Source organism: Saccostrea echinata, unplaced genomic scaffold, assembly GCF_033153115.1.
Source record: "Saccostrea echinata isolate AGI-Se365-2 ecotype Australia unplaced genomic scaffold, CSIRO_AGI_Sech_v1 ptg000051l, whole genome shotgun sequence".
Classification (NCBI taxonomy): Eukaryota; Metazoa; Mollusca; class Bivalvia; order Ostreida; family Ostreidae; genus Saccostrea; species Saccostrea echinata.
In genome coordinates, this window is record NW_026889800.1 from 10066883 (window position 1) to 10190101 (window position 123219).

At 34.4% G+C, this 123219-nt stretch overlaps 4 protein-coding genes across 6 annotated transcripts; 3 read left to right on the plus strand and 1 right to left on the minus strand.

Annotated features, from left to right (window-relative positions):
• The first annotated feature begins 23322 nt into the window (after window positions 1-23322).
• Window positions 23323-28676, plus strand: LOC133203693 (uncharacterized). The gene is made up of 5 exons (XM_061339464.1): window positions 23323-23346; window positions 24475-24626; window positions 27097-27230; window positions 27676-27873; window positions 27937-28676. The coding sequence occupies exons 1-5, from the start codon at window positions 23323-23325 to the stop codon at window positions 28674-28676; spliced, it is 1248 nt and encodes a 415-aa protein (XP_061195448.1).
• Window positions 28677-30079: 1403 nt separating this feature from the next.
• LOC133203694 (uncharacterized) lies at window positions 30080-30472 on the plus strand. Its single transcript, XM_061339465.1, has one exon. The coding sequence runs from the start codon at window positions 30080-30082 to the stop codon at window positions 30470-30472; it is 393 nt and encodes a 130-aa protein (XP_061195449.1).
• A 6038-nt stretch (window positions 30473-36510) lies between these two features.
• On the plus strand, window positions 36511-37869 carry LOC133203695 (uncharacterized). The gene has a single exon (XM_061339466.1). It carries the CDS (start codon window positions 36511-36513, stop codon window positions 37867-37869), a length of 1359 nt encoding a protein of 452 aa, XP_061195450.1.
• A 25819-nt stretch (window positions 37870-63688) lies between these two features.
• Window positions 63689-120140, minus strand: LOC133203768 (plexin-A4-like). Of its 3 annotated transcripts, none has more exons than XM_061339557.1 (31): window positions 120079-120140; window positions 112351-112497; window positions 110979-111044; window positions 108778-109853; window positions 102579-102758; window positions 101609-101731; window positions 101008-101108; window positions 100324-100471; window positions 98942-99104; window positions 94824-94914; window positions 94331-94427; window positions 81938-82063; window positions 80889-80993; window positions 80383-80479; window positions 79914-80086; window positions 78681-78832; window positions 78265-78370; window positions 77938-78074; window positions 76715-76882; window positions 74490-74580; window positions 73960-74214; window positions 73415-73567; window positions 73260-73308; window positions 72273-72518; window positions 71755-71874; window positions 71446-71541; window positions 70733-70917; window positions 70445-70554; window positions 67453-67621; window positions 66964-67100; window positions 63689-66143 (listed from the first exon to the last, which is right to left on the minus strand). In XM_061339557.1, the coding sequence occupies exons 4-31, from the start codon at window positions 109816-109818 to the stop codon at window positions 65966-65968; spliced, it is 4797 nt and encodes a 1598-aa protein (XP_061195541.1). In that variant the 5' UTR covers window positions 109819-109853; window positions 110979-111044; window positions 112351-112497; window positions 120079-120140; the 3' UTR covers window positions 63689-65965. The 3 variants fall into 3 exon arrangements, with proteins under 3 accessions (XP_061195541.1, XP_061195540.1, XP_061195539.1); XM_061339556.1 differs by having other exon boundaries at window positions 81938-82060; window positions 98936-99104; XM_061339555.1 differs by having other exon boundaries at window positions 98936-99104.
• Window positions 120141-123219: the final 3079 nt, after the last annotated feature.

The following is a 123219-nucleotide window of genomic DNA, read 5'->3' on the forward strand; positions in this document are numbered from 1 at the left end:
CTCACAATGTATTTTATATTAGTAATATTTACATACAACATGTATTTTCCTTATAAAGTATAAGGAAAGCTACGGCATTCAAAACACCATAACACGGACAGGGGGTCAAAAGGTTAAAGTATGCGTTTTATTTTGACGTCACAAACGTTTAACGCCGTGGATGTGCAACGTCATAAGCGAAAATCAAATTTCACGCTCACATTGAATAGAAGCTGTTGCAATGGCTCTTCCATTAAATGTAACTTACCCGAAGGATAATACAAGGATTTTGAAATTAAAAAAAACACCTTTGTAGTCAAGGCAAGGAGTTAAAAAATGTAAATATTAGCATTGAATCATTATTTTTTGAAAGATATAGTCTCATAACTGCAACGGTGTGTGCAAACAAATTGAGTAACGCGCGTTAGCGCGTTATGAAAATTTGTTTGCACACACCGTTGCAGTTATGAGACTATATCTTTCAAAAAATAATGATTCAATGGTTAAATAACCATAATTTACAAAGATGATTGTGTTCACAGAGATAATGTTAGGGCGAAGATAACAACTGTAATCAATCATAAATCAAAAAATACTTATCGTAAACAAGATAAATCACGGACCTTTGAAAATGCCAGAGATGGGATAAGGTGCCTAGGGGGTGTACGCATTCCCTTTAGACGTCACACCTGTTCGTTATCTTCACCTTTTTCATAGTAAGCCATGTCGAAAAAGTGAAAAATTGTTCGCAACATTTAAGTATGACAGGGCTTTAATTGACAGAAACGGAATGCTATAAAGTACAAGATGTTAAATCAAAAATTGTTCGAAATAACCATGTTATAACTCAATATCAATTTAAATATTTGATTTTATCTGATCTGAAGAAAAAAAAACAAAGGTAAATTTATGGTGACTCAGAGGAAATTCGAACTAAAATTTAATTTTTCATTTTTTTTTCACAATTTTCTTTTTCTTTTCTTTCTTTTTTCTTTCTTTTTTTTTTTTGGCAATATCGTTCATAAAGTTATGATTTTATGTGATTTTAATAGCGATTCTCTATAACCACTTAAACTAATTTGCCACGCATGGTCACTGACTTTGATGAAACTTTGCCCATTGTTACAACATGACACCAGAAACATATATCAAATAAAATTTCGTAGATATGCGTCTTGGTTGCCATGGTAACAGCCAGAAAAGTTAGAAAAATGGAGATTTTCGGTATTTTGAATCTTTATCAAGCCTTAATAAAAACTAAGAAAAACAAACAAACCATTCTCACAAAAACAAGAAACCTTGTTCCCACTTATGCTATAAAGAAACTATTTAGAATTTATCTCTAAGTAAGTGGTAACCATGGGTACATTTGAAATACATCTTAGATGCTGAAAAATGCTGAAAAACTAATGATAGGTGTTACACTAATGATAGGTGTTACATGAATCAACAACCTACGAAAAACAAAATATTTGACCTTAAGTAATTAGGTATTGACAATATTATTCTAAAAATTACTTTCATGGCTGCCATGGTAACACAGTGTAACCATGCAAAATCTATTGCTAAGATTGGGTTAATGCTACTATCTTGAGGAAAAACAAAAAAATTCATGACTGGCACATATACATCCGTAGGACCTTGCAACACCGACAACATAAAAAATATTGGGATTAATTGGTACTTTGCAGTGTAACCATGGAAACAACGTACCAGCTGTTAAAGGTGATTTTTTTGTTGCCTTAAGAATTTCCTTACCTTTTAATCAAGAAACATATTATTTGACTCACCTTTGAACGGTACTTATCTGGTAGAATTAAAGTTGAATATCGTATATTGATAAAGTTTGTTGAAAAATACAACACTGTTGCTATGGTTACCAAGAAGGCAAAATGTTCGATTTTGTTAATTTTATATCAATATTAAACCCTATGTGCCAGCTTTTTGCATCCAGTTAGGGTTGTAGTCAAAATTAAATTCAGGTTAGTTGTTCATAAATATCAATCTATGGTAACCATGACACGTAGCAACCAATTTTTGCCTGGTTTGAGTTTAGGGTATCAAAGACTTTTATCTTAAAGATTTGGAGAAATTCTTAGACTATGCGTGCCACAGCTCCTATATAAAAGTTCAAGTCATTACAGAGAATGGCTCTTAACACCATGTTGCAAATATTGTGTGTGTTTAAGCTTATGTATCATTTCGAATAATTGAATGGCATGCAATAAGAATATCAAAAATATGATCAAAAATCATTCCAGACAACGTATCTCAAGAATTTGATCATTGACCTCATGTAATTTTAATACCAACGGAATAAGGATAACAAAAATAAACTGAAGCTATAAAAAAGTTTAGAGTTCTTATCATTCAGAAAATTGTAATATGAGATAAAAATGGGTAAAAATTAGAAAATTGACAGAGGAAATTCGGACTTGAATAATTCATTTGTTTATGGTTCAAACTCTAATTGTTTATTAAAATCTAACAAAACTACTCACTGTATTCCATTTTTATTATATACCCAACTGTTTGTCACTCAGTTTTACTGTTAAATTTATGCAATCACGTGACGGTGTGATCCGATGTTCTGAATCACCACACTGGGATTTTCTGAATCCATTTCACCCCTCTCTGAAAGTGATGACGTAGTACACAGATAAATGACGTTTTTATTCTCGCGTATCAAAAAGTTCCTTGACGAAATGGTTTGTTAAGGAAGCTCTAAACACTGCACACTAAAGAGTTCTATTTGTAGGGTAGTTTTATTGAGTTAGAGTGATCTGCCCTTAGAAGGAAAATAGAATAAATGGGAATCTACAGTTAATGACACTTTTTCGGATGAATTAAAGTATTCTTTAATGTTGCGTTAGACCAAGATTAAGTAATTGAATACATAATTTCCAATTTTTCCGTTGCAAGTAAACAACAATGATTTCTGTTCACAAATAGTTCATTGTCTTTGAACATTTTTTCTGCAGAAATAAGGCAGGTACCCTATGTTGAAAATGAACTAGATACACTGAATATGTTGCTCCTTTATATGATATATTTTTCTCGCAGTCCAAAAAGCATTTTTCATTAGTGTTTAGAGCTTCCTTAACTTGATAAAAGTTGTGCAGTTGATCCCAAAAGTTTTCTTTTATTATAGTTTGCTAACTTCAGAGGAGTATAAAATAAATTTATCATTGTAACAGTAACTTGATCCGAAGAGCCGTATCACGTCGAGTTGACAGGCGCGGATCATCAGATGATCCGCGCCTGTCAACTCGACGTGATACGGCTCTTCGGATCAAGTTACTGTTATAATATTATAATAATAATATGTATATATAATATTTCATTATCCCCAGAGTTTTATTACTTGTTATACATTGTTAATAAATAATAGTGTAGGTTATAATAACACTACAATCATATGTCTACAATGTACAATAGCTGGTTTTTCATTCTGATCAGTGGAAATTTTTTGTCATCTGAGTAAACGTCATCCTTAAACAATAAGTCAGAAACAAAATACTAGATGTTGGATTGGGTGTCTGAAAGGAGTAAGCATTTCCTTTCGACCGGTCACATCTGCCATGAGTCCTCTGTATTGTTCTGGTAAACGTAGTAATCCAAATAATCAAATGGTATTAAAAAAAACCCATTGGTTTAACAATTGGTTAAAAACCTGACCCAATGATAATTGCCAACAAGGTCATAATAAAGATCATTGCATATGCAAAATGCTGGCTGAAACACGATAGTTAAAAGCCCTGTTACATCAACTTATTTGACAGTAGCCTGGCTCGCTTTGAAAATTCACCGTACTCAAAACATGCTCTAGCATAACGAATCAACTGGTGGTAGAAGAAATATATATTGTTATAACAGTAACTTGATCAGAAGAGTCGTATCACGTGGAGTTGACAGGCGCGGATCATCAGATTAATTGAGACGCTTAGTTACTGTTATTATGATAATTTATTATATACTCCTTTAAAATTCGCAAAATATAATAAAAGAAAACTTTTGAGATCAATTATGCAACTTTTATACATTAAACAAAACATTTTTCAAGAAGCTTTTCGATATGTAACCAAAAAAAGTCATACATACTGTGTACTACGTCATCTGTTTCCGAGAGGGGTGATATGGATTCAGATAACCACAGTGTGTTGATCCGGAAAGTCGGGTCACACCGTCATGTGATTGCGTGAAATCAACAATAAAATTGATGATGCACAGTTGGGTATATAATAATATTACATAAATAGGAGAAGTTGAATTCTTCTACATTTGTCAAATAATTTAGTCATTAGTTGATCATTAACGTCCACGCGGTCAGTAAAACATCCAAGTATGAAACATGTCGTAGACTCTATAGTGTTTTTTATTTCGCGTTAACTGGTAAATATATCGAGTCAAAATATGAATAAAAATTAACTATATCTCCATCACTAGAATACAAAAACAGATCGGTTCACTACGGAGCAAAATAATGAGCTAGGTTCTGTCCCATTTCATATATCAAAATAAATTAAAGACCTAGCGCTCTCATTTCCTGTAACAAAATTTCTTTTTGAGAATTCAGGTATTGGAAAACAGGCTTTGTGAAAATGCAATGTTCTTGAATTTTGCAGAAAACAGGCATATTTGACTACATTCAGCAAAGAATTAAAATAAGAGCACAGCCCTCGATACAAAATTTAAAACATGTCTTATGATCTTAAGAAACAGACCTTTCATTATGTAATTGCATATTTTGGATCAGAGGTTGTGCTCTATATGAAATATTGAAAAAATACTCGATTTTAAAGGAATTTACAGGATATGGTAAAAATGACGCATTTCATGACGTCATAATGCGTTAACTATGAAAAAATTACGTCATGTTTCATAGATACACGGTCACGAAGGGTCCAAGTGATAAATACTGTATTGTCAACCAAAACTGAGCAGTTTCGATTTTAAGACGAATTTTATAATTTAAAAAAAAAAAATTGAATTTTTAAAATAAAATAAACTATTTTTGACTTCTGTGGCCCTACCCTTGCACCAAGATGTCAATACATGACCAAACGCGAATCCACACATGGAGATGATTCAAAACAAAATTGGCTAACATGTCAATAGTGATCTTGATTGATTTTTAAAAGATTCTTTCATTTTGTATGCATGTAAAACATAATCCCTGATTAAGCTCCAATCTAACTCCAAAGTTCATATTTTGAAGACAAAAATAAATGCAGTTTGTGAAGCTTGCAAAAGATGATTTGATTACTGCTTGAAATTTAAGAGGAGTTTTGGTGTCCAGGTTTTTGTACAATAAAAAACGTCGCTCTCGACCCACATTTGACCCTCGTGGTGAAAGTAAAAATTCCGAAATCGAAACCTTGTTGCACATGTACAGGACACACACAATCATCTTGCAAAAGATGATTTGACTACTGCGTAAAATGTAAGAGGAGCTTCGGGAACCAGGTTTTTGAAGAAAAAAAAGGTTGTTTCTCTAGTCCCACCCTAGGATGAAAACAAGAGGCCAATGAGCCACATCGCTTACCTGAGCACAATGGCTAGGAAAAAGCAGAAATCAGTTCAGTATTGGAAAGTTTACACTACCTCAGGATGTTTCCATATCAATATTATTAATCATGGCTTGCTGTTCTTGAGCAGAAGAATTTTAAATAATTTTTCCTACGTATTCCTATGTACAACTCTCATCACTAATCGTGACCCCATCCTATCCCCCTTAATTTGAACAAAATTGAATCTACATTACCTGAGGATGCTTCTATGATAGAATGACTAAAAATGGCTTTGTTTTTGAGTAGAAGAGTTTTTCAAGATGATTCCTATATATACTTATGTAAAACTTTTACCCTCTGTTGTGCCCCCCAACCCCTGGGAGTCATAATTTGAACAAACGTGATTCTACAATACTTGCTTCTATATAAATATGACTAATAATGGCACCTGATCCCACCTCTGATGATTTAGAGGTTCGTATTTGCTCTGCTCCAAATTTGCACTGTATTGTTTAATGGGCTTTGAGCTTGAATACTGTTCGTAATTACCATATATTTCATTAATAAGGGATATATAGGTTTTCCTATTAGTCTGTCTGAGTTAATGATTGGAATGATTATAAAGACCGCTCTGTCTGAGGGTAAATCACACCGTACTTAAATTTTTCTCTTATCAAGAGACGGGGACTGGGTAAGGTGCTACTTACATCGTGTTTCTCCCCTAGGTTCCTACTGATAGATAAGAATTAACCGGTGTCTCAATCTTCTTTAGGTTTACTACACAAAGAACTTAACATTATTTCCCTTGGATACTTGCCACTGGTGCTTATAACTTTTATACTTTTATTATGATCTTATTTATTGCTCATTCAACAGCCAACTTATTCAGTTAGCTTTCGAATGCTTTACTTTCCCTTAGCTTTGCCTTATATATACCCTTTGGCTAGTACATTCCAAGGGTTGTCGGGTCATTCCACTATATTTGAAGTCTTCAATGGGTTTTACGCAAACGCCCCTTGACCATTACACCTACCGGCGGCCGGGGTCATGATTTGAATTAACTAGAATCTACACTACCTGAGGTAACTTCTATATTTATATGACTAATAATAGCTTAGCTTTTCTTGAGAAGATTCTTAAAGATATTTCCTATATATTCCTATGGTAAACTTTGACCACTGTTGTGGCCCTGTCCTACCTCCAGGGGTCGTGATTTGAAAAAAAATGAATCTACACTATTTGAGGATATTTCTGTTATAATATGACTAATAATGGCTTTGCAGTTCTCGAGAAGAAGATTTTTAAAGACATATCTATGCATTTCTATGTAAAACTTCGACCCCATCTTGTGACCCTGCCCTACACTGGGGGTTATGATATGAACAAATTTGAATTCAGATTAATGAAGCATTCACATGTTTCATCTTTTCTTACCCAGTGGTTCTTGAGAAGAAGATTTTTAAAAGATGGCTCTAATTTTTCACAAATTCTTAATTATCTCAATTTTGAAACAGGGCGAGGGTTTTCCTGTGAATAAACTTGAATCCCCTCCACTCAAGGATGCTTTATGGCAAGTCTGGTTAAAATTGGCCCAGTGGTTCTTGAGAAGAAGTCGCAAATGTGAAAAGCTTTCAGATGCCGGACGACAGACGGACGCCGGACACTCTTTGATCAGAAAAGCTCACTTAAGCCTTCGGCTCAAGTGAGCTTAAAAAGCTTTGAAACCTTTGCACATCTACAGGATACCACCTATCAAATTCCAAAAGATGATCTGGTTACTGATTAAATTGTAAGAGTAATTACAGGGTGAAGAAATTGTGACTACGGACCAGGATACCAACAAATTACCAGAGCTTCTCGGCTATAGAAAGTGCGGGCATAATGTTGTTGCATGTTACATTGAAAACTGCCACTGATGTCTATACGTTTTAAAATTGTCCGCCTTAGGAATAAATATTTAAACTTTCATTACAATAAAATGTATGGTTCTGTTCTTTAAATTGTTATAAAATTTCCTTTTACAAATACTTCACTTTTTTCGGAAACTGCAAAGTTAAGATAATTATGTTTACTGAAATACCCTGTATTTCCATAACATTTCTATATTAAACATTAGCCCCATTCTGGCTCCAGGGTAATGAATTGATCAAAAGTGCATCTATGTTAAAATTGACCAAGTTGTTCTTGAGAAGAATTATAATATGTTTAAAGTTTAAGACAAAACACTTTTCCAGGACGAAATAATGGATACCGGACTCTTTTTGATGAAAAAAAAACTTACTTCAGCCTTTGGCTCAGGAGAGCTAGAAGTTGTGTCCAATTTAAGTAAAATCGTTTTGACAGGAGAGGTCAATTCATTAGTGATTAAATGAGACATAAATCTTTCTTAATATTGTTGACTCATGGTATATTCAAATTCATTATATATTCATTCTATAATAAAGAAGTTTTGCCTCTCTCATGTGGAAACAGACCCGTACCCTTTATCACATCTCCTGTATAATTACCCTTTATTTCACTATATTACACCTTTCGGAAATAACCTTATACTTTTAATCAGAGTATACGTACCTCGGATGCTTTCATTGAATTAAATGTCATATAATTGAAAAAATACTTTTATTTCAGGTTTGATCGCTCAGCTTGTTTTACCTTAGGTTAAATTGATTCATATGAGTAACAGGATTTCAACAACAACAACCACCAACAAAACAAATCTAAAGGTACTGTGAACACCGAGCTCACACAATGATACTCCCCAGCTTACATATGAGTATAATGGCATAATCCATATTTTGCCACAGGAAGCCCCAAATATCTGTCCGATCTGTTTTGGCCTAACTTTTCTTTAAGACGATGGATGAACAATGCGTGCGGAATGCCTGTATCTTCCTCCGCTGATGCGTCGGTTGACAACGGTCTTCTTTGGGGTGTCAATTTCAACTGTTACCCTCCAAAACAGGCACCATTTATATAATAGCCACATTCATGGTCAGGATCCATATTTTAAAATCATGTGCAGATTCTATTCTTAAGTACATAAAAATAATTTTAAATTATTCTCAAGTTATTCTGGGGCTTTAAATATCTTTAGAATAAAAAAAATTCCAAATTCTCCAAAATGTCCGTAAGCTAGAATAAGTCAAAATATGTAATACTTCTATTATATAAAAATATATTGTGAATTAACCCCCCCCCCCCCCAATTTTTGTCCTCTTAAAAACGGAAACTACAGAGTTCGTAAGATTTTAGTGAACAAATGTACTGGTTTAGAGGTATAATATGTGACCAAAAGGGAATACGTGTTTACATAGGTCATTCATTATTTACACGTATTATTTACCATGTAACATCTCTACTTAAAGAGGCTTGCACGCTCATTTATTCTGCTGTAAGATTTTACTCAAGAATGCTTTGTTTAAATTTTGGTTGAAATTGTTTCACGGGCTCCGTGAAGAATGTATTAATTTCAACCATGAGTCTCAATAAGCTACACGAACATGGACTTTGTATGATAGATTTGCCTGCATATGTATAAACTGATTTTTAAGGTCTTGCTTTTATTTATCCTATTTTTTTTAAACAACGACTGACATAAATCTAAAACATAAATCACATGTTTAATGAAGCAATGGTTTATATACAGATACTCGATATCTTTTTATTAGATTTGCATTAAAACTGCCTTTTAAATCTATTAATAGGCTGAATGAATTGCAATGGATCGTTGATTAGGATGAGAGTCAGTCTGGTAAATATGGGAGTGGGAGATGGAATGCTTTTCTGAACGTTAGCATAAAAAGGTAAATCATTCAGTTAAAACAGATTTACTGAGTACATTTATTATAAATTAATCACTGACTTTATCAATTAAAAAGAGCCACCTGTGAATTTCTGAATTATTACAGCATATTCACAAAAATGTAGTTTTCAAAAAAATTTTAGTTTTCTATCCAATTTCTTTCTAATTTCTATCTAATTACATGTAGTTAATAGTTGAAAGATTCCACATCCTCTATCATACACATACGAATTGTCACCGCAGGTCCGTAGAAAGTATTTTAACTTTTGGGAGGGACTACCTAACAGAAATTTTTGTTAAACAAAGGTAACCTTTTTTTAGGGGATACAGCTATAAAGGAACATTTCGTTATTAATAGACCGACATTTCCTACGTTTTATAGGCGTTTTTCACGATTTTGATATTTTACGTGCAAAATAACGTCAAAACCGGCGCCATTAAGGACAGTGGAAATTCGCCGCCTCCAACCAGAGGCAGCATTTTGGGGTCAATTTTCGACATATGCGAACGGAATCAAATGTCTAACTCACATCTTATCAACAGTACAATGCTTTACCAATATTGCTTTTATTGTTTCTTTGTAATATAAAATGTGTGGTGAAGGCCTTTTATCAAATTGTCGAGGTTTGTTTTGATTTCGTGCATTTTGAAATCTCGTGAGCCCTGTATCGAAATGTGGAGTGATTCTTCCTTCAAATGATATTGATGAGAACTAGAAACATTGTGCTATTGATAAGTTGGGGGTCTGACTTTAAATTCGATTTGCAAATATCGAAAAACGAGTTCAGTTGGGGGCGGCGAAATTTCCACTTTTCATAATGGCGACGGTTTTGACGTTTTCCTGGCACGTAAAATATCAAAATCGTGAAAAACGCCTGGAAAAAGTCAATAGTCTAAATTCTTTTCTTGATGTGTGTTTATCTTACAACACATTTCGGTAGATATAATAACAAGAGGCCAATGGGCCACAACGCTCATCCGAGTAACTATTACCCTTCTGTTCTTCATCAGCAAATTCTCTTTCCTACATTTTCTTATGTAAAAATTTGATCACTCTTTATGGCCCCTCCCTACCACAGGGGGTCATGATTTGAACAAACTTCACTATACACTACCTAAGGATGCTTCCATTTAATTATGACTATACATGAACTTGCTGTTGTTGAGAAGAAGACTATTCCCTTGTTAAACTTTGATTGCCTATTTTGGCCCAACCCTACTCCCAGGGGTCATGGTTTGAACAAATTTGAATCCACACTACATGCAGATGCTTCCTTCTAAATATGACTAATCATGGCTTTGTCGTTCCTTGGAAAAGATTTTTAAACACTTCTCCAATATATTCCTATAATTAAATTTATTTGATCGCCAATTGCAGCCCCACAATACACCCAGGGGTGATGACTTGAACAAATTTCAATCTTTACTACCTTATAGCCATATAAATATGGCTGATTATGGCTTTGCTGTTCTTGACAAGAAGATTTTTTTTTTTTAGATATTTCCGATATATTCCAACGTAAAACTTTGACCCCCTGTTGTGGCCCTGCCCTACCTCCGGGGATCATATGATATGATTAAATTTGCATCTACAGTATGTAACGAAGCTATCATCTTTACTGGCTCAAGGTTCTTGAGAAGATTTTTAAATGATGCCACCAAATTTTCAATAGATCATCTCACCCTGAAAGGGGACATGGTACTTCCTGTGAACAAAATTGAATTCCCTTTACCCAAGGATGCTGTGTGGCAAGTTTGGATGAAATTGACTCAGTCGTTTTGGAGAGGAAGTGAGAGGGAGAAGAAAATGTGAAAAGTTTACAGAAAACACGGCAGACGACAGACAGACGGACGCCAGACACTTTTTGATCAGGAAAGCTCACTTGAGCTCAGGTGAGCTGAGCGAAAACGTTGCCATTAATGTATACAAATTATATAAATGAAATCCAAGGGAGTGCACTTACAGATACGTAGCCCTACGGTTTTAAAACTTGAGAAATGAATTTAGAACATTTAGAACATTGACTACAAAAGTACATGGTCGCCCACGTGGCCCAGTGGTTAGAGCGTTTGCTCTAGAGTCGGGGAGTAAGGAGTTGATCCTTACGTCCAGGGTTCGAATCCCTCTGCGGGACGTGGAGACCGGTCCTTCGGATAAAGCCGCATAAATCGAGGTCCCGTGTCGCAGTAGGTGCTTTCACGAAAAAGATCCCTCACTGCTCAAAGGCCGTAAGTGCCAAGGTCAAAATTTGCAGTCTTCCATCGGCAAGTAGTGGCGTCTCAATATGAGTGAAAAATTCTCGAAAGAGAATGTTATTGTATGTATGTTATTGCAATTAATATTAAGCTTAAATAATACAAGCAATACGTATACTTTCCAGTACAATAACCCAAACGAGTACAAGTACAGACGGAATAAAAGCCATGAAAAACAGTAAAACAGCAAAGTGCCAGGGATAAACAATTTTGATTCGATATAAATGTAATTCGTTATATCCGTTTACTTTTCAACAAGTTTCAAAAACACGATGAATGGAAATCATTTCACTATAAGCATGAATTCATTATAAATGTGTTCGCTATATCCGTGTTTTACTGTACACTGAATGGATTAAATTCTAAGGAATTTATATATAATAATCAATCACAACTCATAACAGACGAGAATACCTGTATCGAGCACCACAGAGTGAATAATTCTTGTCCTTGAAGAAAGTGTGCGACACTGAGGTATAGTTCCGCTTGACTGTATTTTAGTAGCATGGAATTTACGATTTGCTTTCTCTTTCGTGTTTTTTATATCAAGAATGAACATGCATAAATGATAGATAATTGAAGGAAAATACACAAGCCCCAATAAAAAATTAAAATAGTCTTTGAAAAGGCGAGAATTTAAAACTATATAAGTATGGCACCATGCAGGTGGATTGGAACCATGACTCTAAAAAAGTACCCGCTGTGTTTATACATGTAGTCAACTGTTATACCAATCGAGCTATTCTGGTTATGAAAATAGATGGAATAAATATTAACCAGGTTGTCAAAAACAGTTTTCCTTATTTTTTGCAGGTTTTTTTTTTTTTGAATTTCGACCCTAGGGCAGGGGTGCCCCTGAAAAAATCTTATCTTAAATTATTCCTTTGATCACAACCTATCAAAATATCATAATTTTATTTAGAGGCAGACCTGCTCTGAAGTACTCCTCGGCCAAAATTTATGGAAAAATCGGTGCTTTCACGAAGAAAATGCTGTTTTAGCCAACATTGGAGGTCAATTTTAAAGTTGCAAATAATAAATTTTAGGTTCAAAATGCAAATTCGAAAAATTAAGACTAATATACGGTAGAAAATAACTAATAAACATTGTAATTCAAAAGTGACTTTTTCCGGGAAATTGTTCACTTCCATAGGCCAATTCTTTTGAAATTCTGAATATCTTTAGCTTTATTTTCTAATGCATAATATTATTTTGAAAATTATCGAGGAAGACAAAATTGTAAATAGCTTTGCTAATTTAGTAATGTACGAGTATATACTGGCAAACGTATTGAAGTGATGAGATGGGTGGGAAGGCCAACTCGGATATCTTAGTGCAAAAATTCACCTCCAGTTACGTCCATTCCATTCGGATCCGACTTAATTTTTTTCTTTTCATCCAAGATTAAATTGCTTTGTTGTATCATTTTTTTATGTTTCCTTTATTCATTCGTCTATTTTTTTTAATTTCTTTATTTTGTTTGATTTTTTTAATCATCAATTTTCTTTTGTTTTGTTATTAAAATTTCCTTAAATATTTATTTTTTTTTGTTTTCTTTGGTTGATGTAAGTTCAAAGGGTGTTTAACACACATCCCCCGGTTCCTACGGACCAATATAATTTGAAATACAGTTCACCGCTTTAGGGTGTCATATTTTCAAAAAAAAAAAAATAATGACTAAAAAAAAAAATATTTCAGTTCCACTTGCTAGGACAGACAATGGCCGATCCTATTTCTCTTGCACATAAGCTCATCACCTATGACCTTTGTTCTAAGCCTACTCAACAATTCTGTAATAACTGTCAAGTGAGTTTATTAGTGGACTGTGTCAGTAAGCATGTAGACGAGTTCAAATCCCACATTGTTCATTTCACCAACAGGAAGATACAACTGTTATTTCCTGAGTGTACAATTCACTCCAACCAGAGATGTGAGGTCCACTGCAGACTATGTTTTGTTCATGTCTGTCTGAAATGCATTTTCGGTTCCCATAATGGTCACAATATAATGGATATGCAGGAGATTTTCAATGAAAGGAAAAATGAGATTGAAAAAGAAAGCCAAGAAATTGATACCGCCATTATACCCAAGTGCAAGAAGAAAACAAAAGACACAGGAAGTGAAATATCCAAATTAACAGCCAAATTTGATGAACTGTAAAAAGAAACGGAAAAACACAGAAATCTATGGCATCACGAAGTAGATAACACTTTCAACATACTGGGTTCCTTAATCAAGTCCATGAGAGAAAAGAATCTCACTCTTCTAAAATCACACCAGTCCAAGTAAAAAAAATCTTATTTCAGACATGATCCAAAAAATGGAACAAAACAAGGAAATCCTAAAGACTAACAAAGTTTCTGAAGTCTCAAACTACAAATAAAAACTGAAAGAAAACAGAGAGTTCCATGCTGATATGGATGTGAAAATCCCTTCATTGAATACAGAAAAAGTCGAAGGAAGAGAACTCAGCATAGAATTTGGAGAATACAAAGCTACATTAGCACAGACAACGTTGTTTATTCCGACAGATATATCTATAAGAAAGTTATTAGATAAAGCAAGAGTAATTGCCACCATTTCCACTGGAGTCCTACCTCTCTGGAGAGTGGCCTGTGTAGGAACAGATGAAGTCTGGGTTAATGGTGATGATGAAGTCATAAGACGTTTTGATATACGCGGGTCTCTACAAGAATTGTCACCACCGCATGTCAAAACTCTCCTACTGACATCTGTGTGACTAGGCAAGGAGAACTGATATACAGTGATTCTACAACTGAAAACGTGCATATTGTCAGGCACGGGAAACCAAAGGTAATGATCACCACACCACGGGGATGGAGACCATACAGACTCTGCTGTACCAGTTCAGGGTATATACTGGTCAATGTGTCTAAAAGAGAAGAAAACAAAATAATTCGTTATCAGGGAAATGGATAAAGATGAACATGGAAATCCAATCTTTAAAGAAGGATATTACATACTAGCTGTGGCAGAGAACAGCAATGGAGACATATGTTTTTGTGATGGTAATGCAGACAGGGAGAGTCCGATTTCGATATGATGGTTCAGCAGCCATGAGAGAAATGTAGTTCAGGCCTAGATGTATACTGACAGATGCTGTAGGTCATATCATTGACAGATATCAACAATGCTTGCTTACACATCCTAGATAAGGATGGACATTTCTTGATATGTGTAGACAATTGTTGATTGGATAAACCTAACGGATTGAGTTTGAGCAGTGGTGGAACGTTGTGGATAGGATTACCTGATACCGGAGAAGAGAAAGTTATCTAGTTCATGAAATAAATATTGATTATGTTATTGTAAATATCAATGACAGAATGAAGTGTAAAGATAACGGACAGTGATCATGCTCAAAAGTCAATTATAACAATACAAATTTTGAGCAGAACCAACACGGACCTCTGCAAACAGAAGTGGGATGCGATGCCATGACTGAATCAACCAGCCATTTGTCCCTTGTAATGACCGAGTTAACAATAATGGTGTAACATTTCATTCATTTATTCATTAACTCCATATTTACGTACCTGTACTTACAACTATATATTCTATATGATACTCAGCTCTCCGATTGCTTCAAAATTGATCAAATGATCTATTACATAACACCATATCGATTTAAGGTCAAGATCTAGGGAATGAAAGGTGCCCATAGATTTCTCAAATTTGAGATACACATTCTTTTAATGATCCCTTACGAATATAACTTGGTAAAATAAGGTGTATCCGGACATAATTTTGGGGTAAACTCATCCGAAAAACATGTTAAAAACTGTCCATTTTCAATGAGAAATGAAGATAGTCTGGTATGAATATGGGAGTTTTTTCCATCTCAGACAAAGGAAATGTATCAGTATTGCCTACATTCTCTCATAAAACGGTTTTTCATATCTTCTTGGTCTCTACTTTAAAATGATATTAAACGGAATAAGGGTATCGGGGTTACACTTGACATAATTTCAAATTGAATTCCATGAAAGTGCTTTATTTTCTACATAATTCTATTGAAGCCGTAAAGTACGGGAAAAATTAAGTTTAAATCAATTAAATAATGGTGCTATTATCTAGCACCAAGAAGAAAGTCTAAACTCATTTACTAGATCTTGGCCTTAATGACTCTGAAAAGCATTCTGAATTGATGTTTCTGAAAATGGGAACACTCTTCCGTAAAACAGTAAGAGTGATTACATCACAATAGTTAATATGACTTGATGTATCTAAAAACAAATACTTTATCTCCTATTTGTAATTGTGATGTAATACTGAGTATGACGTATAATATTCGTTGAATATGTACTTATTTTATGTTGCTTATATGTAAACACTATATTTTATATATTTTTTTATAAATTGATACAAAAAAAACGGATATAGCCTTTTGGTTTGGTACATTTTTCAAATTACATGTACTTTATCAGTATAAAGGAACATGAAGACATTAAACAGCTGATTTCTTTTGATTTGACCGTTCACGGTAGCTCAGTCAGTAGAGCGCTCGCTCCGTGATCGGGAGGTCGTGAGTTCGAATCTCGGCCGCGACTGACCTAAGTCGGTAAAAATGGGTAGCAACTGTTCCTTCGCCATGCGCTCGGCACTTTGAAGTGAAAGTTGCGGGTCCTTCGGATGAGACCTTAAAAACCGAGGCCCCGTGTCACGGCAGGCGTTGGCACGATAAAGATCCCTCACTGCTCAATGGCCCTAAGTGCCGAGTAAAGGTAAAAATTTGAAGCCCTTCACCGATATACGTCTCTATATGAGTGAAAAATTCTCGAATGGGACGTAAAACAACATACAATCAATCAATCAATCAATTTTTTGATTTGATGTATGAATCGGATGTCAACTTCTTGTTTATCCGATCGTCTGTCCGTACCAAATTTTCGTTACAGTTTTCTCGGCAACCACTCATCGCAGATGCTTGAAATTTTAACACACTCTACGTTGAGGCATGCCATATGATAGGATTCATTTTATACAAATCCGATGTCAACATCCTGTTTTTTTCGTCCGTCTGTCCCTACCAAATTTCCATCGCAGTTTTCTCAGCAGCTACTCATGGCAGTTCATCTGAGATCATATATTCACATCGGAGCGGGGGTATTACTAGTGAGCATTGGCTCACAGACTTCTTGTGTCTACTTTTTAAAAAATACTATTAGGTGATTCTACAGTTGAGTCGCACATAGCTACTTGAAAGCATTCAAAATATAGATATCTAACTGCAAAGGGAACTTCTGGTCAAGCTGGATATTATAATAAGCCTATTCATTAAAACGAGATTACAAAATACTTTAAAATCTTTTAATATATCCCAAAATGAAGATATTAAAGATATAAACATATTTACTCACTTTTCAAAGATTTTATCACCTAACAATAGGATTCTTAGTCAAATTTACTTACTTTGTCATTGGTCATTTGCAAAATTAGTTTGTTAAAATACATTCTCAGTGTATACATAAGTACTCTGACGAACATGTATAAATTAAAAAGACGCTTCGAGTTTCTGATTGAGAATATCTATGTGGTTTTTGGAGATCAGGTCTTCCAACAATCTTTCGGAATCCCCATGAGTACAATTGCGCCCCTTATTAGCAGATCTAGTTTTGTATTCAAATGAAACAAAATTTATTCAGAAACTTATACAAGAGAAGACACTTGCTGTGGCCTTCAACTCGACAACGTATTATCAATTAACAATAGTGGCAATCCAACTAAAACCCAAAGTTCCCTTTCTAAGGAGGGATTCTTCAAAATCATACATCAGTTTTGAATATTTTTAATATTCCCAACAACCAAAATGAATATGAAATACCATATTTATAATCATATGTCAGTTTTGAATATTTTTAATATTCCCAACAACCAAAATGAATTTGAATTAACATATTTATATTATATTCCGAAACTTCATAAAAATCCTTACAAACAAAGATACAAAGCGGGTTCCAGTTAATGTTCTACCAAGCCTCTTTCTTTACTCATCACAAAAATATTAACAGCAGTTAAGGAGAAACTTCAGGAGTACTTTGCAACAATATATTCGAGAAGTGTAGTAAATCATATGTGGATACTTAAAAATTCCAAGAAACATTTAAAAAATTTGAAATCAAAATTTTACCAAAATCAGTAACATAAAAACTTTTCAACGCTGTACAACCATTCCCCACGATAAATTAAAGTACAGGCTTTTTGACATCATTGACAGGTGCTCTTTCAATAAAAATGGAACTCGTAAATTTACTTACCTTGTCATTGGTCATTTGCAAAATTATTTTGTTAAAAAACATTCTGATTGTACATACAAGTACTTTGAAGTTGATATAAAAAAGATGCTTGAGTTTCTGTTTGACTATATATCTATGTGGTTTTTGGAGACCAGGTCTTCCAACAATCTGAATACCCATGGGTACCAATTGCATCCCGTTGTTGGCAGACATATTTTTATATTCATATGAAGCAGAATTTATTCAAAATCTTATACATGAGAAAAAGAAATCTCTTGTAGTGGCCTTTAACTCGACATTTAGATATTTTGACGACGTATTATCAATTAACAATAGTTATTTCCATTATATGTCGACACGATATATTCCAGTGGGCTTGAAATAAAAAAATACCTCAGAGTCTGATATATCTGTTTCATATTTGGATATTTTACTCGAAAAAGACGTTAATGGTAATCTAACAACAAAACTTTATGATAAACATGATGACTTTAACTTTTCAATCGTCAGCTTCCCTTATGCAGCAATATACCCTTATCACCTGCATATGGGGTGTATATCTCTCAGTTGATTCGATACGCAAGAGTTTGTTCTACGTATGAACAATTTTTAAAACGAGGGAAGTTACGGACAAACAAGTTGATGAAACATGAATTTCAACAGTCTCGTTTAAAGTCATCATTTCGTAAGTTCTACGGTCGATACAATGACTTTTCAGCAAATACATTCTATCATTAAGTGATATGCTGACTGATGTTTTTCATACTGTTAGGCCATTATTTACACACTGAATTGTCGACGAATTTTTCAGTTATTCCCCGATGCTGAGAAGGAACACTAGGTGGTAGTGACAGGTCGGCAGTGGATGGTCACTCCTCCATGGCACCTGATCCCACCTATGATGTTTTTGGATGCCCGATTTGTATTGTTTTAATGGGCTTTGAGCTTAAATACTGTTTGTCATCTTCATATTTTATTGTTTAAAATGGCCACTGATATTGATATTAGAAAGTCTTTATAAAAGAGCAGAATGTAGTACGGTATCAAAGGCTTTTGAGAAGTCAATTAAGCAAGCATATAATTTTGATTTTTCAGCTTTATATTTTTTAATCAAAATTCTTTGTACAGACATACGACCAGATGTTCTGCCTTTAGGTTGAAAGCCTATTTGGGTTTTGTTAATCATTTTGTTTTCATGTAAAAAGTCTGGCAGTCTTGTGTTAAGTCTGCTATTGAAAACTTTAGGGAGACATGACATAATTGCTATTCCTATGTAGTTTGATAATCACTAGGATTATCTCATTTATATACTGGTTTTAAAATCCAGTTTTCCATTCTGTAGGATAGTTACCTGTTAATAATATCAAATTAAGTAATTTAAATAACCATGGTAATATTTGAGTTAATCCAGCCTTTAACATTTCATTTTTTATTCCATCAAGACCTGCCGATTTGTTATTATATAATCATGATCACATGATGCACGTGCTTACAGACTTGGTTGATAGGTGACCAGGAAGAATAACATAAACCAAAAGAAATTATGTCAGTGAATGCGGGTGTGGGAAATGAGATAGGTTATTTCTTTCCTAACAGTTAGCCTCCAAAAGTAGGAACTAAAGGTAAATCATTGGCATTTATTGTACATTATTCACTAACTTAATCAATTATAGACCAGTCAGTAGTCACCTTCTAGAAAATAACATGCATATTCACAAAAAATGTAGCTATAAAAAGGTTATGTACAAATTCGTTTAACTCAGATGAACATAATTTATTAACAATGATAACAAATGAGAACAAATAAAATGAATTAAATACGTGTTTGCGATCATTTTTGTTGACATTACCACTTATACGAGCCTGGTCTCGGATAAGTGAGTTTATTTCAGTAACCCTAGTAATATTTTTCTATTCCGGATAAGTTACGTACATTTGGATAAATATAAATTTCCACCCTTAGTCACAAGCTATCATTCCGGATAATTGAGGTTCATTCGTATATAGTCTAATAATAAGTTCTCTTCTACCTCCTTTCTCAAAGAATCGATTAAACGGTAAGGTCATGGAAAATTTTTGGGAGTTAAATTGTGGCAATGTTTTAAATTTTTCAAATCAAATAAGTTTGATTTTTAGTATAACTATTGAGGTTTGTAGTTTCAAAGCAAATTAGACGTATCGATGGCGAAGTTTGACTTTGGATTTGGCCTGATTAGACTTTTTCGTAAACTGAATTGATTTTTTCTCTATATTGTAATGTGTGAATTACAGATAAAAGGAATAAATTATGATCAGTTTGGGGGTCAAAGGATTGTTTATCTTGAGTTATTATTTTTAGGAGCGAAATGTTAAACTTCGAGTCCATCATAGCTATAACGGGGGGGGGGGGGGATTTCATAAAACACGGAATATTCTAAGAAGCCGGGCTTATTAGACGGATTTTAGTTTGTTTTCTACATAGATTTATCGTGCTCGAAGGAAGTTTATTGATTCGCATTTTACAAAATGTAATCGTCGTTAAGAGAATTTGTGCACTTTCACTTTTTGAAGTAATCAAAGTACTGTATGTACTGAGAGGAGATTTATTAAGTTGTAGTAGTTATGCTCTATTTGCAGACTTGTAACGTTTCATTTGTTTATTGGTCTTTTGAAAAAGCTTGGAACAGTACTGTTTGTTATCTTTTCCAATTTTTTAATATTTTTTTTTCATGTTATCCTGGCATTTACATAGAACATGTTACCAAGAAAACAAAAAGGTCTAAGGTTTTATAGGTGATATTGTATGAACTGATTTTCCTATTACATAATGGGAGGGGAGTTAATTGGTATATTATGTTACACAACATATGGGAACTCATGTGGTCCACATGGTCAATTTCTGCATAAAAATCCAACTAATGAAAGCATAATCACAGTTTATTGAAATAGGATGAAAACATTTCTTATTAATTTTGCAAGCATTTGTCTCACAGTGAGCAGTCAAACCGTAGCAAAGCTGTGGAAATGTATTCTTCATATGCTTTAAAATAGGTATGCAAATTTGCAGGGTTCAGGCACAAGCAAGGAGCAAATGATATTGGTACAAAAGGCAGTAAGTACAATAAAAAACTTTTAGTAAGTGATAGTGATTGCGGATATATGTTACCATGATTAATTATTTTCAGCTACATTACCAAAAACAGGTCAACATTTTTAATTTTATTTTTTAAGACAGCTTTATCAGTGAGTCAACAGCTTCAGTGGGAACAAGATTCCTTTCTAACAAAGCATGACCTTATCACTTACCCAATAATTCATTAGAACAGTAATTAAAGATTTGCAAAAAAGAAATAAGTAGGAAATGTTGCAGTTGTGCTAAAACTAGATATAAAAGTGGAATTGGCAAATGATATATATCCTAATCCAGCTACAATTAATTGCAACTATTAGATTACATTATGAGGGAAAGTATAATTTGGTTAAGCGGTCTGTGTGTGTGTGTGGGGGGGGGGGGGGCATATTTCAAGTAAACTGGTAATTTTTTAAGTAGATGGTCAAAATCAAATTGGTTCCTCATCTCCTTCGGATCGATTGAGTTCTGATATTTAGTTAAGCTATTAGAGCACTGTGATAGGCAGTTTAACAAAGTGATTGGTCAGGAGTCTCACTCGGATAAGCAGCACCCACCACTTTCTCCGTATGTTGCTTATCAGGCTTTATTTGAATGGATAGTCTGCTAACGCGTGCGACGAGACGGGGAAACAAAGCTTGTCGAATAATCATTTAGATATAAATTACCGTATATATGAATCAACAATTATCTAAAGATTTAAAATAGGTTGATATGAAATTGTAATATTGAATATCAACTAGTATATTGAATTTTCTAGTATATAAGAAAAGTCAAAACCAAGGAGTTAATAATGTGTTGTGAAAACAATTTTGATCCATTTATTTAAGGTACACTACGATATTCAATTTTAAGCTAATCTGGTAAGGGATATCCAAGATATGTCCAGAAGTATGCCTTATCAAGTAAACCAGTTTTGTCCAGCGCACATACCCGTGGACAAAGAGTTGCAACATACTCAAGATTTTGTTTTCTCGGATATTTTATGGTGCTTGTTTATTTTATTACGCACCTATGTCAGTGTCTAATGGGGATTTAAGCCTTGAGACTAATTTTATCATTCTGTTTAATTATTACCAAATACATGTATAATTTTGTGTAATACACAATGGTCCACGCTTATACCTAAATTTCCCAGAGATAAAACTACTCCCTTGTAGACTTTTTTTTGGAATACTCAGAACATTTAGTATCGCAATTACCTCGAATTATATAACTTAATGCCTCTGTTTTGCGATAAAGTCAAGAAAGTTATAAATCTCCCTTCATTTTTGGGGCATAACATATTGTTTACATATATTGTTTACGCTAGCGACAATGGAATGATACGAACAATAAGTATGCCGAATGTACAATGTAATGCCGATGGTTGCACATCAGAAAGCAAGTCAAAGTATTCGGAGTTTTTAGATTTCCAAAATAACGTTTATCAGAAAGAAATGATTAAACTTATTATTAGAATAGTCTACTTAGAGGGAAATATCCACAAAAATTTTACACAAGAGAGCTAGCATTTTAATTTCAGCAGCGTGGTGCACCGAACATTTAGCAAGGTATTTCATCAGGGCTTCTTTCTTATATGTCCCTTAAAAATCTGCAGTGATCAATCTCATAGTGTAGTCAATAGCTATAGCACATTGTCCTCAGCTATTAATCAACGTATACTACCTTCAACGCAAAAGAGTTTCATTACGTTAAGTAATAGCGATATAAAGTATTCTTTCTTTTGTTTAAAATAGGTTAAAGTGCCCTCATGACATGAGGTTATATAAAGCTAAAATTAGTCGTACTTTAAAACACTTAATAGGTGATGATTAAATTAATAAGCCTTGGTAGTTATTGGTAATTAAAAAAAAGAAGTAACGGTTCGAATGTATAAGGCGTTTATCATTTTTCAGGGAAACTGAGAGCAGGTTGAGTCAGTATTGGATACTGTATATCATGCCGATATGTTTTATTATTTGTAGAATACAAAATTTAAATCTCATTCACTACAATGAGGGAGCAACCGCTAAAGCACATTTGCCATCAAGATGCAACAGGGGAGGTTATTTTAGCTTTAAAACGTTGGCTATAAAATGCACATGTTTATGCATCCATTAAGTAGTTGTTACAAGGCTCACATATTTTTACTTTCTTTCATTCCAATGATTTATTTTTTTGAAATTTGCTATGGATTATAGTTGTTTGATAAATTGCGAAGAGGGAATTCGATTTATGCAGCTGGGAAAATGAGAAAGGGGGGGGGGGTAAGGACACCCATATAGTTTTAAAAGTATTCTAAAAGTTGAGAGGTGACGTAAATATCTCGATTTTGTTCAATATGGGTCTGATACACTCCAAACTTTTTAGTACAACTATAACCAATACTTGCAAGGATAGTTTTAATTTTTTATAAAAGCCATAAAAATGTGTAACAGGAGTAACAGCCTGGTAGGTAAGTAAGACGATTAAAGAAACCAACGGGACGGGAAATACAGTGCAGGTAAGGATACACAATTTTAGATTAAACGGGGAGTTGTTTTATACTCGCAAGTCCATAATTGCATTTCAACACATTTGTTAAAATAATTATAACGGAATAGGTGAATGACCGTTGGCGATTTAAATTCATATTTTGTTTTAATGCATTGAATAGTAAATTGACTAATAAGTCACTTGTTTTATAACTTGTATTGGTAAATGAGCAGGCCCTGGTCGACGGTGACCATTTGCGTTGAGGTACTGCCGCCGACACCATGGTTCTTGGCACCCCCATTGGTGGCGGTTGCAGTTCCATGTTTAATCGTGCTAGACACGAGTATTCATGGCCCTTGCAAGTGGCGTATTCCGTCGCACCTCAACGCAACTGGAGGAGTGCAACACATATTCTTACGCTCATTCCATTGTTTATCCTATTGCACATGTAAATTGAAATTCAGGATTTGAATTTGTGCATTGGCTTGTGATTGACAAGCAGTTGACTTGATTGATATTGAATTGATTGATTGATTGAATTTGATTGATTGATTGATTGATTGAACTTGATTGATAATTGAATTGGTGACGTTCATGCACTTGTGACCTACCCAGTGCATGATCCGCCCGATTTGGGTCGTCACATTTGTTGTATTGATTGTTGATTGTGGGGCAGCCCTGTGGTAGCCCCAGCAAATTGATCACCGCGGCCAGAAGCGCCAAATTAAACAAGCAAAATAATATTTGTTGTTTGTTTGTTAGTAGGGAATCTGCAATAATACCACTTATACGAGCCTGGTCTCGGATAAGTGAGTTTATTTCAGTAACCCTAGTAATATTTTTCTATTCCGGATAAGTTACGTACATTTGGATAAATATAAATTTCCACCCTAAGTCACAAGCTATCATTCCGGATAATTGAAGTTCATTCGTATATAGTCTAATAATAAGTTCTCTTCTACCTCCTTTCTCAAAGCATCGATTAAACGGTAAGGTCATGGAAAATTTTTGGGAGTTAAATTGTGGCAATGTTTTAAATTTTACCCACCCACCCTCCTCTTGTTTTTAGAACAAATACTGCTGCTTCTTGTTGTGTCATTGTAGCTGAAGACTGCCTGCTTCGTCCAGCTTCCACAACAGCCTATGTCGCGGTGGTGGATTATGTGTGTTCGCATATTCCGTAAGGACAGCTTGCTTGGTCCAGCACCTACATCAGCCTACGTGGCGATGGTGAATTTTGTGAGTTTGCGTATTCCGTAAATACAGCCTGATTGATCCAGCGTCCACATCAGCCTATGTGAAGGTGGTGAATTCTGTGTGTTTGCGTATTCCGTGATGACTGCCTGCTGGGTACAGCGTCCACTTCAACCGATGTCGCGGTGGTAACTCTGTGTGTTTGCGTATTCCGTCGCACCTCAACGCAACTGGAGGAGTGCAACACATATTCTTACGCTCATTCCATTGTTTATCCTATTGCACATGTAAATTGAAATTCAGGATTTGAATTTGTGCATTGGCTTGTGATTGACAAGCAGTTGACTTGATTGATATTGAATTTGATTGATTGATTGATTGAACTTGATTGATAATTGAATTGGTGACGTTCATGCACTTGTGACCTACCCAGTGCATGATCCGCCCGATTTGGGTCGTCACATTTGTTGTATTGATTGTTGATTGTGGGGCAGCCCTGTGGTAGCCCCAGCAAATTGATCACCGCGGCCAGAAGCGCCAAATTAAACAAGCAAAATAATATTTGTTGTTTGTTTGATTAGTAGGGAATCTGCAATAAATAAATGATATAAAAGTGTATATAAATGATAGTAAACATGTATATTTAAAACAAAAGTGCAATAAATATGATTCTCACCCTTTTACACTAAATGTTTAAAGAAATATGAAGATAACGAATAGTATTCAATCTCGATAGTCCAACGAAACAATACAAATTTGGGGCAGAGCAGACACGGGGCTCAAAATTTAGAGGTGGGATCAGGTGCCATGGAGGAGTGAGCATCACCTGCTGACTGGTCACACCCGCCGTGTGCTTCTCATCATGATAAAAAAAACCCGGAAAATTCCGTAGACAGTTCAGTGTATAAGTAATGGCTAACAATTAGTATGAAAAACATCAGTCAGCATTTGACTTCATGATAGGTTGTATGTGCTGACAAGGACATTGTATCGACCGTAAAACTTGCGAAATGATGACTTCAAACGAGAGTGTTGGTATCCTTGTTTCATCAACTTGTTTGTCAATGGTTTGCCTCGTTTCAGAAATTGTTCATACGTAGAGTATGCTCTTGCGTATCGAATCAACTGAGAGACATAAACACCATATGCAGGTGATAAGGGTATATTGCTACATAAGTAAGGGAAGTTGACGATTGAAAAGTTGAAGTCATCACGTTTATCATAAAGCTTTTTTGCCAGGTTATCATTAACGTCCTTTTCTAGTAAAATATCTAAATATGAAACAGATGTGTCAGAATTTGTGGTATCTTTTATTTCAAGCTCACTGGGACACATCGAGTCGACATAAGTGATTAAATATATTATATCGGTGCATGAAAACATATTTTATCCACCTTAATCACGTGCAGTCACTGCTTAAAAAACCAAAGTTTTCCATTCTAAAGACAATATATCACTTATTTTCATTTATTTTAGACGGAAAACAAAATATAAATGGAAGAGTGGATGTAAAAAAGAAAATCCTTCTAGTGAATCAAAACGCGCTGGAATTTAATATCATTTCTACAGGTATTAGATCTTTCAACATTGTCCAATAGCTACACTTTCGATTATTATAAACAATGTTACTACACACATGTATGATCCTAGTCCATAAAATAACTAAAGAGGGAATTACATTTCCGAAATTTTGAAAATGTCCATCATACGTTTCTGCAGAAAGTTTTTGCAAATCAATATTATAGGGTTATTGAACTTACATTGGTGAATATTGGAACGAGTTGGATGTAAAATTGCAGGAGTGCATTTTTACTGCAAACGAGTGCCAATATTCAGAATATAAATTATATATCTCCTCCATAATAAAGCTGAATCATATTTCCATTGAATTATATGAATTATTAAAACAAAATAATTCAGAATTTATGAGAACTAGACTACGGAATCTATTTGATATAGGTATCTACATTAAAAGTGTGAAAAAACAACGTCTGTCCTGGTTCATTATCCAATATTACATAATTTTAATGACCATACAAAGCGTTATGATTTGCTTAATGAGACTTTTATTGAGATTTATAGACACTACTTTATTAACAGTCACATCTTACCTAACTGCCACTACTCATCATAAATCTTGCCGTTGAGCGATTGACTACACGACATTTTTTTTTACAAAGGTGCGTTTCTTAATATTGGACTCCCGCTTTCGGAATGTTTCGGGCATACTCGTAATGCAAACTCGTCGTTCAATAACACATCAAGATATTGTACGTTAAACTTCTGTAGACCTTTGGTAATAATTATATAATAAATAGATTTTATTGTTGGAAGGTATAATGTTCCCGCATTTTTTTGTAACGATGTTTTCAAATCCGGGCAAATTTGGTGCCCTAACAGTTAGTAAGTGTTCTGGCACCAAACTTACCCGACCGCGACTGTGATAGCAACTTTCATTATCTAGGGTATCATTTTGTATCTGTCAACAAGTAAGAAATATTATTTAATGCATTATCATTCTTTATAATTTAGATTCCACTCCCTAAAGGAGAAAATGGCCACTCCTACTTCCTGGGCACAGGAGGTCATCACCTGTGACCTTTGTCCTAAGCCTACTCAGCAGTTCTGTAATAACTGTCAAGTGCGTTTATGTGTGGACTGTGTCAGTAAACATGTAGACGAGTTTAAATCTCTAACACATGACATTGTTCCTTTCACTAATAGAAAAATACAGCTAGTATTTCCCGAGTGTATAGTTCACTCCAAGCAAAGATGTGAGGCCCATTGCCAACAATGTGATGTCCATGTGTGTCTGAAATGGATATTTAGTTCACACAGTGGTCATAATATAATCGATATTCATGAAATTTTCAATGAAAAGAAAAATGAAATTGAAAAAGAAATCGAAAAAATTGAATCCATCATTATTCCCATGTACAGGAAGAAAACAAATGATACAGAAAGAAAAATAACCAAAACTAGCGGCAAATTTGGAGAACTGAAAAATGAAACAGAAAAACACAGAAAACTGGCACCAAGAAGTAGATTATATTTTTAACAAACGTGGTTCCCTGATAACATCTCTGAGAGAAAATTATGTCACTCCTTTAGAATCTCTCCAATCTGAATTTAAAAACCTTATTTCCGATATGATCCAAACTGTTGAACAAAACAAAGAAATCCTGAAGAATACCAAAGTGACCGAAGTCAACAACTACAAGTCTAAACTGAGTGAATACAAAGACATACCTGCTGATATTGATGTCAACATTCCGTCACTGAACACAAACACAGTCCCAGGGATAGAACGTAGTATACAATAAGGAGTATACAAGGCTACACTGACACAGGCAACATTATCCAATCTGACAGATGAACTCTCCCTTTTATCTACAAGAGAGTTATTGGATATTGCCAGAGTGATTGCCACCATTCTTACGAAATGCAACAAAATTTTGAGTGTAGCCTGTGTAGATGCCAATGTAAATTGGGTAAGTGGGGATGGGAAAGCAATACGTATTGACATACGCGGGATATTACGTGACACTTTAGGAGGTTCTTGTCTTCTCGGTGATATAGCAGTGAATAGTGAAGGGGACTTGATATACAGTCATTGCGATAGCAGAAGTATAAACATAGTTAAACAGAGGAAAAAGAAGAAAACAACAATCACGCCAAAGGGATGGCATCCAGTGGGGATTTCTTGTACCAAATCAGGACAGATTCTCGTTAGTATGGTTTCCACAGATCGTCTACAGTACAAAATCTTACGTTACCGGGGGAAGAAGATGATGCAAGAAATATACAAAGATGAAGATGGAAACCCAATCTATAAAGGAGGAAAAAGTTCACTTTTTCTTGCAGAGAACAATAATGAAGATATTTGTGCCTCTGACGTTAATGCTCAGTCAGTGGTCGTGGTGGACAAGACGGGAAGAGTTCGATTCCGATACAATGGCAAAGAAGATCAACATGCAAGATTATTTTATCCTATACAAAAAGTGACGGACTCTGATTGTCGAATAATTGTGTCTGATATTAATAATGCCTGTCTTCATATCCTTGATAAGAATGAACAGTTTTTGATGATTGTGGACAACTGTGGACTATAAAATCCTCGGGGACTCAGTAAGGATAGTGAGGGGAGGTTGTGGGTAGGATTAATGTCAGGCGAAGTGAAAGTGATCCAGTACACGAAATAAAGAAAGAAAAGAGCCAAGAAAGAAAAAATGAAACGTCAATTTTTAAAGTATTAACTTCATGCCAAACTAACTACATGTAGATTTACCATAATATAAAACTTGCTCGAAACTTGAGTGTCAATTACTACTTATTTTAAATTAAGTTTCCAAGTGAATATTTCTAGTTCAATGTACATGCTATTAAAAGCAGGACTTGCCGGACCTTTGGACATCGAAGAATCAAGGGTATAAAAGCTTATATGTGAATTGTGTCAGTAAAAATGTAGAGAACTTCAAGTCCAAAGCACATGACATAGTCTGTTTTAAGAACAAAAAGATAAATTTGGTGTTATTTTTATCCTAACCAAAGATGTGCGGCCCACTGCCTACAGTGTAATGTTCCAGTCTGTATTAAGTGTATTCTTGGTCATTACAAGGACCATGATGCTGTAGAATTATCTGATATAGTTAATCAAGAAATTTGAAAGGAATTAGTAAAAATTGAAATTGTGATTACTGAGTATTCCAAAGTATACAAGAACTATGCACAGCAAATGAGAGTAAAGATTTGAAAACTAGCACAAGTTACATAGATTTAGAGAAAAAAATGGACGCGAACATATCAAGTTGACGATATTTTCAACAGAGTTCTATAATCAAATCCATGAAAGAGAACCAACTGGGTTTTTTTTTTCAGATCAAAACTCAAAAAAGAAAGTTCAAGATACGAACAAAATTGTTCAGCAAATCAAAGAAAATCAATGAGAGCAATGGACGTGAACAACTACAAATCCAAGCTGAAAGAATACAGAAACATATCTACAAACGTAAATGTCTAAATTCCAACATTAAGAGCTAACACAGACCAAGGGAGAGAACTCAATCAGGATAATACAAAACAGCACTGACACAGACTGCACTATCCAGTCCGACAGTTGAAACATCCAATTTATCTATAAAAAGAGTTATTAGTAAGAGCCATACTGATTGCCAAAATTCCTGCCAGTTTAAGAGACATATCAGTATTGCCTGAGTGGACGAAAAAGAAAGCTTGGGTTAGTGGTGATGAGACGGTACCAAAGGACTATTCCTGACGCTTTTCAAAGTTCCTGTCCTCCTGGTGATGTAGCAGTGAATCGTGAAGGATAGCTGATATGCAGTGATTACGAGAGTAGAAGTATAAACATAGTTCATAACAGGAAAGGAAAGAAAACTATAATCACACCAAAGAGATGGCATTCAGTGGGGGATTGCAGTACTAAATCAACACCGCCCACTTGTCCTCGCCCACAAATCGTCTTTAAAAATCGTACATTATCAGAGAATCCATAAAGATGAAAATGGAGACCCAATCTTTGCAGGAGGGAAAAGTTCACTTTTTTCTTGCAGAGAATACTAATGGAGATATTTGTTACTCCGATGTTAATGCTCCGCCAGTGGTTGTGATGGACAAAAGAGGAAGAGTTCGATTCCCAGATGATGGAAAGAATGACCAAATTGCAAATTCTTTTTGTCCTTTACAGATTGTTACAGATCCCAGTGGTCGCATCATTGTGACTGATGTTGATGATGCATGTCTTCACATTTTTGTTATGGATGGTCAGTTTCTGCTGCTTTTGGTCAACTGCGGACTAGATAAACCTCGAGGACTAAGTGTCAACAGCGAGGAAAGGTTATGGGTAGGATTTCTGTCAAGCGACCTGAGAATGATTCAGTACACGATGTAAAGGGGAAAAAAAGACAACCCCATTATTGAAAGTAGTTACTTCATATCGAACTAAATACATGTAAATTTATCAAAATAAGGAATCGTGATTGATACCTTGATTGTTTACTATTACTTATTTTAAATTACTTTTCTAAGAGTTCAATGAGTCGTCTAACCTTAATATAGCTTGTAGAATCAAGGATGCAATAAATATTAAAATGATACCCTCCTTTTATACCAACAAGTGTTACAAACCAGGATTGCGCATGACATTGTAGAAAGTGCTGTGTGTACATGTTAAAATAATGTCAACTCCCACTATTTCTACAATTTTACGAATTAAGTAAGAAAATTCTGATTCATATTAATAAATTTTTATGTCTACACAGGCTATAAAAAGCACTGCCATTTTAGGGTGAGTGGTATCACTAAACAAAATTCTTGACAAGCAAAAAAGAAGGTAATCAGGTTTTACTTTGGGGAGGACAAAATTATAAATTGCTTTGTTTTCTATTGAATTGTAAATGTCTTTATTGACATAATTATTGAGGGGGTTAAGACCTTTAATTGCTTTGTTTTCAGTATTGCATTGGTTTTATTATAAAGCATTTACTTGCAAAATTATTGAGGGCCGCCCGGCCACAGCCGTACATTGCTTTGTTTTCAATTGTAGTAAATGTTTATGCTGGCAAAATTATTTGGTGGCAGACCCGCATTGCCCCTTCGGTGTCTACTTGCCTGCTGGAAATGTGTATGAGAATACATTAGGTACTTCTTCACAATCAACGGGAAAATAAGCTACTGGCTTAAAACTTAATAATGATAATAAATGTTGAGGTCAACATCGAAAGTAAACCATTTTTACTGAATTCAAATGAAGATAAAATGTTATCATGAGAGTGTTTTTGTAAAGGAAAATAAATGGAGATGTTCCAAACTACCTGCGCTTAAATTAACATTGCATTTGACGTAGTATCTTAACAGGGACAGCTGTGCTGACAAGCTGAGTAAGGTGCGTTAGTACGATATGAAAATTTGTCTGCACAGCCTCCGTCAAAAATCTATAATTCAGCATTCATATCTGAATCTATCGATTTCACTGAAGATTCTTCTTTGAATAAATTATACCTGTTTTAATAAATAATACTCTACTTGTTTAGCCAAATTGATTGCCATTATATATTTTTTTTTAAAATCTAAAGACACTATTTCCATCAGTTGAAAACGAGTTATACAATACATGTAATTGGCAAAATGAGTTCAAGGTCATAGGAAGGCCAAGGTTGAAAACTGTTGATATAAATAAACTTCTCGTTCTAGTAAGTATCTATAATTGAAACATCATGAAAGTTCTTTTAAATTATAAAAGAAGAACGTACACACTGGACATTTAAAAGTTCTGATTTTTTGGCATTGTAATTTTCCCTTCGATCTTACGTGAAATTAATTGACTTCAATTGAGTAATACCTTTTTTCAATCAATTTAAGCATTGATTTCTTAACTTTTCAATTGGCCAAGATAAATTATGTGTAATTGCATACTTCATTTGCAAGTAATTTCCCCTCTTACTTAAAAAAAAAAAAACAAACCAGATATTGCTATTAAGCAATATTTCATTATCTACATGTATGAACATTTTTCCTGAAGGTAAATGCCACGTGCCCTATGTTGAAAATGTACAATTAAACTACATGTAACAACTAAACTGTATGACAAACGAGAAGACTTCAGCTTTGCCATCGTCAACTTTCCTTGTTTATGTGGTCATTTTCCGCTTTCACCTGCATATAGGTGTTTATGTCTCCCAACTTATTCGATACTCAAGAATATGCTCTGAGTATGATCCATTTTTAAACCGAGGCAGGCTACCGACGGATAAGTTGATGTTACAGGAATTTCAACAACCTCGTTTGAAATCAGCATTCCTTAAATTCTATTGTCGTTATAATGATCTAGTTACCAAATACAACCTATCACTAGGTCGTGTTTTGACTGTTATACTTCGTACCAATTGTGACCTTTGTGTTAATTAATACTAAATGTGACTACAGAATACGCTGTCTACCTGATCAATACATAGGGTTAACGGCGGGCGAGACAGGGGATGCATCCTCTTCCAAGGCACCCTATCCCACCTCTGGAATTTCCTGGGTGCGTGGTTTATGCCCTGTTCACAGATTTCTATTGTTTGTATGTTTATTTTGAGATCGATCAATGTTTGTTATCGTCACCATAAGCTTAATATTTACAACTCTATAAATAATTTTTTCTCAATGTCAAGCAAAGATTTACTTTAGTATAAAGAGGTGTAGTGCTCACACTCTTTAGTGTAACAACTTTAAATTCAGAATATGATAACGTCGACTACATAGTTTTGACTCAGTAACGTTTTTCTGAATAATTTGTGTTTGTGTGTTTGTTGAAATATTTTGAACTGTTTCTTTGGAATTGATCCTCAAATGGATACATGGATTCACATGAAGAGGAATATAATAGAAGGAAGAAATGATAAACAAATTTACGAATCATACAAAACAGTTATTTGTGTTTGTATAAAATAAATACCTTTAAAGATAATTTCCACTTATTAATGATGAAAACAAAAACTTTGCTTACCTTAAATGTTTCTAGTACAATATAGTGTGTAATGAAAGCTACGAAGAGATACCTGCGGATAGTGCTGTCTGCGAACATAAGGGGATATATCTTGAACACTTGTTTTGTTATTATTCATTTAATATTTATCATGGTCTTCTTTATCAAATTGAGAAAGGAAATAAAGTCTTCAATTAAACTTTTATTCACCTAAGAACCTAAGTTTTTAAGAGCTTATCCAATGCTCATATTCCATGTTAAGCAACTGACTTACATTGAGAAATACATGTAGGAACAACAACCTTTTATAAAGAACCTCCAGTCATTAATAAATAATTGTTGCCTTGCTGTTCTTGAGAAATAAGATTTACCCTTCATATATTTACCTGCAGACCCTGTATTGATGCCCAATCCCAATGTGGTGGTCTCATTCAATGCTAACATATGACTACTTGCAAAGATCTGTATTGATGCCCAATCCCAATGTGGTGGTCTCATTCAATGCTAACATATGACTACCTGCAAAGATCCTGTATTGATGCCCAATCCCAATGTGGTGGTCTCATTCAATGCTAACATATGATTACCTGCAAAGACCCTGTACTGATGCCCAATCCCAATGTGGTGGTCAATGCTAACATATGATGATGATTGTTTGTGGATCTTCTTTTCTTCAGAAGAAGCGTTAAATATATTTTTTTCTTTCCCCTAATAGAGCTTTCACTCCATAACTTCAAGATTTGTGAACTTAAATTTACATCAGCATAATATGAAGTTGCTTGAATATTAATGTAGTAGTTGTGGCCCTGCAATAATATCTTCATTTGGGAGAGGCATACATGACCATTTATATCAACAGATCTCATTCTGTTGTAAAACTTTTACTCAGGACAACTTTGTATAACGTTTGGTAAAAATTGCACTACTGATTCTGAAGAAAAGGACCATGAAGCCTACAGATAAATTATCATTACTTAAATTTGTATATAAGGTCTGTATGGATGTGTATTAGTGGATTTTAAAGTTCTTAGTCTTCAATTATCTCAGTGGTTCATTCTGATTACACATTCTAACATGCAACATGAATATAGAAACAGATGCTAAACAAGACAAGGGTATAAGGTTTATATTAGATATATATAGAAGAATAACTCTCTCTGTGGGCTTGATATTGAAAAAGCCTTTTAAATGTCTTTATGATCTGAATGATATTTAATGGGCCATTGATTACCATTAGAGCAAATAGTCTTTGCACATGCCCACCTGACTGGTACGTAACCAGGAAGCAAGAACATAAATGAACGTTTGCTTCCCAGTCCGATGAATATTGGGGTTGGAAGATGAAATACATGTCTTTTTTAAACACAACTTCATCGGTTGGAACTAAAAGGTAAAACATTCAGCTTAAACATATTAATTGAGCCGTTTTTCACTGAAACAGTAACAAGTCGACTTCTATAGATTTTGACATGCATACTGTGAAATCTATACTTATAAATTAATAAATTTTGCAAATAAACTCCGAAACGGGTGCACCAGAGTTCTTACTTACTCCTCTAACAATACATTAGATATAAGATGATGTCCGTAAACTATATTTAGATTTCACTCACATAGTAAGTATCGTACATTAAATTTAAAGTCTACTTTTATTTTCTATAAACAGCCATGAAATAGCAAAAACGTGAGTACGGTGGCGTTTTCGGTTGGCGGATCTAAGTCACTGGCAATTTTTAATGAAACTGACAACAAGCAATCGTTTATTTATTTCATAAAACGTAATCACTAAATTATTCAATCAAAACTTGATTTAAATGATATCAAAGAAATAAATTGTGATAACCGATTAAAAAGGGATATGTGCAAATTATTTTCGTTATTCACCGATCTTGATATTGACGGAAGCTTCTAGAACATCATATAGCATCGAGCCAGATGTTAAAAAAACGAGGCGCTTATAGCTGCATAACATTAAAAAGAAAAAGCTTTTGTGTGATTGGTCATTGAAATAATGGTAAATCATTGATAACATTATAAGTTGTGAGTATATTTATATATCGAAAGACTATTACATATATATACATGTATGTATAGTAGGTTTTCCTAATAAAATTATCGGTAAAATGTATATATTCCTTACTGAGAGAATCGTGGCAACGAACCCGAAGTACAATTTGTACTTCGTAATAAACTTGCTTACATGAAAAGAGAAAATTAATGACTAAGGTATTGTTAAAAAACAATTAAAGATGTAAAATTTTGTGCTTTAATTAATACATTTCATTTTTTTCTGAAAAAAGTCTTTTGTATCAAATACTCAGCCTATTCATAGGGCGTTAAAAGCTTATTTTACACAGGTACTTGAGTTTTGGTTTATAAATATGTATGTACCTTATTGATATGTAAAAAAGTAAAGTACATTATTTACATATCAGTAAGGTACAAACATATTTATAAACCAAGATCCAAGTACCTGTGCATTTTGACCCTCCCCTCCCCCCCCCCCCCCCAATCAATTTATCAGTAAAATGTGCATATTCACTGCTTTTATCTTTGACGGAAATGAAATAAGAGAATCTGAAGTACAATATCCATAACATAGTATAACAGGTTTCACAATAAACGTCAATTAATGAAATTGTTAATTTTCAAGTTTTTACAAAGGGGGTGGGGGTGGGGAGGAGACGTACATCTACTTCATGCGAAATTTTGAATAAAGTATTCGATCCTGATATAAGCCTGTAAGCTGTCAGTAGAAACTACGAAATATTTTCTGTCGGTAGTAGTATAAATTCAATTCCCCGCGCTTGCGCGGGATTTTATCTAGTCACTTATATTCGTGGGGGTTAATTTTTGTTCATTTCGGGTTGTGAAGAGATCCCCACGAAATATTAAGAAAATTCTATACAACAGTTAAAAGTTAATCCTTTATTCTTAAAATCAAATCCCCTTGAACCAATATTTTTTTTATTTTTTTTTTTTTACAAACTATAAAAATAAGTGATTTACAGTATTCACAGGAAATATTATCACATACAGTAAAAATCAATGGGATATTAATCAAATTTGATATAAAATACTTTTTTGAAGCCAGCACATTAAGGTGTTATATTTCAAAATATAGAATTAAATGATTTTTAAATAAAATCCAGTTCCACTTTCTGAGAGAGGCCATGAACACTCCATCTTCCACGGCACAGGAGGTCATCACCTGTGACCTTTGTCCTAAGCCTACTCAGCAATTCTGTAATAACTGTCAAGTGAGTTTATGTGTGGACTGTGTCCGTAAACATGTAGGCAAGTTCAAGTCTCAAACACATGACATTGTTCATTTCACCAACAGGAAGATACAGCCGGTGTTTCCTGAGTGTACAATTCACTCAAACCAATTTGGAGCCCACTACCAAAAATGTGATATCAATGTGTGCCTGAAATATATCACCAATAATGATCAAAATATAATGGAACAGAATGAAATTCTGAATAAAAAGAAAAATGAAATCGAAAAAGAAAATCTAGAAATTGAATCCATCATTATTCCCAACTACAAGAAGAAAACAAAAGACACAGAGAGGAAAATATCCAAAACAATAGGCACATTTGATGAACTGGTCAAAGAAACAGAAAAACACAGAAAACTGTGGCATCAAGAAGTAGATAAGATCATCAACAAACTCAATTCCTTGATCAAATCCAAGAGAGAAAATTACATCACTCTTCTAGAATCTCACCAGTCAAGATTAAAAAATCTTATTTCAGATATGATCCAAACAATGGAGCGGAACAAAAACATCCTGAATACTAACAGAGTGTCTGAAGTCACAAACTATAAATCCAAACTGAAACAATACAGAAATATACCTGCTGATATTGATGTTAAAGTTCCTTCATTGAATACAAAAATCGTCGAAGGTAGAGAAATCGGCATCGAATTTGGCGAATACAGGGCTACACTTACACAGACAGCGTCATTCACTGCGACAAATAAAGTCTCCTATGAAAATATGAAAGAGTCATTAGACAAAGCAATGGTGATTTCCACCATTTCCACTGGAGTTCTCCCTCTCTGGAGAGTGGCCTGTGTAGGAACAGATGAAGTCTGGGTTAGTGGTGATGACGAAGTCATAAAACGTGTTGACATACACGGGTCTCTACAGGAATCTGTCACCACCGCATGTCGAACCTTTCCTGCTGATATTTGTGTAACTAGGGAGGGAGAACTGATATACAGTGACTCTACAACTGAAAATGTGCATATTTTCAGGCACGGGAAACCAGAGGTAATGATCACCACACCACGGGGATGGAGACCATACAGACTGTACTGTACAAGTTCAGGGGACATATTGGTCAATGTGTCTAATTATACACAAAACAAAATAATACGTTATCAGGGAACTATATTGAAAATGGAAATGGATAAAGATGAACATGGAAATCCAATCTTTAAAGAAGGGTATGATATACTAGCTGTGGCAGAGAACATCAATGGAGACATCAGTGTTTGTGATGGTAATGCAGACATCTTAGTTGTGGTAGACAAGGCAGGGAGAGTCCGATTTCGATATGATGGTTCACAAGCCATGAGAGAAAAGACGTCCGGGCCAAGATATATACTAACAGATACTGCTGGTCAGATCATTATGACAGACATAAACAATGCTTGTATACACATCCTAGACAAGAATGGACAGCTCCTGAAATGTGTAGACAATTGTGGACTAGATAAACCTTATGGATTGAGTTTGAGTAGTGGGGGAACGTTGTGGATAGGATTACCTGATTCAGGAAAAGTGAAAGTTATCGAGTACATGAAATAAATATTGATTGTGCTATTGTAAAGAATGAAGTGTGGAGATAACGAACAGCGGTCATGCTCAGAAGTCAATTTAAATAATACTAATTTTGAGCAGTGCCAACACGGACCTCTGAAAACAGAAATGGGATTAGGTACCATGGAGGAGTCAACCAGCCATGTCTCTATTGTCCTGACTGAGTTAATAATAATGGTCTAACATTTCGTCCATTTATTCATTAGTCCCATATTTACATACATGTAATTACTCTATATATTCTATATGATACCCAGCTCTCGAACTTGATCGCACGATCTAGACAGAACATTGATTTAGTAACTCTGAAAAAGCATTCTTAATTGATATTTCTGAAAATGGAAACCATCTTCTGTAAAACAGCAAGAGTGGTGATAACATCACAATAGTTAATATGAATTGATGTTTCTAAAAACAAATACTTTAACTACTATTTGTAATTGTGATGTAATACTAAGTATGTCGTAACGTTGGTTAAAAATGTTCATATATTGTTCATATTTAAACACTATGTTTTATAATTTTTTTTCAATTGATACAAAAATTAAAAAAAAACATAGCCGTTTGATTTGGTACATTTACTAAATTACTTTATTACGGAACACAGAGATTAAAAAACAGCTGATTTCTTACGATGTCTAGTGTTGAAGTGTTAAGGACACAGAAGTCGGCCGCTGCTGCGGCCGATAACCAAAGAGGACGGACAGACCTACAGAGAAGACTGAGGCATGCGTGGGTATCAGGTACTCGAAAGTATATGCTTTTCAGTGAGCATTGGGATTGAAAGGGATATTTGTAATATGGATGATATAATGATTGGTATGACAGGTTTCATGATGATCAATGGATCCAGAATTTGTACCAACAAGTAAAATCGTCTTCCTCTGTCCGTGCAGCTCGATCCTTCCTTCTGTCATTTCTTGTTTGAATGCTTGTTTAAAGAGTTGTGAATCGTACAAATGTTATCATTTACATTACCTGTTCTTGCACAAAGTCTTACTGAGAATTCAAAATACTCTTTACAGGGTTAGTTTCGCCTCATCTGATTTTCGCCCTTTCACACCTGCAAATACTTTGGCCCCGTTTTGAATTCGCCCAGACACAGTTCTGTTTAAGAAATGAAAGCAAAGTGAGCAAGCTTAAGTTTTATGACATTCTGTGCACTGGTTTAAGAGGAGTTGTGCTTACAAACTATTCATCTAAACAAGCAAATTCAAAATCACGCGGTCAAAAATCATAGTATATATGGAGAGGTCTTGTCATAGGCAATGTACATGCCAAATATGAAAGGCCTATCTCTTGTCAATCAAAAGTTAAAAATAAAGACAAAATTTTTGAAAAGTAGGTCAAACTTCAAGGTCAAGGTCTCGGGGTCATATATAATTACATTTATATATTTGGAAAGGTCTTGTCACAAGTTATGTACATATTTAATATGAAAACCTTATCTTTTCTCATTCAAAAATTATGACAATTTAAAATAAGATAATGTTAAATTTTTTGAAAAGTAGGTTAAACTTCAAGGTCACGGGGTCAAAAATCAAAGTATATTTGGAAAGGCCTTGTCATAGGTAATGAACATGTGATATATGAATGCCTTAATTTTTCTCATTCAAAAGTTATGACCAAGGTTAAAGGTTTTGTGCCAGACAGACTGACAGCTAGACAGACTGACAGACAGACGAATGAGATTTAATGTCCCCATGCTTTTGCATATGGGGATGTGGATACATGTTCATGCTTATTGCCCTCCGCTTTTGCGTAAGTGAGAGGACATTAAATCTCATTCATCTGTCAATCTGTCCGTGTCACAAAAATATTTTTATCTCTAAAGTAATTTTCCTTTTCAATACGAATGCTTAGAAAAACAACAGCAACAACAACAAAGAAATATAAGTGTGAAGTGTCCAAGGGACTTCAAGGCGAAACCCTCACCGAATATAATATATATATATTGGCTAAATATAAATCTTCATATTTTACTCGCGAACATGCAATAAATGTATATTATTATACTTTCATGTTAAATAATAAAAATTGTATTGGTTTAGACGCATTTAACAATCCGTAATGTTACCCTCAGCGTTAGCAACACACTTGACAACGGGTAACATTACGAAAATGTCACATGCGTTCAAATCATGCGCGTACGGTTCACCGTAGAATTCTCAAAACGTCGGTTGTGCGTTTGAAAGAAGCCGAATAAACGACGTCGATAAAAGCTTGCGTCCGATGTAGCTTGCTTGAAAACAACAAACGACAGACGAAGTATCCTTGCGAGTGCACACTTTAGATGATAAAGGACTTTTTAAGTAGCAAACAAACAATAAAGAGGTTGGTAAATCTTTTCCGAAGCTTTCTTATTGAGAAAAATAGAAGTGGGGAGTTTGAAAGCTTTCTAAGCGTGAACTTAACGACGATCTCCGAATTTTTTTATGACATCCGAAATCAATAAGACATTCAGTATAATAAAATAAATAGTGCACGTTTTTGAGGGTAACAGTTGAAATTGACACCCCTCGGAAAACCATTGTCAACCTCCGCTGACGCGTCGGTTGACAATGGTTTTCCTTGGAGTGTCAATTTCAACTGTTACCCTCAAAAACGTGCACTATTTATATAACACATGAGGTATAAATATCGAAGATACTACGAAATTGATATGAATAAAATATTGGCCAATTCGAATCCTAGTATCCTCTAATTTTAATAAGATTAATTTTCCAGTTTTTTCTATGCTTCATATCTAATTTTTTTAATTTTCAATTATGGTGAAGAGGATAGATAAAAAATTAAAAAAAAAATATTGATCGTTTAATAAGAGAGAAAAACAGTAAAAAGGTTTTCACTGATTTTTCAAACAAGTCACAATGTTATCAATAATAGGTTTCAATGTATATAAATTCTTAATATTTTCCTATACGGGGGCCTCATAACGTAGTTTTCCTATTATGAACCCCGATTTTAGAATTTGCAGGCATTGGTCAGTCGTGGAGCATTTAAATCCAAGTAGACGATGTCAATGTTTTTCATGCTTATTTGCCATTTTTGGTGACCAGTCCATGATGTTTATTACATAGTCTATTTTTCCACAAAGGGTAAGTTGAATTTTTCTTACACTTTAGGTATTTGGGCACTACTTTTAGACTTGTTACTTTTTGTAAGGATACAATTTCTTATGTTAATGTTTGCGTATACGGTTCCTGTCGGGTAGGGTTACTCATGCATAAAACATTCTATTTTTGAGCAATATTGAATATACTAGTACTATAAGAGTGCGCACAGTGTATTTAATTTGCTTTACAGGCGACATAGAGTTGTTGGTTTAGTTGTTCAAACCTTTTAAATTGTTCTATTCTTAAAACTACCTAGTACAAATTGAAAGAGATTTGGAAACAAAATTGATTCTTTGTTGACAGCTTAAGCTTGTGTGGACTTTTTAAAGCAAAAGACAAATAATGTTAAAACTCAATATGCATGCCCAGTCTATAATATGGAAAAATCACAATTAATAATTTGTTTTATCAATTATTTGTTAATATTGCATTGATGGAAATTAGGATGAGAAAAAACTTTACATATTCATATGGAAGCATCCTTAAATAATGTAGATTCAAAATTGTTGAATTCGGGGAATCAGGGGGTATAGTATGTGGCACAGTTGGGTATAAAACGTTTTTCATTCGAACTTATTGAAACACTCTTTATTTTTTTTTTTTTTTTTTTTTTTTTTTTTTGTAAATTATGCACTATGGTGTTAAGACGAGGCCTTAAATTGGAGATCAAATTTTACATATTCCCAGTGTTAAGGAAAAAAAAATATCTCCAAAAAGTATTCTTTTACAGAACAACAAGGCCTTGATAGTCATATTGATGTTGAAACATTCCAATATTTTGTAGATTCAAGATCGGTTTAATAATAACCCCTTGAGGTGAGGAAAGGCCATGATATGGGATAATTTTTCATTGGAATAAATTTCTATTAGAACTCTTCCTCTGAAGAAGGCCAGTGTGACCCAGATGAATGTTGTGGCCCATTGGACTCTTGTGTATTAACTGCCTTATCATCGTACGTCTCACGTTGTACAACCCTTCAAATAATGTATTTCAAGAAAACCTCTTTCCCTACATTCACATTGCTGTATGCCAATGAATAAACCAAAAGGCTAATCTGCATGTATTGAAAAATAAACCTGGAATACACAGAAATTTGATATTGAATGTGTCATAACTTATCCTGATTGACAAAATATGGCGGTCATGGAACAAAGCATGATATACCCCTCCCCCCCCCCCTACTCTCTCTCCCTCTCTAGATGGACCAACAAAAAAATCTGAATTTGCGCGTATACTTAATCCGTGATATGTGTTCCCTCATGGAATATTATTGTGAGCGAAATTGAAAAGATTATTTGGAAGATATTTATCTTTATTTTAGGTAGGGCTAAATTGTTTACATCCAATTCCCACTGAAATTTTGCCCACCCATTTTTAAAAGCCCAAAATACGTATTTTACTAGAAATAGACGGGTTTTTTTTTTGGGGGGGGGTGTTTTGTTTGTTGTCCAACGTCCCTTTCGATAATTTTTCACTCATATGGAGACGCCACCACTTGCCGGTGGAGAGCTGCAAATTTTGACCTATACTCGGCACTCAGGGCCATTGAGCAGTGAGGAATCTTTTTCGTGCCAGCACCTACTGCGACACGGGTCCTCGGTTTATACCGGTATCCACGTCCCACAATGGGATTCCAACCCGCGAAGTAAAGATCAACTCCTTACTCCGCGACTCTAGGGCAAACTCTCTAACCACTGCGCCACGCGGGCGACTGAAAAAGACGGTAATGGTAACTTAACAAATCTTTGCGATAAACTTGATGACTTCAACTTTTCTATCGTCAACTTCAACTTCCTTTATTTATGTAGCAATATACCATCATCACCTGCATAATGAGTTTATGTCTCCTAGTCAATTCAAGAGCATGCTCTACATACGAGCAATTTCTAAAACGAGGCGAGCTATCGATGAATAAGTTGATGAAAAAAGAAATATCAACAGTCTCGTTTAAAGTCAAAATTTTGCAAATTCTATGGTCGAGTTAATGGCCGTTTCAGCAAATACAATCTACTCGAATGTTGACTGGCATTTTTCATATGAATTGTTAGGTCATTATTTCACACAGCATTGCATATTTACAGAGAAACGAAGTTCTTAAATATAGTATATATTCTCTCTTGCGGCTTTCCAGATCTTCCTGTATTATAGATACAAGAATTATCACTCTATAACACTGCACATTGTACAATTTTATCTAAATTGAGAATAATGTATAATGAAAGGACAAAACATATATAATACCACATTAAACTAATTGGGTTTGAAATTCCTTTTATTTTTTTGTCAAAATTTTTAAAATAAAAATTCATGCTGTTTTTTTAAATTAATTTCAGTTCCACTTTTTAAAGACGGAGAATGTCCACTCCCTCTTCCTGCGCTCAGGAAGAAGGAGAGACAGTCCAAGGGAGAGAACTCGGCACAGAGTTAGGAGAATACAAAGATACGCTGATACAGACAGCATTATCAAGTATGACAGATGAATTTTCCTATCTGTCTACGAGGGAGTTATTAGACAATGCCAGAGTGATTGCTACAATTTCTACTAGAGTTAAACCTCTTCTCAGAGTGGCCTGTGGAGGAACCAATGAAGCTTGGATTAGTGGAAGAGAAAAAATCATAAGACGTGTTGACCTCAATGGATGTGAACTGGATTCTGTAGCCACAACGTGTACAGACGGTCCATGTTTAGCTTGTCCTGGCAACATCTCTGTGACCAGACAGGGAGAACTGATTTACAGTGATTTTAACAATGAAACTGTGAACATTGTCAGAAATGGAAGGACAGAGGTACTGATCACCACACCACAAGGCTGGAGACCACATGAACTATGCTATACAAGGTCAAGAGACATACTGGTTTGTGTGTGTAGAGAGAAACAAAACAAAATATTACGTTATGAAGGAAATATAATGAAGCAGGAAATAGATAAAGATGACAATGGAATACTAATCTCTAGGGCAGGAAATAGATTAAACTTTGTTTCAGAAAACAACAATGGAGACATCTGTGTCTCTGATTGCAATGTTGACATCTTGATTGTGGTGGACAAGTCAGGGAGAGTCCGATTCCGATACGACGGTACAGCAGCCAGGAGAGAAAAGTCATTTAGTCCAAGATATGTAGTGACAGACTCTTTGAGTCAGATCATTGTGACAGATTATAACAATGGCTGTCTACACATCCTAGATATGGATGGACAGCTCCTGAAATGTGTGGACAATTGTGGACTAGATAGTCCTGGTGGATTAAGTGTGGACAGTGAGGGGAGGTTGTGGGTAGGAGTAGCTACTTCAGGAGATGTGAAAGTGATCCAGTACGTGAAATAAATATTCAATGTTTTTTGTAAATATCAGAATATTTATTACATTTATGTATTTATTACATTTCCAACAGTGAAATTGCTGGTACGGAATTCCAAAGTTTAGCAGATTTATAGCTGAAAACTTCATGTTTTGTTGATTTGGCTTCTTGTAAAACGGTAGTTCTTGTATATCTTTAAGAATATGGTGTTTCTTTCATTTGGATAGAATTGTGAAAGTAAGCATGAGATGGACACTGATTATTATCTTAGAACATTCTATTGTCATTGTTCTGATGCGTCTCAGTTTTAGACAAGGTTGCTGATTTTTGTAAGAGGTAAATAAAAGTTTTTGTAATTTCATAGACGAAAAGTAATATTCTTTCCATTTTTTTGTTTATCAAACACCAGAGAAATGCCATACTAATAGTCAGTAGCTGAAGTTGACATGCTGAATATTTTGTTAGATGGTAAGTTTTCCTAATTTGGTCATGAATACTTGTTATTGTAAGGAAGCATAGTCTTACAGATATTTAAGATATGAGAGTTGAACTGTAGCTCACAATCTATGATAACATACAGTATCTTAACTTCTGAAAATTGTGATCATGGATTTCAACAACAATGTAGAGAAACTTAAGCAATTTTTAGTCTGTGTCAGGATGGTAATACTGTATTGGGGGTATTTTCTTAAACACTCTTCGTGAAGGGAAGGAGGGTTTGCTGCGAATTTATGTCCACTGTGAGAATAACCTTTTTGAAGATCCTGTCCATATTATCTTTTCAGTTGAATGAACAGATTTTGTTCTTATTTTTCAAAAAATTCGATTGGCGATGCTGCAGATGAATCTAATGTAGGAACTAGAAATCATTTATAATTGCGTTATTCTTCATTTAACACAGCAAAGGGAGCAAAATTTAAGACATTATATACTGGAAATCAAACAAAATCCAAATTTCTGTTCAAGCAGAACAGAATCATATCAATTAATTACAATATTTCACAAATCCATTATGAAAGAATACAAAAACATATCCACAGATATAGATGTCGAAATTCCAACATTAAAAGCAAATACAGAATATAGGAGAGAATTTAAATACAGTTCGGAGAATACAATGCAACACTGACAAAGACACCGCTATCCACTCTGACAGATGGAGCATCCTATTTATCTATAAAACAGTTATTAGTAAGAGACATAATGATTGCCAAAATTCCTACGAGTTTCAGAGGACTTTTTGAGTGTAGCCTGTATGGACAAAAAAAAAAAAAATAAAGCTTGATCATGAGTTACTTTAATAAGACTTGTTGACGTATAAACAAAGGGCTATACGTTACACTTTACAAAGTTCCTGTCCTCCTGGTGATGTAGCAGAAAATAGTAACACCACAGGATTAGCTTTAAATGGGGGTTTGCAGTACCAAATCACACCACAGGAATAGCTTTAAGGAGGTTGGATCCTGCCATCAAAAGTAATGAGAATTTTTTATTAAGTATATTTTTAGAATTTATACACATAGCTTTATTAAAAATCAAAACAAAAAATGGAGGTCAATGCGCTTCTGTTGGCGCTACAGAGCATTTAGTTTTAGTTTAGTTTTTCCTCTAATATTTTTGTTCAAATAAATTATTTTATCTTAAAGGTGCTTGGACACAGATTTGAAGTTAATATTTTCTCAAAATTTCTGTAGAATTTCATGACTTATATGTTGCTACAGCATTTCATACTAAAATATAATAAAAATCTTATTTCATCTCGAAGTTATTAAAACTTCGAATTTCTGGACGCGTTGGATTGACACATCCTTGCGCTTTCACATATTTTAATTTTATTCTTAATACTTAAGAAAATGGCAATTTTATTGTGTATTAATGAAAAATATTAAAACTATAACCCAGAAAATTCAGAGTAGAAATGTTCGAAAGCAAAACCCACTCACAGTATTGTAAGTCCTTGCTCAGTGGTGTGCGCAGAGTTTAACAATTGAACACGACCGGTGAATCGTAAACATTAACAATAACAAAGCTCGTGCCCTGTTTACAAAAACAGTTTACGTTTCACGGGTGTGTTCAATTTGTTAAATTCTGTACACATCACAGAGCACGGACTGACAATACTGGTGAGTTGGTTTTGCTTTCGAACATTTCTACTCTGAAATTTTCTGGATTATAGATGTATTATTTTTCATTAATACATAACAAAATCGCTTCTTTTCCTAAATATTAAGTATAAAGTTAAAATTTGTGTAAGTGCAAAGATGTGTTAATCAAACGCGTCCCGGAATTCGTAGTTCCAATAATTTCCAGATAAAATAAGTTTTTAATTATATTTTCGTGTGAAATGCTATTGCGATAAATTTGAAATTTGAGAAAATATTAAGTTCAAATCTGTGTCTAAGCACCTTTCAATAGACACATTAAAATTTGTGACAACGAAGAAATTTTCAAATTACTCCGCATGTTCAATTATTTGACCTTTTTGCACTCAAACATTTTCATTTTTCTGGCATTAAAAATTTAACAAGCAAAAAAAATCATTTGAACGTAATGACATTTTACTAAATTAAAGAAGAATGGTTAAAAGTATCGTATATATTCAGAAAAGAAAATTAAAAGTGGGGGTCTGTGATGTTAATTTTTCGATATTACTAAAATAGTGCTAATTTGAAGCTTAAATAAGGGCTATTTTTTCTTCATTTTCACAATATATTTGCTATATTTTATCAAATATGATGATAGAATCCATGACACTTTATTTAATAGATAATTTAGGACCAGTATAAAACAGTCCACTGCACAAAATAACTAAGTGTGCAGACTGCATATAAAAATAGGAATCCAAACTTAATGATCATTTTCTTCTAAAAAAACCTTCCGCCACAAAATGTAGTTCCTTACTTAATGCTTTTGGTATGGAATTTAATCATGGAGTTTTAACTGAATATAGTTAAATTGGCATTGTAGAATCCAAATTTATTGTAAGGATTAAAACAGTATGGAGAATTTTTGAAATATGGGTTAAGATAAAAATGTGCTCAAAAGCTTAGGAGCGAACCTCGTTAAATGGGGGTTTTCAGTACCAAATTACACCACAGGAATAGCTTTAAATGGGGGTTTGCAGTACCAAATCAGGGCACATCCTCGTCACTATGGTTTCCACAAATAGTCTGCAATACAAAATCAATGGTTATCAGGGACGAAAAATGACACAGAAAATTCCTAAATAAGAAAATGGAGACCGAATATTTGTAGGAGGGAAGTTCACTTTGGTAAAAACGAGCTTCATCTATATAAAAAATAATGGAAAAAGAGGCCAAGGTTATAATTAATGCGAAGGTATAGATTGAAAAATGTAACACATTTGAATTCCTCGTTCGAGAAGTATTAATTTTTGTCTCGGTTCATTTTTTCTCAACAATTAATCTCTGTTCTGGATTTAGGTTGAAAGTCTATAAGGGTTTGGTTAATTATTTTATTTTCATCTAAGAAGTCTGGTATTCTGGTGTTAAGTATGCTATTGAAACCTTTAGAGAGACATGACATAATTGCTATTCCTCTATAGTTTGATTGATTGATTGATTGTATGTTGTTTAACGTCCCACTCGTGAATTTTTCACTCATATAGAGATCACCATATACCGGTTAAGTGCTTCAAATTTAGACACATACTCGGCACTCAGGGCCATTGAGCAGTGAGGGTTCTTTATCGTGCTAACGCCTACCGTGACACGGGACCTCGGTTTTTAAGGTCTCATCCGAAAGACCCGTGACTTTCACTTCTAGTGCCGGGCGCTTGGAACAGTCACTACCTACATTTACGTGTTAGGTTTGACGCGGCGCGGCGAACAAGAATCGAACCAGGGCCTCCCGATCACGAAGCGAGCGCCCTACCACTAGGCCTCTGTAGTTCGATGTATTACTAGATATATCTTATTTATATAGTGGTGTCAAATATCCAATTTTCCATTTGATAAGATAGTTACCTGTTTGTATTATTAAATTAAGTAATTTGAATAAGCTTGGTAATATTTGAGTAAATCCAGCCTTTAACATTTCACTTTTTTATTCCATAAAGACATGTCGATTTGCTATTATATAATCATGATCACATGGCGCACATGATTACAGACTTGGTTGATAGGTAACCGGGAAGAATAAACATAAACCGAAAGAAATTCCATGTCTGTGAATACGTGTGTGGGAAATGAGATGAGTTATATCTTTCTTAACAGTTAGCTTCAAAAGTTGGAACTAAAGGTAAATCATTTACAGATTTATTATACATTAATCACTAGCTAAATCAATTATAGACCAATTAGTAGCCAGCTTCAAAAAATAACATGCATATTCACACAAAAAATAGCTATAAAAATGTTTTGTACAAATTAGTTTAACTCAGATGAACATAATTTATCAACAATAATAGCAGGAATACTTAAGATGGATGTTTGCGATCATTTGTATATGATATATAAATGATAAAAACATGAATATAAATGATAGTAAACATGTATATTTAAAACAAAAGTGCAATAGGTATGATTCTCGCCCTTTAACACTACATTTTTTAAAGATAATTAATTAATTAAATTAATTAAACATTATTCAACCTCGTTAGTCACGTCCAGTCACTACTTAAAAAATCAAATTGTTCCATTCTGAAGATAATATTAAACTTATGTTCATTTATTTTAGACTAAAAACTAATAGAAATGAAAGAGTGGGTGTTATTGTTGCAAAGAAAATCTTTCTAGTGAATAAAAAAGGTGCTGGAATTGAATACCAGTTCTACAGGTATTAGGTCTTTCAATATTCAACATTGTCCAATAGCTTCTATTTTGATAATTATCACGTGAAAAACAATACATGTATGACCCTAGGATAATGCATGACTGTATGATTCTAGTCCATACAATAAATAAATATAAAGGGGACATTTCGTAAAATTTTGAAAATGTCCATCAGTCCTTTTCTGCAGAAAGTTTTTTTAGGTTTTGCAAATTAGTATCATAGAGTATTGAACTTATGTTTGTGAATATTGGCACGAATTGGATTTACAATTGCAGGAGTGCATTTTTTCCTGCCAACGAGTGCCAATATTCAAAATATAAATTATATATCGGTTTCATTTTAAAGCTAAAACATATTCCCATTGAATTATATGAATTGTTTATATGAAATAATTCAGAATTTATGAGAACTAGATTAAGGAATCTATTTGATATAGGTATCTACATTAAAAGTGTGAAAAAAACAACGTCTGTTCTGGTTCAGTATCCAATATAACATAATTTTAATGACATTATTTAGCCTTATGATTTGCTTATTGAGATTTTATTGAGATTTATAGACACTACATTATAAACAGACAAGTCTTACCTAACTGCCACTACCCATCATAAATCTTGCCGTTAAGCGGTTGATCTTTTTGTTTACAACTGCGCGTTTTATTAATATTATGAATGCTTCGGGCATACTCTTAAACTCGTCGTTCAATAAAACATCAAGATATTGAATGTTAAACTTTTCTAGACCTTTGGTGATAATTATATGATAAATAGATTTTATTGAAGGTAAGCATAACTTTCCTGCAATTTTCTTGTAACAATGACTTCAAATACGAGCAAATTTGGTGCCCGAACAATTAATAAGTGTTCTGGCACCAAACTTACCCGATCGTGGCTGTGATAGTAACTTTCATATTAGCGTTTTATGTAATTCTATACTTCGGGTATCATTTTATATCTGTCAAAAAGTAAGAAATGTTATTTTATGCACCATTATTTTTTTTAATGATTTAGGTTCCACTCCCTTAAAGAGAAAATGGCTACTCCTACCTCCTGGGCACAGGAGGTCATCACCTGTGACCTTTGTCCTAAGCCTACTCAGCAATTCTGTAATAACTGTCAAATAAGTTTATGTGTGGACTGTGTCAGTAAACATGTAGACGAGTTTCAATCTCTAGCACATGACATTGTTCCTTTCACTAATAGGAAAATACAGCTGGCTTTTCCCGAGTGTAAATTTCACTCCAAACAAAGATGTGAGGCCCACTGTCAACAATGTGATGTCCATGTGTGTCTGAAATGCATATTTGGTTCCCACAGTGGTCACAATATAATCGATATTCATGAAATTTTCAATGAAAAGAAAAAAGAAATTGAAAAAGAAATCGAAGAATATGAATCCATCATTATTCCCATGTACAAGAAGAAAACAAATGATACAGAAAGAAAAATATCCAATACTACAGGCAAATTTGAAGAACTGGAAAAAGAAACAGAAAGACACAGAAAACTGTGGCACCAAGAAGTAGATTATATTTTTAACAAACTTGGTTCCTTGATAACATCCCTGAGAGAAAATTATGTCAGTCCTTTAGAATCTCTCCAGTCAGAATTAAAAAATCTTATTTTCGATATGATCCAAACTGTTGAACAAAACAAAGAAATCCTGAAGAATACCAAAGTGACCGAAGTCAACAACTACAAGTCTAAACTGAGTGAATACAAAGACATACCTGCTGATATTGATGTCAAAATTCCGTCACTGAACTCAAACACAGTCCCAGGGATGGAACGTAGTATACAATTAGGAGAATACAAGGCTACACTGACACAGGCAACATTATCCAGTCTGACAGATGAATTCTCCCTTTTATCTACGAGAGAGTTATTGGATATTGCTAGAGTGATCACCACCATTCCTACGAAATGCAACAAAATTTTGAGTGTAGCCTGTGTAGATGCCAATGAAACTTGGGTAAGTGGTGATGGGAAAGCAATATGTATTGACATAGACGGGATATTACGTGACACTTTAGGAAGTTCTTGTCCTCTTGGTGATGTAGCAGTGAATAGTGAAGGGGACTTGATATACAGTCATTACGATAGCAGAAGTATAAACATAGTTAAAAAGAGGAAAAAGAAGAAAACTATAATCACACCAAAGGGATGGCATCCTGTGGGGGTTTGTTGTACCAAAATAGGACAGATTCTCGTCAGTTTGGTTTCCACAGATCGTCTACAATACAAAATCTTACGTTACCAAGGGAAGAATACGATACAAGAAATATACAAAGATGAAGATGGAAACCCAATCTATAAAGGAGGGAAAAGTTCACTTTTTCTTGCAGAGAACAATAATGAAGATATTTGTGCCTCTGACGTTAATGCGCAGTCAGTGGTCGTGGTGGACAAGACGGGAAGAGTTCGATTCCGATACAATGGCAAAGAAGATCAACATGCAAGATTATTTTATCCTATACAAATAGTGACGGACTCTGATTGTCGAATAATTGTGTCTGATATTAATAATGCCTCTCTTCATGTCCTTGATAAGAATGGACAGTTTTTGATGATTGTGGACAATTGTGGACTATATAATCCTCGGGGACTCAGTAAGGATAGTGAGGGGAGGTTGTGGGTAGGATTAATGTCAGGCGAAGTGAAAGTGATCCAGTACACGAAATAAAGAAAGAAAAGAGCAAAGACAGAAAAAAAACGTCAATTTTAAAAGTATAAACTTCATGCCAAACTAACTACATGAAGATTTACCAAAATACAAAACTTGCTTGAAACTTGAGTGTTTATTACTACTTATTTTAAATTAATTTTCCAAGTAAATATTGTGACTTCAATATACATGATATAATAGGCAGGACTTGCCGGACATTTGAAACTCGTAGAATCAGGGGTAGAAGAGCTTGTATGTGGATTGTGTCAGTAAAAATGTAGGGAATTTCAAGTCCAAAGCACATGACATAGTCCGTTTTAAAAACAAAAAGGTTACATTTGGTGTTATTTTCATCCAAACCAAAGATGTACAGCCCACTGTCAACAGAGTTATGTTCCAGTCTGAATAAAGTGTAATCATTAAAAAGACCATGATGAATTTATGGAGATAACGAACAGTATTCAAGCTCAAAGTCCATTAAAACAATATAAATCGGGAGCAGAGAAAACACTTACCTCCAAAAACATCAGAGGTGGGATCAGGTGCCATGGAGGAGCTATATACCCCGTCGACCGGCCACACCCGCGGTGTGCCCCCTACCACGATCGGGAAATAACGGAAAAACCTGTCGACAACCCAGTGTGTAAACAACGGCCGAACAATCAGTATGAAAAACGTCAGTCAACATATGACTTAATGATATATTGTATTTGCTGACAAGGCCATTGTATCGACCACAGAACTTACGAAATGAAGACTTTAAACGAGACTATTCTTGTTTCATCAACTTGATTGTCAATAACTTACTTCGTTTTTAAACTACGTTCATACGTAGAGCATGCTCTTGCGTATCGAATCAACTGAGAGATATACACCCCATATGCAAGTGATAAGGGTATATTGCTACATAAGTAAGGGAAGTTGACGATTGAAAAGTTGGTCATCACGTATATCACAAAGCTTTGTTGTTATATTACCATTAACGTCTTTTTCTAGTAAAATATCCGAATATGAAGCAGATGTTCAGACTCTGTGGCATCTTTTATTTCAAGCTCACTGGGATAATGTAGAATTATTTGATATAGTTACAATCAAGAAACAAGAAATTGGAACGAAAAAGTAGAAATTGAAATTCTGGTCATTCCAAAGTATACAAGAAGAATTATGCAGATGAGAGTAAAGATTTGAAAACTATTACAAGTTACATAGATTTAGAAAGAAAAAATGGAAGCCAATATACGAAGTTGTCGATATTGTCGAGTTCTATAATCAAATCCATGAAAGAGAACCATTTTTTTTTTCAAATCAAGCCGTGCAAAACTCAAAAAAAGAAAATTCAAGATATGAACAAAACTTTTCAGCAAATCAAAGAAAATCAATGAGAGCAAGGGACGTGAACAACTACAAATCCAAACTGAAAGAATACAGAAACATATCAACAAACGTAAATGTCTAAATTCCAACATTAAGAGCTAACACAGACCAAGGGAGAGAACTCAATCAGGATAATACAAAACAGCACCGACACAGACTGCACTATCCAGTCCGACAGTTGAAACATCCTATTTATCTATAAAAAGAGTTATTAGTAAGAGCCATACTGATTGCCAAAATTCCTGCCAGTTTAAGAGACATAATTTTGAGTATTGCCTGAGTGGACGAAAAAGGAAGCTTGCGTTAGTGGTGATGAGACGGTGCCAAAGGACTATTCCTGACGCTTTCAAACTTCCTGTCCTCCTGGTGATGTAGCAGTGATTCGTGAAGGATAGCTGATATGCAGTGATTACGATAGGAGAAGTAAAAACATAGTTAATAACAGGAAAGGGAAGAAAACTATAATCACACCTAAGGGATGACATTCAGTGGGGGATTGCAGTACTAAATCAGCACCGTCCACTCGTCCTCGCCCACAAATCGTCTTTAAAAATCGTCCATTATCAGAGAATTCATAAAGATGAAAATGGAGACCCAATCTTTGCAGGAGGGAAAAGTTCACTTTATCTTGCAGAGAAAACTAATGGAGATATTTGTTACTTCGATGTTATTGCTCAGGCAGTGATTGTGATGGACAAAAGAGGAAGAGTTCGATTCACATACGATGGAAAGAATGACCAAATTGCAAATTCTTTTTGTCCTTTACACATTGTGACAGATCCCAGTGGTCGCATCATTGTGATTTATGTTGATAATGCATGTCTTCACATTTTTGTTATGGATGGTCAGTTTCTGCTACTTTTGGTCAACTGCGGACTAGATAAACCTCGAGGACTAAGTGTCAACAGCGAGGAAAGGTTATGGGTAGGATTGCTGTCAAGCGACGTGAGAGTGATTCAGTACACGATGTAAAGGGGAAAAAAGACAACCCCATTATTGAAAGTAGTTACTTCATATCGAACTAAATACATGTAAATTTATCAAAATAAGGAATCGTGATTGATACCTTGATTGTTTACTAATTACTTATTTTAAATTACTTTTCTAAGAGTTCAATGAGTCGTCTAACCTTAATAAAGCTTGTAGAATCAAGGATGCAATAAATATTAATATGATATACCCTTCTTTTATACCCACAAGTGTTACAAACCGGGATTGCGCATGACATTGTAGAAAGTGCTGTCTGTACATGTTAAAATAATGTCAACTCCCACTATTTCTACAATTTTACGAATTAAGTATAATTAATAAATTATTATTAATGTCTTATAAAACTACACAGACTATAAAATGCACTGCCATTTTAGGGTGAGTGGTATTACCTAAACAAAATTCTTGACAAGCAAAAAAGAAGGTAATCAGGTTTTACTTTGGGGAGGACAAAATTGAAAATTGCTTTGTTTTCTATTGAATTGTAAATGTCTTTATTGACACAATTATTGAGGGGGTTAAGACCTTTAATTGCTTTGTGTTCAGTATTGCATTGGTTTTATTATAAAGCTTTTACTTGCAAAATTATTGAGGGCCGCCAGGCCACAGCCGTACATTGCTTTGTTTTCAATTTAGTAAAGTTTATGCTGGCAAAATTATTTGGTGGCAGACCCGCATTGCCCCTTCGGTTTCTACTTGCCTGCTGGAAATGTGTATGAGAATACACTAGGTACTTCTTCACAATCAACGGGAAAATAAGCTACAGGCTTAAAAATTAAAAACAATAATAAATGTTGAGGTCAACATCGAAAGTAAACCATTTTTACTGAATTCAAATGAAGATAAAATGTTATCATGAGAGTGTTTTTGTAAAGGAAGATAAATGGAGATGTTCCCAACTATCTGCGCTTAAATAAACATTGCATTTGACGTAGTATCTTAACAGGGACAGCTGTACTGACAAGCTGAGTAACGTGCGTTAGTACGATATGAAAATTTGTCTGCACAGCCTCCGTCAAAAATCTATAATTCAGCATTCATATCTGAATCTATCGATTTCACTGAAGATTCTTCTTTGAATAAATTATACCTGTTTTAATAAATAATACTCTACTTGTTTAGCCAAATTGATTGCCATTATATATTTTTTAAAGTCTAAAGACACTATTTCCATCAGTTGAAAACGAGTTTTACAATACATTTAATTGGGAAAATGAGTTCAAGGTCATAGGAAGGCCAAGGTTGAAAACTGTTGATATAAATAAACTTCTCGTTCTAGTAAGTATCTGTAATTGAAACATCATGAAAGTCCTTTTTAATTATAAAAGAAGAACGAAGTACACACTGGACATTTAAAAGTTCTGATTTTTTGGCATTGTAATTTTCCCTTCGATCTTACGTGAAATTAATTGACTTCAATTGAGTTAAGCATTGATTTCTTAACTTTTCAATTGGCCAAGATAAATTACGTGTAATTGCATACTTCATTTGCAAGTAACTTCCCCTCTTACGTAACCCCCCCCCCCCCCCCAGAGATTGCTGTTAAGCAATATGTATGAACATTTTTCCTGAAGGTAAATGCCACGTGCCCTATGTTGAAAATATACAATTAAACTACATGTAACAACTAAACTGTATGACAAACGAGAAGACTTCAGCTTTGCCATCGTCAACTTTCCTTGTTTATGTGGTCATTTTCCGCTTTCACCTGCATATGGTGTTTATGTCTCCCAACTTATTCGATACTCAGGAATATGCTCTGAGTATGATCCATTTTTAAACCGAGGCAGGCTACCGACGGATAAGTTGATGTTACAGGGATTTCAACAACCTCGTTTGAAATCAGCATTTCTTAAATTCTATTGTCGTTATAATGATCTTGTTACCAAATACAACCTATCACTAGGTCGTGTTTTGACTGTTATACTTCGTACCAATTGTGGCCTTTGTGTTAATTAATACTAAACTTGACTACAGAATACGCTGTCTACCTGATCAATACATAGGGTTAACGGCGGGCGAGACAGGGGATGTATCCTCTTCCAAGGCACCCTATCCCACCTCTGGAATTTCCGGGGTGCGTGGTTTATGCCCTGTTCATATATTTGTATTGTTTGTAGGTTTATTTTGAGATCGATCAATGTTTGTTATCGTCACCTCTTTTCATAGATAAGCTTAATATTTACAACTCTATACAATAAATTTTTCTCAATGTCCAGCAAAGAATTACTGTAGTATAAAGAGGTGTAGTGCTCACACTCTTTAGTGTAACAACTTTAAAATCAGAATATGATAACGTCGACTACATAGTTTTGACTCAGTAACGTTTTTCTGAATAATTTGTGTTTGTGTGTTTGTTGAAATATTTTGAATTGTTTCTTTGGAATTGATCCTCAAATGGATACATGGATTCACATGAAGAGGAATATAATAGAAGGAAGAAATGATAAACATATTTACGAATCATACAAAACAGTTATTTGTGTTTGTATAAAATAAATACCTTTAAAGATAATTTCCACTTATTAATGATGACAACAAAAACTTTGCTTACCTTAAATGTTTCTAGTACAATATAGTGTGTAATGAAAGCTACGAAGAGATACCTGCGGATAGTGCTGTCTGCGAAAATAAGGGGATATATCTTGAACACTTGTTTTGTTATTATTCATTTAATATTTATCATGGTCTTCTTTATCAAATTGAGAAAGGAAATAAAGTCTTCAATTAAACTTTTATTCACTTAAGAACCTAAGTTTTTAAGAGCTTATCCAATGCTCATATTCCATGTTAAGCAACTGACTTACATTGAGAAATACATGTAGGAACAACACCACCTCCAGTCAATAATGAATAATTGTTGCCTTGATGTTTTTGAGAAATAAGATTTACCCTCAATATGATTACCTGCAAATTTGACCCTCTATTGATATCCAATCCCAATGTGGTGGTCTCATTCAGTGCTAACATATGATGATGATTGTTTGTGGATATTCTTTTCTTCAGAAGAAGCGTTAAATATATTTTTTCTTTCCCCTAATAGAGCTTTCACTCCATAACTTCAAGATTTGTGAATTTAAATTTGCATCCGCATAATATGAAGATGCTTCAATGTTAATGTGCTTATTGTGGTCCTGCAATAATATCTTCATTCGGGAGAGGCATACATGACCATTTATACCAACAGATCTCATTGTGTTGTAAAACTTTTACTCAGGACAACTTTGTATAACGTTTGGTAAAAATTACTCTACTGGTTCTGAAGAGAAGGAATAGATTAAATATCATGAAATCTAGAGAGAAATGATCATTGACTTTGTATATAAGGTCTGTATGGATATGTATCAGTGGATTTTAAAGTTCTTATTCTCCAATTATCTCATTGGTTGATTTTCATTACACATACTAACATGCAACATGAATCTAGAAACGGATGCTAAACAAGACAAGGGTATAAGGTTTATATTAGATATATACAGGAGAATAACTCTCTCTGTGGGCTTGATATTGAAAAAGCCTTTTAAATATCTTTATGATCTGAATGATAATGGACCATTGATTACCATTAGAGCAAACAGTCTTTGCACATGCCCACCTGACTGGTACGTAACCAGGAAGCAAGAACATAAATGGACGTTTGCTTCCCAGTCTGATGAATATTGGGGTTGGAAGAAGAAATACTTGTCCTTTTTAAACACAACTTCACCGGTTGGAACTAAAAGGTAAAATATTCAGTTTAAACAGATTAACTGAGCCATTTTTTCACTGAAATAGTAACAATTCGACTTCTATAGATTATTACATGCATGCTGTGAAATAACTTATTTCCGTGGGTGTAATTTTTGTTGATTTCGTTGTGTGAAGAGATCCCAATGAAATATTAAGAAAATTCTATACAACATTTAAAAGTCAATCCTTTTTTCTTGAACCAATATTTTTTTTACAAACTATAAAAATAAGTGATTTGCAGTATTCACAGGAAATATTATCACATACATTAAAAATCAATGGGATATTAATCAAATTTGATATAAAATACTTTTTGAAGCCATCACATTAAGGTGTCATATTTCAAAATATAGAATTAAATGATTTTTAAATAAATTCCAGTTCCACTTTCTGAGAGAGGTCATGAACACTCCCTCTTCCACGGCACAGGAGGTCATCACCTGTGACCTTTGTCCTAAGCCTACTTAGCAATTCTGCAATAACTGTCAAGTGAGTTTATGTGTGGACTGTGTCCGTAAACATGTAGGCAAATTCAAGTCTCAAACACATGACATTGTTCATTTCACCAATAGGAAGATACAGCCGGTGTTTTCTGAGTGTACAATTCACTCCAACCAATTTGGAGCCCACTACCAAAAATGTGATATCAATGTGTGCCTGAAATGCATCACCAATAATGGTCAAAATATAATTGAACAGAATGAAATTTTCAATAAAAAGAAAAATGAAATCGAAAAAGAAAACCTAGAAATTGAATCCATCATTATTCCCAACTACAAGAAGAAAACAAATGACACAGAGAGGAAAATATCCAAAACAATAGGCACATTTGATGAACTGGTCAAACAAACAGATAAACACAGAAAAGTGTGGCATCAAGAAGTAGATATCATCTTCAATAAACTCAATTCTTTGATCAACTCAAAGAGAGAAAATTACCTCACTCTTCTAGAATCTCACCAGTCAAGATTAAAAAATATTATTTCAGATATGATCCAAACAATGGAGCGGAACAAAAACATCCTGAAAACTAACAGAGTGTCTGAAGTCACAAACTATAAATCCAAACTGAAACAATACAGAAATATACCTGCTGATATTGATGTTAAAGTTCCTTCATTGAATACAAAAATCGTCGAAGGTAGAGAAATCGGCATCGAATTTGGCGAATACAGGGCTACACTTACACAGACAGCGTCATTCACTCCGACAAATAAAGTCTCCTATAAAACTATGAAAGAGTCATTAGACAAAGCAATGGTGATTTCCACCATTTCCACTGGAGTTAAACCTCTCTGGCGAGTGGCATGTGTAGGAACAGATGAAGTCTGGGTTAGTGGTGATGACGAAGTCATAAGACGTGTTGACTTACACGGGTCTCTACAGGAAACAGTCTCCACCGCATGTCAAACCTTTCCTGCTGATATTTGTGTAACTAGGCAGGGAGAACTGATATACAGTGATTCTACAACTGAAAATGTGCATATTGTCAGGCACGGGAAACCAGAGGTAATGATCACCACACCATGGGGCTGGAGACCATACAGACTCTGCTGTACCAGTTCAGGGGATATACTGGTCAATGTGTCTAGTTACACACAAAACAAAATAATACGTTATCAGGGAAATATATTGAAAATGGAAATGGATAAAGATGAACATGGAAATCCAATCTTTAAAGAAGGGTATGATATACTAGCTGTGGCAGAGAACATCAATGGAGACATCTGTGTTTGTGATGGTAATGCAGACATCTTAGTAGTGGTAGACAAGGCAGGGAGAGTCCGATTTCTATATGATGGTTCACCAGCCATGAGAGAAAAGACGTTCAGGCCAAGATATATACTAACAGATACTGCTGGTCAGATCATTATGACAGACATAAACAATGCTTGTCTACACATCCTAGACCAGAATGGACAGCTCCTGAAATGTGTAGATAATTGTGGACTAGTTAAACCTTATGGATTGAGTTTGAGTAGTGGGGGAACGTTGTGGATAGGATTACCTGATTCAGGAAAAGTGAAAGTTATTGAGTACATGAAATAAATATTGATTGTGTTATTGTAAAGAATGAAGTGTGGAGATAACGAACAGCGGTCATGCTCAAAAGTCAATTTAAATAATACTAATTTTGAGCAGTGTCAACACGGACGTCTGAAAACAGAAATGAGATCAGGTACCATGGAGGAGTCAACCAGCCATATCTCCATTGTCCTGACCGAGTTAACAATAATGGTGTAACATTTCATCCATTTATTCATTATTCTCATATCTACATACATGTAATTACACTATATATTCTATACGATACCCAGCTCTCGAACTTGATCGCACGATCTAGACAGAACATTGATTTAATAGCATTCAGAATTGATGTTTATGAAAAAGGAAACAATCTTCTGTAAAACAGCAAGAGTTAATTACATCATAATAGTTAATATGACTTGATGTTTCTAAAAACAAATACTTTATCTCCTCTTTGTAATTGTGATGTAATACTGAGTATGACGTAACTTTGGTTAAAAACGTTCATATTTATATATTGTTCATATGTAATTATGTAAACACTATTTTTTATAATTTTTCTATCAATTGATACATAAATATAATTCTTTGAATGTACCCCATTTTAAATTCGCCTAATTGCAACGAGGGCGAAAATTTCCCTGTATACATTTTTTCAACTATTTGCCCCATTCCATGAAAACATAAATCTATTGTTTACATTTGCAGGATGGAGTCTTAACTTATGCCCGAAGTTTAAGAAAATCCTTCATCATGCATGCTAAAAAGTTTAAGTATTAATAGAAGAGAATGGCTTTAAAACATGCAGTGATCCTCAGGTTACGTAGTGCAGTGCTATAACAGTCATTTAAAATTTTTCATAAAAATATTTTGAAGCATCTCTCTGATGTGTGGATACAAGTTCGCTTAAGTCATAACCCCTTTGGGTAGCGATTAAGCAACAGTAAATGGTCAATCTTTTTCAAAAAAAAAAAAGAAAAAAGGAAGCTATTGAGAAGTCTTCTCTCCATGGGGCTTTAAACAAACTTGATACTGTAAAATGCATATTATAATAAATAATAATATTATTAAATTAATAATAAATACTAATAATGGCCCTTGTGACGGTACATATTGTCGTTTTGTACATATTGTCGTCGGCGACAATATGTACCTACCCTCACTGCACATATTGTCGTCCATCGGTACATATTGTCGCCGGCGACAATATGTACCGAGACGAACCTTATTTTCCTCCTGCATAATGGACGACAAAATGTACAGTCAAGCACCAGCACATATTGTCGTCGGCGACAATATGTACAGTCAAGGTCGGCATATATTGTCGTCGATATATTGTTTTGACGAATATTTACTTGAGAAAAAAAAGAGATTGACAAACACACACGCAGAAAGGGAGACAGACAGCATTACTCGCAATACTATATAGGGAGAAAACATTTTGGTCAGAAAATCGTGTCCAGAATTGATGTACATTACTATGACATATCAAGATACCGTAATTCTTGAGATATCCGATAAATCAGCTATTCTTTTATTCTCGTAATATATACTTGGAGATTGAATACAGGTTTTTTTTTTTTTTTTTTTTTTTTTTTTTTTTTTTTTTGTTCAGTAGTAATGATTATTTGGAAATTATTTTTTGCGTTATTCTTATATACGATCATGTGCCGATATGATATAATAAATATTAATTTATTGTTAATAATAATATAAGAATAACGCACAGAATAACATTTTTAGATCACATGAACTGGAAGTTCAAGTGAGCTTTTCTGATCACATTTTGTCTGACCGTCCGTCTGTCTGTAAACTATTCATAATTTCAGCTTCTTCTCAAGAACTACTGGGTCAATTTCAACCAAACTTGCCACACTTACATCCGTGGATAAAGGGGATTCAAGTTTGTTCAAATGAAGGGACATGCCCTCTTTCAAGGAAAGTAGTTAAGAATAAGTGAAAATTTAGTGACTTCTAAAAATCTCAACAACCACTGTGTCAGAAAAGTTGAAACTTGTGTGAAAGCTTCGTTAAAAAGTGTACTGGTAAATTCAGTTTTCTTCAGATCATGTCCCTCGGGGAATAGGTGTGGCTACAATAAATGATCTAAGCTTTTCATAGAATATTTAGAATAAAAATCTTTAAAAATCTTCTTTTCAAGAACTACTGGGTCAGAAGAGACGATACATATGTGAAAGCTTCATAGGGTACGTTCAATTTTGAGGTGCTGGCACAAAAAAGATCCCTCACTGCTCAATGATCCTGAGTGCCAAGTATAGGTCTAAATTTGCAGCCCCCCACCGGTAAGTAGTGACGTCTCAATATGAATGAAAAATTCTCGAGAGGGACACTTTATTAACAAACAAACAAACAAAATTAATTTTGTACAAGTCATGACCCCTAGGGGTAATGTGGGGTCGCAATAGGTGATCAAAGTTTTACATAGGAATATATATACAGAAAATCTTTGAAAATCTTCTCAAACACCAAAGACAGATGTAGAAACCCCCCCCCCCCTCCCCCCCCGCTTGGTGTTAGATTTTTTTTTCTTTGGTAAATTCCGTTTGTTTAAGTCATATATTTAGTTCACAGGTAAAATTTCATAATTAAATAATTACATGTAACTTAACATATACAATAACACTGATGGACGACAATATGAACAGTGAGGGAAGGTACACAGTGTCGCCGGCGACAATATGAACAGGACGACAAAATGTACCGTCACAATCACGCTGCATGAAATAGGATACGATACACTTCATTGTGATTCTCACACCAATTACATTCACAAAACTACCAATAAACAACAAAAGACATCTTTAAACAACAATATCTGTGGGGCGACAATATGTACAGTGAGGGTGAGGCACATAATGTCGCCAGCGACAATATGTACATATGTAACTTTTCAGTCGGCGACAATATGTACCAATGGACGACAATATGTGCAGTGAGGGTAGGTACATATTGTCGCCGACGACAATATGTACAAAACGACAATATGTCCGTCACAGCCCTGCTTTGTTGAGCGGCAGAGGGGGATTTTACCTATTCATTCGTAAGTAAATCTTTTAATTCTCTACTGTAGTTTGTGGTCCCATTCTATTCATTGGTTTGGTGGGTGGGGGAGATGACTAAATGAAAAAATTTGTATCTGCAACATCATCAGAATGCCTGCATGTTAATATTACTGATCATGGCACTGCTGTTCTTCAGGAGATCCCTCCTAAAACTTTTATTTCAACAACCTTAAATTTACACTTCCTAAGAAAGCCTTAGGTTTCTTCTTATGTCAGTCAGTAATTCTTGAGAGGTAGATTTTTTATAATAACCCATCCTACTTTTATTGTGTTTAATCATCTCTTTGAAAGAGGAAATGGTACCGTATTTGGCTAAACTAGAATCCCCTTTGCCAAACAATGCTTTGTGGCAAGCTTGGTAGAATTTGTTCCACGGGTTAAAGTCAAAATGTAAGAAGATTCTATTAAACTCATACTTGTATGAAAGTAGGGAACTCTCCTTTCACAAAAAAAAAATTCTGAAGAAGTACCTTTGCTAAAACTATCACGTGACCATGCACCAAAATAATCAGATGATATTGCACGTAGTTTTGAAGAGCTCTCAAGGAGCGATGCTGATCTTAAATTGCATATTATTCTAAATGGAACCATAGAATCAACTTATGATACCTCAAGTAGCTCTGGTATTAAGTCCAGTAACCTCTGTGCCACTGAGGGAAAAATCTATAGTTAGAGGTAAGGAATACTTGCATACATTTTTGTTAAAGAGTAGCTTTAAAGTCAGGAGAACATTTTTCATGGACAAAATTTATTTAAGATATGTATACAATATAAGCAACAATACACATGTAAAATGCCTCAATGCTTAAAAACATATTATCAGCAAAATAAAAATGCAAAAGCTAAGCTATTTTCAGTCTATACATCTTTGTATCATATTGGGACTTAAAAACACTGTCACTCTCTTTTTGATATCAAAAAGAAAAACCAATGATTTAATATACAGTATATATATGTATAAAGCTGTGCATCTGAAGCCAGTACAAACTAAAAAAAATAATTGTACAAAATAAGTTTTCTCTCCCAAATATCTTTACATATGTAACAATATACAACCTTCTTGACACTACAATAAGTGTTTAAAATACTTATATTGGCTTTGCATATCATGAAAAATATGAAATACATAACTCTTTCAGTCTTTCTGTGAACCCAAAAAATAATCAATTTCAGTCATATGTGATAATTAAGTTTAGAATGAGGCAAGATATTAGATAAATTTTATGTATCAAATCTGACATAAAAACGGTAAGGAAGTATCAATATGGATTAATATAGACAAATATATTTGATTTTAAAAAAAAAAAAAGAGTACAGTGCCTGATACAAAAATAATTTAAATATGAATGCATTGAATAATGAAATATCATACACAGAAAAACATGTATATAATGTAAACACAGAAAAGTCCATTTCAGCTGAACATCTGTAAGTTGTAAATTGAAAAGAAATGTCATTATCTACAAGTAAGTTAAAAGCCAGAGCCAAGGAAACATTTAGGTACATGCAACAAATTGACAGTCTTTAGCAAGCACTTTGATAACATAGAAAATGTAGGTTTATTTTTGATTTAGAAGTAAAATAGTACAAAAAATGTATTGTCACTTTAAAAAAAATAAAACTTATTTGTAGCACACACAACGTGTTCAGCACGTTTTCAATGACCAAAGGTGTGTTGACATCAGTATCAGGATATGCAGTACTGATGCATGTATTTATTATATACCCAACTGTTTGTCACTCAGTTTTACTGTTGAATTTATGCAATTTATGATGGTGTGATCCGACGTTCCGGATCACCACACTGTGGTTTTCTGAATCCATATCACCCCTTTCTGAAACTGATGACGTAGTACACAGATAAATGACGTTTTTATTCTCGCGCTTCAAAAAGTTCCTTGAAAAAATGGTTTGTTTAATGTATAAAAGTTATGTAATTTATCCAAAAAGTTACCTTTTATTACATTTTGCTAGTTGTAAAGGGGTATATAATAAATTTATCATTATAACAGTAACTTGATCCGAAGAGCCGTATCACGTCTCGTTGACAGGGGCGGATCATCAGATCAAACTCGACGCTTCGCGTCTCGTTTGATCTGATGATCCGCGCCTGTCAACTTGACGTGATACGGCTCTTCCAATCAAGTTACTGTTATAATAATATATATTTCTTGGAGTATAAACACACAAGTTTGACATAAAGATAAAAATATGGCACTATGCAAAAGAGCATGATGTAAAAACACAATAAATAATAATGACTACAAAAAGTTGATATGCACCAAATATCAGATTTTTTGCCATATGTCATGCATGTATTTGTATACTAATGTCATGCATGTATTCATACACTACAAAATTGCACATAAAATGAGTAAAAAATGAAGGTATAATATTCACTTCACCATTGCTTCTCTCAGATATTTGTATATATAGACAATGGTTCTTCAGAATATTTGGCACTCAAAAACTTGACAATCAAATGGAGACATTCTACCAGAATCATTCAAATATCACGTTTTGATGACTAAATGAGTTGTCTTAGATTAATCTTTTCATTAATCCAAATTGATGGTCCCTCATAAAACTGTTACACATTCCACCAACTCAATGTTTTGTAATATATAAAAACAGATAATTAATTAAGTAGGAACACAATGTTGAGATTTGATGTTTTCTGATTGAGGAAAACAAAAGATGAATTCAATGACTAATCTAGATTTTTTAATAATAATTTTATAATGTATAAAAGTATTTTCTAAGGAGAACTAAATCTTTTCAAGGTTTTTTTTGACAAAGCAAGCTAAAAAAATAGCAGATAAGCCTACCACTACACAGTCTTTGTATATAAGGTTCATTTTCCATTCAAATTGATTGTACAATGTCCTAAGCCAATGTACAACTTCTTGTTGATTTGAACATAGTCAACAAAATATCATCTCCACAAAATGAACACTCATATCCCTGCCCTCCAAAAGCCTGACAAAATATCATCTCCATTTCTTCAGCCCATCACCCCCAGGTACTCCTGGGACCCCCCAGGTTCTATTTTGGTCTGTAGAGGCTGTGAGACATCACTAGATTCCTCGGCCGATGTGAAATGTTTGATTTCTCCGCTGATCTCCTGGAATGTGGGACGATCTGAGGGAACGTCCGTCCAGCATTTCAACATCAGCAGATAACTACAATGTTAAAAAATATAAAAGGTCAGAGGGTCAGAGAATGCATTGTAAATTCATACACAATACAAAATATCAAATGCAAGACTGCCTTGTACACACACATACACATTTATTTTTATATAGTTGATTTTGTCAGCATAACCACTACTGTTAAGAGTAAAATTCTGTTAATTTTCTACATAGATATAATTTCCCTTTAATCTTACTAACTCAGCATTTTGAGTTTATCAACCAGATGTGAGTAAATGAATTTGACAGCTCTCCTAACGATTTGATATTTTAATCACTACAACTCTACCAGTTTTAGCGACTCTCATGACTTTTGTTTCAATGTAATTATAAAGCTGGTTATGTTATCTTGATTTATGTATATCTTAGCTTCTTTCAAATCCTGTCCCTGGGAATTTTGTAACTTTCTGTAAATTCCAATTAGTCATTTATAGCTTCTATATAATGCTTGTAAGTGAAATTTTATTCAGTCTTCTGTTAATTCTCATCAATGCAACACTCATGGAATAAATTGTGGAAATCATATGCCAGGGTTCAATTTTTGAGTGTAACAACTACCAAAATATTTAAAAGATCACATCTTCAAAGAAAGTATATTAGATTAGTCTTTTGTTCAAAATACATACAAATTGTGGAAATTAAAATATTAAACTACAGAATTCAACAGCTCATATTTAGGTGTGACATACTAATCTCTTTAACTTCTGAAATACTCAGTTTTGAATTGATAATCTATGTGATTATAGAATTACACAGCCTCTGATATTGCTGGAGTTTTGAATTGATAATCTTTACATGATTGTACACTTACATGGCTTCTGGACACTGCCGTGGTTTCTTTAACCGATGTCCTCCAGTCAAATATGTCTTAAGGTTTTCCGTCTCTACATCAGGATAAGGAGTTACTCCCCTTGTCATCAACTCCCACAGAACAATTCCATAAGACCACTATTACCCAAAAATATATATATTTATGCAAATATACTATGAACAATAATTGATAAATGTTACACCATTTACTTCAATACTATGTAGTTTGCTTGGGAAAAAAATATCTTCAATCATCTGATAAACAATGATTTGTTTCATGCATATTTCAAATGCTTGAATTTGAAATTTGGCAGTTTTTTAAAATGGAATAGTGTTGTCATAAAAGGTGAAGATTAAATGGAATTTTCCCATTTCCAAGGCAAATAAACCAATAAAGTTGGATGTATGATGGCCTTCTTTACTCAAAAATTTTACCAGTGATAATTCGGAAATTCAAAAATATGCACCTTCTGATGTAAATTACACTTACACAATCTGTTTTATGGCTGAATGCTGGAGTGGTTCCCTTCTCCATGTCTAAAATTTCTGGTGCCCACCATTTTGTGATAGAGACATTGTCATTAGAGAGATAGAATTCTCCTGGATACAATGGAGCAATGGAATAGTCAGATAACTTCACTACTTTTTCATCTGTCATCCTGGGATGTAATTCAATTTGTAGATTAATTTATTGTATTAAAACAAGAAGTCTGTGAGCCAGTACTCACTAATTACACCCCCGCTCTGATGTGAATACACAAGTTCAGTTATGGACAGACAGTGATAATCAGGAAATTGAAATCTGATTTGTACAAAAATGAATCCCAACATATAGCATGCCTAAACAAAGAGTGTGTTAAAATTTCAAGCATCTGCGATGAGTAGTTGCTGAGAAAACTGGGGAGGGGGAGGGGGAGGGGGGGGGCTTGAATTTTAAACTACCTGATGATGCTTCCATGTCAATGTAACAAATGGCTTTGTTGTACTTGAGAAGATTTGAAAAAATTTCCCATATATTCCTTTGTAAAAATTTGATCCCCCATTGTGGCTTCTCCCTATCCCAGGAGTCATCATTTGAACAAACTTGAATCTACACTACCTGGGGATGCTTCCATATCAATATGACTAAACATAGCTTTACTGTTCTTGAGAAGAAATATTTCTTCTATATGTTCTTATGTAAAACTTTCCATCCCCCATTGGGCCCCACCCTACCCCTGCGGGTCATCAATTGAACAAAATAGAATCTACACTACCTGAGGATGCTTCCATATAAAAATGACTAATAATGGTTTGCAGTTCTTCAGAAGAAGATATTTTCCTCTATATTTCTATGTAAAACTTTGATCCTCCATTGTGGCCCCGCCCTACCCCCGGGGGTCATGGTTTGAACAAACTTGAATCAACACTACCTGAGGATGCTTCCATATAAATATGACTCATCATGGCTTTGCTGTTCTTGAGAAGAAGATTTTTAAAGATTTTTCCTATATATTTCTATGTAAAACTTTGATCCTCCATTGTGGCCCCGCCCTACCCCCGGGGGTCACGATTTGAACAAACTTGAATCTACACTACCTGAGGATGCTTCCACATGAGTTTCATCTTTTCTGGCCCTATGGTTCTTGAGAAGAAGATTTTTAAATGATTCCATTATTTTTTCAGTAATTCCTAATTATCTCCCCTTGAAAGAGGGCGTGGCCCTTCATTTGAACAAACTTGAATCCCCTTTACCCAAGGATACTTTGTGGCAAGTTTGGTTGAAATTGGCCCAGTGGTTCTTGAGAAGAAGTCCAAAATGTGAAAAGTTTACAGACAGACAGACAGACAGACGGACAGACAGATGGACGCCGGACAAAATGTGATCAGAAAAGCTCACTTGAGCTTTCAGCTCAGGTGAGCTAAAAATGAATCCTACTATATGGCATGCCTAAACAAAGGGTGTGCTAAAATTTCAAGCATCTGCGATGAGTAGTTGCTGAGAAAACTGCGACCAAAATTTGTTACGGACAGACAGACAGCTACACGGACAGACAGACAGACAGACACACAAGGGTAAAATAGTATACCCCTTCTCCTTCAGAGCGGGGGTATAATAATTGCGAAAAAGCATTCAATCTGAAAGTGAAACTTAACAATGGTATTTGTATCCTCACCTCTACTTATCTCTTACTTTCTATGAACTAGAAATATGTCCATAGGACACAAATGCCCCACCCAGGGTTCATTAGTAATGTAACATGAAAACTCTTTGTATTAGTGTATGAAATTTGATGAAAATATATTGAATAGTTTCTTTAAACAATAAATCTAAAATCAAAGGTCATTGGGAAGGTCAAGGTTAAAAAAATGCACATGGTTGATAAATTCTCACCAATTAGCAGTGCTGCCACATAAAACAAGAAATCTGTGAGCCAATGCTCACTAGTAATACCCCTGCTTTCATGTGAATATGCATTCTCATGAATCCCACCATATGGCATGAACAAGCATCTGCCTTGAGTAGTTGCCAAGAAAACTGCGACAGAAATTTGGTACAGACAGATACAATGATTAACAGGAAGTTGACATCCGATTCGTAAAAAAATGAATCCTACCATATGGAATACCTAGACAAAGAGTGTGCTAAAATTTCAAGCATCTGCGATTAGTAATTGATGAGAAAACTGCGACAGAAATTTGGTACAGACAGATGCAAGGATAAAGAGGAAGATGACATCAGATACGTACAAATATGAATCCCACCATATGGCATGCCTAGACAGAGTGTGCTAAAATTTCAAGCATCTGTGTTGAACAGTTGTTTAGAAAACTCCAATGAAAATTTGGTACGACATACAAATGGATAAACAGGAAGTGGACATCGGATTTATACAAAAATAGATCCCATCACATGGCATGCCTAGACAAAGAGTGTGCTAAAATTTCAAGCAGCTGCGATGGTAAGTTGCTGAGAAAACTGCCACAAATATTTGTTACAGACAGACACACAGAGAGACAGATTGACAGACAGACATACAAACAAGGATAAAACAGTATACCCCCCTCTCCTTCGGGGTGGGGGTACAAATATCTTGAATAGTTTCTTTGAAACTGAGCTAAAGGCAAAATTAAAGACAAGTAAGGTCAAGTTCACACAATTGGACACAGTTGAATAGTTCTCATCAATATGTACATGTATCAATATATATGTTTAGATAAAAATTTCTTGAATAAGTTTCTTTGAAACTGAGCTTAATGCAAAGAAATGCGAGGTCATGGTCAAAGGAAAGGTCAAGGTCAAAAATATTGATACAGCTGAATAGCTCTTATGAATATGTATCAGCATACGGTCTTTGAAACCGAGCTAAACACAGTGTGATGGAAGGAAAGAATGATGGACATGACAAACACTATATGCCCCAGCCATATTCATTGTTGAGCATAAAAATTCACTGGTTAACAAACAGTGCATATCTACACTAACAAACAAATTAACTTACAGACAGTTACGGGCTGCGAGATTCCCGTGGATGACGTGAACTTCTTCTAGATAAGACATGGCCTCACACACCTGATGTGCTATCTCTAATAATTCTACTAATGTCAGATTCTGAAACACAAATTATCAGGCATTACAGCGTTATATACACATGAGATACCAATTTTCCATCCAGATGAATAGCATAATCATTTAAAATCAAGAAACTTTGACACATTTTCCCCACATTCCTTCCCAAAAACAAACCTTATGTAATAACTGAGGTTATCCAAACCAACTAAAAACAAACCTTTGATGTGTCTTTTATGAAGTTTTTGAGATCTCCCCTCTGTAGGTAAGGTTGCACTATTAATGGAGGCTCTGAGGCAGATAAACAGACTCCTGACATAGTCAACACATTGGGGTGTTGTAGATCCTTCAACTTAGCACACTGCTTCAAGAAACCATCAATAGTCTCATTATCCGTGGAACAGCCTACAACAGTTATATTACCTTGTTGTTAACTTTTGATTTATAAGGTCACTTTACAAATGATCTCAAGGAAACGTTGCCTACTGAGTTCTAATTCCATGACAGTTTTATACAGTTAAAGTGATCTGACCTTTGTTGTAAAATGGAATAAACAGAAATCTACAGTAAATGACAAAGTTTGAAATAGACTAAAGTGTTCTGAACATTACATTTGACCAAAATAAAGTTTTTTTTTTGGGGGGGGGGGGGGGTTCAATTATTAGTAAAAACAGTGATTTCTGTTATTAATGCTTCTTTATGGCAGGTACCCTTTTTGAAATGAACAAAATAAACTCGATATGTACACCTTTTTAGAATACTACAATTTTCAGTAACTCCAAAAACATTTTTCTTTTCATTAGTATTTAGAGCTTCTGTAAGAGGTATTTGTAATTTACATTTTTCTTAATGCTTAAGAATTCAACCTATCATTAAAGAAATTCAGCTTGACTCAACGACTCAAGACATACAGAAAATTGACTTTCTTATTACCTTGTAAAGACTTGACAGCGACTGTGTTACTCTTTTCCTCTGAGTCGGCTCCTTTACAGTTTTTATATTGTCCCTGAGATGTGTTACCATAGCTCCCTTCAATGACATGACAATGACAAAAAAGTTAAATCAGTACAGAAGTGATTTATAAGCTCTAAGGGACTGTACTTTTTCTACTGGAGTTTCCGAATAAAATTCCAAAATTTTTTGGCAGGAAACTCTCTGCTATGCCTAGTCAAGTATTTTAGGCCACCTTACAAAGTTGATGATTCTATAGTAAATCATACATATATATTCTGTCTATTATACCTTTTCCAATGAGATTCCCTATGCTGAGTTTACTTCTAGGAATGAGGAAATCACTGACATTTTGTCGGATTGCTTCATCTTCAATCCGTCCCAACAGCTCGCTTATGTATGGACCAGAATCTGGAAGTGTGAAAATATGTTGGCAATCAAAGAAAAGAAATTTTTTTTTTTTTGCTGAAAAATTGTTTTTTGGTTTGGCTTTATTTTTTTGGCTATGTGAAATTTAAAATCTTTGACCATTTTTTTTATAGGGTGGATAATTCTGAGGTTCATCACTCTCTGTTCACTCACATAAAATTTTTCCATAAAACTTCAGATTTTCCAAGAGAAGTCTGATTCATGTATGAAATGCAAACAATTTCAGCATACCTTGTGGTGCAAAATTTGACAGGAATTGCCTTTTAACTTGACAATTTTATAAAGGAATAAAAGATATTTATCCCAGCTAGAGTTATCCCTCTTATCAGAGTATCAATGAACCTTAAGTAATATACATGTTTTTATATCAGCTAAATTACCTCCATTGGCTATTTGTCCATTCATGTCAGCTTTAACAGACATGCTATTCATTCCTATCTCCTCTTCTTCATCCTGCTCATGGTCCTTGAGAAGTTCTGGTATAGCGCCATCTGGTGGCTTGTTCTTTCGCTGACGTCGTATAATACAAATTGTCAAAAGAGCAATGATTGCAATCATTGGAATCACCACTCCAAGAATGATCCCCATGGCAATTGGTTTCTCCGACGAATTCGGGTTTTCTGGATCTGTAGATAAGCATTAATTTACTTTATATGAAAATCATGCCTACCAATGCAGTATTTCTGGATTCACATTTTTCAAGAAAATTTGCAAAAGATGCACTCTCTTTCTCTCTCAAAAAACTTAATCCTGTAATAAAACAAAAGGCCAACCGGCCACAAAGCTCACCTGAGTAACTTTGGCCCTGCTGTTCTTCACCAGATTTTCCCCCTATTAATACTTATTGTGGACCACCCTACTCCCTACTTCTGGCCCAGTGGTTTGTGAGAAGATTTTTTAATGACCCAACCCTATTTTTGTCTTTTCTTGATTATCTCCCCTTGAGAAATTTGACCCTTCATTTTAACAATTTGAACTCCCCTTCACCCAAGGATGGTTTGTACCAACTTTGGTCAAAATTGGCCCAGTGGTTCTTAGAGAAGAAGTTGTAAATTTGAAAAGTTTACAGACAGACGGACGACAGACAACAGGTGATCAGATAAGCTTTCAGCTCAGGTGAGCTAAAAAAAGAAATAAAACAAGCAGATCTAACACTATAACAAATTAATTCCATGTGAATATTTCCTTTCTGTACTTTCAAATTTCTTCTACTTTCAAATGTCCCAACTAAATACATTTATTGACAAATGTATACTTGCAGGAACAGGCCAATTAAACATTAACTAGTATGCACTCTTTCTCAATACATTTCAGCCTTGTTGCTAATATAATTTCCCTATAAAAATATAAATCTGTTACTTCCTAACCTGTGTAGGTTAAGTAGCCAACATCTTCATGAAAGTTCCCAACTTCTATCTGAAAAGAAATTGTAGATGTTTTTCAGGCTACATTTTGTCTGTATTTTTAAAGATGATCTTATCACAAAATTTCTATCCAATCAGATACTCTGACACAAACTTACAATGACTCTGGCCCTTCCATGTCTCATTCCTTCTGGTTGCTCAGGTGGGATACAGGTGATATTATCTGAGGACACCTGGATGTTGGTACACTGCTCAGTACCAACCAATACCCTAAGATCATGATGAGGCTGAATGGAAGACATTGAAGATCCCTAAAATATAAAAAATTTCACACACTTTCTTCATAAAAGACTACAAAAAAATAAAACTATGAAGATCCCTATAGAATAAATTCAAAAATCTCTCTAGAGAATGTAGCTTAACTAGATTCTGAATTAGTCTTGGAAACTGAAGTTTTAATTGTGTCCATAACTTTAGAACACTTAATTGGTGTGAAGTCATACAGTGATGGCCAGGGGTATAAATGTGAAAGTGGGGAAACTTCTGTTTTTTATCAACTTTTATTTATATATCTAAACATGTAACACTTACCTTGATAACTTAAGAAGTCTTCCCTTCTCACATTTACTTATATAACTAGAGGTTTTCCCTTCTCTCGTTTAATACTTTGATATCCTTAGAAGTTTTCCCTTTTCACACTTACCTTGATGACTAGAGATTTTCCCTTCATATAATTGACTTTTTCTGGCAGTTTCTCCAACACAGGATCAGGATAGTAGAAGAATGGATGGAATGGAGAACTATGGGACACATTTTTCCACTTTTCTACATTGTCCAGTATTAGTCCATAGTGTACAAGTCTAGGCTGGTCAGCTGAGATCATCTCCCCAGAAGAGAGGGGGAGTCGGGGAGTGGGGCACTTCAAGCACTTTAGTTTACTCAACTCGTCTGCACATTTCTGTAAATACAAAGAAAAAAATTAGCTCCCACCAAACTTATCTTCTACTTTCCTTGTCATATGAACAAACCTAACATTTCTTTAAAAAAAAAAAAAATTCAATCTCAAACTTATTATTAACTGAACTTTAAACAAAAGCATGAAAACAAATAAGCTATGATCATATGTTAGTGCCAATAAAATATTCTATTGCAACTGCACTATATGATGCAGGGCATAAAATATTACTGCAAAACAATGTCATCTTTTACATTATTTCTGTGTAATTCATTTACCACAGCTGAATCTTCATGTCCCTCCAGAAATATCAGTCTTTTTTGTATGAGGTTTAGACGCTTTCCACAGACTTGTACATACACACCTCCACTACAAAAACAAAAATAACATCATTTCTGGATCCCTATTTGGCAGTACCATTTTAGCAAGATTAATAGCAATCTCTAGGTCAAGTGGTTTAAGGTGTACAAAGGTAATTTTTGAGATGCATGTATGTAGATAATTTGTGAGATACATGTTTGAAAGTAAGATAATTTGGGAGATACATGTATGAAGGTAAGATAATTTGTGAGATACACGTCTGTAGGCAGGCCTCAACATTTAACTTGAAAACAAACTAGACCAGTCAGACTAGTACTAGAAAATTTCACTAGACCTGACCTCGAACTTATTCTACTTTATTCCATTTCACATGAAAGGGCAGATAACTCTAACTGCACAAACAACCAAGAAATAAGGACAATTTTCTTGTTGCAAAATATTAAGAAATTTGCCATATGATACCTGACAATGTTCTAATAATAAGACATATACGAGGTAGGTAATTTTTGGGACCCTAACAGTGCTGTTATAGTGAGATACAGGTAACTCTTGATGGCTCGAACTTCGATCTCTCGAAGTTCTTGATCGCTCGAAGTGAGTCTCCGGTCCCGAATTTTTCCACTATATAACTAAGCAAATTTACTCTTGATTTCTCGAACTCTTGATCTCTCGAAACCCTTGATCCCTCGAAGTCAAAATGCAGTCCCGCTATGCATATTCTATTAGAATTTACCCTCGATACCTCGAAGTGGCTATGTGTATACAAGATTATATAATTAGCACCTTTACCTGGACATTTAAATGGCCCCAGGCAGAAGACGCGGGTCTCGAGGAACAGGATGTTTATTCAGGTGACACTTATGCTGCAAGGTGATAATTGATTTATAATGAATCATATTTTGCCTATATGCTATTAAAAAAATTATCATCGACTGTCTTACGATAATTTAGAGACGCAGTGTCATTGAAAAGTAGTAATTTATTAAAAGACAAAACACTAATTTAATTTTTATTTCGAGTCAGTGTCAAAGTTAAACGAAATATGAAAAAAGCAGAAACAGCCTCAATGTCAATATGACGACTGTTATTGGACAAATACTTACAGAACTTCGTTCAATGATCATGTTTGGAATAGTCAATGCTATGTACGATGCTGTAAAATGTCGTTTTCATGTAACGAATGCGTAGTATGATATCCGTATTACAAAGAATAAATAGATATACATGATATGACGATATACATTTTTGCTTTACTCAGTTTAATGAAATATTCATCTGAATTACGAAAAAATATCGTTGTTTTATAAAAACCATGTGTAAAAGGTTAGCACTGCATGAAAATCATTACATCCGGTAAGACTAATTTTAAAACCTGTCAACAAACCTGGAAAATTCCGGACTCTTGAAAACTCGAACTCTTGATCTCTCGAAGTTTTTCCTCGGTCCCGCGGACTTCGAGGTTTCGAGAGTTACCTGTATGTAGGTAATTTCTGGGGCCCTAACAGTGCTATTATAGTGAGATATGTAGTTACCGGGACCCTAACAGTACTGTTATAGTGAGATATGTATTAATTTCTGGGATCCTAACAGTGCTATTATAGTGAGATATGTAGTTAATTTCTGGGATCCTAACAGAACTGTTATAGTGAGATATGTATTAATTTCTGGGACCCTAACAGTGCTATTATAGTGAGATATGTAGTTACATGTAATTTCTGGGACCCTAACAGTACTGTTATAGTGAGATATGTAGGTAATTTCTGGGACCCTAACAGTGCTATTATAGTGAGATATGTAGTTAATTTCTGGGACCCTAACAGTACTGTTATAGTGAGATATGTATTAATTTCTGGGACACTAACAGTGCTATTATAGTGAAATATGTAGTTAATTCCTGGGACCCTAACAGTACTGTTATAGTGAAATATGTAGGTAATTTCTAAGACCCTACCTGACAGATCTATTATAATAATATACAGTTGAACTTCGGTATCTCGAACAGTGATATCTCGAATACCATGGATATGTCGAAGTGATTTGGAAGTCCCAACCCCATATTCTTTCAGTATTTTACCCTGGATATCTTGAATCCTCGGATATCTCAAAGATTTTTCTCAATCCCATTGAGTTCGAGATAATGAAGTTTCACTGTACATGTATTACGTCATTTTTGGGGCCCTACCTGACAGTACTGTTATAACGAGATATGTAAGTAATTTCGGGGTCCTCAGTATACATGAACTTGTCTGTTAGGAGTCGTTTAAATCCTCCAAAGTCCAACTCTACTTCTCTTTCTCCTACTCCATTTACAGACTTAGACGTCTTACATTCAATTTCATCTGCCATCACCCTGTGAAAGATTAAGGAGATATCTCAATTCTGAAGGCATGCAAAAGAAAAGCATTTCATTTTTAGTCTTCCTTGTCATCAAAAAAGTGCAGATGTACTTATTTCTAGGTGTCAAATTTCCTTGAATTTTTGTTTTCAGTTTAGTCCATGGGTACAAATTTCATAGTTTTGTATTCTTCATTCAGATTTCATAAAAAGTAGTTGAGGCTAACAAAGCATCACAATGGCATGCTAGATGATATCTGCAGAACTATTACACTAGGTAATATTAGGTATTACACCTCATGACTATCACAACTAACTGGCCCTCACTTCAATAATATTTATAAAATACATGTATATTCTAAGAATAATCTACATCTATCTTTATACATGTATGTAATCTATGTATAATATATAGGTATTATAAACTAGATATAAATCTCTACTGCTCCTCTCTCTCTGTGTCCCCTCTTCATTCTCTCTCTCTCTGTTTATGAGATAAAGTGTAACTTTACAATGACTCTGTGCTATATTATTAGTTATCCAGGTCCAATCAAGGGTGTACGGGGATTTACCCAAGGTTTCATTCCATACACCGTAAGGCCGAAGGGTGTATGGAATACAACCCGGGGTAAATCCCCATATTCGGCCTTGGGGAGTATGGAATAAAACGCGGGGTAAATCCCAGTACACCCTTGATTGGACCTGGATAACAAATTTATTTCCTATGTATTCAAAATAATTCTTTGTAAACAAGTCCAATCAACTGTGTTTCGATCTATCGATAAGATATACTACGTCCTACAATGCATTGAGACGTCACGTTAATTGCTTTTATCATAGAGAAACTATGCATTGTGTCGTCACATTTTTTCCCCCTGGCTTAAGTCTGGTGTATGGAAATTTACACCAGACTTTGTAACCAATCAAAGCTCGTGTTACAAGCTAAATAAGAAATAATCAGGGTTATTTGTGACCCTGTGTCTCACCCCCTCCCCTTCTCTCCCTCTTTCTCTTCCCCATTTTGCTCTCTCCCACTCTCCCCCCCCCCCTCTCTCTCTCTCTCTGACATACTGTGTAACTTTACAAGGACTCCCGGCTACATCCACAGTTATTAGGGACCCTATTTCCATGTTTCCTCCAAATATCCTCAGTAAGGTTCCTCCAGACTGGGGGCCTTTGTTTGGGTTCATACCAATCACTTTTGGAATCTCAAAAATTATTAAAATATATAAAAATCAGTATGCATCAAAAGTTGGCAACAATTACAATGTATGTGCAAATACAGTCAAACCTCTTTATCTCAAACTCAATGAAGCTGATTAAAACCATTCATTGGCAAGACATCCAAGGATTTGAGATATTAATTAAAAAATACATAAGAGGTAATATTCCACTCACCACAAAGCTGAAGACACTGTCTGACTCTGTGTTATACAGTTTATCCACTTCCACTGTGATTGTTCCATTTAGTGGAGCATCAACTTTGTCTGTCAGACACTTAAATCTGTTAAAATAAAAAAAAAAATAAAATCACATCCTTCTTACACTTTAACAACAAACCGTACAATGCAAATGAAGTGCAATTGTTTCTGCATCTCAAGCAAGGGTGTACAAGCCACAATCTTATCTCCACAATAACTGAAAAATTATTCAGGAAAAATTTCCGATACCTCTTTTTAAAACAATTACATTTAATAAATTCTTTTCTTCTGATTCTAATACATGTACTTCAGAAGTAAAATGCCAACAAATACAACATACATGCAAGTTAGACCAACTGTTTATGGAGGAGTAAAATAAAATATTTAATTCACCCTTGTGAGGACTCGAAATGATCGGGGTGTACCATACAGTTGACCCCAGCCACCTTGACCCCACCCTTGATGTCCATGTACGATTTCCCGAGGTTGATTCCACTCACAGTGATATTTGTTCTCCCAAGCACAGGTCCCATAGAAGGCTCAAACTACAAAGAAACATTTCAATCCAAAAATATTATCAAATCCAATGTGAGGGTAATGATGCATTATTGTACAAAGCTTAGATTTCAATCATCATTTTCATGTGTTTTTTTTTAAATTGAATTTCATTCTCAAAGTTTTAAATTACTAGCTTTCTGTGCATTCTTTTGATTATTCAATATATGCATTATTCAAATTTCACTGTTTTACATAAGTTTTACCATATCAATTCATCATTAAATATCAAACAAAATAACAGCAAAAACATATTCAATTGCATACACAATATCAACGACAAACATGCAAAAGAACTATATACGGTAAGGGCGTATTCCTGCCCCCATAATAGTCAAATTTTGAAAATCTCTTGAAATGAGAAAAAGTGCATATATTGTATAAAATAATCCAAATTAAGACAATATATTATGAAATTGGAAAAATTAGTTGGCCTTTCTTGTCTCTGTGACGTCACAAACTATTTGGATTTCTGTTATTTTTAAAATAGAGGCCAAAATGCACAGAGTTTGTTCAATTTTGACTATAGTATTTATAGAGCGCAAGCCTGCTCAGGTACCATATTCACATATTTCATTGATATTATCATTCTACACATTATATCAAAAGATCTAGTCTGAGCAGACCTGCGCTCGGTAATTTCCAATCAAAATACCGACGTAAAGTACGCTATTTTCTCTCAAAATCATTGCAATTTGGAATTTACGTCATTTTATTGACGTCATATCTAACTAATGATGTCATAGTTGATAAAAATACTTAATGCTTTGAAGTCTGCAAATATCCACCTGGTTTAGAACATAATTAAAGACTTCTCCATCAAAGTTTTATTTTGGGGGCAGATACTGGCCACTACAGAATATAGTCCTTTCTGCTATACTGTGAATGTATTTTGAATCAAAATTTAAATCACCTCTACCTTTTTTTACAAATTTGTGTCTTGTCACAAGATGACAAATCTCTGATTAACTAAGCAAAGCAAATGGAAACATAACTTCAATTCCTAACCATCTAAGTGACACCCAGTAAAACTTGTGTTCCTTTCGGAGTCAAACAAAAGTTTTGAGTTACCCTGAATATTTTTGGATTGGGACAGGTATCGTCTCTGTCGAGCCATTGTTCTTGACACTCTTGACTGCGAGTGCACCTGTTTGTTCCGTTACACCATCCACAATTGTATTTAGAGTCCATCGTCAAACACAGCCCACAATTTGTCACCATTTGTGTACACTTGTATATCCGGACTGGAATCAACATAAAAATACTTGTATTTGGTAGAAAACCTCAATTTAAATAATCACCATCAATATAATAAACGTTCTTCTGGCACTGGTGCATACTACCGGTATTCAACATTTAAAAAATACTACTGTACATGTGCTATTTATTAGTATGTTCAAAATTTAAGCCAATCATACTTCAGAAATTATTTGGTACAATCATGAGTTAGGGCTTTCAGTATACACCACTAGTTTTAGAGACCTTTTATCTACATAACTGTTTTGTTTTTTCTGGTTCTAGAGACCTTTTATCTCCATACCTGTGGTGTTTCGGGGCATGTCCAGAGGATATTTGTTTGGTCCCCACAAAACTTCAAACGTGGCATCAACATTGGATGTCTCCTGCGAGTACTCGAACTGAAACGTAATAAATAAATCATACATGTATGAACAAGTACGGTACTTTAAAGACAAAAACATGAAGATCCAGTATTAAAAATGATCTTATTATTAAGTCTAAAAATTTAACACAGTTCTAAAATCCTGCAAGCTTAATAATTTTGTGAGATTTTACTTACATGTATATATAAATTTAAACAAGTTTTTCTTCTCAATTATGATAAAAACATAATTTAATCAACAGATCTATGCAAAGAAATTAAATAGTTCTTTTCTAAAATGCAGCTCTGGTATCATGCTTTTTAAAATAATATATATATGTGATTGCTTGTACATGTATGCAATTCTGTCAATTCTCAACAGAAAACAATAAAAATATCTATAAATGACAATAAAAACAGTCAATGTTTTTTTTTTTTCTACTGACCTTGACCTTTTGACATGTGAGGCTGTTGGACTCCTCTTTCCCAGGAACAACAATATTCTTGTCTAAATACCTAAATCTACACCACATCTCATCTGTCTGACCAGCCTAGGGACAAAGATAGTCACATATAGTCACACTGTCTAAATACCTCAACCTACATCACATCTCATCTGTCTGACCAGCCTAGGGACAAAGATAGTCACATATAGTCACACTGTCTGAATAACCTAAATCTACACCACATCTCATCTGTCTGACCAGCCTAGGGACAAAGATAGTAACATATAGTCACACTGTCTAAATACCTAAATCTACACCAAATCTCATCTGTCTGGCCAGCCCAGGAACAAAGATGGTCACATATAGTCACACTGTCTAAATACCTAAATCTACACCACATCTCATCTGTCTGACCAGCCTAGGGACAAAGATAGTCACATATAGTCACACTGTCTAAATACCTAAATCTACACCACATCTCATCTGTCTGGCCAGCTTAGGAACAAAGATAGTCACATAGAGTCAAACTGTCTAAATACCTAAATCTACACCACATCTCATCTGTCTGACCAGCCTAGGGACAAAGATAGTCACACATAGTCACACTGTCTAAATACTTAAATCTACACCACATCTCATATGTCTTACCAGCCTAGGAACAAAGATAGTCATATATAGTCACACTGTCTAAATACCTAAATCTACACCACATCTCATCTGTCTGGCCAGCCTAGGGACAAAGATAGTCACATATAGTCACACTGTCTAAATACCTAAATTTACAACAAATCTCATCTGTCTGGCCAGCCTAGGGACAAAGATAGTCACATATAGTCACACTGTCTAAATACCTAAATTTACAACAAATCTCATCTGTCTGGCCAGCCTAGGGACAAAGATAGTCACATATAGTCACACTCTCCATATTCAAAGTGAGATTTTTAAATGTACAAATTAATCAGGTCATAAATATCCTAAAATGAATTATTACACAAGCAATAAAATTTAACATAATGATATGAATTTTAATCTACTCAATAAATAAATACCTTCATATTGACCAGCTTGACCACCAGCTGAGGGGAATCCCCAGAGTGGACGATGATGTCGGTGCTCTGTGATGCAGGGATCTCCACACGAGGACAGCTGTCCATGCTCGTAGTACCAGGGTCCTGCTACAGAAAACACAAGACATAAAATCCTTTATTATAGGGATCATAACAGATGTCCCCTCCATGGCACATTTCCCTCAATAAATGTAACATCAGGGCATGTAAAGAGCATACCCACAGCTTACAGTTTAAAGTGTGTCTTTGATACCAAATATATGATTTGACTATGCATATAGTGGTGTAGCTGGGCTAAAATACTGTGGATACTTTTCCGACTGAATGAGGTCTACGCTGCATTATTAAGCCTCTCCCCACTCAGCAGGTTTACAGTGTAAAATGCAAGCAGACAGATGGATTAACAGACAAACAAGAAATGCCTACCATCAAAGATCATCAATAATATTTAATAGAGGTGGGACGATTTACTGATACACCCATACATACTGATATTTTCTGCTAACTAAGATATGGTTTACAATACATGCAATGAAATATTGGTACAAAACAATACACGAAAGACCTAACCAAAAATTGAAAATGAAAGTATAGTTGTCTTGGAAAATAATGGCATTTATGAAATGAAGAGATAATATATTTTGATATTGAAAACATGCTTCTCAACTTGGTTATAGACTTTCAGCAATTAATACAGTACAATTCGTTTTTTATCATACCGGTTTTATATCATACTTCTTTTTTTTTCATAGATATCTGAAACACAAAACCATTTCTTAATAATTCATTATAAATTTTGTCTGTTATTATCATAGGTAAAAGTATACACTTCGCTTACTATAATAGAAAATGTCCGTCCGTAATATTTTTTCACACCTTTTCACTCTTGGGACAATCAACAAAACAAAAGATAACACCTATCTACACCTGTGGTTCATGCACTGTCGCTTGTCTATACACAATGGCTTGATTTTCACTTTGAAATTTGCCGATAGTGAAAGACTGGGGAGATTAGTCACACTTCAGTGCACTTACCTGAGCGATTGACAGGGAGTCTGTTTATTTCATGAAGTACATGACAGGATAACACGAACTCTTTTTTTTTTCATAACTTATTTTCTTCTTATGTTAATCCTGAATTGTACGTTCGTAATAAATACGTTTTACCAAATGTGTTGAAACTAAATTTAGTGTCAATATTAACCCAAGCTTTCTTACGCTTGGTGTCTGGATCAATGTTCATAGTTAATTACATTTACAAAACTGCCCGATTAATTAAGAAATAATTAAGTGAAACTAGAGCCGAGCTCGTTGCAAAGCAACGAGTAGGTCTTCCGTTGGAGCTGCAGGCAGGAAGAAGTGACCTTGAGTCAAGGTCATGCCATATCATAAGGTTATAAGCAATCTTGTAAGAGGTATCAACTAACAATGTTTTACTCTGTAGTATAAAGACGATAAAGGAATGCATGTGACCTTGAACTTGTCCAAATGACCTTGCGAAAGCCATGACACACTCTGGTTATGAGCAAACCCCATCTGTGTATTACTAACTTCTCAAATTCACTCATGTTCATACAGTCCATACATCCAGTCAAAATATCTTATCCTTAGTGACCTTGAACTTGAGTTTAGGCTATGTCACACTCTGCATGATACCAACAATGTTTCACTAGAAAAAGACGGTAACGAATTTAAAGCTTCTCATCCAAACTCATCCAAATGACCTTTCATCAAGACCATAACACACACTGGAATCCCAATCTGTGAGTTATTGACTGGATAAGGTTAGCCATGTTCTTTCAGACCATAGATCGAGTCAAATAATTTATCAGGTTCCACACAATGATTTAAAGATTCATTGTGAATGTTTTTGTCCAGTTTGGATATTGAACAAGACGTGTTTGTGAAACACTGATGCCCCGGTATTGCAGCTTATGGCAAAGGTTTAAGTTTCTCAAATCCGTATCCAACTCCAAGGTCAAAGTCAAGAGATAAGAAATTATATTACCCAAAGAAAGATCTCGTCTCAGTGAATATAACTGTGAAATATGAAACCGCTATAAGACTAACTATTGAAAAGCATGGCAAAGGTTAATTTTTTTTTATACTCAGGTCAAATGTTAAGGTCAAGGATAGATTAACGGTGTCCAAAGGAATGCCTTGTCATAAGAAATAGACATTGAAATATGAAAGCCCTAGCGTTAATTATTCAAAAGTTATGACAAAGGTCAAGGTTTTTTTTTTCAAATGTAGGTCAAACCCCAAGATCAAGGACAAAAGTCAAAACTGTCGGTACTCAAGGGAGGGTCTTGTCACAAGAAACACACATGTAAAAATACGAAAACCCTAACATCAACCGTTGAAAAGTTATGAATGAGATTAAAATGTTTCAAAGGTAGGTCAAACTCTAAGGTCAAAGGTGAAAAGTCAAAACTTTTAATTTTTTTTAAAGTACGTCAAACTCCAAGGTCAAGGTCAAATAGTAAAAATTGTTGATATCCAATGAACAGCGTTTTCACAAGGAATACACCTGTGAATGTGAAAACACTAGTCCCAACCGTTCAAAAGGTATTGCCAAGGTTAGATTTTTAAAAAAGTGGGTCAAACTCCAAGGTGAACGTCACAAGGTCAAAAATATTTATTCCAAAGAAAATGTCTTGTCACAAAGAATTTCGGATGTGAAGTATGAAAGCCCTAACGCCAACTGTTCAAAAGGCTAAATTTTGCATAGTTGGTCAAACTAAAAGGCTGTAGAAAGGATAAGAGAGACTCCGAGATATTCAATCAAGTAAACTTATGATATTGCAGATCAAATAAAGCATGAGCTATAAGAGCAGGCACGTAGCATCAGCCTCCCCCTTTTTTCAGACCTAATTTTTTACTTTAGTAATGTTCATTGAAAGTCCCGTTGGCCCCCACTTTTTGTTGCAGTATTGTCCCGTTGTCCCCACCCCTTTCTGCCAGGAAATAGGATTCTGGGCAATTTTCCTATTTTGGTTTTGCTTGTGAAGTCTTTTCAGGTAAGTTAATTTTTTTCTCTGGATGCCCCCCCCCCCCCCCTTTTCAAAAACGATGCTATGTCCTTGAAAAGTAACATGTAGAAATGTCTGTCCTGGCATATGTTATAGTGTTATAATCTACAGCCTAACTTTGCACTTAAACCACAAACACATACGTGTAGTACAAAATAATGATAAAAATAGAAATAATCAGTAATATTTAATTATTAAGATAAAGAATGAAAATAATACAAAAAATTCTATATTACATATATAGAGAGATTGTCAATCAAATGGCATGTTCAACGCAATAGCAGCAATAAGAAACTCGCCGACATTTTTTTTTTTTTAAAAATTCCAAATTGCTTTTTAATTTCTACAGATATTTATAATCCTTTCAATGTATGTTCGTGGATTATTGATGGAATAATTTTAGTTACATGTCAAGTTTAATATTATGGTGTTTGTGCTTTGTAGCAAGGATTTGCTAAATACTTATAATTTTCTATGATTGCACCGAAAAGTAGATACATGTTTTAAAGCAGAGCTGCCGCTCAAGCTTTATTTCTGTCGTGTAGATCTGGAGGTCTTTGTGTATATATCATAGGTAAAAGTACCAATACCGATGATCACATCCCTTCAAAGTTATATTATTCTTGCTTATTACGCCCCTTGCAGTGGCAGATCCAGGAATTTCATAACGGGGGGGGGGGCAAAGTAGAAGGCAGGGGAGGGGTCGGGGGGCTGCAATGAAGCCCCCAGAGGGTCTATAACAAAGCCCTGGTGGGGATCCAGGGGCGAAGCCCCCAGAAGTTGACAAATTCTTACAAATAAGAGATGTTTTTTCCTTGATTTAAGGATAATGGACATATAAGTTCTACATACAAAAAATTCGTAAACGGAACGGAAGGGGGGGGGGGGGCGTGCGCCCGGCGCGCCGGCCCTAGATCCGCCTTTGCTGTTTTTTTTTTATTTTATACATGTAGTTATGCACCTCACCAACCCTTCTTGTGTTCAAGATGTTTCAGTCGTTTGTTTGCATTATAACTTAACAAGAAGTCCGTGATTTTTTGTGTGAAGTTTAGTTTTTAAAATTCCGAAAATGACAGGCTAAAAGGATATTTATTATTGATGAAAATAATGAAATTGGTAAGTTCAAAATACACGTGCGGTGGCGATATTCAAAATTGACAGGAAGTCGGTTGACTTTTTAATACACTTAAAGATGGTGTCAAGAGGAAAGAGTTTGAAAGGTTTGATAAATACACACATGCATCACAGAGTTGACCAATATGAATGCATTATGATCAGGTCACGTGGTAAGTACCTCTATCACAATAATTGACACGTGGAGCACCTGCATTGATTTCTTATAATTAAGTTAAAAATTTATTTAAAAAAAAAATGAAGATATTAGTTAATAAAAGTTTTATTAATTATTTATTATTTAAACTGTAATGGTTTGGGTCGTGGATATCGACCTGGGTAGCTCAGTCGGTACAGCACCTGACTAGTGATGCAGGGGTCCCGAAGAAAATTAAAAAATATTTGTTAAAGGCACGTGTATAGTCAATCAGATTAGAAATACAGCGACTATCAGAATTCCGGGCCGTAAAAAAGATCTGATTTTGATTAGATCTCAGGTATAGGCGAATGTGTGTGTACTGAAGGGGTTAGTTAATTCATTCAAGATTTATTATATTGTTCGTTTGGACGAAGGCTTCATAAAAATATACACACTGCCTGTACAGGTACACTATACCGACACACATCAATGAACGTTCGGATTAATTCAAAAATCGGCGGACATTAATTTATTTTAGTTATCTAAAGGCAATGTTATTTCCAGATACATTAATATTTTCTGTTTTTTATGTCTCGGATTTTTCTTTTTTGTGATTTACCGGTTTACAAAGGCCTGTGTTTTAACAGCTGTTCATAAACGCTGTCAATTAATATATGATCAGAGAAAACGAGACATCTCCCGGTAATTTATTTCTTATGGAACATATATGGATTGACATCTTAGCATTTACCTGTGTAATTACGATGTTACAAACCGTGACGATGACTGGCCAGGAGGACTACCCGTTATAAAAACAACTCATGATCAACTCAGCGGACCTATAATTCACTTTAAAATATGCTGTAAATCAATAAAATCATTTCAGTGTAGTCGATATTTTATTGCAAAAATAATGAAAAAAATACGGGATTTAGAATTTTTCTGTATTTCAAACTCTCGATATGCATATATTTGGGGCGCTCTTGCATATGCACTTATAAAACGTGCATGTTCTGTGCTTGCATGCGTGTACATTGTATGTGTCCGTAAAACCTTAAGAGAGCTGATAAATGTGTTCTGATTTTCAGAAAAAATAATGGGAACCTATAAATAATTACACGTTTATCATATTGTTCGCATACAGTAACAAGTTAAGTAGAAAAAATAATTTGTTCAACATCGAGGTGCCCGCGGCTCTCTGTGGCCACGTGTATGTAAACGAGGACTGGACTACAACACTTAAGACACAAAGCGGCAGAGATGGATGAAACTGTTTGCTATATTACAAAGACTTGAATTATACTACATGTATATTTGAAGGAATTCTTATTTATGTTAATGTTTATTTAATTCTATAAATAATAAATGGACATTCACAAGAGTGATGGTAAAAATAATATGTGCGTAGCATGCGTAGTAATTACAATTATTTACCGAAGCCCCCATTCAATTACAATTGCAGATGAATTAAAATACAACAACACGGGATAGAGCAATACTTTTTTTAAATGTATTGTTGCGTGAACAGACAAAAACAGCGATTAAAATTCAAAATGATTTTTATGCACCAGTGTTTGGAATTAAGATATAAAAGATCGGTAAAGTAATCTTACTGATTCGATATAATAAAAAACATAACTTTCCATTAATTAATAGCTCTTTGTACAAAATTGACATCATACGCGATCACAAATACTAGCTTTGTTTATGGCCACAGGTGGCTAGTACACTGGTGACCTCGATCAAAGGCGTGGGATTCGAGCGTTGGGTTACATAACTAAACATCGAGCTGAACATGGAGACCGTAATATGCATACAGCTAATGATCGTGAATTATTCAATGCATACAGTTTAAAATCACTTACAAAGTTTGTTGTAATAATAAACGTAGAAAGATAGATTTAATATTCTCCGCTTTTGAACACTATTAATCTAATTTAAAAAAAGAAGAAAAGAAAGACTAGTTGTAATAAATAATTTAATAGTGAACCATAAACCACGTTTTAAACCTTATTAAAAAGAAAATTAACATTAAATACCGCAGGGTATATTATTGATAGCAAGTATGTTTAAGTTATACACATGAAGAGGTCTGATTTCCTTGCCGAATGAAAAACGTTACCTGTTTACCTGGCCTGCTTTCTAATACCTATTACGCAATACCCATGGTATACTCGAACAAAACAACATTTTCATTAAATCAAAAAAGTGTAAAAGAACAATTTTGTTCCCAAGATCCAGATCGAAATATTTACCGTTTTTGAGTTATAAAGCAAAAACTTTTAAGGGCCCAAGATCCCTAATCATAGGGGCCAGCCCCTTATAAATTGTATAATATGAAAGCCCTTGCATATATGCACAACTTTTGTTCTACATGTCTTAACAAAATATTTCTAGTTTTCAAGATATAAAGGAAAATATGTCAAATTTTTTGCTGTTTTCCGCGTTCTAACTTTTGACCCCTCTCTAGCGCCATTTTAAATGCAAAAATCAAAAAACAAAAACCGATGTGCACAACTTCAATGCTTCCTCTTTTCAATTTCAAAGGGTTTTGTGCTCCAATTATAACCATTTCTGAACCTTTGTCTGGAAATCAGAGGCATGCAAAATTCAATCAAAGGGGAATAACTCGTGAACAGAAGGTAATTTCCGAATTGTATTACGGTATTCTGACAGTGTTTTGTAAAGTCTAAAAGCTCTGAAAATTTGAACAAAATCTGTTTAAAAATGAGGAAGATATGAAGCGTCAAAGTTGGCGTCTAGGAAAAAAAAAAAAAAAGAATAATCTTAATCGTCACAATCAGTAGAAGGTCTTCCGTTGGAAACGGAAGACCTTAATTAACTCTTTCACCAGTCTGTCCAAGCGGCTTTGAATGCATATGCTCATCAGTGTATCAATTAATTTTAATTATACGGCGACATTGAGTGTAAATAGGTAATTTTTTTATGTCTACTTTGGATGAATAAAAGAAACAATTTGAATGCATGCTTTGTTGCTGTGTTAATTTATTTAATATGTGACCAAAAAAATAAACCAAAAAAAAAAAAAATACGAAACGAAACATTGGTAATTTGAATTGACCATAAATTAAAAATGAAAGTAGATCAAAATAAACAAGATGGATGCCAAGGGATCTAGAAGATTGAGTTTGAAGCGTATTAAGCTTTATTTAAGTGAATTTATTTATAATAAAAAGTTGAAACAGTAAGTAAATATTGTGAAATGATATGTCAGTTAACTTGTATTTCAAATAAACCTAAAAAATCGAAATTATATGTAACGTAAGATGTATAATACATCCAATAATTTACACAAACGTCGTATCGTCAGCCGTCCGACATGAATTTCAGCCGACTATGGTTATTATAAAAGTCGCTTATTATAAAGTTTTGGCCTGACAAATAAACCATGATAATAAACGAATTGTACTGTAATTATGTACATGTGATGTTTTTGATGAATTTTTAGTCAATGATATTGATGAACTACATAGTTATTTGAAAACGCAACTTGTTTATAGACATTTGGCAATACATACATGTAATAATATGCAATATTGTTTTTGTAAATTTTAATTTAGTCAATGAAATTGATGAACTTCAAGTATTAATTTCAAAGCACATGTGATTGGATATAAAATAATCTGTTGATTTAATATCAGGAAGACAAATATTAAAGTAAATTACTACGTTAATAATATTTTTCCAATTTATCATAATGCATGTATCATATTGTGCTATATGTATCGAGATACATATTGTATTGCAAGACCTGTGTATCGTCCCACCCCTAATATTTAAAGACAGCAACAACTAGAACTGTCCAAAAGGGATGAATATCCCCCGCTGGGTTTTTCAGAGAAGGTACCAAATCACTAATGTTTTCTAGATGTGAGAGGTGTTCACAATTTCCTTAAACATTTACAGTGAAAATTTAATTACTCATTATATTTTTTTAATGAATGAAACTAAGGTGCAGCCTAATAAAACATCAATACTAGTAATTACAGTGTTTTTTATTACATTGACAAAATAGTTTGCAACTATCTGTCATCTTTGTGAGACATGACACTCTGCAAATTGATTGTTGAAAAAAAATATTATAATTAATTATACAAAATCAAATTGATTTTAATACCTTTATATCAAACTCATTTTAAAAATAAAAGGCTGGTTCCAGTAACTATGTATTTTGACAAACATAAATTACAATTAAGAGACTTAGACAACAGAGATCTTTATTTCTTTCTGCCCCATTCCCAGGAGATATAGATAAGACCTGCTTCATCAGAGATGCCTTAACAGCTTCCCACACTGAACTCATTAATTAATCTTTAACTGGATGCATGTCCACTCATTACTCCCAAGGGACAAATGGATTTACACTATCTGCTGTGTAATGTAAAAACTGTTTTTGATACTTTGTGATTTTTTTTTTAGTTCTAATGAGTAGTTTTAAGCTGTAGTTCACATTTTTGTATAGATGTTCTAGATTCTATGTCTCTAACCTTAGACATGAACCCGAAATGACTAAGTTAATAAAAATGAAAAAAAAAACACCTGTAAAATGCAGAAAAATTATCAAATAATGTTGAAAATACCAGGTGCACATCTTCATATGGTAAATAATAAGTGTACAATTTTCATACAAATCTATGCAATAGTCTCTGGGAACAGATCCGGACAAAACCACATTATAAAAATGAAAAAAACACCTGTAAAATGCAAAAAAATTATCCAATCATGATGAATATACCAGGTGCACACCTTTATATGGCAAAGAGTAAGTGTACAAATTTTCAGACAAATCCTTGCAACAGTTTCCAAGAAATGGTCCGGACAAAATCTCGTCTACAGACAGACAGACGGACAAGCTGATTCCAATATACCCCCCCTAAACTTCGTTTGCGGGGGGGGGTATAAAAATGAGAACAAGAGGCCCATGGGCCACATCGCTCACCTGAGCATATTGGCTAGGAAAAAAACAAGAGGCCCATGGGCCACATCGCTCACCTGAGCACACTGGCGAGGAAAAAAAGAAAAAATCAGTTCAGTATTGAAAAGTTAACGGGGGAGAGAGAGGGGGGGGGGGGATGGGGGATTTTAAACTACCAATGCTTTCATATCAATATAACAAATAACTTTGCTGTTCTTGAGCAGAAGATTTTTTCCCATATATTCATTTGTAAAAATTTGATCCCCAATTGTGGCCCCACCCTACCCCCGGGGGTGCTCATTTGAACAATCATTTGAACGATGCTTCCATATCAATTTGACTAATCATGGCTTTTCTGTTCTTGAGAGAAAGATTTTTTCCTATATATTCCTCTGTAAACTTTGATCACCCATTGTGGCCCCATCCTACCTCCAGGGGTCATGATTTGAACAAACTTGAATCTACACTACCTGAGGATGCTTCCATATAAATATGATCAATCATGTCTTTGCTTATCTTGAGAAGAAGATTTTTAAAGTTTTTTTCTATATACTCTTACGAAAAACTTTGACCCACCATTGTGGCCCCACCCTACCCCCAGGGGTCATGATTTGAACAAACTTGAATCTACACTACCTGAGGATGCTTCTACATAAATATGACCAATCATGGCTTTGCTGTTCTTAAGAAGAAGATTTTTAAAGATATTTTCCTATATATTTCTATGTCAAACTTTGATCCCCCATTGTGGCCTCACCCTACCCCCGGGGTCATGATTTGAACAAACTTGAATCTACACTACCTAAGGATGCTTCCATATAAATATGACCAATCATGGCTTTGCTGTTCTTAAGAAGAAGATTTTAAAGATATTTTCCTATATATTTCTATGTCAAACTTTGATCCCCCATTGTGGCCTCACCCTACCCCCGGGGGTCATGATTTGAACAAACTTGAATCTACACTACCTGAGGATGCTTTCATATAAATATGACCAATCATGGCTTTGCTGTTCTTAAGAAGAAGATTTTTAAAGATATTTTCCTATATATTTCTATGTCAAACTTTGATCCCCCATTGTGGCCTCACCCTACCCCCGGGGGTCATGATTTGAACAAACTTGAATCTACAGTACCTGAGGATGCTTTCATATAAATATGACCAATCATGGCTTTGCTGTTCTTAAGAAGAAGATTTTTAAAGATATTTTCCTATATATTTCTATGTAAAACTTTGATCCCCCATTGTGGCCCCACCCTATCCCCGGGGGTCATGATTTGAACAAACTTGAATCTACACTACCTGAGGATGCTTTCATATAAATATGACCAATCATGGCTTTGCTGTTCTTAAGAAGAAGATTTTTAAAGATATTTTCCTATATATTTCTATGTAAAACTTTTAATCCCCCATTGTGGCCCCACCCTACCCCCGGGGGTCATGATTTGAACAAACTTGAATCTACACTACCTGAGGATGTTTCCACATAAGTTTCATCTTTCCTGGCCAGTGGTTCTTGAGAAGAAGATTTTTAAATGATGCCATTATTTTTTTCACTTATTCCTAATTATCTCCCCTTGAAAGAGGGCATGGCCCTTCATTTGAACAAACTTGAATCCCCTTCACCCAAGGATACTTTGTGGCAAGTTTGGTTGAATTTGGCCCAGTGGTTCTTTAGAAGAAGATGAAAATGTGAAAAGTTTACAACAACGCCAAGGCCAACGACAACGCCGACAACGACGATAGACAACGGACAAATTTTGATCAGAAAAGCTCACTTGAGCCTTTGGCTCAGGTGAGCTAAAAAGCAAAAATCAGTTCAGTATTGAAAAGTTTAGGGGGGGGGGGGGGGAGGGGGGGGGGTCGGGGGAGGGTGTTGAATTTTAAACTACCTGATGATGCTTTTATATTAATATAACAAATGGCTTTGCTGTTCTTGAGCAGAAGATTTTTTCCCATATTTTCATTCGTAAAAATTTGATCCCCCATTTTGGCCCCAACCTACCCCCGGGGGCCCTCATTTGAACAAATTTCATTCTACATTACCCATGGATGCCTCCATATCAATTTGACTAATCATGGCTTTTCTGTTCTTGAGAAGAAGATTTTTTCCAATATATTTCTCTGTAAACTTTGATCACCCATTGTGGCCCCACCCTACCTTCGGGGGTCATGATTTGAACAAACTTGAATCAACACTACCTCCGGATGCTTCCATATAAATATGACCAATCATGGCTTTGCTGATCTTGAGAAGAAGGTTTTCAAAGATATTTTCCTATATATTTCTGTGTAAAACTTTGATCCCCCATTGTGGCCCCACCCTACCCCCGGGGTTCATGATTTTAACAAAATTGAATCTACACTACCTGAGGATGCTTCCATATAAATATGACCAATCATGGCTTTGCTGTTCTTAAGAAGAAGATTTTTAAAGATATTTTCCTATATATATCTATGTAAAACTTTGATCCCCCATTGTGGCCCCACCCTACCCCCGGGGGTCATGATTTGAACAAACTTGAATCTACACTACCTGAGGATGTTTCCACATAAGTTTCATCTTTCCTGGCCAGTGGTTCTTGAGAAGAAGATTTTTAAATGATGCCATTATTTTTTTCACTTATTCCTAATTATCTCCCCTTGAAAGAGGGCATGGCCCTTCATTTGAACAAACTTGAATCCCCTTCACCCAAGGATACTTTGTGGCAAGTTTGGTTGAATTTGGCCCAGTGGTTCTTGAGAAGAAGTCAAAAATGTGAAAAGTTTACTGACAGACAGACAGACGGACGCCGGACAAAATGTGATCAGAATAGCTCACTTGAGCCTTCGGCTCAGGTGAGCTAAAAAAACACCTGTAAAATGCAAAAAAAATTATCCAATCATGATGAAAATACCAGGTGCACACCTTCATATGGCGAATAAGTGTACAAATTTTCAGACAAATCCTTGCAACAGTTTCCAAGAAATGGTCCAGACAAAATCTCATCTACAGATGGACGGACAGATGGACAGACAGAGAGACATGCTGATTCCAATATACACCTCTAAACTTCATTTGCGGAGGGGGGGGGGGGGGGGGGGGGTATAAAAATGGATTTCTTTTTTTCTACCTTATGCAGAAATACAGGTTGTTTAACATTAAAATTGCCTACCACAGATGGTTTCAAGGACACTAATGATAGAGTTGTACAGGAATGAGTCTGATAATGCCAAGAACAGTTGAATGAACTTTTGCTGCAGTCTGTACATCTGAAATGGAAAACATAATTTAAGTGGACTAACTCTTTTAAACATTCAATAATCATTAGACAAAATACACATTCTGGAATTCAGAAGAGTTGCTGCATGTAGACTGTGCTATATATACTTGAGTTCTCAAATCTTTAAAAATTCCAACTGTAGACATTCATAAAGATCTATTATTTCTTCTGCAGCATATTCATACATGTATGTTACTGGAAGCATGAATGTACAAATTTTTTATCATACATATCATACTGTGGAATTTTTTGAATTAATATTCTCCAACAAAATATATATCATTTATAATTATGACAAACATATATGTATCTTTGCTTTATGGCTCTACAAAATTACAATTTCACTGAATTTGTGTAATTATATATTCCCTTGGCAAAAACTTACGTTTTGTGAAATGTGCAGTCAAATACAGATACACTTCTTTTAACAAGGGCGTGACCTTCCACATGAAATTCTACCTCAAGGTCATGGTGATCTGCAGAAAATGGGAAAAAAAAAACTATAAATACATTAATCATTTTGAAATACAGAAAAATCGATAACATTCATATAACCATATAGAGAAATATATGGTCAGTCTAATATTTTTTTCTGACATCATTCAAGTTAGCAATTATAGAATAACACAAAAGAGTATATATATGCATTACTATGTTAATAAAAAATCCGTAGTAAAGATCAGTCACCAAAATAAGCACTCTGTTTAAATAACCTGCAATACTGTACTTCTTACTGAACATTCATAAATGATACTTCAAAATAATACAGCCAAACCTCATTATAATCAGAGGGACTGAGAAAAAAGGTCTAAAAATCTGAGAATTTGAGATATCGAGAGCAAAAAACACCAAGAAAAAATCGTTGGGACTTACAACTTACTTCAACATTATATCCATGGTATTTGAGATATTGATCTTCAAGATACCGAATTTCAACTGTACAATATAAAGTAACCCTAAATAATCAACTCAGTAAAAAAAAATAATTTAACTCTTTATTATAATTCAAAAGAAAACCTACACCTCAAGCTGAAATGGAATTCTAACAAGAGGCCCAAGGGCCTTAACGGTCACCTGAGTACAATACAACAATTAAGAGGATCCATAAACTGATAAATGAAGCTTTTTTGCCCAAAAGCAAGAAAAATAGTATGATTAGCATAAACAAAATAATTGATCTAGTATCTATCTGTCCCCCATTTATCACTATTACCATGCAGACTAATAACTAAATGTCTATTTTTAACCCCATATTATTACTTCTCACATTGGCCTCTCTTGGCCTTTGAAGAACATTTAAAAAGATAAGTTATTTTTGTCTTTTTGTTTTTATTCATCTATTATTTCCAAGTCTACCTGATCATTAAAACTATGAAAGTACTTTTAAATTTGTATAAATTTTTTTGCATAATTCTTTTATTCTATTAACCTTTCAAATACATTGTTTACAGTGATTAATTATGAAAGGTGAATGGCAAAGGGGAATAACTTTGCTCAGCAGAATACAAGTTAATAGAGCCCTGGCCAGGACCAGAACACTTGACTAAATGGTCCAGGTGTTCAAAATTCTGGTAAAAATACCTTTGCATATTAAAACTTTTACTATGTTTGCCTCAAATATGCCCAGAAGCATAGAAGATTTTCAAAGAAATACATTTTCACTATATTATTAAATAAATAAAGCCCCACCCTTATACCAGAACATCTGACCCAGGGGCCATAAACTCACAATTCTGGAAGAAGAACCCTTGCTCATCATAACTATATACTTGTTTCTTTGCTTTATAAGCAGTAGTAGAAAAAATATTTTGAAAGAAATTATGCATTTTCACTATATAATCAATTAGAGTCCCCTCCCCCCCCCCCCTCTTCACCAGAACCCCTGACCCAGTGGCCATGAATTTCACAATTTTGGAAGAGGTATTCTTCCTTATCATAACCATGCACTTTCTTTGTTTGAATAATACCCAGGAGCAGAGAAGAAGATTTGGAAAGAAATTATGCATTTTCCCTATATAAACAATACAGCCCCGCCCTAACACCAGAACCCCTGACCCTGGGGCCAGGAAATTCACAATTTTGGAAGCGGCAACCATGCCTATCATAACTATGAACCTTGTTTATTTAATATCCAGGAGCAGAAAAGAAGATTTTCAATGAATTAATGCAATTTTACTATATAATCAATAGAGCCCAACCCTAACACCTGAACCCCTGACCCTGGGGCCATCAATTTCACAATTTCTGAAAAGGCACTCCTGCTCATCATAACTATGTATTTAGTTACTTTATTTGATACCCAGGAGCAGAGAATAAGATTTTCAATGAATTAATGCATTTTCACTATATAGTCAATAGAGCCCCACCCTAACACCAGAACCCCTGACCCAGGGGCCATGAAATTCACAATTTTCGAAGAGGCACTCTTGCTCATCATAACTATGTTCTTAGTTACTTTATTTAATACCCATGAGCAGAGAACAAGATTTTCAAAGAATTAATGCATTTTTCGCTATATAATCAATAGAGCCCTGCCCTAACACCAGAACCCCTGACCCTGGGGTCATGAAATTCACAATTTCGAAGAGGCGCTCTTGCTCTTCATAACTATGTACTTAGTTACTTTATTTAATACCCAGGAGCAGAGAAGAAGATTTTCAAAGGAATAATGCACTTTCACTATATGATCTATATAGCCCTGCCCTAGCACCAGAACCCCTGACCCTGGGGCCATGAATTTCACAATTTTGGTAGAGGGCTCAATGCTTACTACAATCATGCCAACAGTTTGACTGCTTGATGTCCAGGAGTAAAGAAGAAGATTTTTAAAGACTGCATTAATTTTGGTGGTTTTAGCCCCAGCCCTCAGGCCCCAGGGGGGCAGGGACCATGAAATTCAAAAATTTTGTTCCCCTTCACCCATAAATGCTATATGCCAAATTTGGTTGAAATTGGTTCAGTGGTTCAAGAGAAGAAGCTGAAAATGTTCAAAAGTTTACGACCGATGGACGACGCACGACGGACGCCGACGGACGAAAACAGATAGCAATAGGTCACCTGAGTGATTCAGGTGACCTAAAAATATCTCCCTCTTTTATACCTGAATATAACATCAATATATTAAAGGAGATGGTGTGAGAAAATAGCCAGCAATGATCTGTTGATAACACACAAGCATACATCTCACATCAATTCAAGTTCCAGTATAACACAGACAAGGGTACAATGCTAACCTATCATTACAGATATAACACCCTTGAGTTCATACAATTTCTATGCTTCAGCCCAATGTGCTGACCACAAGATAACTCATTAGTAATATCTCTCAAAAAGGGATGAGAAAGAGAGACAATTGTACCACATTTGCAGTTTTTGGGACAGGCATTCTGTGTTAGCTTCATCACATCATAAGTCTAGTAGGTAAGACTATGACAACTTGCATTATCAATACTGGAGAATTAGTAAATAGCTCAGTTTATTTAGTAAGTCCAGTGTTATTTAGTGTAGCTCAGTGTTATTTAGTATAGCTCAGTGTTATTGACTGTAGCTCAATGTTATTGACTGTAGCTCAGTGTTGTTTACTGTAGCAGCTCAGTGCTATTTAGTGTAGCTCAGTGTTATTTAGAGTAGATCAGTGTTATTTACTGTAGCTCAGTGTTATTGACTGTAGCTCAGCGTTATTGACTGAAGCTCAGTGTTATTGACTGTAGCTCAGTGTAATTGAATGAAGCTCAGTGTTATTTACTGTAGCTCAGTATTATTTACTGTAGCTCAGTGTTACTGACTGTAGCTCAGTGTTATTTACTGTAGCAGCTCAGTGCTATTTAGTGTAGCTCAGTGTTATTTAGAGTAGATCAGTGTTATCTACTGTAGCTCAGTGTTATTGACCGTAGCTCAATGTTATTTACTGTAGCTGCTCAGTGTTATTTAGTGTAGCTCAGTGTTATTGACTGTAGCTCAGTGTTACTGACTGTAGCTCAGTGTTATTGACTGTAGCTCAGTGTTATTGACAGTAGCTCAGTTTTATTGACAGTAGCTCTAGTGTAGCTCAGTGTTATCTACTGTAGCTCAGAGTTATTTAGTGTAGCTCAAGGTTATTTACTGTAGCTGAAGGTTATTTACTGCAGCTCTGTGTTATTTACTGCAGCTGAAGGTAATTTAGTGTAGTTCAGTGTTATTCTCATTGAGAGGGAGCATACACATGTAAAATACAAAATCCTTTGGAAACAAATTGTACTATCAAATAAACTTACATGTGCATTATCATATGATTATGTGCATTTTCTTAATGAGTATTATGATAATATGGACATTACAAGCACTTTAATGCAGAATCTCTAGTGCACTGACTCTCATTTTTCATACTCACAAATTAAAAACTGTGAAAAGAAAAAAATGAAACAAAAATTAATAAATACATAAGACTTAATTATGAAATGTAATTCAAACAGAAGTATGTATTGAATTTAATGTTATTATGGAAAATTTTTTACTTACCCTTACCCCTTGGTTTTAACCCTAAAGACTTGTTACTGGGCAAGAGACATGTGATCACATCATTATCCAGTGAAGCGGGAGTATGGGCAGTGATTGACATGGCAGTAAAGGCACACTGAAGGTTGCCCCTCCCACTAGTGAGAGTGACATCCGAAAGCTTAAAGCTGACCTGAAAAAAAGATAATTGATGTTTAGTTTATTCTTCATATTACATCACGTAACATCTTACAGCACAATGTACAACACAGAGTCATAAAATCTTCATTATCAAAAAAAGGATTTACTGTTTTAAAGCAATATGAGCTGCATTTTTGAGAATTTTAAAAATTTTGCTGTTAAAATGTGCTATTTTGGTAAAATTCTTATGTAATTTGAACCTTTTAGATCAATTTGACTTACAGTATTAAATTGTTATAGAAGAAAGACTTCTGTACAATTGAATATATAGTACATGTATTATATAAGGAATCAGTATTGTGCAGGACAACAATAATGTAATTCTACCTCAACCAAAGCTTATAAATAGTTCTTATATCGCAAATATGAACAACAGAAGTTTATAAACTTTTTTTTTTCCTGTCATTGAAATAGTTAATTACAATTTTGCAACAAAAAATTCTGACATCAAAGTTGCAGTTCATATTGCTTTAAGAAGCATAAACAAATAAGCCTTGTACAGATGTCTTAGCCAACCATAAGACAACATACACAGTTGAGCTTCAGTAGCATGAACATCCACATCTCGAATACCATGGATGTGTCAAAGCTGAAAGTACTAACCACATTTTCTTTAGAGATTTTACCCTCAATATTTTGAACCACTACATATACAAAACAATATATGGATATGCTTCTCCACAAATACAGTAGAAAATCATAAATGCAAGGCCTATATCATTATTTCACAAACTAAAACAATTGCATTAAAAAATGTCCTATTTCAAAGACTGGTAAATTTAGTCTAACCATAAAAAGAAATAACTATCTATCTGATTGTTCAATAAAGGCTGCTCATATGGATGTCGAACCAGGACAGATCTTAGTAAATATCAATCTCCCATGTGGAGACATTTTCTTTGTCATCTTTATAAAGTATCAAGTATCATACTTTAAAATCACTAATTTTTGTGGGGTCGAATTTTCAAGGTTTGAGGAAAAATTACTGGTTAGAGGGGAAATTTGATTATAAGGTTTAAGGAGAAACATATAAAACTGCAGTATGGAACTTTTAACATTTTGTGGGGGACATAAATTTGTGGGTCTTTTCATACCACAAAAACAACAAAAATTAAACCCCAACAAAAATGACTGACTTCACAGTATGCACTGTATTGATAAATGTATTAAGTGAATCATTACATCACTTGGACCCAGGATGAAATCCTTACTTGATGCTGGTGTTGGTTTCTACTGATATTTTCATAATTGAGGATGGAGGGTTGTATGTCTGACATCGTAGCACAGTTCTCCCGTTTAGCTGATGACAACCACGGAGGTACAATTAGTGAACTCTGACAATCTTCCTTCTCTGTGCATCTGTAGGGAAAAGGGACTTAACTCTTTCCTCCACTTAACATTTGTACTAGGTTCTCTATTTTTTTTTTATTATTTATTATTATACCTCTACTGATTTTTCCCTATATAAAACTAGATTGTTAGATGAAAATAATTTCCTAGAAATTGCTGTGAATGGACTAATTCCCCATTTTGCTGTGCATTAATTAGTCAGGTGAACTAATCTCTGTTTTGATAGCTAATTCCCGCACCAGTTAACCATAATTCTCTAAATTTTACTAAAGTAATAGTATAATAAAACAGTTAAAAACTGTATACTATATCATTTTATAAATTTTTGTGGTTTGAAGAAAAAATTATTGGTTCATAAAGATTTGATTTCATAGATGACATACATAGACAAACATGATACAGTAGTTTAAAAAATTTTTTAACATTTCCTGGCAAATTTGAATTCATGGGTCTTTTCATACTACAAAAATAATGAAATTAAACCTCCACAAAATTAGGAGTCTCAAAATTTAAAACATTTTCCACTTCTAGACCCTGGCACAAACCTGTTGTCCATGTTGCACCACCCACACACAGGGTCAAAGGTCATGACACATTTCTGGCAGGTAGTCCTTTGTTCACAATGAGAAATCCCCACCTTCACTAGCTGTCAAAGAAATGTAAATCAAGTCAACAGGTATTTTTGTCATCATTATAATCAGAAACATAAAACTGCAGACATACTTTTTTCTGCATGGGATCAATTAACGCTATATGAGAAGTTACAAATTTTCTGCAGAAATTTATTACAGCATTCTTATGTACAATGAAGATATACAATGGCAATCTAAGAAATCTGCATAATTTTCTATCCAGATTTAACACAAATTGTGATTCCATGGAATTATGACCCTGTGGGAAAAAAGTACATTTACAGTATATCAATACCATAGCTGAAATTAGTAAATTAGTGTGAATTTTGTATCTGAGAACTTGTATTCCCTGGTAAGAAAGATTAAGTAAGTTGGGATTTTTATTTAATAAGGTTATAGTATTAACAGAGACTTAGCATCAGAACATGAAGACATTTCATGAAAACTCAATTATAATTATTGTAAAATAATTGACAATAGCTGGAACTTAAGACAGCTATCAATGTTTAAATACCTTGTCCCTAGTGACTACATAGATTGACTTTTTATCAGGGCTAACAGGCATTGACATGCCCTCTTTTATGTCATGAATGTCGAGTTCATCCACTTCAGTAATGCTGGATCCAGACTTTATGTACTGTAAAATATGAAAAAAAAAAAATTTAATAAATAAGAGACCAAAGGACCACACAAGTACTCATTTTTTCTCTGAGCTTCATCATTATGTAGTCTTTTTATTTAAGAATATTTAAGGAACTACTGGTCTTGTAAGGATATAAACAGACCAAAAGATTACAGACTAATAGAAGAAAATTCTACTGAATAGTGGACTAAGATGGGTAAAACTTAACTAATTTTCAAGGGGTGCTGCCAGGAATGAAAACTCATACAAATATGTGTCAAATATCTATTGACTCAGAGAAAATAAAATAGATTGAGGCATCAGTTTTCTACACACTGATGACAAGGTCTGATTTCAATGTCAACATCAATACAGAATGTTGAATTTTCTTGCTCAGTAAGAACTAGAGATTTTTTTTTCCAAAACTCACTTCAAGTAATAATTTATGTCAGATTACCATTTTCAATTCAAAGTTCTTTTCATATTTTTTTTTTTTAAATGGGGGGGGGGGGGGGGGGGGGGGGGGGGAGGAGGGGCAGAGAGTAGAAAGCTTTAATTTTACAATGGAAATGGGGCAAGAATTTTGACTTTACAAAATTAATTACTATGCTTTTAAATAATTTTTCTGCATAGATTTGTTTCAGACTTATCAAACACACTACTGATAACATGCACTTAAAACAATATTAAATTTATCAATAAAACTTATCATTAAAAAAAACATTTAAGCTGATGAGCTTGCCACACAACCCTTATTACATTGCATAAACTTATCATTAAAAAAACTTTTAAGCTGATAAATTTTTAACTTCTTTTTTTGCTTTGAGCTGAGTCTATGAGCTGGCTACACAATACAGCTTACTTTGCGTAATAAACCATCCCCTGAGCTGACAATGATAGCAGTGTAGGACCTTTGAGCAATGACAGTTATAGAAGACAGGTAAACATTCTTCAGTCGTATAATGCTTCCTCTCAGAATCGGCTGGACACCTCCGATAGAAGCAAACCCTCCTGGAACCTTGGAGCAGTATGGGTCAGCTGTCTGTAAGATATTCAGAGACATGCTTTTATGCTACCAATCTATATTCAAATAAAAGAACTATAATAGCAATTATTTATCTCGGTGATTTTCACCTATATTTTTAAAGCAGTCTTTTTTGTCCTTTTTGGGAAGAATTTTGCATTGAAATCTCAATAAAAAAACAATTGACACCTTAAATAATGTTGTAAACAATGGCTGCGAGTCATGCAATTGAGCAGGAAAAGCATTTCACAAGCCTAATACTAGATAATCATCTAAACATTTAGACGGAATTGGTAGATGCAGATGTTATACCTTGAATCTGAACAATTTTTAATCTTTCAGAGACAGAATTTCATTACTGAAAATGGTGTCCTCATGCTAGCTCCATTGTCTTATTTATTTAATACTGGACTATGTTATAAAACAATTATGGACTCTTTAGGTGGTTAATATGGTTTGATATATTCAAAAGAGAATAAGATGTGTAATGTTTCTTCTAAATTCAGATACATTTTTGTTAACTTCAGCTGACATTTCTTTGCTGGTGAATAATTTTCGTATGGAAGACAGATTCTAAATCACATGCATCATGATGTTTGTACAATGATTGCATTATTATTGTTGCCAGCTGGCTGAAGAACTTCCTGGGACTTGCATTCATTGCAAACAATTACAGATATAATATTTACATTGGAAAAAAAATATGACGCAGAATATGACAGATTTATGACTTTTTACTATTTTATTTCCTCTGTCTGGCCTAATTTTTTAAAAATAGAGCAGCAAAAATTTTTTTTAACTCATTAAGCAACACGACACACCTGGAACAAAAAAAACAAAAACAAAAACAAATGAAAACCAGAAGTATCTGCTGAGACTTAACACTTTGACAGGCATAAATATGACGTATTACACAAAGAATGAAGGAAAAGTATTTGAATGTCCATCCTAACAGGTCTGGTAATTGTCCTGTTACTATTGTATACCGTAAAAGTGAAAATTTAAGTGTGTGTGTGTGTGGGGGGGGGGGGGGGGGGGGGGTTGGAGGGGGGGAGATTTCAATTAAATATGTGGTAAGAAAGCCTTTGCCAAAATACCCTCCCCTGACCAACTATACATTTGTTTGTTCAGTTTTAGCAATATGTGTTTCTGGTATCACTGAAACCCCTTGTGTAATATTCTCCTATTGATTTGTGGAATTCACATGTAAAATATCCAAGTTTACAGTACCGGGGTATATGTCCTGGAACTAGGTCACGTTTTTAAGATCTAGATTTCCTGTAGCCATGACATATTATTATCTTACACATGTGCAAAATATCTGTACTAAGCCAATGAAAATTTAAAAACATATAGGATACTATGAGAAATTCTAGGAAAACACTTCCATAAACTATGAATTTTATGGTAAAACATTCCTCAACTCAAGACATATAATATATATTTATGCCTCTCTTTAATCTATAAACCAACAGTAAGGGCCGGGTTGTCATGGTAATAAGAAATTGCATACATTATGTCAGGAGAAATCAGAGCCCTGCACCAACTGTTTCCAACTTCCTCCTTTGAGCACATTGAAAAGAAATTATGTCTGATAAGTTTATTTCTGATAGCTCTGAATCAAAGCCTATCATAAACTGAAAGTGGTCTTTATGGAAGCCTTCATCAACAGAAAACATGCAATGTTTGCCTACCCAATATCACCTGCCCCTAACAGCTGGTGTCTGCCTCAGCCAACTCTCTGTTTTTATGCATCATTAAAGGACTTTAAGATCAGAGGTGAAAACATTAACAAAATTTTGCTTTCAAATTAAATTTATTTTGGGTGTTTTACTCTTTTATTTCCTTAATCAAAAAAATTCTCTAAATTCTCCCTTTTATCATTTATAAAAAAATTTGGCATAAAAACAGAAACAAAACCAAACACAGCTTACTTTTTCTCTGTTGTCTGCATTATAAATTAAACCTTCATATGCAAATTTTGAGGGGAAAAAATCTTCTGTTAAATTAAGAATTTGTTTTATGAATCCTTGATTTTGATGTACAATTATTAAAATTATATATAATTTTTAATAGAAATTGCATTTGTACATATACCTTGATTATTGCAAAAAAAAATAAAATGAAGTCCATTTATATTAATGTTATAACATTTCTGTCTGAATATTATTTGTGATTGTTCAATTTGCTAAAGGGTTTGTTTCTCAGAAGTATTAAACCTGAATATTGTAGAAGTACTTTTTTTTTCCATGGGGTATTAATTTATGTATGTGGCCACAAATTTTTCGCGAAAATTCCCAGCTTACTTAAAATGCATTTAAGGCATATAGAAGCAGTTTAAGAAATTTTTATTTTCTACACATGGATTGAACAGAAATTGTGATTCGGAATCCGTGGATCATGAAAACATAGGTAATCAGAGATTACAGAGCTCACCTCAACGAATGTTGTCTTTAAGTAAGGCAAAGTCCCACACTAAACTAATAATCTAGGAGTGTGCATCCCTAGATGCAACATTTATGCAATTTTGGTCTGATAGGGCTTGCAGTTACTTGGGAGTGGACTTATCTGAAAACTTAAAACTAGTCACTCATTCAGAAAATTTTAGTCAAATCCAGCATCCGAAGTTTTGAGATTGTTCGTCCCTTGATGCATCATCCATGCAAGTTTGGTTCAGATAGGCCTTATAGTTACTTGGAAATGAGATCTGCTCCAAAAACTTTAATCTGGTCACTCATCCGGAAAATATTGGTCAGATCCAGCATCTGAAGCAAGTCCAGTTGTGTGAATCCTAAGATGTATCATCCATGCAAGTTTGGTCAATATAGGGTTTATAGTTACTTGGAAATGACATCTGCTCCAAAAACTTTAACCTGGTCACTCATCCAGAAAATATAGGTCAGATTCAGCATCTGAAGCAAGTTCAGTAGTGTGCATCCTTAAATGTATCATCCATGCAAGTTTGGTCAATATAGGGCTTTTAGTTACTTGGAAATGGGATCTGCTCCAAAAACTTTAACCTGGTCACTCATCCGGAAAATATAGGTCAGATCCACCATCCGAAGCAAGTCCAGTAGTGTGCATCCTTAAATGTATCATCCATGCAAGTTTGGTCAATATAGGGCTTTTAGTTACTTGGAAATGAGATCTGCTCCAAAAACTTTAACCTGGTCACTCATCCGGAAGATATAGGTCAGATCCAGCATCCGAAGCAAGTCCAGTAGTGTGCATCCTTAAATGTATCATCCATGCAAGTTTGGTCAATATAGGGCTTTTAGTTACTTGGAAATGAGATCTGCTCCAAAAACTTTAACCTGGTCACTCATCCGGAAGATATAGGTCAGATCCAGCATCCGAAGCAAGTCAAGTAGTGTGCATCCTTAGATGTATCATCCATGCAAGTTTGGTCAATATAGGGCTTATAGTTACTTGGAAATGAGATCTACTCCAAAAACCTTAACCTAGTCACTCATCCGGAAAATGTAGGTCAGATCCAGCATCCGAAGCAAGTTCAGTAGTGTGCATCCTTAGATGTATCATCCATGCAAGTTTGGTCAATTTAGGGCTTATAGTTACTTGGAAATGAGACCTGCTCCAAAAACTTTAACCTGCTCCAAAAACATTAACCTGGTCATTCTTTAGCTGAAATTGCAGCATCTGAAACCTTGACTGGTACAATGAAACACACTAGAAGCATCCTCCATGCATATCTGACTAATATAGGCCATAGAAGTACTTGAAAAGAAAACTGCTCCAAAAACCTTAACCTGGGACGCCGACGCCGAGGGTATTACATAAGCTCCCCCAACTTCGTTGAGGTGAGCTAAAAAGTACATTCACATTTAATTTCAGAAACACAGTACAGTGAAAAAACTACATTGTAAATAAATAACCACTGCAAATGAACTGCATAATACTTGCATTTAACATGATACATTCTGCAAATTGGACAACCCATGGATAATTTTTTGTTCCCTAAAACTCAAGCTTTAAGAGGGAGATCTTTACACTGAAAATCATTTTTCTCACATTTAAGTTCCCATTACTACTAAGCATTACTACTAAGCATAAACACAGTAAACATGATAAATATATCTGAAACCTATCTCCTTTTCAATGTACTGAAGAAGGGGCCCCCTAATGACTTTACCATGTATGATGCTGGTCACAAGTTTTCCATTAACATGATTAAGGATGTGTAATATCAGCAATCCCACATAAGCATTAAAAATATCACCATTTTCAAACAGCAGTGCTCCAAGTCACATACTATCAGGTCGCTAAATGGCGACCCAAAATTTTTTAGTTGCCATTTCAGAATTTCTGGTTGCCATCAACAGATATTTCACTAGCCATGGTGAAAGCATCTTATGAATATCACATTTAGTATAGCAAAGAACAAACACTTGTATATGTACATGTATGTATAATGTCTTTTTTAAATCAAAGATAACTTATTACTGTGACTTACCAATTTGCTAGGCTGAAGGAATCACTTATGAAATACTGTTATAACATAGAATCATCTGTATGGTTGTACACAGAAGAACATATTAAGTGATTTTATCCTAGAATTAAAGTTAAATCTTATGAATTTGCTACAAGTTAAACTGATGTGTGCATCAGGTAGAAACTTTGAGAGAGAACTTTATCAGCTGTTTGTCATGTCTACTTTATTACTACATACCTAACACAGGCGTCGGAAGCAAATTGAAAGTGAGGTGGCTAATTGAAAGGAGGGGGCTAAACCAACGAAAAAAAGGTAAGTCCCAATTTTCAATGCCTATATTATGTCGATCTTTGCAAAAAAAGTGGGGGGGCTAAGCCCCCCCCAGCCCCCCCGGTTCCAACGCCTATGCCTAACCTATTAAACAGTTGCTGTTAATATTGCCAACACATGATGATATACTGATATTGACCAAATGCTCCTTTAACAAGGTCGGGCTTTAAAAAGTCTACATTTAGCAGCCATTCTTTACAGCATGCTGTCACAACATTACGTAATCTCAGTCTTTGAGATGCTTTACAAAGTTTTAGGAATGTCTTCAAACATTTTCTTGATAGAGAATTGTGGCAGTCAGACATCCTTGATCGCTGGTGGCCAGATAGCTCAGTTGGTAGAGCACCTGACTGGAGATTCAGGGGGCCAGGGTTCGAATCCAGGTCTGGTCCATCACATTTTTCTCCTCTACTGTTACAGAATATTGGAAAAAAGTAATCTCGATCCCGATCATAAAAATGGACAATCGCTGGTCCAAATTTTCTCAGTTGCGAAAATGCAAATTAGTTTCAATTTCTAGTCGCAAGATTAATCTTTTGATCGCAAATGTGACCATTTTAGCTGCAACTTGGAGCACTAAACAGGTATATAAAATTGATGACAATATACTTCTTAAAATGTCCTTTCATTCAAAATACGGTAAACATTTATTGCATGCATTCTTCTGGTTTTCTGAAGGTAGATGTTTCTATAAGATCTTGAGACTGGAAATATTTATAGGATAGTACCTCCAAAAAAAGATATTTTACAGAAGTTTTTAAAAACAGATTGTATGCATGTTTTTTTTTTATTGCTAATGTTTACCACACAATCTATTTTTTCATCTCAATATTGAAATCCCCCAATGTTCTTATTTATAGATTTTCTAGATATTGGTGTATTTAATGTATTTACGATTGATTTACATTGTCATGTGATCACATCATAAGAAATCAAATGTATTCACAGTAAAAAGTCCACTTCTTGGATGTTTCAAGATTTTTTTTGTACATCTTCTAAACTATATAGAAAGAAGATAGCTTTAGAGGAAAATTATAATATTATTATAAATATTTATTATAAATATTTGTTTTGGCAATAATAAAGTTCGTACAAACTGTACAAACCATATATGTAGGAAGACAAGCATTTTTGAAACTTTCACAAAAATTTCCATTTTTATAATTAAACTCTGAGGGATGTCAGACTTAGCTAACTAGTTAATGAGCAATAGACTATATACAGCACATCAATCTGACATACTGTCCTTGACCTTACCTTTCCAGCAGTTGAAGGACAGCTAACTTTTTCGTGGATGTAGTGGGGACCTAGTTGACCCTGGCCTCTATGACAATCATCCACAACCTGATTAAACTTTCTCTCGACATCTGACATTTTATACCGACAGATCACGCTAGACACCAATCCTAGATGTCTTTCCTGTTCTCGTAGTTTTCTGAACACCATATACAAGTCGCCACTGCTCTCCTGAAAATCGGCACTCTGCACAGCAGAGAGATCATTCTTGCCACACACCACTGGTATGTCTACGTAAGTGTCAATACTCAAATTTGACTTACAAAGTCGCATGATTCGAGATTCCTTTCCATTGTACCTAGAGATAAAGTACACAAAATTTCCATAGGAAAATCCGTAAATAAATCTAAGATGGGGGTCTGTTTCATTGCTCTCCCTTGTATACACAGAGGATTGATCACCAGAGGGAGAGGTTGTCAATTCTAATGTGTGAGGATTTCTACTGCTGATGAGGGGAACTGCTTGAGTAAGAAACTTTGTGGCCTGGGGGCTGTACTGCACTCCATACCAACTAGCCACATAGAGTGCAGTTTGATTGTTAATTCCTGGTCCTAAAAATAATACATTGGGTGATGTAGGGTCATTGGAAACCACAGATTGATTATAAGGTGTCTTCACTTGCACTATGTTGTCTAGTGACACAACCTGGCATGAACCTTGTGGAATGGTGGTACAAATAATGAGACTAGAGTCCTCCTTGTTTAATACTAAACCTTTCACAAATACATTAACTGAACTATTTTGTCCCTTTGGTACCCGTGGTCCTATATTATGCTGCTGTAGGAGTTTGAGTTGTGGAGACAGTTTATACACTCGGTTTTTGGCTCCAAGAATGACTTGGCCATTCTCCATGTCGATCACTGGTTTTTCAAATGATGGGTCAGATTGATCGTTGGTGAAGAGAGTAAAAGTGTGTTCGATGTGCATACTTGTGATTTCATGAACAAGCCACAACACTGTTATTATATTTCTCAGGTAACTGTTTACTCTCTTCGATGCCATGGTAGAGCTTCTTGCACTCACCTGCTGTTTGCAATCTAAAATGAGTTTTTAAACATTAACAAAATCTTCTCAAACAATATGAATACAGAAAAATAAGCTGAATTCATTCCCCTAAAAATGTTAATGGCTACAAGATTACAAAATGGTTCAAACACTTTCAAATCAATTAAAGGCTTTTCAAAATCCATTCCATATTTCTTCTTCACAAATCACTTTATATGCCAACTTAATTAATTCATATAATGCCAACTTAATTAATTCATGACTTTCAACATTAAACCTTGAAAATGGCATTTCTTTTAAAAATTATTACTTTAGAACTAAGGTACATGGTATTCCATTCATAATTACAAAGCCTATAAAATTCCAAAACTTTTCAAGAGCCATAGTCGGGAGTTTTTCACTTTACTTTAAGATCAGGTTGATTAAAACTTTCAGTGGCCTGCATGTGCCATGATGTATAGAATAATTTCATCTGGATTAGAAAAATCAAAGGAATCTACATTCTTTTCAATTTTTTAAATTTATGAGTGGAATTAATTAATTATCAAATTGATTTTTATTTATTGTATATTACTAAACTCTTGCAGCACCTTATTTTCGATAAATAGGTATTTGGTATTTACAAGCAAGACAAGATATTATTGTTCCATATAATCTATCTATACTAATAAAAATATACACCAGAATGACGCTTTTGTGAGCAGACCGTCTAGCATAATTATGCAATAAACTTCTCGCAATTTTTTTCAACTAACAGCTTCTTAATTAAATAGTCTTTTTTATTCATCATCAACCTTTATCAATCATATTTCAGTTTTTTTAATCGTTAAGGTCTACTTTGATATTCTTAAGAACACCTTTCCCCAAGTTATTAAAAGGAGCTCATGTATTTCAACAATATACATAATTATCATAAATTCAAATTTTCCATGTATTTATCTCTCTTCCTAAGCATTACATTCAAGCACAATATCCTTTAATTTATTCAACTTAAAGTCTGTGAACATAATAATTCCATGAAATAGCTAATAGACTATCAACCATGATCTCAGGTACAGAGACTGCATGCAGCCAAGAGATTATAAAGATGTTGTAGCCTAAGGAACAACAAGAAATAAAGTGTTAAACAAATACACAACAGAATAAAGCCATCTTACCAGATCAGCTAGTGAATGCACACATCTGCAGATGTATATCCAAAGGTTTCAACACAATATGCACTCCTGTGAAAATACAAATAGGATTTTTTACGAGTGCTATATCAGAGAAATTGGTAATGTCCTTTTTCTGTACTATTGATTAAATTAACAATACAAGTCAACTTTTTTCTCTCCACAATTAGACAAAAGGATGAGAATTATTTTCTCACAAGCACCAGGCCTAGCACCACTTTAACACTCCCCTTACAAAGCCATCGCTTCAAAAAGATGGCCTGCCTTCTGTATCAAAATCGACACATCTATTGCTCTCTTCACAAATGCTAACCGCATGTTAACGTCTTTTATTTTATCATAATTTTATCGTCTACTGTAGAATGTTCTTCTTTTGTGCCTTTGTAAGAACCCATTCTGTACAGCTGTACAAAGCAAATCACAACCTTTAGCAGAGTATTGATGATGCCTCCATTAATCATTTCTGTATAGCATAAAAATCAAACCTAATAGCGATTTCAGTCATTTCTTCATTAAACACTCTTTTACACAGACTCAGTTTCAATAATAAATATTCCAAATTTACATTCTTTGCTTTGCTTTTAATTCTATATGACACATTCAATGAATTAAAAAAGATTTAAATTTTCAAAAATTTTTTTTAGGTAATGTCAGAATGGGAGTGGATCAAAGCAATGACTTTGATGATATTGGCTAACTGAATGTGCCTTTCTTAGTGACTAAAGACAAATTTATTTTACAAGATATTCCTAAAGACTATTAAACTTCAATAATTGATTCAACTATATCTTCATTACCATTTCCAATGATTTTATGAATTAATTTTAATGAAGCTCTGAATCACTTTAATGTAAGGTTGACTGAATGAAATCACATTTTTTTGTAGTTTATGTGACAATATCTCTTTATCCAGTATCTTCGGTACAATGCACTTATAAAACAGTTCGACATTGTGTCATTTCCCTGTAAATTGACATCATCTATTAATTGAAACAGGCAGATAGGGGCCCCTTGATTCCATTGTTGTTGGTGCTCCTGAATTGATTATCGATTTCCAAACTTTTTATCTGACAAACTATAATTGAATTTATCAAACAAAGCAGCATTGCAATTCATTACTACAAAAATTTATCTGACAGAATGATTATTTCTGAATATCTCTCGAGTCAGTTTATCCTTCTTAACTTAATGGACTCAGTCAGATTCCACCCATTATAACACACATTATAATTCTTCATTAAGTATCTACGAGAGAGAGAGAGAGAGAGAGAGAGAGAGAGAGAGAGAGAGAGAGAATGAGGGAGGGATGGAGGAAGAAAAAGAGAGAGAGAGAATTTAACTCTTGTAAGATGCCTACCTTATTAATCTTCCTCCATGTAAACAAGTACCCAGTTAAATCTATAATGGGTTTTTTTCTTTAAACAGCTGTCTACAGAGCTTTACATAAGAGTCCACATTAACATTCCTCTGCTTGTAAAATCCCTGGCTGCATAGGATTTAATGTCTGCAAGAAAACCCAATTATATCCAGGTTATTTGTACATAAACTAAACACACATACGACCCTCAGTAGACATGTTAAACATGCAGTCTTAAACACAAAACATCAAACAAAGGAGCAGGCACGGGCCTTCCTGAAATCTTTGTGTACTCTGGGGATGGGGATAATTCTTACAACCTTGAGGCTTATCATGCTTATAACTAAGACAAGAACATATTTTTAGATTCTTTCATCATCAGATTAATCTTCAATATAATCAGAAATTTAACTGCAGAAAAAAAGTATTCTTCAGAAAATGCAGTAAAACTCTTTCCTCCTTGTGATCACTGAGGGAATTAGCTTCTGGCATGATATAATTTTACTTTGAGATTATACCAATTAATACCAGCAATTATGCAGAGCACTCACAGTCTCAGCAATCGAACATTTCTGCATGATGTGAAAATCCCACATGCATCACCAATGTTATAATGCAATATTCAAAGATTTACTTCCTCAATAACTAAGCAATTTGTTATTAGAATTTTTTTTTATTGTGTATTCGAAGAGAAACAAAGGAAAGAAAAATAAAATGTAAAACACCCTTTCCCCACCCAGTGATACAGGACATTCTTTATATCGTGAAAATACTATTTTTCTTGAATTCAGAAATATTTTGTTGTTGCATGAGGGAACTAAGACAGAATATCCATGATACAGTGTATTTTGTAATTCAGAAATTTACATATTTTTGTATCATTGACATATTTGACAAATATTAAAAAAATCAATGTTTTAACAATCTGTTCTTTGGATCTATATTTTGAAAATTCCCATATTAACTTTTTTTTTCCTCCAGGAAATTAAATATCAAAGAAAACCAGGAATTTTATTTGCATCAGCTGCACCAATCAATATAAAACTACCACTGCATTCACAAAAGAAAAAAATTGCCTGCTTTCAAGCAGTGCACTAGACTGCAGAGTTCCTCTGATGTGGAATTATTAGGGTGAGCAAGGTATGGAAATGAACATGAGTCATCTCATTGTGAACACATTTTTCCACCATCTAGCACCAGTAAATGTTACAGAGAAACACATTTAGTCATGAAATAGTCATGAAATATTAAAATTAATATACTAACTTGTAGATTTTATAACAGATATATAAATCATGAGTAACAATACCCTGCACTGACTTAAACTATATCCAATCAGTGATGATATTCAATATTTCAGCAATATAATCAATCTTTCTGAACAATTTTATGTACAGTTACTGGCTGTAGAAAGAAACTCCATTGTAGAAAAATCTACAAAAAACACAAGTATTTTTTTAATATCTGATGCAGAACAGTAACTTAAAAACTCATTCATGTCATAATCAAATACATGAAATTGTAATCAATAATGCAAATGCATACCCCAAATCTTCCTCTTCAGCAAGAAAATCTCACAATTAGTTACTGCATTGCAGGACTCACTTACTCTTACACAGTGTATTACATTGAAGGAACTGAATGGACCAATGCATTCCCCATTCAAATTTATAGGTATTTTTTCTCCAATGCATGCTGTAATTTTCCAGATTGATAGAGTAACTGTTTATAATAATACACATGATAACAGAAGTGTGATTATTTTTTATTTTATTTTTTTTAAATAAATGTTGATATTCTCAATTTCCCCAAAAGAAAACCATCACTGTGTAATTTTCTCAGTGTAACAGCCACTGGTTTGCAAATAACCACTCGCCCACTCGCAAATTCATGCGAGTGTAATGGTTTGGGCTGTGGATATCAGCCTGAGTAGCTCATTAAGTAGAGCACCTGACTAGTGATGCAGGGGTCCCGGGTTTGATTCCCGGTCCAGCCATACATTTTCTCCTTTCCTGTTACACGAGTAATTTTGCCTGTGGGCGACCAACTCTTGAGCATGTTACTGCCCACATGCCGAGAAAGAATTTTATCGAACCTTTTCCGGAACTTCATCATGGTTTAGTTCTTGATCATGGTTTAGTTCCACTATTGAATGCACTTTCATTTCAACTGTTTTCTTCCTATAAAACATTTTCAAGACCCAGAGTTGTATCGATGATACTCTTCCTTAAAAGAATGAAAATTCCTTCAACATTTATTACATTTTTCTTTTATGTATCAAACAGTATTAGGTTTTTGTCCATCTCCTATCAAGATGCACACAGTTGCAAACTGTATATTATTTACAATTCGTAGCTTTATATTCATTTATTTTCCTCCTGATTTTTGGCTGCAACCATGGTAGTATTAGAATAATCAAACTGTGCTGTGGGACAAGCTCTCACCACACAATTATCTTAATGATAAAACGTTCCATATACTATCGTGGGTATAAAAATATTTCATGTTATGAACTTTATAAGTCAGTAAAGCACGCTCTCTATAATTTTACAATAGAAACATATAATTCAAAATACATGTCTTGAAGTGAATGAAAACATGAAATTTCATACAAGTGGTGCTGAAAAATGGAATGGAAAAGTGGAAAAATTGAAATGAAGGACATTGAACAGAAAAGTATTTTTCTCTGATTAAAAGAAAAGATCGATTTTTTTTTTAAACTAAGTGAACAGAAAATTGTGGGCCCCAAAATATCAATGTGGACTAGTAAAACTTGTGAATTTAAGGGCCCACATGACCCCTAAAGTTTTAAAGGCAGAGATTTTTTACCGGGTGGTAAATTCCAGGTGAGGGAGGGGCTTATTTTGTACAGGTGTGAATGCCTTGAGGGCTAGCAAACTACCTGAGGTCGTCTGTCTCCTAATCCCTATACACAGGAAGTGATTTAATACACAGTGGAGTACCTAAGAAGTCAAACTTTACCTATGTTGGGATTTTGAGATGATTTTAAGTTAGAAATAAAAAGTTGTAAATAAAGTTTAATCTAAATAATTTTTATTAATTGTAATTGAATGTGTGTCAAAGCATCCCCACTCATTAAAAAAAAATTAATTATCATAATATTTGTTGAGCTTTGAAAAAAAAAGTTATATCAAATTTTGATATATATTATCATAAAGAATATCATAATTATTTTATGCCCTGTTCACACGGAGAGTTTAATTCGAATTAAACGTAAGTTACTGCGAATTAAATTTGATCCGCGTTCACACGGAGAATTTAATGCGAATTAGTTTAATTCGAATTAGTTTACTGCGCATTAAATTACTTCGCATCAGCTCCGTGTGAACGCTAAGCAAAGCTAATTCGAATTAAATTTTGACGCATGCGTAAGGGCAGAATTAAGTCACAGGTCACATGCCGATGGTCAAATATAGGTACTTGAGCTATTTTTGAGTGAAGAACAAAGGAAAATTATGTTAATCACTAAAATGTGTACAGACACTATGACATTATGTCAAATGTATCTGCTCTGCACAATATGACGTTATTTGTAAATGACGTCATAATAGCCTCACTGAATAGCCTTGTTGTAGAAATAAAATTATAATTCGCATTAGTTTACTTCGCATTGGCTGTCGTGTGAACGTAATTTAATTCGCATTAGTTTAATTCGAATCATTTTACTTCGCATTAATTTACTGCGAATTAAACTCTCCGTGTGAACAGGGCATTAAATACTAAAGATGTGTATAAATATTATCATGCTAAATATTCTATAGTAATACAGCTTCTCTGAATTGTTTATACCATGTGTGGTAAATATCAAAGGATCAAATGTTAATTTGAAGGTCACCATGAGTGTCAAACAATGTGTACAGGGTATACACAGGGACGAGTAAGTAAATGTCAATCAAGTTCTAGCACCCAATGATGTACCTTAATGCACTTGATTGACAGGGGTACACAGACCAGGTATTTTGGAAGGCAGTGCTTAAAATCTCTGCCTTTAAGTGTTATTTGCAACCCTGACAGACCTAACCCCTGTAGAAACAAGCAGATTGAAAGTATTGCATTATGATACCAAATGAATACATGTATATCAAAAACTATCAACTTCAGTGGCACACCCATCAAACAGACTTTGGATCAGGTGAGCTAATAATCTGTCTACATTGGAATTTAAACCTTCAACCTTTCATTGATTACTACTTAGCACCAAGCCAGTAATCTACATACATTTATAGATATGACATAATTTACCTGAAAGTATAGAAATTTACTTCTCTTGTTTAGTAAGCATGGTATTGAATCATGCCCAATGTTTCTTGGCTGGCTACTTGACAAATAAAAAAAAACATCTGACCTAGTTAACTACCTAAAGGATGCAATCTGATACATACATTGTAAATTTACAATGTATCAATATCTGATTATTTTTTTTTTATATCAATTATTACAAAGAACTTTGCTTTTTCTACATAAACATACAAGAGAACATTTGAAGTCAGCCATACCCCATCTCTAAAATTAAATTTTTATACATATTTTTTAAATTACTGAAGGGGAAAAAATTGAATAAATTATTAACACAGGGTTATTAAGGAAAACTTAGAGGTCTACATTTCGTACCTACCCCTAAAACAGACTTCCCAGTATGCAGATAGTGGCAGAGTTATGACAGAAATAATGAGTTAAATCAATTGTTTCCTGGTCCTCTGAGGTGAGTCACCTCCGTTTCACCAGCAGAGCTTTGACTCATTGGTTCTAGGCTAAATCAATACAAAATCAGACCATTAACACAGGTGCTCTGCCAGAATTCATATATTTTTTAAATGACAGTTTCTATATTAAAATTCCTGACATGGATTTGGCTACATTACCAAAAAGTTTACAAGTTTAAAGATTTTCAGGAATCAGACATGAAAGACAATAGGGCTGGAACAATACATCGAGATATCGATAATATCAATTCAATGTGAGGATGATACGCATATATATCAATACATATGAAGAAATACCGAACTATCGCCAAAAAATTCTAACTTATATGTTTTTCTTTGTTAACTTAACATTTTGGGTTAAATATAATATAATATAAATATGCTAAATATTAATATAAATATGAAATACATAATACATAATAATTAACATCACTTGTGTAAAATTATTTTCTTTTACAATTGGTATACAACTTCTTTGAAAAATTATTCATATTTGTGAAGAAATGTTTTGTTCATTTCAATACAAAAAAGACATTTTATAACCAATTCTCAATCAACATATTGTGATACATATTGTATCATGACTCAAATATCATGATACATATCGATGTAGAAAAAGTTGTATCATCCCAGCCCTAAAAGACAAATTGTCAATGCCATTATTTTAGCAATTTTATTTACAATTATAATAATATTTAGATATGAAGTCAAACTTAAATAACTGTAGTCTTGATATATTTGCAGAAATTCATAGTTATATATAATTATACTTTTAAATTTTGAAACCCTGTTGTTGCCTCACTCTTACCCCAAAAAACCTGGATTTGAACAGGCAAACTTAAATTTTCTCTAAAAGGGGATGCCCATTTATAGTATTTTTCTTATTATGTATTTAATATATAATATATTGGTGAGATATGCATATTTTAAAACCTCTACACATTTGACATTCCATTGTGAAACTATGGCTCCTCTCTAGTTCCATGGGGCATGGACCATATAAGATTTATAACAAATTTGTATGTACATTCAGTAAGGCCATCTTTAAAAAAAAAGTTTGTTTAGAGTTGCTGCGTTGGGGATTTCAGACTAAGGAGCGAGGGGGGGACTTTTTTTTTCAAAATTGAAGGTAAATTAAGTACTGTTGATATTATTTATTACTATTTGCAAAGGTATCTCCCATCAACAAAGAACCCAGTTTTTACCTAGAATCTGACACTAAGTAAGTGTTACGGTGGTGCATGTGATAACAGCCAAGAATTGACTGAATAAAAAAAATCTTATTTTTGGTCAAAAAAATTTCCAGGAGGGGTCATTTCAATGAGGCGGAAAACAATTCCAAACAAACAATAATTTTATTTTGGCCTAAGGAAGTTTTCACTCAAGTTTGCAGGTCTTTTTTATTGGAGTGGTCTTTGAGATTGAAGAAATTTTTTAAATTTTCATTCTCAGGGCTCTAATTGGCGACCAATTTAGTCGCCATGGTGCCTAAAATTTTTGATTGGCGTCTAAAAATTTTCCATAAGTCGCCAAATTGGAGACTATTTTAAATTGACTTGGCAATCATCGGATTCCGGAAATTTTGAACAATTTTTCTGAAAAAGCGAAAAGAAATTTATAAGAAGAGGAAATTATTTTAAGCAATTGACATGTGTTTTCTTAGTCATGTCATTGTTCCCTATATTGATTATATTAACTTTTGGTGCCTTAAAAAAATTGCCTGGCGACTAAAAATTTGTATTGGCGACTAAATTTTTTTGATAAGGCGCCAGCTGGCACCTAAATTTTAGAAGCCACTTAAAGGCCTGATTATTTAATATTTATAATTTCCTCTAAAGAGGAACCACTTCCCATGCAGACAGAATCCCCATCACCAATGGATGCTTATTTGCCTTAATCTTTGAGAATGCCTTCCATCTCTTCAACTCTTTATGAAGTCTGGTATATTTGCACAGTCTATGGTCAAATCATTATCAAGTAGAAAATGTTTAGATATAAACACAGAGAAGTGAACCTCCAATTCTGATTGTTCTCTAACTAGGGCTGTGTCAATATATCGATACGTACCGGTATCCAAGAATGCATCGTATTGAAAAAATAACTTCCAATATGTATCGGGCAGGCAGTTTTTCTTATAATTCTGTGAAAAGGTTAGGAATTTCAATCACCAAAGATTATATTTAAATGTTTTGAATTAAAATTGATCAATAATGATAGAATTGTAGTAAATAACGAGGCAGCACATCTTAGATAATTATTACAAAATGAACAATTATTACAAAATACACAGGCAATTTTATTTTAATATGTTGGTTTTACAGTCGTTAAAAAGTTTGAATTTGAAGTGTATTTTGTAACGACAGTGAGACAAACACTTCGAAATGGGTTATAAAACATTCAGTTTTTTTTTTTCTAAATTTCTGCATTAAAATGATTTATAAGACTTTTTTACGCTGCAACATGTTGACTCAGGATCCCTGACATTGTGATGATGTGAAGATGACATTCCTCCTGCTCCAAAAACTAATATATTTTTTATCAAAAATAAAGGAGTAAAAATCACAATACAACTTAAGAGACGTATTGTATATTTACTCCCTTACTTTAAGTCTACATTCTCCAAGGAATGTTTCTGTACAAACAGTTTGGGGATGGGGGGGGGGGGGAGGATCAGACCAGAAATGCTGCTAAATCCAAACCTGCTACGCTTTCAGCTCAGTTATAACTGAGCTCTTCTTGTTGTCTGCTTTATAACAGTACTTTGGTTTAGACAGTCGCTCACCAATAATTTCATCATGATTGAAAAAGATACACTAACGTTAGTGTTAGAATATTTTGGCAACTTAGCTGTTTTCAGGTGTTTGCATAATGACTAATGTTTCGGGAGCATTGTTCATAATAAAATTTACATTATTGGTATTTTCTTTGTGGAACAAATTGACATGCTTATAGACTTATTATTTCAATGTAAACAATAATTTATCTGTGTTCATCTGACACTTACCTTTAACTTTAGCGCGAACAAAGGCAATCCCGGCAAAAAGTTTTATTACCACACAGTTTCCGGTTTCTCTAATAAACGCAATAGTCGGATGGCCGTCACAGAACATGAATAATTTGATGAAGGTGTCAAGCACCGTTTACTTACGTGATTTCTTTTTTATTCCCTGAAACACTTCATCGGGGATGTTTCTGTGATTTAATTTAAATATTTTCACATTTATTTCAGATTGTAATGATGCAGCATTACGAGTTATCTTTCTTGGCTGTTGACGAGCAACAAGAGGCCCAAGGGCCATAATGGTCACCTGGGTATAACACACCACTGTAAAGGAAATAAACAGATAGATGAAACTATATTGCCCAAGAGCAAGTGAAAGAGGATGATCAGTGATCAACGAAACAATTAATCTGTAGTATTTCATAACATATTTCTTAAAGTAAATATATTTACTTATGTGTACTACATCACCATGAAAACTAAACAAAACAATAGTGCTTGAGTCAAACTTATTCCCCCCTGACATCTCTTTATCTTTGAATAACATATAATGTATAAAGATAAAGTATTTTGTCTCATTTTTATTAATCTTTTATTCAGAAGTCTACCCGATCCTTTAAAACCATGAAAGTGAGTTTTATATGATATATTATAAAATTCTTGTATAAATCTCTTATTCAATTGACCTTTCAATTACATCGTTAACAGTGATTATATCATAAGTGAATAGCAAAGGGAAATAACTTCTCCCAGTAGAATACAAATTAATAGAGTGCTGCCCAGGACCAACAATTGACCAAGTGGTCCAGAATTTCAGCCCAATGTGATAAAAATACCTTTGCTTATTACAACTTATTACTTTGTTTGCTAATGAGCAAACCAGAAGATTTTCAGAGAAATAATGTTTTTTTTTTTTTTACTATAGATTCAACACAGCCTCTTCCTAACACTAAATCCCTGACCCTATGGTGTCCGGATAGGACCATTTCAAAGAAAAAAGCAGTGTAAAATTAACAACTATGATATATAAATATTATTGCCATTTATAGTGCAAATTTTAATGTAGATGTCCTGAAAATATTTTTGACGTTTTGCCGCGATATCCCATGATTTCATGATTTTCTCTCCTCGAACTCCAATACAAAAAACGTCAATATTTGTACTTTTAATTCTTTAAAATTCGTCTGAACGCAGATTAAAAAGTTCACGATAAATAATTTATCGGAAAAGTTATATTTCGCTTGTGACAATTGCTTTCACCTCATATTCCATTATAATTGTAAACTATACAGTTTAGGCACGTGTCATTCACGTGGTGCAAATAAACAGATTGCTCCGGTTTGTACGACCCTTTGATTTCCGGCAGATTCTAATTACGTTAATTTTGTTTGAGGAGAGAATATTCATGTTTCTCAAACTGTTGACATCAACTTTATACCTCATTTCTTAATGATATATTGGGTAAATTTGACCGGAAAACACACGTTTTGCAGCCGTACTGTCGCTTTATAATGAATTTATGCATTTCACTATCTGATCTATATGGCCTACCCTAACACCAGAACCTCTTACCCAGCGGCCAAGAAATTCACAATTTTGAAAGAAGCACCCTTGCTCATCATTGCCATGGACTTTGTTTATTTGCTAAATACCCCAAAACAGAGAAATTCAAAGAATTAATGCATATCATTTTCACATAACCCATAGAGCCCTGAAACCCAGAAACCCGATCCTGGGGCTATGGAATTCATAATTTTGGAAGAGGCTTCCTTGCTGATCATAACCATGCATTTTTTATTTACTACCCAAGAGCAGAGATGAACATTTTCAAAGAAATAATACATTTTCACTATAAAATTCATATAGCCACCCCCTACTCAAGAACCCCTGACCCAGGGGATGTGAAATTAACAATTTTGGAGGAGGCATCCTTGCTTATCATAACCATGTACTTACATTTTTTTCTTTAATACCCACGAGCAAAGAAGAGGAATTTCAAAGAATTAATGCATTTTCACTATATAATCATTAGAGTCCCACCGCAACACCAGAGCCCCCTCCCCAGGGGCCATGAAATTCCCAATTTGGAAGAGGCACCCTTGTTTATCATAACTACATATATATACTTAGTTTGTTTGCTTAATGCCCAGGAACAGAGAGGAAGATTTTCAACGAAATAATGCTTTTACACTATATAATCATTAGAGCCCCCCCCCCAACTCCTGACCCTGGGGTCACAAATTTCAAGATTTTGAAAAAGGCATCATTGCTCATCATAACCATGCAGGCACTTAATTTATCTGTTAAATATACGGGGGGGGGGGGGGGGGGGAGAAAATTTTTGAAGAATTTATGCATTTTCAATATGATCATTAGAGCCCCATCCTTACTCCATAGCCCTTGACCCTAGGGCCATGAATTTTAAAACTTTATTAGAGGTCTCAGTGCTTATTACAACCATGGCAACAGTTCAACTGCTTGATTTCCAAGAGTAAAGAAGACGATTTTTAAATATTGCAATAATTTTGATGGTTTTAGCCCCGTCCCTCAGGCCTCGGGGGCGTGGGGGGGGGGGGTGTTCAGGAATCTTGAAATTAATTTTTGTTCAGCTTCATTCATAGATATTCTATGCCAGAATTTGTGAAATTGGTTCAGCGGTTCCAAAGAAGAAGTTGGAAATATTCAAATGTTAACACACGACGCACAACGCACGAAGACGGACAAAAACATATAGCAATAGGTCTGAGTGACTCAGGTGACCTAAAAATTGCTCACATGGCTGTAGCCAAAAAAAAAAACCACACACACACACACACATACACACACACACTAATATTGTTGAAAACCGTGACAGTTTCTAACAATTTTATCTCTTGGAGATGGAAATCAAAACCATTCCCTAAAACTGGAAAAGATCAAATACATGTATCTCGAAAACGGTTGAAAACGTTGTAAACTATATAGGCACATATAGAGGTCTAAAGTTAATTTAAACGTAAATAGTCAAAAACCAAATCACGAAACTTTGACAGTTTAGAGGCAAATTTGACATTTCAGTGCTCAATATGAGAACACAAATTTTTGTGAAACTTAAAAGATAGCTAGATCTTGTCATCCTTATTATTCACGCCCCTTGCAGATAAA

Bases quoted from the DNA above. Each gene is read 5' to 3' on its own strand.
- LOC133203693 (XM_061339464.1), top strand. From the start codon at position 23,323: ATGTGTAACAGGAGTAACAGCCTG. The intron at 23,347-24,474 runs GTAGGTAAGTAA...GTGTCATTGTAG, and splicing joins GTAACAGGAGTAACAGCCTG to CTGAAGACTGCCTGCTTCGT. The intron at 24,627-27,096 runs GTAAATACAGCC...TTTATAATTTAG, and splicing joins TTTGTGAGTTTGCGTATTCC to ATTCCACTCCCTAAAGGAGA.
- LOC133203694 (XM_061339465.1), top strand. From the start codon at position 30,080: ATGAAAATGGAGACCCAATCTTTGCAGGAGGGAAAAGTTCACTTTTTT.
- LOC133203695 (XM_061339466.1), top strand. From the start codon at position 36,511: ATGGAACAGAATGAAATTCTGAATAAAAAGAAAAATGAAATCGAAAAA.
- LOC133203768 (XM_061339555.1), bottom strand. From the start codon at position 109,818: ATGGCATCGAAGAGAGTAAACAGTTACCTGAGAAATATAATAACAGTG. The intron at 100,472-101,007 runs GTTTGTGCCAGG...TTTTCCCTACAG, and splicing joins TGGTGCAACATGGACAACAG to ATGCACAGAGAAGGAAGATT. The intron at 80,480-80,888 runs GTCAGTAGAAAA...ATTACGTTTCAG, and splicing joins TCACATGTCAAAAGGTCAAG to TTCGAGTACTCGCAGGAGAC.